At 37.7% G+C, this 144,179-nt stretch overlaps 6 protein-coding genes across 7 annotated transcripts in view; 3 read left to right on the top strand and 3 right to left on the bottom strand.

Annotated features, from left to right (window-relative positions):
• The window catches only part of creb5b (cAMP responsive element binding protein 5b), a 70,032-nt gene extending 7,805 nt beyond the window's left edge, over nucleotides 1-62,227 (top strand). Inside the window, exons 3-11 of the mRNA XM_056234411.1 lie at nucleotides 1,138-1,231; nucleotides 5,749-5,870; nucleotides 13,040-13,197; nucleotides 31,593-31,719; nucleotides 33,634-33,744; nucleotides 55,123-55,443; nucleotides 58,035-58,262; nucleotides 60,646-60,754; nucleotides 61,792-62,227. Coding sequence (XP_056090386.1) covers nucleotides 1,138-1,231; nucleotides 5,749-5,870; nucleotides 13,040-13,197; nucleotides 31,593-31,719; nucleotides 33,634-33,744; nucleotides 55,123-55,443; nucleotides 58,035-58,262; nucleotides 60,646-60,754; nucleotides 61,792-61,916 — 1,395 coding nt within the window. The 3' untranslated portion in view covers nucleotides 61,917-62,227. The remainder of the gene's footprint in view (nucleotides 1-1,137; nucleotides 1,232-5,748; nucleotides 5,871-13,039; nucleotides 13,198-31,592; nucleotides 31,720-33,633; nucleotides 33,745-55,122; nucleotides 55,444-58,034; nucleotides 58,263-60,645; nucleotides 60,755-61,791) is intronic.
• Nucleotides 62,228-69,497: 7,270 nt separating this feature from the next.
• cpvl (carboxypeptidase vitellogenic like) lies at nucleotides 69,498-78,615 on the bottom strand. Its single transcript, XM_056234408.1, has 13 exons — nucleotides 78,486-78,615; nucleotides 78,032-78,247; nucleotides 77,518-77,636; nucleotides 77,186-77,300; nucleotides 75,326-75,384; nucleotides 74,669-74,748; nucleotides 74,515-74,581; nucleotides 74,299-74,421; nucleotides 73,413-73,544; nucleotides 72,188-72,286; nucleotides 71,905-72,078; nucleotides 70,131-70,313; nucleotides 69,498-69,796 (listed from the first exon to the last, which is right to left on the bottom strand). The coding sequence occupies exons 2-13, from the start codon at nucleotides 78,210-78,212 to the stop codon at nucleotides 69,692-69,694; spliced, it is 1,437 nt and encodes a 478-aa protein (XP_056090383.1). The 5' UTR covers nucleotides 78,213-78,247; nucleotides 78,486-78,615; the 3' UTR covers nucleotides 69,498-69,691.
• A 2,943-nt stretch (nucleotides 78,616-81,558) lies between these two features.
• On the top strand, nucleotides 81,559-121,105 carry chn2 (chimerin 2). Its single transcript, XM_056234409.1, has 13 exons — nucleotides 81,559-82,027; nucleotides 95,479-95,517; nucleotides 98,587-98,642; nucleotides 98,904-98,935; nucleotides 99,296-99,409; nucleotides 99,658-99,928; nucleotides 106,399-106,485; nucleotides 111,220-111,304; nucleotides 115,166-115,339; nucleotides 117,607-117,684; nucleotides 117,884-118,021; nucleotides 118,908-119,013; nucleotides 119,407-121,105. The coding sequence occupies exons 1-13, from the start codon at nucleotides 81,979-81,981 to the stop codon at nucleotides 119,576-119,578; spliced, it is 1,401 nt and encodes a 466-aa protein (XP_056090384.1). The 5' UTR covers nucleotides 81,559-81,978; the 3' UTR covers nucleotides 119,579-121,105.
• A 2,856-nt stretch (nucleotides 121,106-123,961) lies between these two features.
• fkbp14 (FKBP prolyl isomerase 14) lies at nucleotides 123,962-125,879 on the bottom strand. Its single transcript, XM_056234414.1, has 4 exons — nucleotides 125,519-125,879; nucleotides 124,955-125,106; nucleotides 124,372-124,499; nucleotides 123,962-124,276 (listed from the first exon to the last, which is right to left on the bottom strand). Exons 1-4 carry the CDS (start codon nucleotides 125,713-125,715, stop codon nucleotides 124,118-124,120), a joined length of 636 nt encoding a protein of 211 aa, XP_056090389.1. The 5' UTR covers nucleotides 125,716-125,879; the 3' UTR covers nucleotides 123,962-124,117.
• A 1,227-nt stretch (nucleotides 125,880-127,106) lies between these two features.
• plekha8 (pleckstrin homology domain containing, family A (phosphoinositide binding specific) member 8) lies at nucleotides 127,107-138,296 on the top strand. Its single transcript, XM_056234429.1, has 13 exons — nucleotides 127,107-127,260; nucleotides 127,659-127,775; nucleotides 128,683-128,838; nucleotides 129,282-129,412; nucleotides 130,345-130,503; nucleotides 130,603-130,643; nucleotides 130,728-130,822; nucleotides 130,920-131,193; nucleotides 132,734-132,819; nucleotides 135,132-135,190; nucleotides 136,355-136,556; nucleotides 136,683-136,744; nucleotides 137,556-138,296. The coding sequence occupies exons 1-13, from the start codon at nucleotides 127,212-127,214 to the stop codon at nucleotides 137,751-137,753; spliced, it is 1,629 nt and encodes a 542-aa protein (XP_056090404.1). The 5' UTR covers nucleotides 127,107-127,211; the 3' UTR covers nucleotides 137,754-138,296.
• Nucleotides 138,297-141,840: 3,544 nt separating this feature from the next.
• The window catches only part of LOC130070159 (piggyBac transposable element-derived protein 4-like), a 3,572-nt gene continuing 1,233 nt past the window's right edge, over nucleotides 141,841-144,179 (bottom strand). The window contains exons 2-3 of one of the 2 annotated variants that reach the window (XM_056234455.1): nucleotides 143,000-143,762; nucleotides 141,841-142,942 (exon numbers count right to left, since the gene is read on the bottom strand). In XM_056234455.1, the coding sequence (XP_056090430.1) occupies nucleotides 141,842-142,942; nucleotides 143,000-143,762 (1,864 nt within the window). In that variant the 3' untranslated portion in view covers nucleotide 141,841. Of the gene's footprint in view, nucleotides 143,763-144,179 lie in introns of both variants that reach the window. The other variant, XM_056234454.1, reaches the window with a different exon arrangement.

The raw sequence follows: 144,179 nt of genomic DNA, 5'->3' as shown, positions 1-144,179 counted from the left end.
TAGATATAGTAAATAATCTCTCTCTTAATGCATATTTTCTTCTAGCTCCACCATTACACAATGGTTCGCAATGGGGTAAAACTGAAACAAAAATCACCTAAAATAATCAAATAAATGTAATATTTCTCATTTTCATTTTGTTTAACTTGATGTAGACTACAAAAAATAACTAAAATTTTTTTTTATTAATCTATATAGACGTAAAAAGAAAAAAGAAAAAAAAGACAAAACCACACAGCAAAATTACCAAAACTGAAATTGAAATAAAAACCTTTATATATTTATAATATATTATATATATTTATATAATTATTATTTTAGATATTTTATATGATTAAAAACTATAATAGTATATCTCACTGACACTAAACCAGTTCTAAACTGGTTTTGGTTCAGGACCCAGACCCAGCAACCCAAAATAATAACAAAATTGTATATCATACAAAAGTAATACAAATCGTACTTTGAATTATTATTAATATAATATTACAGTATTAATATTACCTTGTACTGCATAGGTCTACAAATATGTACAAATATTGATATGACAAATTTACATATTGCAAAAACACATATTTTGATTGGACGCACAGCCTATGATGTCATCAACCTAAGATATTATAAGTGCTTTCCCTGCCTTTTTAAAAGTATAAATTTTCTATCCCGTATCCTATAAAATGTTTTTTTAAGTCGCATTTAGCATTATTTTCCTCTTCTTTCCGCAGTCAGAACACACATTTGGGCCACTATCCACCGGTTTTGAACCGCTGCACAGAGGCCTGTCACAGTCTGTCTAAGCACGTTGGTTCATGTGGACCATTTACAGACACAATATACCTTTCAGGTGCTCTTAAACAGCAATTAAGATAATGTAATTACAATAATGAGAAGGTATTTTCAATCAGAAGGTTGTTATTCTAATCGGTTCCGAGTCAGACAGGCAGTTTATGCCTAAGGCTCAGTCCTGTTGTACAAGGTGGTAAATATAACTTTGGCAAAATAACTTCGCTTGACACAGTCACTAATTGTAAGATTCTGTTTTTCAAGAACACAGAATGGAAAGAAAACAAGCCTCTGCTTTTTTTTTATTGTATTTAGTGTTATTAAATCACAACCAGTTGTTTCTATGTTCTCCAGAGATTCCCTACGGAGGATCATCTAATGATTCATCGGCACAAGCATGAGATGACCCTCAAATTCCCCTCCATCAAAAATGACAACATGCTGTCAGGTGAGACAGACCACACACACACACACACACAGCTCATGTGTGAGTCTCCTCTTAGCGTCTGTCTTTGATTAGGTGTATTAGGCAGGACGCATGACTTGGCAAATGCGTAGGTGTAGTTTTAAATGCAGAGCCATGTGGCTAAAATAATATTTGTGCTGTGCTCTGCCTCAATCCCCTAATCCCAGTCATCAACCCGTACCATGAGCTCCATATCAATTAGACCGCTGGCCCTCTCAGGGGACGAGGGGAAAGGGGAACAGTGGAGGGAAGAAAAGAAAATAAGTCTCAACAACTATGATGAAAAAGTGGAGGATTCTAGGGTGCATATTTAGAGATTGTACAATAACTAACCAAAGTTGTTTACTCAGCCTTGGTTGAAAAAGTCAGCCTTTTTTTTGGTGTATCTGATCTGTTAATGAACACCAATAAACACATCTATTCCAAAACAAAACAACAAAACAAAACAAACCAAAACAAACCGAAACAAAACAAAATAAAACAAACCGAAACAAAACAAACCAAAACAAAATAAAACAAAACAAACCGAAACAAAACAAAACAAAAAACAAAACAAAACAAAACAAAACTGTCTGTCTGTCTGTCTGTCTGTCTGTCTGTCTGTCTATCTATCTATCTATCTATCTATCTATCTATCTATCTATCTATCTATCTATCTATCTATCTATCTATCTATCTATCTATCTATCTATCTATCTATCTATCTATCTATCTATCTATCTATCTATCTATCTATCTATCTATCTATCTATCTATCTATCTATCTATCTATCTATCTACCCACCCTTTCTATCTATCTATCTATCTATCTATCTATCTATCTATCTATCTATCTATCTATCTATCTATCTATCTATCTATCTATCTATCTATCTATCTATCTATCTATCTATCTATCTATCTATCTATCTATCTATCTATCTATCTATCTATCTATCTATCTATCTATCTATCTATCCGTCAGTCCATCCATCCATCCATCCATCATGTGGTTTAAAATCCAGTTAAAATCTGATTTCTGTAAATGACTTGCAGTCTGCATGGTCAGATCAGATTTCATGTATTTTGTCATTTGAGATGCTCACTCTTGCCCCAGATATTGAACTATGTGTCATTCACTTGTGAATTACGAATGAGAGAACTAATGAGCAGTTTCAGGCACAAAATAAACTATTTATGAATATGTTTACAGTAATGCAGTAATTAATAACTTATGTATTCTCATGCACCGTAATGGTCAAAAGAAAAAGCAATATTTTTCAGCTTTCTGTCCTCAATGACAACAACTTTGACAACAACTCTCAAAAGTATCTTGGCATTGTGCTGATGCTTACATCATTACCATAGCAACTGATGTAGATACACTGGATATTGACTACACTGTCCGAACAAACGGATCGCATTTCAGCACTTGCAAATTGATGATGCAAGTCCTTTAGATTGGACTTGAAAAATGAATCGGAATTGTGTGATATTCAAGTGCTTTTTGTTTTATTATGAGTTAATTTATGAGTTCATTGATTGAGTTAGAGTTATTACTGTAATAACTGTATTTTGAAAATAATGTTACTTTTTAACTGATGATTACACCACATGACATTTTATTTTATTTCAGTAAATTAAACTGAAACTATTCTTGAAAAAAAAAAATGAAAAAAAATAAAAAAACATATGAATGCATTTTAAACTGTTCTTTTCTGATTTTTATTTTGGACACACTTATTTTTTATGATATATGCATTTCATTCATCCTCTTCTATCAAGATACTGCAGACACTTACAGGGATCCTGAAAACCCATGCTGGGATTCTACGAGTCCTGGATGTGCGGTTCAGTCTAGACAGTAATATTCATTGTGGGTTTGATAAAGTACAAGATAATGAGTTACTATGTGGTTCCAGTAGCGGCTAGAAATTATCGTCCCACCACTAACTCAATAAGAGGTGTGTGTGATTTCTCAGTGGGGTGTGTTTGAGGCTGAGCAAACGAGAGGTAGTGAGTGAAGGAACGCATGTGCACCTTTGTTAGCAAGTGAGTTACTGAAAAAAGGGCCTGCATGTAAAAGAATGCGGAGCGAGTGAGAAACCCAAAGCTGATCCCAGAAATCTGATCTGCCACTCTGACAAGGGTAAATAATGAAGAGGACAGAATCACAGCCTGAGTGGAGAGAGACACGGCATGCAGCTAGAAATGCATCCTAGTGCCATGGACCGCATGGTCCCGCCAGAAGATTTTATTTAGCTCTTTGGCTTGGGTTCAACTTGCATAGGGAATTTACCGCAAACTTGTGTTGAGTGTACAGAGACATCATTTTGTTCATGCAGAGTTGACTTCACTAATTGAGCGTATTTATTTAGTTTAGTTTTTTTTTTTTCCTTAAAATGTATTTTCAAGTTAGGTAAAAACAGAATGTGATAAAAAATTTTTTTTAAATTATATATATTTTTGGGGTGGGGAGTGGATGATCACAATAGCTTTTACAACCTGAACAAAACTAATTGATAGTTTTTGAAGAATATTGACGTTGAGGTTCTTTAGAAGTCCTTTCTATGATATCACTTCCTGTTTTCTTATTGGTTGCTCCTCATGACTTTGATTTGGTGTCAAATATTTTTAATATTTTAAGAAAAATTCTTCAAAACGGCTTAATTTAAAGTATTAATAAAATATTATGCCAAACTACTAAAGTATTTTTTCATGGTAACACCTTACAATAAGGTCCCATTCGTAAACATTAGTTAATACATCAATGTAAAAGAGGTCCACTGAAGGCAAGTTTGTAGAGAACCCAAGTGCAGTTTATTTACAAAACGTGATCAAACATAAAACAAAGGCATGGCATGAACAAAACATGACAGGACCTTACCCACAGAGGTTACGGTGAAACAATACTTGACAAAGACACATGAGGGCTTAAATACACAAGGACTAATGACTAGACAAGGGACACCTGTGAACAATGAAACAATGAACCAATGACAACATGACACATCAGACAAGGGAACACATGGCAGGATCACATGACTATTGCTGCCTTCCAGTCCAAAATTGTCATGCCCTTCACCATAGATATCCATAATAAAGGCTATATGTCTTACGGCGGAGTCTCTATCGTCATCACCGGCGGCCATCTTGTCACAGGCAAGCTTTCTGGCGGGCTCTGTGGTGCCTGATGTAAGATGAGTGATCAGCACGAACACAAATACTCTTATCTCGTTGAAATCTTGACGGATTTACAAACGGTTTGGTTTCTTACAAACGTTATTAACGTGGCTATAATTCTGGATGATTATTTATTTATACACTTATTATTCATAAGTATGCAGTGTCATAACTACATCTCTGACGTTTATAACAAACCAAACCGTTTGAAAATCGGTAGAAAATTGAGCAAGTTATGGTTATTTAAAAAGTACATGCACCATTAAAACACAATGTTACGAGTGAGCGAGCTGCCTGTGACAAGATGGCCGCCAGGTGCGGACGGTGACCTCCATTGGCCAGCAGCGCGGACGAGACATCTAGCCTTTATTATGGATATCTATGCCCTTCACTAGCTAACTTCCCTCCGTCTCGTTCACTCGGATGTACGTCATTGCTTACGTTGCATGAGTGCCCACTTCTGGCGGAAACTGCCCTTGATCACTTGAATCAGCTATGGAGTTGATTTATTATTATTATTTTTTAATTCCCTTTAAGAATTTGTTTAATGCAGCATCCAAATGTATATAGATGTGTTTGGGTTGTTTAAAAAAAAAATCATAATTAATATATCATAGAGTTGTTTGTGGTGGTGGTGATTAGATCTCTTATACTGTCTATGGATTAGACGAGATCTGCGGTGACGTCACAATCGTGTTGCATTGTGGTATATGGAGCTGCCTGTAGTGGACATATGAAGTAGACTCTCTCCCTCTGTCAAAATCGAGGGAACAAGGGTCTGTCCATATAAACTTCCCTCGTCCACTTCACGAAGTGAAACGCACTTCAAAATGGCGGGAGGGATTCCCCCGAGGGGAAGTGCTTAGGGAAGTTCGCAACTTAGTGCGTGTCTAAAAGTGGACTGGAACGCAGCATATGAAAGGGAATTACATGACAACAGGAAACTAACATTAACTAACAATGAGCAATACATTTGTTATAGTATTGTTTATTAATCATATTGATCATTATAAGTTCATGTAGCTCAGGTACATTCAACAGATACGACTTTAGATTTTAGTAATGTATTAGTAAATTAACATAAACTAAGATTAATAAATGCTTTATATAAGTAGTTTTCATTGTCGGTTCATGTTAACTAATGAATTTCAAGGAAGTTAATACTTTTAATGAAGTTTTTTTTTACATTATGATATATGATATTGTACCACCCTAATTTGTTTATTTTATGACCCCAACAAAATTAAAAATGTGCATCATATAAGACATCATAAAGTGAATTCCGTTGTCAATGTAATTATGAATAAATGATGCATTGTCTGCTTGAATGTTTCCAGACCAGACGCCGACCCCAACGCGCTTCTTGAAGAACTGTGAGGAGGTGGGTCTTTTCAGCGAGCTGGACTGCTCCATCGAGCAGGAGTTTTGCAAGGCTCAAGAGGAGGAGGACAGCAAACAGGTGAGGTTATGGTGTGAGTCTCGCAGCTGTGATGCTAACAGCGTCTGTCACAATCAGCCCATGACAATAACACGCCGAAGATCACACACATGAAGCAGGTAAAGATACACCCAGAGATCAGATTTGGTACCTGAGCTTCAGACTGACAGTTGTGTTCATAAAGAGCGCTGTTTGTCTGGTTATCACATATCACCCAGACAATCACACACTCTTGATGCTCTTCAATTCCACGTCTGACAGTATTTTAGGGGATCATAGTCTTGCTTCTGATGCGAGTTGCTTTTCCAAAATGTAGGAAACTTTATGGTAACTTAAAGGGTTCGTTCACCCAAAAATGAAAATTCTGTCAGTATTTACTCACCCTCATGTTGTTCCAACCCCGTAAGACCTTCGTTCATCTTCAGAACACGAATTAAGATATTTTTGATGAAATCTGAGAGCTGGATCACTCCTCTATAGTCCATAGGCTTCTTCAGGGATTGAACTTGCCGGCCTCGAAAAGTTATTAAAGACATCGTTAAAATAGTCAAAGTGACTACAGTGGCTCAATCTTAAATTTATCAAGCGACGAGAATACTTTTTGTGCGCAAAAACAAACAAAAATAACAACTTTATTTTAACTATTCATTTCCTTCTCTTTGGGCCTCTAGTCAGTTAACGTAGTGTGATTCCGTAGAGCTACGTCACACGTAGGCTCACTATTGGCCGACGCTGGTCATGTGCGTGATGCGTGTGACGTACAACAACAGAAGCTTACGCTATTACACTAGTGAACTGACTCGAGGCCCACAGAGAAGGAAATGAATAGTTGAAATAAAGTCGTTATTTTTGTTTTTTTTTGCGCACAAAAAGTATTCTCGTCGCTTGATAAACTTAAGATTGAGCCACTGTAGTCACTTGGACTATTTTAACAATGTCTTTAATAACTTTTCGAGGCCGGCAAGTTCAATCCCTGAAGAAGCCTATGGACTAGTATAGAGGAGTGATCCAGCTCTCAGATTTCATCAAAAATATCTTAATTCGTGTTCCGAGGATGAACGAAGGTCTTACGGGGTTGGAACAACATGAGGGTGAGTAATTACTGACAGAATTTTCATTTTTGGGTGAACTAACCCTTTAAGATATCTCGATTTCTCAAATTCTAAAACCAGAAACATACTTTACGTAAGTATGCAAACATAGTGACTTTAACTAACTTTAAGCAACTTAGCTTAGCAAAAATCTCTCTAAACTGTTTTATTATGCCTCTTGCCACAGCGCTGAGAATAAAAATGAATATACCCTGTATTTGTGTGTGCTATATATTTTATACTAATTAGACTATTGCGCCGTTAGCTTAGCAACATGTCAGACTCTATTGAAAGCATCTCAGATCAGTTACATTTGCTTTCATGATGGTTAGTTGCTCTTTACTTGGCAGTACGCTGGGATGCAGCTCACTAGGCTTTGGAATAGAACTTCTATAGCTTTTTCTGTTTTTCTTGCTCCATGTTAAAGGTGAGTCGTGTCATTTCTGCAACACCAAACAGAATTTTCAACAGATTTTAAAAATTGATTAATATACCCAGTAGGGGTGTAACGGTTCTCGGTAAAAAATCGAACTGTACCGTTGTACACCCACCTTTTGCACTTATAATATGGTTTGTTGAAAATAACAACATGTAAAACAGACAGACAGAGTAGGCTAATGTATGTTTCTGTTGAAGGATATGCATTTCTGGCGTCCCCTAAACTTTGTTAAATGCAAGTGCCGTATGCTCTAATATGACCAATCATACGCCTTCATCACTACTACGCACACATCATTCTACCTGTGTTTGAACTAAACTCATTTAAGTCTTGCCAATTTGAACATTCAAGGGCAAGAAGATGCAAAAGGGAACACGCTCGCACGCTGGGAGATTTGTGTGTGCACTCATCCGAAGTCAGTGTTGGGAAAGTTCATTTCAGACAGTCAGTGTTGGGAAAGTTCATTTTCTACATGAACTAGTTCAAAGTTCATTCACAAATTTTAAAATGAACTAGTTCAGTTCATAGTTCATACTTCAAAAAATGAACTAGTTCATAGTTCTTTTTTTCCATATGTTGTTGTGAGCTTTAAAAAAAAAAAAAAATTTATTATTGCCACAGCCCATATACAACCACAGACAGCAATTATTTTATCGACGGGCAAAGTTTGCACAGAAATGTAAGATTTTTCCCATCCTCACCGACCTTGTCATACAACTCGTTTAAATAATCATACGACGCCTCTTCACTCGCTGCTTTGTCGAATACATGCTGCTTTTTGTCTTGATGACGCATGCGGCGGCCGCGGTGTGACACTGGTGGCTGGTGTTGCCAGATTGGGTGTTTTTTTCGCTACATATTAAAGCCTGTTTACGGTGTGTTTTAGCCAGGTTTTCGCCTGGAAGGCTATATAGAAATCTGGCACCCTATTGAACACAGTTAAACTGAGAGAGCGTGCGTTCACAGACACCAGAATGAACGCGTTCACAGTAACGTTCATCAGGCAGTAATTCAGTACGTTCAGTTCACGTTCGCCCAAAATATGAACGAGTTCATGAACTATCGTTAATTGAACGCGTTCAGGCACAAGCACAACACTGCAGACAGTACACAAGTCTTGTGCTTGAACGGACAAATTATTGTCAACATGCCTGTCTGGGCGAGTATACTTGCAAACATAACATGTTATGTCTTAAGAAGTGAATGTAAACAGTCGAGAAAGACAATGCATGTGTACAGCATCAGTGTATTGGATCCATATATTATGACTTAAAGTGACCGCAGCATAATATTAATACTGTCTGTGTTTTTTAATGTTAACTTACAACAAAATACAAGGAAATCACTCACTGCTCTTGACTAAATAGCTTTTATAACTTTAATAATGATTCATCTTTATTTAATTTATACAGTGAAGATTATATGCAATGTTGTTTATATGCAATATTTGATTACCTTATTAGTTAAATTTCTGTAGCCTACCTGAAAACTACTGTTAGATGCCTGAAAAACCTGAAAAGCACTATTTATTTTATTTGGATCTTTGCTCTATTGTATTTATTTGTCCTGTTGCTTGTAGTTTGATCGTTTGTTCTTATTATCTTTATTTTTATTTGACAGTAGTTCTTTTTCTCCTGAACATAGCACATACCGAACCATACCGAAACTGTGATAAAAACCAAACCGTGAGTAATTTGAACCGTTACACCCCTAATACCCAGTATTTGTGTGTGCTATATATTTTATGCTTGGAGTATTGCTCTGTTAGCTTAGCAACATGTTAATGTTGCTGTCAGTTTTGAAAGCGTCTTAAATGACGGTCAACCTAACAAAAATATGGGTTACACTTTATTTCAATAGTCCACTTTAGACATTCTATAGGCAGTACTACTCCAAATTCACTCAACTGTTTGACCAATTCCATTATATTGAACAAATTGTGCTGCTTTTTTACATTTGCCTCCACACATACAAGCAGAGTTTTACCGAATAAACCATCTAGGAAGTTTAAAGAAACTTTCTCAAGTTTTTCAAATGCATATTTCAAAATGACAATTGGGATGGTAATCGTGAAGCCGTCACGATAACCAAACTATTGCGGGTTTTTTTATCATGCTTCTTCAAGGTCTGACAATAATGTAAACAACTTCGACCCTAATGACTGTTTTACCACTTGCACCACTTGTGTCACAAGATGACTGACCTCAGTGACCACCACCCTGTATGCATGTGCATGACAGCCGTACTGTAGATAAACTAATGGTGTCTGTTAATCTGGGGATTTTACATTTGAGGTTTAGGGTTAGTACACCATGCCAAGTCAGCAAGCAGCAGGTTGTAGCAGGACTTTTGCTGAAAAGGCAAAGACAGGTGAGAGGGAGATATTGCCCAGAGCCTTTTCAGAGAATTCTGTTGCGCTTTTCTTAAATGAAGTGTACTAAAATCAAATGTGGAAGCTGGTTAATCTGTTTAGAATCTCATGTGCTTAAAGGATGTGCCTTTTTAGGCAAGTTAGATTCTGTGTAGTCTCGCGTAGCCAGACCTTCAGACTGACGGCAGAAGGTCTGGACTCCATCGCAGCTTTCATTGGCCAAGGACTGCCCAGAGGCCGTCTGACTGACATGTAATCATCGTTCGTTTTGTTCCACGTCATGTTTAGGGGTGTGAAAATGTATTGTCGATGTCCCTACAATAATAGACAGGTGTGTAAAACTCTTGGACGTATTTTAAAGAGTCTTATGCTGTGAACTTTACATACTTCACATATTTTTGAAAATCCAGCATTTAGTTGATCCCGATAAATTCTTCTTCAATGAGGAAGTTTGGCTTCACGGCATCTTTGTTTCCAGGCGGACTTTTAAAGAACGCAACACACACTTCTCCTGGACATCCTGTATAATTCAACCAATCAGATGATGACTTTAAAAATCCTGAAGTGTTTCCAGTTAAGTGTGCCATATGCATCAGACGTTCAGCTAGTGGTCCGAGGACATGACGTCTGAGGCTGAGACTAGATTCTGTGTGTCTAGGCCTCGTTTACACTGCATGTCTTGATGCCCAATTCTGATTTGTTGCCTATATCCGATTTTTTTTACCGTCCGTTTACACATTCTTTAAATTGTGACCCATATCCGAGTCATGTGTTTACACTTGACTGAAACATCGCGCATGTTTAAAGGGGTCTTCTTGCTTAGATGGACGAACAACGCGCAGCGAGATCTCAGGACAGGTGGGAACATACAACACAATCTCATAAAAGTGAGTATCTATAGCACAAATTGTATTTCTCATGCCATTTATACGGCAAAAATAGTTTTTGCTTGCATATGATACGCACTGTAAACGTGCGTATTAAACGCCATAAAGTGCGTATCATGGACGCAAAAAAATTTTTTTGGGCGTAAATGCCACGTGAAAAAACATCGTGCAATAAACGCACTTTCATGAGATCGTGGCGGGCTTTAACGAGGAGCAGTGGGTCCGAAATTTTAGGATGAGCAAGCCAACCTTTGATATGTTGTGTCAACGTGTGTCCACATTCCTCTCCTACGACGACACAAAATGTTTCATCGGGCCATCCGTCCATCCGCAGATGCGCGTCGGGGTTTCTCTCGTCATTAAACCGCGGAGACGAAGCCTAATGCCTCGGAAAATCCGATCTGCTTGTTTACATGACTGTCGCATTGGCACATATCCGATTTACATCTGATTTATTTCCACAATATGAACGAGGCCTGAAACCGATCTCGAAATATCCGAATGCATGCGTTTTTTTCCTGTTTACACTGTCATAGAACACATCCGATCTGTGTCGCATCCGAGTAAAGAATCGGAATTGGGTCACATTTCACTGACAGTGTAAACGAGGCCTTTTAAGTGTGCTATAATATGCGCTGTTACTAAGTATTGCTGCACTGTATGTATTCATAGTAATGTCTTAGAGTGATGCAGGGATGATACATTTTTGTAGGCCAAAACTTGGAAACAAGTTCGCATTTTGGCACTTCGGCAATGGGTTGTTTGAATGGGTTTTTTGTTTGGAAAATTCATCTACTCACTAGTCCACTGCAGCCTCGTTGTGTTTGTAATTCTTGGAAACTATTTTAACTCAAGCTTTCAGGGACAACGTTTTTCTAAGAAAAAAGAAAAAAGCACAGGCCTCAGGTTATGCAGAGTGGATGACCGTAGTGTAATTTGTTTATGGCCTATGTTTAGCTTTTTACTTCTGGCAATTGTATTTAGGCTTCAAAATGCATTAAAGGTGTGTTCTTTTGTGAAGATTATCACGATGAACAAAATGTGTCATCATGCACATTAGTTGGTCACATAGCTAATTTTATGAAATAATCCAAAAGCCAATCGACAAATCCTATTGGAGGGAACCAGTGTGATGCTAACTTCAGGGTTGGCCTGCAAAAATATTACAGCACTTCCACCTTGACTTGGGTTTTAAAACTTTAAACTGTGCCTTCAAGGAGTGGCCATCAACAGAAATTTCCCTTCATCTCTTACTTAGACTTACTCTATCTGCCACAGGAAATGCATGCATAAGCTCAGGTTAACAGTGGTGTCACATTTAAAAGTGCATTTCTTACCAATAATCCTGCTTTTTCACACATCACGTAAATGTGTGGTTTGTTTCAGAGTGGGCTAAACCAAAGAGGCTGCTATATATACAATGTTCAGTCAGTGCTTGTGAACATGTTATTTCTGAATGTTCTCTGAACGTTTTTTCTTGGTTATATGTACATTGTTAAGGGAAATGATCCCTTAACAATGTACATATAACCCAAGAAAAAACGTTCAGAGAACATTTTATAATTGAGCAAATATTATGGGAATATTACTTTTGAATGTTCTCTAGACATTCTGAAACAAGTTGGCCTACTAATAACGTTTCAAAGTTCCATAAATTGTATAGATGGTGTTTTTGTGATAACATTTTGAGAACATTATTAAAGACCTGATAACTTTGATGAACATTCTTTGATGAAACTAATTAACGTTACTAGAATAATGTTTGCTCATTACTTTGAGAGAACCTTGGCAGAATGTTAGCCAAAGACCTGAGAAGGTTCCCTGTTAGCTGGGTTCATGCCTTGTTTTCTAGCTTGAGGAGGTGCGATCACATTTACCGCTGTTTGACGAATTTTCATGGGCGAAATCAAATAACTTGAATAGGAATCCACGTGATTGTGAATTTGAGCGTGAAAGATTTCGCAAAGGATTCAAGTTGGTCACACGGATATGAAAAGCTGTTAAATTTGAAAGTAACTTTTGTTTGAGGTGTGCATACATCACTAAAATACACTTTTTAAGAAATCTTTTTAAAAGTTTTAGTTTTTTTTGCATTTGATCGCACCTCACTGTAAAAAAAAGTTGCTGCCTTACATTTTTAAGTACAATCAACTTGGATGTTTAAGTAACCTCAACTTAAATTACATTAAATTTACTTAAAAATTAGTATAAATAAAATAAAGCAATGTAAAAGCTTTTGTTGTCACAACTCATTGATCATATAAATTTTTTTTATTGTGTAGTAGTTGGTTGTTGACTTGTTTTGTAGTTTTTTAAAGTTTAGTTATGTTACAATACATTAACAGTAAATATTTTACCCCTGTGCTCATGAACCCCACCCCACCCTTTGTGTTTCTGAACAGAACATCACTCTTCATGGGCAGGGGGGCCCTAACCAGCACCAGCAGACCCACTCAAGAATGGCCAACCACGACAGCAGCATAGTAATCCAGCAGGCACTGCCCTCGCCCCAGTCCAGTTCGGTCATCACTCAAGCCCCTTCCACCAACAGACAGATTGGGTAAGTCGCCCTCTCATCACCGCAGTTGCGTGGGCCAGAATAAATATTGTTAGTTGCAAGTCATCTGTACAGCGTTCAATAGACGAAGGCTGGTGGTTTGATATTAGTCCAAGGTCCAGGCTGCTGTTTGCATTCTTCCTATCAGAATACAGCAGTTGGCTTGCACAAGGCGGAGGAGTAGTGATTATGTTCTTCATAAGACTGTGATTGTCTAAGTCAGATTTGTGTGTTTAATCCAGCTGTTGTCCACTGCTGAATTATTGGAAGTTTTTATTTAAGTATCTGTGCTCGCTTTGAAAGGTTTTGGAATGTTTCTGTTAGTAAGCTGTGCATGTGTGGGGTGAAATAGTAATTGATCCCACATTCTAGAGAGTATACTATCTAAACACCCAATGTGGGGCAATGTGCTTTTTTAATTGGGTAAAAGTGTGTGTGAGTGTTGGCGAGTGTTTTCATCCCAAAATAAATATTGTTATCATTTACTCAGCCTTATGTCATTCCAAACTTGTGTGACTTTCAAAACGACATTAGACCCAGAGACTAGATTAGGTCAAAGTGCAGTGATCGTTTCCACTTCACACATTCAAAGTTCTGGTGTTTCACTTGCACTCGCCAACATTCTCACGCACTTTTACCCAATTAAAAAAGCACATTGCTGACTACATGATAGAAATGCTTCTCAAAAATGTTAATTGAAATTGAAGATCTGGCATTTGATCAGCAAACCATTATTTAAAGGGGACCTATTATGCCCCTTTTTACAAGATGTAATATAAGTCTCAGGTGTCCCCAGAATGTGTTTGTGAAGTTTCAGCTCAAAATACCCCACAGATCACTTATTATACAATATTTTAAATGCCCATTTTTGAGTGGAAGGAAAACATGCTGTTTTCGTGCATGTCTCTTTAAATGCAAATGAGCTGCTTTCCAGAAGAGGGCGGAGCCTTTACAGCTCGTGCCTGGGAATACTCTGCCAAAAACTAACAAAACTTCTGTTTGGTTTTATTTATCATCTCTATCGCAGTCACGCTCACGTGACATTGCAGTTTATCATCATGAAAGTTTATTATCTGCATGTGTTTTAAAGCCATATCAGCCTAAACTTCTGATATATGGTTGTCTGAGTGCACACATCCGAAGCACACACACAGAAAGCTGTCTGTCAGACGGTGCGTCCCTTGAGTATCAAACTAAGTTCTCTTTCACATCTTATTGCACTTAAACTATCAAATAGTCGCAAGGTTATGTCAAAACACACAAAGTTCACATAAACACAGTCGGCTATGTCTGTGAATGTAAACAGCAAGTAAAGAAATCGCATGTGTATATTAGATCTGTGTATTAAAGTGAAAGCAGCGTAATATACAGTACCTACTGCTATATATGCTGTAAATATGAATCAAACTATAAAAGAAAACAGAAAATCTAAATTCTTACTTGAATGCTGCTGTTAAATGCTCTGGCGAGGAGATAAACATGGCGGACTGTGTACAGCTCATTCAGGGCGGGGTTTATGCTAATAGGGCAGAGTCCATCAGCAGTCGTGGGCGGGGCCTAAGCATTTGTGACATCACATTTCATTGAAATGGCACATGGCTTGTTCTGAGACACTGCTTATGATTTATGGGGATTAAAAAAAGAGGAGTGGGTGTATTTTTGCCATTATAGGGTGGTTGTGTACACACACTGCCGACACACATTTATGTTCAAACACCATGTGATGAATTTTGCATAATAGGTCCCCTTTAATGCTAAAACAATTCTTATAGGGTAAGCAAATTTGCAATCTGCAAATTTTCCTTCAAAGGGCTCACATTCCTGGAACGATTGTAGCACTCTTTGGATGTTCTGTGCATTTCGTGTTGTGAATCTTTCCAGTTGTCCCTGCAGTGACTCTTAAAGTTCTTCGTGTCATGTAGCCAGCTTGGGTGTGTCCCACAGTGATGACATCAGTGGTGCAGCTCTGGTGGGGATATCAGCTTTTTGGGATGACGCCCCTCTTACGCAAACACATCCCACTACTGACCCGTCTTTCTTTTTCTCCCCAACAGTCTTATTCCCTTTTTCTTAATGGAATGGAATTTTCTTATTCTCCGTCTCTTTGTTGCATCAGAATGTCTGCAGTATAATCACCACCCGAAACAAACTCTCAAGCACACGATGGGCCGCAGGGAGAGGACAGTATCATTTTCAGAAGTGGTGGAGATTTAGGATGAAGATTAGAGGCTCAGTTCTGCAGCTGACTCCAAAATCACAGATTTATTGCACATAACACCAGATTTTCATAAACAAGATGTTTCATGATAAAACTGTCACTTAGCAAGTTGATATATGGGTTATTTTTTCAGAACCTACTATCTTATTGGTAGGAGGCAAATCAATAACGCACACTTTGCTTAATGTCTGCATAAAATCTCATGTGTATTTTTATGAAGTGTATGAAGGCATACTGCATATCTCTATGCCAATGGTGAGACAGGATAAGTGGGGTAGGTGCCCAGATTGGACAGCTTGTGAATATTGGATGAAAGGCCTGTCAATCAAGTTGATTGACGGTGTGACAGTCCATTTGTTCTGGAAAAGGGATGGAATTACAGTCGAAGAAAGAGAGAGAGGATAAGAGACTGACAGAAACTAGTTACTTCTCCTTTCTTTGCTGCATTAACTTTCCTTATAAGACATCAAAGATTGTTAAACAATCAAAATAGTAAATATTAAGCGTAGCGTCAGTTCTGGCAGGTCACGTTAGTCAAGCTCGCATCAGCTGACTCTCAGCTATACCTATTCTCTACCTATAGGAAAATGACGCCTATCACTGACTGTATACATATATGAGCTCCTTCAGTATTATCAGCAGCTATCGCGTTTCTCAGGAGCTAATTACCCTCCTCCATCCCCAGCTCCACCTCTCATCCAGTCAGGATTTGGCATTCTGATTCCCCTTGAATCAGAATAAATTCTCGATTTTTATGTTGTACTTTAAAATCTTGAATGAATGATATCTGCAATACATTCATGTTGATTCTGTTCTGTTTACCCTAAGGGGGGTTATTGCTGCTCTCCCTGCTCTTATCCATGCTAGGCTGCATGGATGCGCAGGATACCGCCAATCCAAACTGTATGCTACTTGTCAATCGTATTTGACGATAGTGGTCCTGACAGAACTGTAAATGAGTTATAAAAAAAGCACAGATTTTTCGTTTGTTTCGTACAGCGTCTGCACAATACTTACAAGAGCTTTGTAACAAGAGTTTCTGCAGGGTCAACGGCAGTAATGCTGCAGGCTGCTATGAATGCTCTGCTGTGTTTCAGACCGTAGAAATGAAAGGTGAATATAAATTCATGCAGAGCATATGCAACGTCCATGCTGTTTTTGTGTTGGAACGTGGGTGTGCATGTGCATGAACGTGGGTGTGCATCTGTAAAGAAACAGTTTATAGCATTCATTATGGACACTCATGCAGCTCAGATATTATAAAGTCTTTGGTCTTTTATGGGAACTGCATAATTTATTGGGAGAAGCTGTGTTAGTCGAAAAGTAATTGGTGAATCTCATGAAACCTGTCAAGAACTAATGGGTCACATTTCATCCCAAAATCAAACAAAGGATATGTGAAATTATATATATTTTTGTTAATATTTTGAATTAGATTTTATTTTTATATTTTCTGTTTTCACTTTAATTTTAGTAAAACATTTTTAGTAATTTTGTTGTGTGCTTTTGTCATTTTTTATTTATTTTTTAATACATTTTTTTTGTTTGAGTTGTTTTAGTACTTCAAGTAAAACTAAACGAAAATGAGAAATGTTGCCTTTGCAGCTAGATAGTTTTTAAAAATCTTTTATTTAAATTAAAGTTTATTTATTTCATAAATAGTTTTATTTAACATTAATAACCCTGTGTAGTATTTATTGTACTGCCTTTGATGTAGCTTTAAATAATAAATAAAAAAGATTAACTGTAATAAAGAACATGAAGGATTATGGTAGTGACAGGACAATGTGCTCAACTGTCATAAAAGTAATTACTTTTTTTTCCTATGGGATGTGTCATGTGACCTGGACATGTGAGATTCATCCAATGACTGTTTGCATCAATGTTCTGAAGTCTTTCTTGGAAGATCTTCTCATAATACATTTTTGTTACATCTTTGTTGATGTCCATTGAAAACTGCAACTCCCTAGGACTCCACAAGTGTGAGAGTGATTGTTTTGTTACGGGGACTGTGAAAGGTCAGGGGGTCAGCCTATGGAAGCGTGTATCAGTGTGTTTGGAAATGTCCACCTCAGCAGGAAAAAAAGGCTTTCAATCCCCTCAGCACAGAAACTCCACTTCCCGCAGGAAGCCATCGAGGCCAGTTAGTGCCTCTGTCCACAAACCATTTAATCTTCTCTTCCTGCTGCTCTGAACTGAAGAATCATGCCACAATTAAACTGAAAATCATGAATGATGCAGTATTGACGTGCATGATTTAGAAATACTCTGCTGTTGTGAAATGTTAATGTCTAAATATTACACTATTCCTAGAAGAGGGAGGTGAATCATAAATTTGGCTTAAAAAGGGTGTATCGAAAGGCAGGCTTACATCACAGTTGCCGGAATGATACTATTTTCTATGGCGAATTGATGTCACCTATAGATATGACACGGTTTCGTCTGAGAAGACTCACTATTTAGAGGCTATTGTAGTTAGCACTTTATTTTGCAGTCCTGTTCAGCATACTATGTACTTATAGCAATTACAATAACTGGGTTATAACTAGATACTAATCCTGAATCCCCCTAAACCCGCACACACACACACACACACACACACACACAACTATAGAACAATATTTCTTATTCTGCCCTATCCCAACCCATCCCCGACCCCCCCCGACCCCTCCACCCATCTCTACAAATGTAATTAACTGTACAGTGATTGTGAACGACTGCAGTAAGCTTAATCCAGGGTCCATCTGCTTTCTGGGTTTCTTGAGATGTGAAGATTGACAGAGTTATACAGCATCCATTGAATTAGGATAACAAGTCATTTTCATTGCTCCGCCATGTTTGCTGAAGAGCTTTGGAGGCTTGGAATCAATTAAGATTGGCTTTCCTCAAGTCTGCCTGCTTAACAGGGCTCAGGCGGGGGCCCACAGCTGTGAAACCCAAGGACCCTCAACCCCCAACTTTTCCTGTGATTCTCCCAGTGTTCCTTTTTGCTTTTTTTCTCCCCTTTATTCACACCAGCCCGCTAAAAAGGCAGACATATGTTGTGTTTTGAATGCTAGTCCCCAGGTTTGGATGCTAATATACTGTATATTTTTAAGGGATGGTTCAAATTTGAAAATTCTTTCATCTTTTATTCACCCTCTTATCATTCCAAACTTGCATGACTTACTTTCTACTGTGGAACACGTATATATTTAGAAGAATGTTCCATATGGGTTTTTTTTGGACCCCATTGACTTTCATTTGTATTGACAAAATTCATTGTCTCGTGTTGAATGAACTATCTCTTTTTAACTAGCTAAGTTTTGCATGGCTACAGTGTGCCGGTTCACATGGTAGACTAGCACTAACCATCATGAACCAGCTGGTCTTTTCAGGAGGGAATACCGTCTCTCAGAGAGGTATAAAGGGGGTTGGAGACCCTCAGAGAGGCAATTTGACAAAAAAAGTAAAACCTGGACCATTCTTGACTGACAGAAAAAGGGAAAATGAAAAGACAGAGCACAGGGAATCTGAATGTCATGGCTATTCAAAGGGGAAAGGGTGATCTAAATGATCTGAATGCTTGCTGCATGTAAATTACTAACATCTGTTCCTGAGTCATGTCAGTGTTAAATATGTTAGACATAGTCAGTCGCTTGAGATAAAACACTGTAAGGGGGGCTCAACCCTTTTGACTGAGTGATAAGAGAGTCCAGGGGTTGGAGAACATCGGTAACGGCAAATACTAAATCTAACTTGCGTCTGAATGGTGGCCATACACACTGAAGGAGAGACGGAAATGTGAGAACAATAGTTCTTTTCTTCTTGAGCTCTGGTGATTGACACAGACAGTTTTAGTTGAAACACACTTGCGACAGCCGATATAATAGATACAAAATGGATGACAAGGCAAACTGTCATTCGTGCCATATAAATGTGATTACCAGGAACAGCTCAGTGTAATTTCCTTTGAAACATTTCCTGTGTTACATCCACAGTGAAACATTTCCAGTCGATACAGAAAACAAAACAAAATCAAAATAAGCTTTAACAAGCATGCTAACAGTTAGCATGGAAATGAAGAACTTTATAAATCCAAAATAACTCCCTTTAGATCACTTCCTTTTCTATCTCTAAAGAATCACGCAAAAATTCCCCAGGCTGACATGAGGGAAAAAAAACTATGAATTTTATGTTCCACCTCAAACAGATTCTTCCTCTCATATATATAAAACAGAGCAGACTTATTTTATGCATTTTGCACTATTAAAAAGTTGTGCAAACCTCCATGAGCCTGCAGGAAGTTCTTGTAGCTCCACTGCGAATTTAATGCCATTTGAAAGGTAAACAGTGCATGCAGTTTGCGTGCATGTGTGTTTTCACACCTCTAAACTTAAGAGGAGCTGGTTTTCACACCCCTAAAGAACAGGAAGATTGTGGGGGTATTTTGGTGGTTGAAAAGGAAGCTGTGCCCTGCAACACAACAGCATGAGATGCAGTGACTCAGTCAACCTGTTTCAACCGTTAGAGAAGCCATGTGCAAATTCCTTTGAATTTTATGAGAACTTGCTTTTCGACCATTGAAGTACATTTTGTTGGTATACAGGTGTATAGTTTAAATACATTCACATACATGCTTCACCTGGTATGTCAGCATTGTCCTTTGACCCGTATGTTCTTTGTTGCTGTCTACTAACAGCAACTGTGAAAATAATTTACTTGGGTGTAACACAAATACTATTTAACCACAAGGACAACTTTTTTATAGCTCTGGCACTTGAAAATATCATGCTTATTTGATATGCTAATTGATAATTGCAATTGAGTCTGTATCTCAATCTACAAAATAGATCATAAAAAAATCACAGTTTGTGGTTTTACATGTGACTTCACAATTGGGAATTTATTTTTTAAATTGTGATTTTATATCTCACAGTACGACTTTATTTATACAATGTAATCATAATTGCAACCTTATAACTTGCAATTGCAAATTTATATCTCACAGTGAGACTTTGTTTCTCACAAAATGACTTTATGTCTGATTTTTAAACTTTATTCCACAATTAGCTTATAATTGTAACTACAGTAATACAGTAGACTACGGTTACGTATGCCTCTGAACTTGGGGGGATGCCGAGCGAACTGTTTCGCATAGCCGAGTCTGATGGCCCAAATGAGTAGGGGTGTAACGATACCCTCATGTCACGATTCGATACATATCACGATACTGAACTCACGATACGATATTATTGCGATACTCCAAGACATATGATAAAAGGTTAACAGAAAATGCACTGTTGATTAAAACAAGACTTGGTGCTTGTAACCCAAGGACAATGGTGACACCAGAATAAAAATATTCATGATTCTGAAGCTGAAAATACAGAATTATTTTAGACGAGTATGCTTGCACTCTGTTACTGACTAGATATATTTTAAATAATGTAGGCCACTTTTTACTGGTAACATCAGACATTTGGCATTATCAGGAGGACCCACAAATATTCCCCCATTGCATTATTATACAATATAATCAACATTATGTATAGTAGTTTAATGTAGTACTGACACTAAAACTCTGAAAAAATTTAATTTATTCCTCACACAGTAATTTTTATTTTGGGGGAACTATCATGGATCCGACTCGGGCGGCATAGCGGCCCGAAGTGGGGTCTGACTGTGCGGTGCAACACTTACCTGGGCAGGGGGTGTGTGAGACGGCTTGGTTGCGTCCTCAAAGAGCACGCTGCTGCCCGTTGGTGATAGAAGAGGGGGCTGAGGGTGGCAAGGCATAGCGTCGCACACCGCCCTCTTGGGACCCAGAGATAGAGGAAGCTGCTCGTTACTGAGAATTTGGGTACCCCTGGCTGTGCCGGCCCTCCTTTAGGGGAAGAGCAGCTCCATCCATCTTTGAATCGCCCGCCTCTGGGTTGGAGTTTCACCGACCGCTTGGAGGATTTAGTGGCGGCTGAGATGGGCGGCGCCGTATCCCTGCGGGAGGGATCTCACAATATGACTTTATATCTCACTTTGTGACTTTATTTCCTGTAATTGAGACATTTATTTCTCATATCTTACAATATGACTGTATGACTGATTTCAAACTTTATCCCTATCTCCCCCCCCCCCCACCCCCCCCCCTTCATATTAAAGTCAAGAAAGACAATGTAACCTTCTCTTTCGTTCTCTTACGACATTGTAGAATTGAAATGATCGCGTACTGCACAGTTTTATGCCTCCAACCTGTCAAAACTTGATACTTGCTCTTTGGGACTCTGATTCACCCTAGCCGAGGCAGCGTGCAGTGTTGTTTTTGTGCGAGGCTGCATAGGAGGGCCCTCTCAAACCCTCCCCCACCCCCTCCAGTTCCTCTTGTGGGCCAAAACACAGACGTCATCGATTTCTTCACAGACTGCTTTCAATCACATTGATCAAAAACGCAGAACCTCATTGTTAGGATTTAAACTCTGTGACCCCTCTTATGGAAAAACAAACTATGGTTGATGTTTTAGCTAATTACGGCATACGGAGAAAGCCAAAACTTGTGGCTGTCCACCCTGAGATAATCTTACCATGTAGGGTGGCATCTTCTGGATGTATGCCTGGATTGTGCATGTCTGAAAGAGAAAGAACTTCAGAGGACAGAAGGAAACAGAAAGAGAGAGAATACAGACGGGCAGGATGTACATCTGAGCTGAATTAGAGTGAGCTCATTGTGTACGGCGTAGGGTTTAATAGTGCGTTTGGAGAGGAACGCCCAGGCCCTGCTCCTCTCATTCCAGCACCACTGTGTCATCCTCGTCCACCACACAGACACATGCAGAAACGCACACATACTCCTGCAAAGAGAGGGACAGAGAGAGAGAGAGAGAGAGAGAGAGAGAGAGAGATACCCTCAGAGAAGACAACAGGAAGAGAGGGAAAGGGGACCTTTAAAGGATGGAGAAGGGGAAGAGGAAAGGATCTGGGGTGCTGGATAGTCAAGAGAAAATCAAGTGATCAGGTGGACATGAAAGACTTTAATAAAGTCTTTTATATGGGTATAAATAACAGGGACAGGTGTACGTTGGGGTCCATAAGTCTTGAGATCACATTGGAAATTTGGGATTCAAAATCTAATTTGAACCTTTAGGATTCTGATTTTTTTTTAAAGTAAAACAAAGAAATGTTATAAAATAAAATTATTTAATTATTTACGATACTGCACTACTGTGTAACATACCATTTAAACACAAGGATGTCTTTCTTGGTAGCTATAGTCTTTACAGTCACAGTTCTTTAACATTTTTATTTTCAACTTTTGCAATCTGATGGCTTCTCAGCTCTTGTGGCATTATGGGATTGCATACTATCCACTGGTTGCACACATCACACTATTTCTGAATTTAAAGTAGATTTAAATTAAGTGAATTTGTGACCATGTGTACTTGTAAAAAAAAGGTCAGATGTTCCTGTTTTCATTGAAGCACAAGATGCGTTTTGAATTCCAGAATGATCAGCAGGTTTTACACAAACTTGCCCAAACTTATGGAGATAATTTGTAGTGTCATTTGTTAAAATAATTGAAAAAGCATAGAGCTCTCGGTCTATTGGACCCCACTATAGGTCATTAGAAAACACATTGATCTGGTACCATGGATCATGGTGGTGTGAGATTGTAATACCATGGTACTTTTGATGTATGCCATGGCCCTGTGCCATGAAAACATACCGTTTTCATGATATATCTTTTATGGTAATATGATATCATTGTACATTCTTTCAAGAATGTGAAGGAGCCCAAGGTAGACATTACACATTCTGTGGTTTCACAGCTGTTTGTGACACTTTAAAGTCAGCATGAAACAGCATTTGAATCCACACCATTTTTCTCTCTCCATAATTTTACATATTTACAAATTAAACAGGATATTCAGTGAGGAAAAAAAAAGTCGGGTGGCATCTGATTTTATCCTTTGGGAATTGATTGGATCCTGAAATTTTTTTTTCCAAATGACTTCTTTGGAATTATATATCAGAAATATTCACAATAAAGACCCCAATATACTCAGCAAAGTTTTTTTTTTTTTTGTTCTTTGCACAGGGGTACAAAGAAGTTTGAAATTTGTGTTTGTAAACTTTCCGAGCATGGAAAGTTGTTTGGAAAATTTGCACTAGTGAGTCGTTTCAAAACCATCAAAACAAAATCCAAAAAACTTTGTTTTGGCAAGAATGAATTCAAAATGACATCATTTGTTCTTCGATTTCGCTTGAAGAATATCAGGGCCGTAAGACTAATATCTTGTATTAAGAATGTGTATAGCATCTGATTTTAATTTTATTTATACAAATTTTCAAATGACAATGAATATAATTATATTCCTTAGACCAAGGAAAGTTGACAAAGGGAAGTTGGTGTGGAATTGAATGCTGTGATGTCATAATGAATTGTTCGCAAAGCTATTAGAGTTAGACTGTAAAGAAATGATTATTGAAGTTATAGGTAAAACAAAGATTACTGTCGGTTTACTTTCTACTCCAAAATTGTGTTTAATTCACTGTGTTACTTGCTGTTTCTTGCTGATTATTTGAGAAATCTACTAGCAAAATCTGACAGAAATTTTTTTCGAAGTAAATCCATTCTTTTTTTTGTGTCTTTTGCCTTTCCATGGCTAAGAGTGCTATCGAAAAGCCATGGGAAGGATTCAAGTCATGCTGCTCTCAGTGTGATGAATTTGACGGACAGGTGGGGGCGGAGCCTGAAACCTCCCTCGGTCAGTCATGCTGGAAATCTCTCAGCATAGTTTTCAGTCATGGGAAGAAACAACTGGCTGGCCCTGAGCCAAACCACTCTCTGTTTGTCTGTCTCTCTCTCTCTCTCTCTCTCTCTCTCTCTCTCTCTTTCTTTTTTCCCCCTCACACTGTCTTTCCCTCTCAGCCGGCTGCGATGAGAGATGTAGCCGTGCATAATTGGGGCTTTGTGGTGAGCTGTGCCATGCTTGCTTGCCCTGAGGTATTCCAAGATAAGTCTCTCGCCGTTGTTCTCATTGACAGACTTTGACTTTACGCGGCCTTTCAATCTATGTCAGTGACTGAAGTCCCTCCTCCGAATGGCGCTTTTTCATCGCCCCGTCCTCACCAGTCTTTAATGAGACTCAGGCTCCCTCACGGCCCTTCTCCACTTGATTTATTTGATCAGATTCATATGATTCTACCCACTCTGCAGTCCTTGGGCCCGTGGCAAGCCCGTTCTCTCTCTTTCTTTCTGAGTGTGATTAAAGTGGTAAATCAGGGGCAGGTCCTGTGCTGTGTTTACTCGGAGCGCCAGGCAGCTGCAAGCTGTTTGGCCTCTCTCTGTTTCTCCCGCTGTTTAGGCCCATTGCCATGGAGATCGCACCACCGTCTCCCAGCGGCTGGAACCGTGCCCCGGGCTGTTTTGGTTACATTCACACAGCGAATGTACGAAGAAAAGAAAAAGTGAAACGTTTTTGCACCATCGCCGCTGCAGTGTCTGCTCAAGTTAGTGTGGTGCAATGAGTAAGAGAGAGAGAGAGAGAGAGAGAACATGGTATTTAGAGAGAGATGGCGAGAGAGTGTAGACTTAAAAAGAGAGGAAGATGGGGAGAAGGGGGGGGGGGGGGGTGTAAGAAGCCAAGAGCATTACATCATTGCTGGAGTGGAGTCAGAAGGGAAGGATATGAGTCAGTGGGCTGACTGTGCCTGGCTCTCTCTCTCTCTCTCTATGGCTCTTGTCTCTCTCCCTCACTGAAGTGGTAGTCAAGCCTCTTACACTGAAGTCACTTCAGTTGGGCATGTAGAGATGGGTGAATGCATTTATAGTGGCATTTAAACAGCGTTACATTTGATAATTTCTCCTACTTACTATTAACATAAGTTTAGGACAGCTGTTGAAAGATTGAATGCAACATGTATTGTTTATGTAAAGACTTGAATTACGGTGCAATTTTCCTTTATTTATGAATTCCTCTCTAGATTGTGTTGAATGTCAGTATCCAGAATTGAGAGTCTTGGAGAATTTTTCAAAATGTTTTTCGAGATTATGTTATGTATTGAATGTATGTTAGATTATGTATTGAATATCAACACTTGTTCTGTAACATTGAATATGTTTATCCAGAATCGAATCTTTTATAATTATTTTTTAAGAGTTGTCTTTAGATTGTATTCTAGAACTTACTGTAATTATGCTTATATCTATAGTGGTTATGAAATATTATGTTTATAAAGGCTTGAATTATGTGTAGAATCTGTAATTTTCTAGAACTCTTGGAATTCCCTTCTAGAATGTATTTAAGATGCACTGAATGTCACTCTCCAGAATAAAGAAACTTCTAGAATTTCTATCCTTTTTTTCGAATTCACTTTTGCTAGTTTATCGACGGGAAAAATGGTCGGCACGCCCGACACATGGTCTAAAAGGGTTGTCCCTATTCTATTAATGAGTAATGGGTGTGTTTTGGGCGTAACATGCAAAAAAACAATCAGAGACTCATCTCCCATTCCCTTTAAATCTGCAGTAGGGAGTTTTGAGAAAACGTTGATTTAGCCTGAAAATTTGAACAAGCACAACTTACAGGTCCCACCCCCTTGCTCTCTGCTGCGCTACAGCCCTCCCTCCACAGCTCGTCCTCCACAGCGGAGCCTGTCGTGAACGCGCAGGCTAGTAAACAGGGCCACCCATAACGGCGGATAAAAAGTTATATGGCACAATCACTAATAGGGACTAAACGTCAATAATATGCTTTACATTGACTATGGCCTGCCCATACATTGACTACAAACTTGGTCCTCAAATCATTATGTATTTTGCAATAGCCTACATGTAACTTTATAACGTTGCACTCTTTCTATAAGTTATAAATAGCTAGTAAGATAACGTTAATATAACGGTAACTAACGTTACAGTATGTAAGTAATTATTCTAGCGATATATAATGCTAGATAAGGTGTGCTAGTACATTATTTCAGCAACATGACAAGCCAGTGAATTAGCAGGTTTCAATTGTTGCTTAGCAGAGTGCGTGACATTTTATCTACATGTTATGCGGCTAGAGTTTTGACACCGAGTCAATGGGCTCTGTGTCATTCTTTCTTTTTCGCTTGTTTATCATCATCAGTCTTTTTCCTTTTACCTCTTTGTTTTATGAGCAGGTGTCACTCGAGAATTGGCAGTTTAGGTTGTTTCTCCGTCATAAGCACAGCTGTAGCACGCCGGCAAACTTGAGTTTGAACGACGGCTCGCGCTCCGGCGCTCGCGCTGTGCAAGAGAGGGGTGTGATCAGCGCGTACACGAGCGTGATTGACACTGCTAAGACACTCCTCTCGGCTCTGATTGGTTGTTTCTGACCGGGAGCATGTATTTCTTGCAAATGGCAATAGGACTACTGGGAGAAGCCAGAGGAGCTTGATTTTTGCACAGATTATCTGTCTCATATTCTACTGTCGGGACATAATGACAGTTTTAGCAAATACATGTTTTCAAAAGTTACCTACAGGAGCTTTAAAAGCCAGTTGCGCTCACGCCATGGCAGATTCGCTAGTTACGTGACAGAATTTGCAAGCGGAAAGACTGAACGCTTCTTCAGAGAGGAAACGGAGTTAAAGCACACCAGCAGACCATCTACTGGACAAGCCGGATTCCACCATATCTTTATGTACACAATATGAATCTTTTACATCGTAATCCTTTTATATTTAATATTTGGCTAGCTTGTGTGCTGCTGGGAGTCTGTGTGTGTGTGTGTGTGTGTGTGTGTGTGTGTGTGTGTGTGTGTGTGTGTGTGTGTGTGTGTGTGTGTGTGTGTGTGTGTGTGTGTGTGTGTGTGTGTGTGTGTGTGTGTATGTGTGTGTGTAATAAGCAGAGTGTATGCGCGTTGTGCATCCGCCTATAGGTGCATATTACTAACGTGCCCTTTAAATAACATGTAAAATAATATTGCGTCATTGACTTCTGAGCAGGTTTCAGTTGGTCGACCAGCCTGAAACTATAATCTTCTAAAATTCATTCAGTTCCTTCCTTCCTTCCTTCCTTCCTTCCTTCCTTCCTTCCTTCCTTCCTTCCTTCCTTCCTTCCTTCCTTCCTTCCTTCCTTCCTTCCTTCCTTCCTTCCTTCCTTCCTTCCTTCCTTCCTTCCTTCCTTCCTTCCTTACTTCCTTCCTTCCTTCCTTCCTTCCTTCCTTCCTTACTTCCTTCCTTCCTTCCTAAATTATTCTTTAGAAAAGCAGAATCTAGAACTCTTCAAAACTTCTTCAATACTTTTCGTTTAGATTCTTTTTTTTAGAATGCAGTGAACATCACTTCCTAAAATGTAGAAACGTCTAGACAAAATCTTGCATTCTTCAATAATTTTCTCTTAGATTCTATTCTGAAATACATTGCATAAGTCTAGATTATAATTTACAATCTTCTAGATTAGGCATCATTCATTAAAAAAAGCTGAATGAGAAAATCATTCTCAAAACTTTTCTTGCATGAATAGTTGCACTGAATTGTGACAATTCAAATAACAATCATTTTACAAAAGGTTTAAACAGAAATTCTCCTTGTGTTTCAAGAGTAATGCCCTTATATTCTGTTCAAGAATTCATTATGTACCGTACTTCTTGTAAATGCATAATGAGACTTTAGATTATCCTGTGATGTTATAACCCTATGCAAGGAGAGAATGGAGTAACTTCTTAAACTCTCTAGACTCGAGGCTCTCTAGTAACATCAGTGATGTTGGGTTTGGTGTCTATTAGCTCAGAGAGAGAAAAGATAGTGGAGGATTCTGCTGAAAGAGAAAAGACGGTGAGGAATAGAAAGGGAGGAGTGATGTCATGTTGGAACAGGGAGACAGTGTGTGTAATGTGAGAGGAGAGGGTCAGGATTGCACTGTGTATGTGTGTGTGTGTGTGTGTGTTTGAGTGTGTCTGTATGCCCACCCCTCACCCTCCAGGGGTCTTATTATTCCCTCTGAAATGACAGCCTGTCATTAATACAAAATATATAGTACATCATTCACCCACGGTCACAGACATTCATGCACTTGTTGTACACCCACATGAGCAGTTTTTCTGGGAGTATGGAAAGTTTTTGTCTTTTCTGATAATTTGCTACTTTCATAACAGGTTTATTACTTTCTCTGTTGACACATTCTTTATTTCTCTCTCGCTGAGGAGCAGGTGAACGAGTTTGGCAGGGAACCTGTATAGCGTCTAAAGCGCCTTTCTTCCCGTTGGCCAGGTTGAGCTCTTAATTAAGGCTGTTTCCTGTTCGCTGAGTTTTAATGTGCAGCGGGACTGGCCCGTAGAGAGTTGACCCGCTCTCTGTTTCCCGCTCTCTGAATGGTGGCTCAGAGCTGAGCTGTAGCTGTTCTCCACCACAATAATGTAAATCCTTTTTTACCAACTAAATTCCCTTATATTTTATTATTACACTGAACCAAAAGGGAACAAACTCTGGCTGCATTCTAGTATGCATAAAGTAGGCAAAAACAGTATGTGAAATGAGTAGAGGATGTACAAATTCACGGTAATGTGCATCCAGTTGACACTTTACTATCCCATGAGGCCATGGGAGAGGAGTTGTGAATGGCAGTGAAGTGATGCTACTAACACTGGTAGTTCACATGACAATGGCAACATGGCAAATGTAGTATGTCCGGATCACATTACTTCACGCATTTAGACTACATAGAACATACTTTTTAATGGTTGTGAAATAAGTACTTATTCAAAAGTTAATTTAGAGAACCTTTGCAGTCTCTGTGTTTTGTGGCGGTTAATGAGTGCAGGTTTTCTATTATTAGCGGAATGCTAATGTTAGCATCGTTTTTTGCTTAAAATGCTAGAGTGAAGGAATAGTAAAACTTAAAATTAAACTTCTCTCATCTTATACTCACCTTCATGTCATTTATTTATACATACTTTTTTTGTGGAACACAAAAAGAGTAATTTTGCGGGATATCCAACAGTAGCTGTTCTTTTCCATACAATAAAAGTGAATGAGATTGGGTCTGTCAAGCACCAAGTATGACAAAAAAGTCCAGAAAAAGTAGCTCATATAACTTGTGAACTATTCCAGGTATTGTGAACCTGAATATAAGGTAACGCAAATTAGATTTGACAGCCGAGGGGGATATTTCTAGCAATTTCAGTTTGGGTCTGTTACTCACAAAGCTATTGGATGGTTCCTGAAAACTTTGTAATACAAATGTGAGGAAATGGATATTAATGGAAGTTTATTGTTTTGCTGTTATTTGTCGATTTTGGAGCTTCATTGTATGAAAAAGAGTTTCTTCCCACAATAATGCAAATGTGAGTTTCATTTAGGGGTGAACTATTCCTTTAAAAAATGAGCTGGGTGTGTATATGTGTGTTTTAGAGATGTGAGGTTGTTAAGCATGTGATGGATTGGAGTGTTAGACTCAAATGACAATATGTCAGAATGTTAATGACCGTATGTGCTTGTGTGTGTCTATACGTACACAGTAATCATGCAGTGTAAATGCTGCTATTTAGGCCGGATAAATACAGGTATTTGTTCAGGTGGGGACCCCCTCCTTTCCCTTTTAGCTGTCCGTCAGCCCTCCAATCAGACCCAAATAATGCTTGTCATCTGAGGCTAAAGGTTATTCAGACAAGCTGCGTTTCTCCACACTGTGGTGGTCCTACAGGACGGCATAATGGTGAAGTTAGTGAGTGCTATATCTGACACATTCTACCTAAGTATCAGTGTGGTCAGGGGAAGTGTAACGCTGGCAGCTTCATGCCAACCCGGAGAGGAAATTGTGCGGTTGGTGTGTTGATACTGCACATTGCGTGTCACACCAGAGGTTCTGGGAAGTGTATCGCCTGTATTAGAAAACATTTTATAGATGTTTATTGTATTACGCTATTCAACTCTCTCATGTGTTTGCAGACTTCACTAACTGTGAGAGAGATTTGTAATAGGCTGATACTCCTCTTAGCATCTTTTTGTATTCATCCATACCCACGTTTTTATCGAAGCACACAGACTTTGATCTGCTTTAAGGCAAGAGCCAGTAAACCTCCATTGAGAGCTTTCAGCAGAACGTCTCTTGCTGGGAAAGCCATTCTGCCTCTCTGTGCATGCCTGACTTTGTGTGATTACTTCTTAAAGAGATAGTTTGGCCAATATTTAAATTCTATTATTGGATCAATGACATGACGCTTAATTCTTTGTTCTATCTGTTATATAAAATAAAATAAACTGCAGAACCTCACGACCATTTACCAAGGTCAACGAGTCTCTTAAATATCAAATCAATAAATATCAGTCATTTTTTTATGACAAGGCACGATTATGTAAAGGAGTCATGTGGTGTGAGTCCCCATGCAAGCCACAGTGATAAAAATAAAATAAAAATAATAATTTTTTAAATATGTAGGTCTACACACACATATTCGAAGTATTAGGGAAATATTTTTTGCATAACATCACATTGCAATTTTATAGCCATTTTAGCAATTTTTAGGATGTAAACTTTTCTTGAAAATGGCATAAAAAAAAGTTTAAAAAACCGTATGAAACATGAATACAAAGAGAGTACACTGTAAAAAAAAGCTGCCTTTAATTTTTAAGTAGTATCAACTTCATCAAAGTCATTTCAACTTAAATCACATTAAACAGACTTTAAAAAGGAGTTGAATCTTGTATAACATAAATAAAGTTGAAAATTGCTTAACTTATTTTGATGAGTTAAATAAATGTAAAAACATATGTTGTCATAACTTATTGATCATATACATTTTTACAGTATTTTTAAAAACTTTTTTCAAAATATTCTTTTTTTAGTATTCATCATAGATACTTTTTTATAGATTAATTATATAAATGTTACACATGACATATTATATGGAAAAAGGCAATTTGGACATTCTGCTAAATATATCCTTATCTCATAAGAAAAAAAGCCTCATGGAACAACATGAGGATGAGTAAATATTAACAGAATTTTCAGTTTTCGGTGAACTATGCCTTTTAAGTAAGACAGAATGAGGCACTGGATATTCTTAGGAACTATGACAAACCGCAACGAGAACTGAATTTACTGATCGTATGATACCAATTCCAAATAACTGCAAATGTGTAGTGTTTGTGATGTCAGTTTCCTCAGAAGTTTCATCTGAGGAAACGGGTTAATCTCCCTTTTCCTTAATTTTTCTTTCTCTTCTGGTTCTGTGTTTTTTAGGCCAGTGCCTGGTTCCCTTTCCTCTTTGCTGCACCTGAGGAACAGACAGCGACAGCCACTGCCGGCCTCCATGCCTGGCACACTGCCTGACCCCACTATGCAAGGATCGTCTGCTGTTCTGATGCCTGTGAGATCATAAATACAGCCACAAACACACACAATGCATTTGCACTTCCCAGTCGTGGTTTTCTGATGCCTCTGACAACCGAAACGCATTAATACGCACACAAACTAATCTTTCATGCACCATTCTCATGCTTTTCTCAGCAGTCTGCTTTAAATTAATGCCTTTTCCAGTGCCGTGGCCCATATCAGTGGCTGTTTTATCAGGAAGCCCATCAGCAGAGGTGTAATTTTCTACCAAAGCTCGATCTGTTTTAATTCTATTTCAGAAAAGTCAATAGGAACCTGAATGCAGGCTGAGGTAGGAGTGTGTGTGTGTGTGTGTGTGTGTGTGTGTGTGTGTGTGTGTGTGTGTGTGTGTGTGTGTGTGTGTGTGTGTGTGTGTGTGTGTGTGTGTGTGTGTGTGTGTGTGTGTGCGAGCCGCCCATATCAGGGTTCTAATGACACAACACATGTTCTCATTGTAACATAAGCCAGTCCATGTTGGCTATAGAGGTAAAAGCAGTTGATTAAATTAAAGTAGGACTTTTTTTTTTTTCTCGATTGACATCCCAAGAAAGGGGTGCAGGGTGGGGTGATATTTTTAAACCAAATATTCCTCGAATAATTACAGCGGACTGCTACGCTTTCACCCTGCAATAGGTCATCAGGGGGTTGGAAAGGGGGGGTCGGATCTTGGGTTTTAGTAACAGGACCCCCAGTCTCTCAATCTCTCTCTCTATCACACACACACACACACACACACACACACATTGAAAGTACCATTTTACAGTTTCCCTCACCTTAAACTGAACGTAAATCACCAGCGCACTCTTTGTATGAGTGCAAACATCTAAAACCTCCATTTCAGCCTTTTAGTCGCATTTAATTGAGACTTTCTGAATTAAGATATTCTGTCATGCTCACAGAACTGAGCTTTGGTTGAGTTTGTGGTCTTGTTAATATTGCTATTTTAGCCTTCACACCTCTGCAGTATTCAGCTTCCTCTCTTAGCTTTTCTTTGACTGCTGCTTTTCCCACAGAGTTGCGGAATATTTATAGAAACACACATTAAACCACATGCACATATTTACGTAGCTATCTAAATGTGATGTTCGGCCATGGACTTTTACATATAAAGCTTTTTTTAAATACTAAAGTGTGACCCTGAACCTAAAATAACTTATAAATAAATCAAAACTGTTTAGATTATAAATTAATGTTAATTTATAACTTTAGTGTTACTGGAATTAAGAACATGTACATTAAAATATTTTTACCCACTTTACCCTTTGATGAAGGTCAAAGCTACTTTTACTTTTTTACTATTACATATTGACAAAATTATTCTAAACCATACAAAAACGTATACATAAATACAAATTAATTTATTGATAATATTTAATAATAAATACTACTATGATAAAGAAATATTAACTAGTATGTTTTGTGTTTTTAGACTAAAACATGAACAATTATAAACCAAATTTCTCCATGATGTTCCCAAGAGAAGATTTAGTCATTTAACTAGACAGACTAGTAAGACTGAACTCTGTAAAAAAATATATGATCAATAAGTTATGACAGCATATGTTTTTGCATTGCTTTAACTTATCAAAATAAGTTAAGCAATTTTTTACTTGTTTATATTATACAAGATTAAACTCATTTTTAAGTCAGTTTAATGTAATTTAAGTTGAAATGACTTAAACATCCAAGTTGATTGTACTTAAAAATTTAAGGCATGCATTTATTACATTGTAATTGTAGTAATGCTTTTCAGTAATTTTGTCCCCAAAGTAATGTAAAAGATTTACACACTTACATTGTAGCTTGCTGTGAAATTGCTTTGTTTTTGAAAATTTAATTTTGTATTCAATTAGTTTCATGCATTGATGTGTTTGGTTCTAAAGGATTATATTCACATTTGTGGGTACAGATGGAGAGGCAAATGTCTATGGGCTCCAACATGATGGGCATGCAAGGCCCCGCCCACAACAGCTCATGCTCCTCCCCTCATGTTCCATCCATGCACTCAGAAGCAAAGCTGGTGAGTCAGTCATCAACACACACACACACATACTTGCATATTTTCTTGCTTGCCTGTCCTGTGTAATTTGATTTGGATTTTTTTTCTATCTTCTGTTCTATCTTCTTATTGTTATGGAAATAGTCACCCGTATAAGATACACAACACAAGCATGAGCATAAGAAAACTTCTTTCTTTCTGTTGCTCATATACACGCAGCCACACACACACGTCTGTCTCTCTTTTACTGCAATGTATGCCAGTTTGTCTGATGTATATCTTGATGCCATGAACATACACTTGTGCCTCTGCTGCTTGTTAGCACTAGTTCGGCATGGTGGTGATCTCATCAGAAACAAAGCAGTCAGTCAGAGCTCATGGAGACAGAGAGAACGAGAAAAATAGAAAGAAACAGACTGGTGGAGAAAGCCTAGAAATTGAAAGAATTTTTTTTTTTTTTTTTTTCACATTTCATCAATTTGTCCAAACTGATTTATAGTTATCTAGTAGCTACATGAATGTACAAAACTGTAACAAACATATCTCATTATTTGATATAGTGTTAATATACGAAATTGCTCAAATTGTTTTGGAACTTTATACTGACCACAGATACTATACATAGATGGCTCATTAGCGGCTGTTTCAATGGGACGCCATGCGTAAGTCATCCGCCATATTAGAATGGTCAATGCCGGTCCGTAAACACCCGAGAGCAAGTTGACGGTACGTCTGCAACCGTAGTTATACATATGTATAAATATCTATATCTGCGATAGACTTCAGCAGATTATTTTTGTAGGATTTAGTTTATCACTATTAGATAGGTTCATCAACTGTCTGGTTACCGACATTCAAAATATCTTCCTTTCTGTTCAGAAGAAGAAATGTCGAATGTGGCATCTACATATACATAACTATGATACTGACAACTTCCTTTAGCCCTGTTTACACATGGTATTAAGATGCGTTTTGGACGATCGGATCACAAGTAGGCGAGGGAGACATTCATGTTTACACCTGGCATTTTAATCTCTTTTGTCCACTTTTGAAACACTTCTGTCCTGATTTCTTTAAGGGGAGGGTCTATGGGCGGATAAAGTATGTTGTTTTTTTCAGATCCTTCAATCTAATGGACAAAATAAGCTTGTTCAATTTACATACGCGCCCGGAAATGATGGAAAATCATACAGAGAGCAGCAGCTTTCATTTCTGCTCTGACAGCCGCAAGACCACGCTGAGTGTTAGAAATCAGGAATGGTGAGAGAACATTGTGCTTTGTATGTTTTTCGTCTTCAAACTTAGGTCTCCAGCCGATAAAGTTTAAATCCCGTCTGGCTAGCACGCTTCCCATAATGTTTACGCGTGAGGTCAGTAGGCAGAGAGTAGGCGGTCTTTTGCGGCCGGTCAAAGGCATTTTCCACTACCTCTGGAAGTTTTTGAAAGTGGACAATATCAAAGCGTTTTAGACCCTGTTTACAATCAAGCGTAGCGTTAGTTCTGGCAGGTCATGTTAGTCAAGCTCGCATCAGCTGATCCAAGTATTATCAGCAGCTATCGCGTTTCTCAGGAGCTCATTACCCTCCTCCATCCCCAGCTCCACCTCTCATCCAGTCAGGATTTGGCATTCTGATTCCTCTTGAATTATGTTGTACATTAAAATAGTGACATTACTGATATCCGCATTACATTTATGTTGGTTCTGTTCTGTTTACCCTAAGGGCCCGTCCACACTACTGCGTTTTCGTTTAAAAACGGAGAATTAAAACGAATACGATCTCCGTCCACACCAGCGTTTTATCTGTGTATTAGAATTGATCTCCGTCCACATTAAAACGCCTGAAAACGCGGATCGCGTGACCATTCACCAACACTGGGCATGCGCGTGCTGGTGTAAACAGGAAACGGATTGACATGTGATGGGTGGCTGACGAATCAGGGAAGGATACGGCATGACTGATGACACCCAATCATAGAGCCGAGCGTGAGCCTCTGCGTCATCGTTTCTAAAGTCCTCCGTTTTGTCCTGTCTTCACTAAAACGCCCTCCGGAGATTCAAAACGCAAAACGGAGCTGCAGCGTTTCTAAACTTCTCCGTTTTAGGTTTTCGTTTTTTCCGTTTTAGTCTGGACGGGAGGTGCAAACGTAGCAAAAGGTCTCCGTTTTTAAACGAAAATGCAGTAGTGTGGACGGGGCCTAAGGGGGGTTATTGCTGCTCTCCCTGCTCTTATCCATGCTAGGCCAGAACAGAACCATACCGCCAATCCAAACTATATGCTAATTGTCAATCGTCTTTTACGATAGTGGTCCTGACAGAACCTATATTTAGCGTCATCCACTTGTGATCCGATCTACCAAAACGCATCTTAACACCAGGTGTAAACAGGGCCTTAAAACAGAGAAAGCCACATGAACAAAGTTCAACACAAGTCCCTTTCACACAAGCTGAAGGAAATACTAATACATAGAGACGGCAGTGTCATACACACCATCAGTAAAATAATGCAAGAAGCATTCATTTAATAACAAGCTGAAACATAAAACTTACAGTTTGCTGTAGCATTTTTAGTCTTTTACCATAACAATGAATGGTAAGGGTTTTTACAGTGTGCAGAACCGATCTGATCTTTCAAGATGCAAACAGGCCTATAGAAGTATCATAAATGTAGTTTAAATGATTTATGCAATATATTCCAAGTCGTCTGAAACTTTTATTTATGTTTTGAATAGACTAAAATTGTAACTGTTATTGGGTGAAAATAATCCAAACAGCTAATTTGTGTTTATGTACATTCAAATCAAATTAGACTTTTTTGTCCCATGTAAGAAAATCATGCAGGATTGGAACTGCTTAGGGATGAGTAAATGATGACTGTGGACTATTCCAGGACGGTTACATCCGTCTGCCTGGATTTGTACAGTTACCGTAGATCCCGTTTCAGTATGTGGCTGCTCACACGTTTTATTTGAGCTTCATAGCGGTGGCAAGGGGATCAGCAAGACAGATTTGGTAATTAGATTAAAATCCACTAATTATGCATGTAATAATCCGGTTTTTGTGGATTTGGAATTGGACTCAGGAGGGAGTTAATTATTTTGCTCTGAGAAAAAGGGGAGCGCAGACATTTCTAGAAAGGAGATGAATAGAGAAAAACAATACAAGATAAAAGACAGAAAAGGAGGGAGAGTGTCTCTATGTCAAAGCATGAGTGATGATTCTGATGGTGGAAAGAGCGTTCGAAGAGCACTTAACTCTCTCTCCTTCCCTCTGTCCCGCTGGAGATTGATCGCCGTGTGCATTTTTTTAATCCTTTCGTTTGTTGCCATGGGAACGGGCAGGGGGAGCATAATATTACTTTAATGTGCAGTCGTATCTGTCCCCTGGCTGGACTCCAGGCACATCCCCCCTCCATGTCTCTCTCTCGGCCCTGATTGTAATTGAATTATAAATTCCTTTTTTTCTCTCTCTTTTGCTCCGACACACGAAACCATTTGTTTTAAGTTTTCAAACGCCACTAAAACAATCATATTGGAAGAATTAAACATGGGTCATTCTGCCTTTGAATGCTGGATAATGAAATTATCTGTAAGAATGTAAATATATATATATATTAAAATGGATGAAATTTTAAAGTGATGAAAAGAACAGCTGCCAACATCTAGTGTTTATCAGTCAAAAATATGATTAGTATTATACTGAGGCTATAATATATTATATAACAATATTTATTAATTTAATTATTATTAATTATATAAATGATTATGATTAATTCATATTAATGATATCAATTATATATTAAATACTAATTGTCAAACATTAATAAAACATCATTTCTGATTAATGGTAAAACATACAAACAAAAACAAATTATTTTTATGTTTGGTAACAATATTTATTAATTGGATTATTATTGATTATTATTAATGATATCAATTATATATTAAATAATAATGATCAAACATGAAAAATGTACTTGGAAAAACAATGTGTACTGTATGTACAGTCTTATTAAATTACTTATGATTTTATATATATATATATATATATATATATATATATATATATATGATACATTAACTTGAAAAACATTTTGTTTCTCTGTTTGGTAATATAAAAATTGAAAAAAGATTACATTTTTAAAAATATATAACTCAAGAATAATAATTCAAGATTCTCTGAAAAGAAGTCTTAATATTTTCCACAATTCTGATTCTTTTGTTTGTATGATTGTTAGATATTTTATGATATAACAGCACAAAGATTTCTTCCAGTGCAAGATCTTTTTTTAATTCCTTTCTTGTAGTTATTACTATGGCATTGGCGCCTATGCAGCTGGGATAATGGTAACCGTTGCTGTCAGGTGACCTGTTCTGGGGTGATCGGAGCCATGTGTCCCCCACATGGCCTGGCCCGGCCCAGCACAACCTCAGTGTGGAGATCCAACCCTAATCTCATTAAACAGAGATGTCGACTTATTCCAAATGGGAAATATCTCCCCCAACTGTAACCTCATACCCAACCCTCGGCCACAAGAGAGAGAGAGAGAGAGAGAGAGAGAGGGAGAGAGAGGGGGGCGAACTAGAGAACATGAAGAAAGCGAGAGACAGAGGAAAGTGAAAGACTGTGTATGTGAGAAAGACAGGGAGAGAGTGTGTGAGAAGATAGTATGTTAGATGGTGGATCAGTGTGCAGATGTGTGCGTGTGTGTCGGTGCTCTTTGGCCGATGAAGCCAAATTGATTTTGTGGTGGGCCAGGGGGTCTCCGGTGGAAAAAAAAACCTGCTAAAAGTGCTTTAGTTCCCACGGGACCGCTGTCCGATCGCCTCTCACACACACACACACACAGCGCTGGCATGGCAGAGTGCCTTGCTGTCTTCGTTCTCTGTGGTTAAGGTGTCATTTATCTCAGGCCAGATGTGGATGAGCAGGCTCGTGTTTGTGGCTGTTTTGCTCTTGGGCTGAGCAGCAGAATATTTATTATTAATGAAGCCCCTGATTATACGTTTCAGATATCCAGTTGTTCGATGTGCTGGGCAGATGAAGTTGTTCTGTTGTAGAAGTGGGAGTGAGATACAGTATAGTTATATATTCAGAGTTCATAAAGACATGTCTCTCTCTTGGTTTCCTCTTTTTCGCTTTATGATGTATCTTCATAGACATATACTCAACAACATTCTATTTATCTCACAGAACCAAACTGTGCCAGGTCATGTTTTTCCTTGTTTTTCCACATGCTGTGTTTTGATACATGAAAGCTCTGGTGTCTGTGGATAAGGAAGCATGAATGCTCTTATCAGAGAGAGGAAAATGCCTGTGTATGTGCCAGCTGAACCCTGTCAAACTCACCGCGGATCCACTTTCAGTTCCACCACTGTTTTGGCTTGTGCGGGGTTTTGAAAAGAAAAGTCCCTATGAGTTTTTGCCAGTTATATACTATACAGCTTACAACTTCCTTTGAAACATTAGTATGTAAATATTTGCTTAGAGCTATAAACTTATATAAAGGGACCTTTGAGATACAAAAAAATAGTATATCTTATTCTTAATCAGTACTTTTGGCTTGTTTTTCAGAAAAAAAAATACAATACAGGGCTCAACGCTAAGGATTTCTTCTAATCAAAATTCTAAATTTGAAAAATTTGACTTGCCCTGCCACAATTTTCACTGGCCCAACCACAAACAAAATGTTATAAATAAATGAAAAAAATAAATAAAAATAGGCCTAGTTTTTTTGTTGTTGTTTTTGACCCATGTTACTGTAACCCTCTGATGCTCTTCTGTAATTTTTGATATATATATTTTTTTTACTTAATCAGAATAGTACGAAACTTGGTACAAACTAAATCTTTCTGAAAGTGAATTTGTCAGTGTTTAAATTTGGAACACTACTTGGTTAGATTCCACTTTCTCTCAGTTTTAGAGTAAAACTTGTTTTGGTAAATATATATTTCATATAAATGTGAAAATAGTATTTTTGTGCATTTTTAATACAATAAACATAAAACTTTGTTCACTTTTTAAAACGATAATCTGCCATGTCTTCATTAAAAAGAGACCAAACTTAAGTCTGTGATCCAAAGCATTCAAGATTTATGACAGTTAAAGTTGGACATTTTTAAGGTCCATGCTCAATTTTCTACTGCATAAATATAATTTAGTGCCAAAAAATCCACTAAAAAGACAAAATATGAAATAAAAAACATTATCAAACTAAAGTATCGTACATTAATTCAATTGAAATAATAATACAAAATTTGTCATTTTTGACTGCCACGTGAGCAGCGCCAGTTATATAATCATAAATAAGGTTTTATACTATTATTATTAATGATTACAAAGACTAGAAAACAACACCAGGAACGTGCATCTAGAATGTTTTATTGGATGTTTAAAACTAAACACCCAAGAAGCAAATTGTATAATATATTGAGTCTAAGTTTACAGTTTTGAATATAAGTGGATTTTTTCCCCACTTGTTTTAAAATTTCACTAGATGTATTGTATCATATTTTTTCTAAAAAATAATTTTGTGCATGGAAAGAAATGAAAGAAAGAAATGAAAAATGATACAACTTTCATAAGGAAAGACACAAAAAAACGAATTATGCAAAGAATCCGCAGAATGCATTGAGTTTAATGTTTGCAAGGGCCTTTGCTTATACTGTAGCTGCTTCACACAAGTTCTCTTGACCAAGAACTGAAAAATCTACGACTTCTGGTTGGAATGTTAGTCTCACTATTCATGCCAATGACAGTTAAAAACAATCTGTGGTTCTTTGTTTTATCAGGGGGTAATTATCTATTGTTTACATTGTTACCAAGATGATAAATTTGTGACTAAGCGTCAGGCTAGGTGGTGAGGTTTTTTTTTTATGAGATAAACAATACTATATGTTCCTGCTCTGTTTCTCCGGGGCCCTTGCGCTGGCACACACCACTCAGATGACATAATCCTTGGCATGCTCTAAATGTAGTTGGTTTTTTTTTTTTTTACTTGAGCAGTGGAAAAAAAGGAACCTTTCTTAAAGAAACATTCCACTGAGGGATACAGCTATCAAAGTGATGTAAAGTTATTATTTGAGCGCTGGAGATTCAGGCTTATGTAATCGCACCCTCACTCTGTAACTGTAAGTACTGAACGCAAAAGTGTTCAGTTGCAGACATACTTTAAGCACAAAGTTACATTTTTTGAATATATATATATATATATAAACAGAGGTCTTAGAATATCCAAATATGAGTTTCTGTAATTGTGGTGAGTTATACTATATATTTATAGTTATAATATATATGTTATACTATATATGTTTTAATCCACAAAACATTTTTATAATATTTTATAAATATATACAATAAAAATGTTTTGTGGACTAAAACAATGGAATTCTTGAAAAGAAAACCTGAAAAGAAAAGTTGTTTGGTATAATATTTTATTATTATTTCTTAGGAAAATAATGGTGAGTCTCCCCAAAAACTTAATGGCATTAATGACATAATAATTTATGATTCCTGGAAAAAAAAAACTTTGACAAATACATGATTGGCCTATATGTATATGTGAAACTTTTGTTTGAAAATAAAGATTAGGATACACTCACATGTATTCAAGGTATGGTAGATCTCTATTATGTAATTTCCCCATTATTATGTATAATGTCCACATGGAAACTGTAATGTTTGTTTAGTCATACCTTGTGCTCCAAATGTGAGATATACAATTATGTAACTTCACGTGTAACTTCTGACTGTTTCAATGACTCAGTATTTCTACTTCATTTTTTACAATGAATTATGTAATTTCACGAGTTAGGAGTCCTTTACTGAAGAGACACCTGCAGCTGGAGCATAGGTTGTGTGTGAAGCTCTGTTTGCACAACGACAAACATAAATCCACGTTTTGTCGCCACATCTGTATGAATAGTGGCATTGTCAGGGAATGATGTAATATGAGAGGGGTGATGAGCTAACGCACAGCTGAAACGAGCAACATAACTCGGCCTTAACATATGTTAACATACAAAGAAAGAGGGAGGGAGAGACTGAATCCATCATGGTTGTGAGAAAATGTTATGAAACTTTGTTTAACCATATAAAATGAGTTTAACACTCATCAAAATGACTGCCTATACACTATTTACTACTCAGAGCATATCATATAATCTCCAAAACGTCATTAAAGGGGTGTTTGAATATGATTCCACTTTTCTAACTTTAGTTAGTGTGTAATGTTGCAGTTTGAGCATAAACAACATCTGCAAAGTCACAACGCTCAAAGTTCAAAGCAAAGAGAGATATTTTATTTTAAAGAAATTGCTTTTTAAGGACTACAACAAATGGCTGGTAAGGACTACGCAACACTCCTCCTGGGTTAGTGACATCACTAACCCTCAAATTGACATAAACCCGCCCCCAGGAAAGTGATTTATAGATTATCAAGACAGAATATGCTAATCAATGACTAGAAGATAACTACACATAAGCTTTACATAAATTCACCAACTAACCATTCAGAAATGTTGTCACTTCTTCTTGAGTCTCTCCATCTTTCCTACTTCGGTTTGAACATAAAAGGCTAAAAGTTTTTGAAATTTCCAGTGCATGTCTGTGTGAAGTAAAAGGACACAAGCTTTTGAAGCTCCGCCCTCTGTGCTGGGAGCAGCAGCTCATTTGCATTTAAAGGGACAGGCGCAAAAACAGTGCGTTTTTGCTCACCCTCAAAAAGTGACAATTTTAACATGCTATATAAAAATATCTGTGGGGTATTTTGAGCTAAAACTTCACATACACACTCTGGGGACATCAGAGACTTATTTTACATCTTGTGAAAAGGGCATTATACCACCCCTTTAAGGAATTACGTATTTAATTGTTGTGCTTTACTCAAGCAATTGTCAAGGAATGGCAATTACTTAATCCTCTAGCTTCTTTGTGCATTGAGTCTTTCCTTGTCAATGCAACAAAAGGATTATCTCGTTCAGCTAATGCATTTTCAATGCACAATAGTTTTTTTTCATTGAGTGGATGGGGGGGATGGAGAACATCTAGTGTGCATTTGTGTTCTAATGGCAGTGTGTTGTTATAGCTCTATGGGTGTCCATACAGAGGCCGCCAGTGGGTCCACACACCAGTTGAGGGTAAACCTGTGACACGCGTTGAGATGACCACCACTGAACGCTTTTTAAAGGTGCAGTAAGTGAATTCTGAGAAGCGCTGTTGAAAGTTGATCGGACAGAGCATTAAAGCACACTTGTATCCAATCAGCAGTAAGGGGCGTATACATTCATGAGGGGGAGGTGTCCGTGTTGCATTGCATGTTTTGTGAATATGGGGGCGGGGCGTGTTTATTTTGGTGATTTCAGATATCAACAGCGTTTCTCAGAAATCGTTCATTGCACCTTTAAAGTAGGTTAAAATATAGGTTATGCCTACACTGTAAAAAAAAAAGTTGCTGACTTAAATTTTTAAGTACACTCAACTTGGATGTTTAATTTATTTCAACTTAAATTACATTAAACTGAGTTTAAAAAATGAGTTGATCTTGTATAACTTATAAAAAAAAATATTTTGATGAGTTAAAGCAATGTAAAAACATATGTTGTCACAACTTATTGATCATAGGCTATATTTTTTTACAGTGTAGAAATGCAATAAACTGTTTCATTTGTAACCACAACTGCAGCTAATAGTTTATTTATCAATTAAATGCCATAAGTATAAAGAAAAGGAGCAATGTCCCTTATTTTCCAAGAAAGAAACTGAGAGTGATGCTGATTTTGAGAATCTAAATTTGTACACAATGCTTGAATAGAAAAGCACGAGGATGTTGGTCACCAATCTCACGCCATCTTTGCACACATGGCTATTCATATTTGTAACTAATTTGATATTTCCTCAACTACATTTATAGGCGCACATGAAATAAACTTCCCTGAACTATCTCTGTGGTTAAATATGCCGCATTAGACGTTAGCTGAAATTTGTCCTTTTAGTAGTTTACGCTTTGATTCTGCGCTTTTGTTTCTAAGTATGTCAAATTAAGATTTGCTATTTTTATGTTCCTCATCATACGACTAAAACTTAATTGAGAAATCCTCAGCTGATACTTTTGTTTGTCTAAATGCAATGCATGCAAATACGTTTCAATGCTAAAGACATTACCCTACCTGTCTCTTTCTCCTTGAAGTTAAGGACCCTTGGTGCTCACAGATCCATGCCTGAGTGCAATCAGCTCTGTTTTTACAACTGTTTGACCCTGAAATGTTTCAAATGATGTTTGTTGAATGCACCCCGTAGGTAATACAGGTTGATTGGGAAGGCTGGAGTCTATTTCTTTTCATGCTGTATTTACATGGTAAAGTGATGGATGTCTGTGTCGGCAGTTGCACTCGCGTTGATTAGCTCGTCCGCGGAGCTGATTGTGTCTGCTTTTGTTAGGTGATCCTGATTGGGTTCTATAGCTATTACCCAGCCTGTCATTCAGGGGCGGCATTAAATGAGTGATTTCCTTGCTCAGCTCCTGCCTTTACTGGTGCTGAGCCACTTTATGTTGTGTGAATTCTGTATTTGAAGAGCATGTGTCATTAAAAACAGAAAACTGATAAAAGATTTGGTGTATTACTTTTAAGACAGTTTTTTCAATACCCACGACTAAGGTACCCCTGAGGTATAGGCACCTAACCCCCAATCGCTCCCCGGGTGCCAACAGTGAATGGCTGGCCACTGCTCTGGGTGCGTGTGTCCATGGCTTTCAATGTGTGTGTGTGTGTGTGTGTGTGTGTGTTCACTACTCACTGCTTCTAATGTGTGTGTACTAACTTGGATGGGTTAAATGCAGAGGAAAAAATTTTGAGTATAGGTTACCATCTTCACTTCACTTCACTTTTCACTAAGAAATCGCTTGTAAATTTAACAAGAAACGGTATATAACACACTGAATAGAAAAGTAGAAAAACTTTTTTTTTCTTGTAAAAACCTATAAAAACAAGAACAAACTTTACATTAAAATGTAAAGTTTGTTCTTAATAAACCTTTTTATTTGGGTCAATTTGTTAATGCATTAGGTATCATGAACAATGAATGAACAACATTTTTTTTATAGTATTATTGTTTTAGGTTAATGATAATTCTTAAATATACTATTGTTCTTTGTTTATTCATGTTCATTTATAAGACATTAATTTATACAACTTAAAATGTAAAAAAAATAGTATTAGTATATGTAGAGTTTAATATTATCCAGATGAATTAAAGCTGTAAAAGTATTATTCATTGTTAGTTCATGATACCTAATACATAAATAACTTTTAACAAACTGAACCTAATTTTAAAATGTTAACTTGTTTTAAATTTAAAATTTTCATTGCACATTTTTCAACAACTTTTCTCAGCTAATTGCAGAACGCAGTGGATAAAATCAAGTCCCAATCTAGTCTTCTCCAACTCGGTATTCTGCTTCACATTGAAATGTCACATCATGGAAGTTAAACACATTTGCATGCAGTTTTGTGTCATTTTTAACCCTTTAAACTATTTTGACATACTGAAGTCCTTATTTTTTCTGCCACATGTGCCAGCTTGTAGGTTTTTGCCTTCCCGATGTCATTCTTCCCATTAACTACATCATATAAGAAATTCCTGCTCTGTGACAAAATGCAAAGTAAAGCCAAATTAAATTGGTTCCAAATGATTAGCCTGGCAAAGCTGACACAGACCCACAGTTGTGCCAAGCAGTTCAGTCTGACGGCAGCGCTCCCACCAAACGGATTGCCTCTCCCGGCTCAGAAACCCTCCCATAAGAAATCAGTTAAGTGGTCCCAAGCTCGCAGCCGCTGGCAGGGTCTTGCTTTAGGGGGCGAGAGTGGAGTGGGGGTGGGGGTTGTTAAAAGTGAGCTAATGGGCGGTGTGGAGGGATCGGGCATGCGCAGCGAGGCACAGCAGGGCCTGGACTCGGAGAGATGAGGGCAAGACCCTTATTGAGTCTGGCATCAGTGTTCAGGGGGAACTGGGAGAAATAGATGGGCGTCTCATACCTTGGAGCCCAGAGAGCAGGAACCAGTGCCAGGAAAATTACAGCTCAGATTTATGCAATGAGGGAGAGTGAACATAAAGCACAGTACAGACCCAGAGGGCTGAAGGACGCAAGAGTTAGTGGCTGAGACGTTTGAATCTATGGGACTCTGATGCAGGATATACTTTAATACCTGACTTCAGCCTCCTCTGTGGTTTGAAACGATTGTAAAATAGCAGAGCCATGGCTAGAATGAATACAATCTAATTTTGCTGTTGCACGTTCCTATATCATGCTGTCAATTTAACAACATGTTTATTATAAAAAAAATATTATATTACAATTAAGTATGTTCATTTCATTCATTCATTTCATGAAAACATTCATTAATACTTTAATTTATTTTAAAATGAAATGTAATGGCAAAGCTGAAGTTTCAGCATCACTCTAATTAATCATTCTAATTTGTTGCTCAAGAAACATTTATTATTATTATTATTAGGGTTGAAAACAGCTAGGGGGTTTTTGTGTGGAAACTGAATAAAAAGTTAAACTATTTAGGCCTATTTGAAATCAGCTTCTGACGGATGGCGATTCGTTCTTGTCTTATTAGTTCTCGGTGTTGATCACAAATTGTGGACTTCTGCTTGTCCACTCGCCATTTGAGGATTTGACCACAGGTTCTCTATGGGATTACTGATCTCCGAGCCAGTTCATTATCACTCTTGTCCAGTGGCGTAACAAGCCAACACCGGGCCCTTATGCAGGAGTATCAAAGCGGGCCCCCCTACTGCACGTGATGACGCAGATGAGATGACTGACAAAATCAGGAGTAGCCTACGCGCACCACAACAAAATAAAAAACACTGTTGACGGGCACCATAACACATTACTCACTGCTATGACTACACACACAGGCTTAGGTCCAAAGACATATCAAAGATGCTCACTTGCATTACAGCGGCATTTTCCGTGCTTTCCTCTGTGAAAAGTTGTCGATTAAATCCTTAAGATCCAGATGGTGCGCACGGGCAATTGACAGTATGGCAAATTGAGTGACGCAATACGCATGTTCACCCGGGGATTCCCAATTCTCAATTCGAAACAAATTACACCAAAATCCATCATTGTTCGTTTCAAACATGTATTTAATGATCGGTAAAATATGTTTATGTCATTATTTATTCAAATAATTTCGAGATAAAGTAAAATGCGATCAGACTAAAAGTAGTAAAATGCGATAGGGGGCCCCGGCTGTCAATCAATATCTTCCAGTCACGCGGGCCCCTGATTGGTCCGGGCCCGTAAGCAACCGCGTACCCTGCTTACCGATAGTTACGCCACTGCTCTTGCCTTGTTACATGGTGCTCCATCATGCTTGAAAAGGCATGGGTCATCACCAAATTGCACCTGGGTCATTGCGAGAAGTTGCTCTTGCAGGACGTTTTGATACCATTTTTTATTCCTGGCAGTGTTCTTAGGCAAAATTGTGAGAACCCACTCCCTTGGATGAAAAGCAACCCCACACATGGATGGTCTCAAGATGCTTCACTGTTGGCAAGACACAGGACTCACCTTTTCTTCTCCAGGCAATCGATTTTCCAGATGTCCCAAACAGTCGGAAGGGGGCTTCATCAGAGAAAATACCTTCTGCTGTCCAATCCTTACTTTCTGCAGAATGTCAGTCTTTCCTTGATGTTTTTCTTGGAGAAAAGTGGCTTCTTTACTGCTCTTCTTGACACCAGGCCGTTGTCCCAAAATCTTTACCTCACTGTGCGTGCAGATACACTCGAAACTACCTGCTGGTGACACGGGTCCATAGCTGACTGTTACGTTTCAATGTTCAATGTTAAATTTTTTTTGTTTTTTTAGATATATATTTTTTTTCGCCAATGAAGCTTTTTGCAATTGTTTAAAATGCATCTCACTCTGCACAAGCATCTAGAAACAATGTGAATCAACACCACAACAACTGAAGCAGCAAACTTCGCCAAACACAAAATTGATGTCACTGCCAATACTTTTGGCCCACGGCCGTGTATATATAGACATTTTTAGAAAAAGAAAAATCGTACAGATTTTCATGAAACCAAGGGCTCCGACTTTCTTAGTTGGTTCATGATGGAAGAACAGAGAACAGTCTCACAGTTCAAAAAGTGTAATCGTCACAGGCAGGGAATAGGAGAGAGATGAAAGGAAATGAAGAAGAAAAGGAACAACACAGAACAAGACTGACAGAAGGAGTATTAGACAGGTAGAGCTGTCACTGATACGGTTCAGAGTGAGTTTAGTTGGCAGTAAGTCTGGCAGACAGCAGACAAGCTCTTTCTGGCTAGACACACACACACACACACACTGTCCTGCTCCACTTCTACCCAGGGGCTCCCTCTTGCCTCTGACCTCATTCACTTTGATTTACTCCTTCAGCAGCAGGTGTGGCCCTCCCTCTCTCTTTACACTCTTTTATTGATATGAAGTCATCCCTCCGTCTTCAGAAAGCTGAGGCTGTTGTCAAGATGCACCTTGATGCATTCGCGATGATATCACTCAAACACCGGTGTCACGAAGGAAGAGGCAATTAATAAATACCATTAATGTGCGATTACCCGTCATGCCTCTGGCTTCGTGAAGCACATGTGAGTGAGAGAAATGAGAGGTCAGGCTAAAGCTCAGCGATGAAACAGAGAAGGATTTGAAACGATCGCTGCTCTTATGACCGTGGACGGATGGACGTTGCAGGATATCTGTGTGGATATCACATGAACGAAACCTGATAGATCATCGTCTGGGCTCTATGGAGCTATGTTTTATATTGCTTAAAATATCTGAGGATTGATTTGTAGAAGGAAAGGAACAGGATAAGAAGGATTGGGAGGGTTATTTCTCAAGATGCTGTGGAAGATATTATCCAGGTCCAAAAACATCTTTTGCTAAAATCTCACACATGGTGACACATCTGACATGAATCTCTCACATCTTTTCTACATATAACGATTTTTTTATTTTTTTATTTTTTACAAATTTACAGTGATTGAATTTTATGGGCACAGAAATAACTCGGACATATACAATTCTGCAAGTGAATATCTACACTGTAAAAAAATCATATGATCAATAAGTTATGACAATATGTTTTTACTTTGCTTTAACTCACCAAAATAAGTTAAGCAATTATACAAGATTCAACTCATTTTTAAAGTCAGTTTAATAAGTTGAAATGACTTAAACATCCAAGTTGATTGTACTTAAAACATTAAGTCATTAAGTTTTTTTTTTACAGCATAGCCTACTTCCAGCCTAATACCAATTCTTAAACTTTTACATTGCCCCTGTCTTGAATATTTAGTTAATATCTCTCAGACACACACACACACACCTCTCTGTTGTGAATCCGTTCAGGAGAGTTTATCTCTGAAGGACAGTTTCTCAACAGGCCAACACTTGTGTTACAGTAATGACTGTTTTCCTCAGGTTTTGCAGTGCCAGCGTGCAAGACAGCACTATCATTACAGGCTAATACAGCTGCTGTTTCAGCTCGACTCTAATGTCTGTTTACACCTCATTACCAAAGGCAGATGAGACACACACCAGCGCTGATCTGGGTTCTCAGCCAACGTCATAAGAGATTATGGACACCTAACATAAATACAGTAGGTTATATTACAAGCCTCCCATGCACCGTTCATTTCTACCTGCCAGATTTGGAAGAGAAAGTTTTCCTTGAAGTACTTGGGTGAGAGAGAGTACTTTTATTCTTATTTCTTTCTTGCTCTTGCTACACTCTTAAAAATAAAGGTTATTTATTGGCTTCTATTGGTTCCATGAAGATCATTTGACATCCGTGGAACCTTTCCGTTGCTCAAACGGTTCTTTAGATTATTTAAATGTTCTTCACACTAAGAAAAAAAAAGGTTCTTTTAAGAACTGATCACTGGGGAAACCATGATGGTTCTTCTATAGCATCCTTGCGGAAAAAAACCCTTTTGGAACTTTTATTTTTATGGGTGTATACATTATCGATAAGTCCAGTTTGTGGTAGGAAGTGTAAAGGATGAGAAATCCTAGTTAAGTAATTGCTTAACAAATGTGATCTGAACTTTCTGGTTTTGATGTGTCAGATTTGTGTCCCGTCGAGTGACTAATGGTTTCATGTTTGTTCTGGGTTTCTGCCAGCAGGAGAGCAGGTTTCAGCGGTTTGTTTGATGTTACCAAAAGCTCAAAGAATGAACGTCTGTCTAATAAGTGTGCCTTTTGTTCTTTTATGGTCCTTTGTAGCTGATTATCTGCTCGTGAAGTTGTAAATAAAACAAAGCTTAGAGTACGGTTTGCAAAAAAAATACAATTTCATTTTTTCTATTTCAAAATTGTGTTTCTTTGTAATTGTTTTTGAAATGTACTAGTTCTGAGTTAAAATGTCTCTACGTCTATTTGTTTTCAGTGTATACTATATATTTATCAATTCAGACTTTTTTCTCTCACGTTTGGTCAAGTGTTTCAGCAATAGCTTGTGTAATCCGTATCAGTAGTGTGTCTAGTGGTTACTAGGTATCTGTTAAGTGTGCACTTCCTGCTTCTCTCTCTCTCTCTCTCTCTCTCTCTCTCTCTCTCAGCCTGTTGTGGCTCATTTGGCCTCTGACCCCGTGTGGCACTCTGGGGCCCTGCTCAGAGCCAGACTGATTACATTAAAGCACTGATAGCGGACGCTCTCCCTACGCCCCACAAATGATGGATGAATGTCTCTTCCTGTGGAAGAGAAAGAGCGAGAGATACTCCAATACCCCCCTTCTCGCTTCCTCCCTCCATCAACTGCTGGCTCACTGCCAAGCGGAGCTTTATAGGACGAGGCCCCGTGCTTGTTCTCTCTTTTAGAGTGGCGCGGCCCCAGACAGTGGCATTCCCCCGTGTGGGAACTCGGGCGCAATCTGCCCCGGACCAAGAGGAAGGGAGAGATAGGTGCACAGCTGCCCAGGTCCAATCAAAGTGAGAGTGTTGATGGACAGGTGGCGCAATCAGTCAGAGGTGTTTTAGTGCACTGTGACCCCATGTCAAGTATGTTAATGGTTGAAAGATGGTCCCTTGGCTCCTGTGATTCTGATACACTCCATCTTTGCACACGTATTAGAACCTAGACGTCTCCTTTTTTAGACGAGTGGAGAGAGCGAGATGCGGTATGTTATATAAAAAATTTAAAACAGTTTAACCATTCCTTGATTAAATTGACCATTAAACCATTCATTGTGGTGTAAAAGTGCAGAATTTCAAAATTCCATAAAAATATTTCAACATTAAAGTGTCCAAATTTTATTAAATATTATTTACATTTTATATTAAAGTGTCCAAAATATTTTATCATTTAAAAAAAATGTAAATTAAAATAATATATGTATGATGAGATGATTTATCAAATTTAATCTTCTTAAGACACTTCTTTGAAAAAGCATGACATTTTTTAATATATATACTGTATATATACACACGATTTTTCATGCTTTTTAAAATAAGTGGTCTTATGCTCAAATTTAGGATTGCATTTATTTGATTCAAAATACAATAAAAAACATTAATATTGTGAAATATTATTGCAATTTAAATGAACTGATTTCTTTTTTAATATATTTTAAAATATAATTTACTCCTGTGATGCAAAGCTGAATATTCAGGATCATTACTTCAGTCTCCAGTGTCACGTGATCCTTCAGAAACCATTCTAAAATGCTGATTTGAAACATTAATATATTATCAATGATGAAAACAGTTGTGCTGCTTAATATTTTTGTGGAAACCATGATACATGTTGTTCAGAATTCTTTGATGAATAGAAAGTTCAAAAGAACTGCTTTTATTCCCATTCTTTTCTAACATTGTAAAAGTCTTTACTGTCACTTTTGATCAATATAATGCATGTTTGCTGAATAACAGTATAATAATTTATTTCAAACAACAGCAACAACAAAAGTCTTACTGACCCAAAACCTTTGAACGGCAGTGTGTGTATATATTCAAGCACTGCATTTTTTCCAATAAAATGGTTGATATATTTGATGTAGTGTCCAAATACTTTTTTGTATAGTGTTGTTAATAATGTTAAGTTTTAAAAGGCAAAACCAGCCACTCTTGGTCCTTTTTCAATACAACATTAAAATCCAGACATATAAATCATACACACAATCATGCACTAGACATATACACAGATATCAGACTGGGGAGAACAGAAAATAGAAAGTTTAGGTGCCTCACAGTTGCTGCAGTGTTTTCTTAACGGGAAGTGTTCTGCATGCTGCAGCAGAAATGTTGATAAAGGCAATGGTGGCTTATTATTGCTGAGTTGGCAAGGGTTAGAGTGGATTACGATGCAGCGGGTGGGTGAAAACAGAGTTAACGCCAGTTAAGGGCAGCAGTAAGGATGGGAAAGTTAGTGCTTGTGTATTTGGCCGCCAGTGTTTGAAGGCAGAAAGCACTGGCAGCTTCAGCAGTCAGGGAGGGACGGTATGGCTTTGCTTGGCTTGGAGAGCCGAAGAGCCAGCAACTTATCAAATCAATTTGGGTTTTGTTTTGGTAAATAGCAACTAGGATGATTCAGAGAATAAAGACATCTTGAAAATAAAAAAGACATCTCACAGGTTGACCAGCTTGACAAGAAAGGGATGCTGTGCTGTGGTCTGCGCCTTGGCACTCACATACGGTCCAGCTGGCTCTGACTCTCAGAGAGTGAATGTGCTGCCTGTTACAAACACACGGCCCTGGACACTGGCCTCTCTGACCCACAGCATCTGGAGCGCCTGCAGGGAGAACAGGAGCATGGCAGGGACATGTCTGATTCTTTTCTCTCATTCTTCTGGATCTGTTTGTGGAAACTAGTGAGATTTAAATTACGTGAAGGTGTGCTAAGTAACGTTTCTCTCATTTAAAAAAAAAAACATACACATAAAGAAGTGAATAGTAATTTTGTAAAATATGTGTAAAATTATCTACAGTCACATGAGATGAAGCCTCTATTTTTGTATATTTATTTTACTTGGAGTGGGTTGCCTTATGGAGGCAGCCATTTTGAAATCACAAACTAAATGATGTGATGATTGTGTGAAGAATGATTGATGACGGAACGTTGAATTATTAGGACAATAATGCACACCCGAGGTGGAAATGCGGTCACGACGCAAAGCTGAGTCAATTAATACTGTGGTTACACGCCTCAAGACACTGTTCAGACATTTGTCAGGTTTTTGTACCTAAAATGCTCTTGTGTGCAGAACTGATTTCTTACACATCTCATCACAAGCCTCCGTTGCTAATTCCAAAACGTCCTTTTAGAGCCAGTAACAGAAGCTTGAGCCATTGATAAGCAGACTAATGTAGTTAATACAGAAGCAGAGAGATTGATTGATTGATTAAAAGTGTGTGAATTACTTCAGTCTATGAGTCTCTCAATCATCTTCGGCAGCAGCGTCTCTATAACAGCAAAGCTGTAAGTTTAACTGCTTCAAAAACAATGATGTTACTTCTTTGATACTGAGAAATGTTGCGTGGCTTTTCAGTTGCGAAACTATTTTACTGATACAGTGAAAGGGGAACGCTGACGTCAAGTTGCGTGCACATGTATGTTTCCATGTGTGTGTGAGTTTGTGTCTGTGCTTTATGTGAGAAAGATGGGGAGAAAGAGAACGTGCCTTTTCATAAATAATAAAACGTATTTTTTTGGGGAAAACATGGAAATAGTGTGTCATTTTTATCCTATTGTTTGTTCTATTATTTGCTTGATCAATGTCTTAGTGGGTTTTGGTTCTTTTGCTGTTGTAGGCTGTGTGGAACTTTGAAATAACTGAAATCATTTGGCGAAGTGATATGGAACTGTAATGCGGTCAAGACCTGCCTGGAACTACTTTAGCCGTGCGTTTACTTGAAATTTACTGCACGCCTTAGAATATTCATCTACCAATCAGAATCAAGCATTCAACAGCACTGTACTTTTAAAGTAACTTAGTTACCCCTCATTTTATTGGATTCTTACAGTATTCATGGCTGACTAAAATTTTAACTTTTTCTACAATGGCATTTGAGACGTAACATTTTTGCTTTTGCATGATGCTGCATCCACAGCACTAGGTGTCAGTATACGTCCAAGAAGCCATGTTGGCCATTGCAACAAACAAAAAACTACTGAGTGCACTTTTGTGTTATTTTGTTAGATTTTTTGTAAGTCTTACTTTCCATGAAGAGATTATCCTTGCTTGACTTCATTTAATGTTTTCTTTCATTTATTTGAGTTTTTGTGTGTGTTTTTTTTTTTTTTTTCGATCCTCAGACCCATTTCTTATAAAATCAGTCTACCTGCTCAGCTCTTGTGGAAATATATACCGTAGACTCAACACTCTCTAAAAATACTCCTCCGAGTTTTTGCCTTGGCTCAAAAGTGACACTGAATGTACACAGACATACAAGTATATATGCACATGCTTATGTACTTTCATTTTTTTCATTTTGTCTACATGTGCCGTCAACAGATCAAACCATCGGACATATTTTGGCGGGAGGCATGTTTATACTTGTGTCTTTTTTCAGACCCCTAAGTTGTCTTATTGAGCTGCCCAGAAAAACAGCTCTGTGAGAGAGAGAGCAGTCAGGTAAACATATTCCAAACACAGACGCGCTTTGAGCGTCTCTAGAGTCATAGACTCCAAGACCAGCCCTGGGTGAAAGCTTAAGTAGACCACACGGTTGAAGCAACAGTGCGTAGGCCGAAGGGGAAATGGGCAAATCGAGTCCTCAGGGGCCTCTCGCTGCCAGAACTGCACCGCGCTGGGCTCGTTCTTCAGATGAAGCTCTTAGACAGTGACGACAGATAGTGGAATAGTGTGTTTGGGTGTGTAAGAGGGTGTGTAGGTGTGTGGGTGAGAGGGTAAATGGGAGTGACAGGCTTAGTTTCGGACATTCATGTACGTCAAAATGTGGGCGAGCGGTCACATATAATCTTTCGGAAAAATGTAATCGCTCACTTGTCGACTCAATAGACAGCCATGTTTTTGTCATGTTAACTAAAGTTTAAATGAATCAGAATTTTGGTCTTGTTTTCCAGGTAAATATCCTCAAAAAAGATATATTTTCTTGGGTAGCAAAATTGTAATTTGTTTTCACAAAATATATCTAATTGCCATTTTTCCCAGATGTATTTTTCTTTCCATACTTAAAAGTTGGGAAAATGTATCAATAGGGTAAGAAACTTAACATGATCAATAATTATCTATCTATCTATCTATCTATCTATCTATCTATCTATCTATCTATCTATCTATCTATCTATCTATCTATCTATCTATCTATCTATCTATCTATCTATCTATCTATCTATCTATCTATTGCTAATAAATACCATTTTCCCCCATATTCTACGCAGAGACTGAAAGCTGCCCTTGCCCACCATCCAGGGGGCATGGCGAACGGCAGCATGAACTCCATGGGTCATATGATGGAGATGATGCCATCGCGGCAGGATCAGGCCGGTCACCACCACCTGCACTCTCACCCTCACCAGCACATGCAGGGCCCGCCTCATGGATACCCACACCATGCCCACCACCACCACCCCAGCCACGCACAGAGCGCCCATCACCACCCCCAGAACCACGGACACCACAACTCCCACCCGACCCACCTGCACCCTGCACATGGACACCAGACCTCTCCGCACCAACCCATGCACTCCGCTGCTTCACAGGTACTGAACTGGGTTGAGATGCATTCGTTGAGGTTTTAATGCTGTAATATTTACAAGTTCAAGTGATGTGGGGATTGATGAGTTCAGCTGAATTGAACTTACTCGAATTTATTTGATTTGAGTTGGGATGAGCTGATTTCAGAGTCATGTCTAATAAATAATTATTTAAAAAAAAGTTAAACTAGGGCCAAGTTGTGAACATCTGGCGTAAAATGAATATGTGTGGGGTTTTTTTTTATAGATTTTATTCAAAAATACTGTACATTAAAAATACCATCACTTGAATACACCTCTTTTAAAATAAGTATAATTATAATATATATTTATAACTTCTGAGTGGTACAATTGTCTTGATATCGTTTGAAACGTTTGTCTGCCAAGTCGAAGTCATGTGGTGCGACCAACATACATACTGCATCCGAAATCGCATACTTCCCTACTATATAGTAGCCAAAAAACAGTATGTGACAAAAGAAGTAGGCAAAAAGTACCTGGATGAGCTACTTCTTCCCGAGAGATTCTAAAGTGTGCATACGATGGACACTTTACAATCCCATGAGGCCACGGGAGAGGATTTATGAATGACAGTGAAGCGACGCAACTGACGCTGGTAGATCACATGATAATGACAACATGGCGAATGTACCACGTCCAGGTTACATTCATACTACACACATCCATACTATATAGAACATACTTTTTGACCAGTCGTGAAGTAATTACTTATTAAAAATAAGTGCCTTCTCAAGAGAGTATGCGAATCACAGAAAAAACACAAAACAGGACATTATATCATAGAGAGACCCCTGCAGACTCATGTGTGTGTGTCAAGGTCAATAAATCTCTTAATTTATCAGATAATTTGACCTCATTATGCAAACACAATGATAGTTCAGGTAGTTCAGGTCAAAAACTTGTCATATTTATCAATCAATAATTCATGATGTTTTAAAAAAGCATTTTATCTTGTAAAATGTATTTTAAAAAAATTCTAAAAAATAATGTATTTAAAGGTGACATATTATGCCCCTTTTTTACAAGATGTAATATAAATCTATGGTGTCCCCAGAATGTGTCTGTGAAATTTTTTGCTCAAAATACACTCCAAATCATTTATTATATCTTGTCAAATTTGCCCCTTTTTGGGTGTGAGTAAAAAACGTGCCGTTTTTGTGTGTGTCCCTTTAAATGCAAATGAGCTGCTGCTCCCCGCCTCCGTTCAGAAGACCCCCGATCCTTTACACAAGCTTCGGATACTCCGGCAATAACAAAACACGCAAATCTCACTCATCCAAAATCTCATAAATAACCAGTAGCGAAGTGCAGGAGAGACTCAGTTGCAACTTTTAGACGCACCTGGATCTTTCTGAATGGTTAGTGGATACATTTATGTAGTTGTTGTGGAGTTACATTGATTCATCTCATCAACTTGCATGTACCGTCATGTTTAACTTTTACACAAGTTACACAGTTCCCTGAGGTCTTTATTAGACAGCTGTGACATTTTTTGCTCAAATAGTGTTCTGTGCTCGTCTGTGCAGCAATGACAACAGTTTACATGCTTTGCTCGAACTTTTGCCATTGCGTTAGAACTGGTTACACTGTTGTCGCTTGTGCAAACCAAATGACGGCGCCGTGGGTGGAAACGTGCAGATTAAGGGGCGGTAATATTATAATAAGATCCCCTTCCTACATCAGAAAGGGAGCGAAATCTGATCGGCTTATTTTCTGACATGCTTGCAGAGAAAGGCTTACCAAAACAAAGTTACTGGGTTGTCACTTTTCACGTTTTCTGAGTTGGTAGATGCACTGGGGACCCGATTATAGCAGAAATAAACATAAATCAGATTTCCCCTTTAATGTTGTAAGGTTCAAAACAGTATGTTATGTTTTACTTGCACCACATGACATTTTTGTTGAAAATGGTGTCAAAGTTTTTCAAAATCATATCAAATCAAGAGTACATTTCCATGAACATGAAACATGTGTTCAAACTAGATTTCTAAAAGAGTTTTTCTTTATTTATCGTGGACGTTCTTATTTATATGAACCTTCAGGTCTGGACATGACCGAATCCATCTTTTTTGTGATTCAGAAAGTCTGCCTTAATGTATTATTAAGCCAAAGAAAGGGCCCTGTATACATACAAACCATCAAAGCCACTGCATTTTCCATCGCCTCCAGAAACCTGTAATGATCTGAAGACGGCAAACATGGCAACTGCCAAGCATATGTCAAAGAAGCTTTTTGTGGGACATGTGCGCTGGTAGTGGCCCTGTTTCTCAGAGTGGCGTAGAGCATTGGTCCGAGTGGAAAACTGGGCCCTGACACCTCTTTATGAGGGTGGGGCGGCCTGTAAATCAGACTGCTGTTTCTCACACCCAGACGTCCATCATAAGGCCGTAGGGCCACGTGTACAGGGGACATGTTGTTTTAAAGAAAACTCCCAGACAGGAAGTTTCTGGCTGGAGAGGTCTGAATGAGGAGAATGTTTGGCAGGTGATTGGCCGGCAGCCAGGTCTATGAATATGAATATAATGCCTCGGGAGAGAATGTAACTTCAGACTCTTTTTTTTTTTTTTTTTTTACAGTTATCTCCGGCTGCGCAGCACATGCAGCCGACGCAGACCCTTCAGTCCCCGCCGCCCAGCGGAGGTCGTCGCAGGCGGGTCATGGATGAAGACCCAGACGAGCGCAGACGGAAGTTCCTGGAGAGGAATCGCGCAGCCGCCACACGCTGCAGACAGAAGAGGAAAGTGTGGGTGATGTCGCTAGAAAAGAAAGCAGAGGAGCTCACCCAAACCAACATGCAGTTGCAGGTCAGCATCACTCATTCGCACACTTCTCCTCAGCTGAAGGCCTCGGTTTTTAAGCGTTAAGGCGCACTCCACTTTGGAACACACACTGAGATGTATTTCACGCCGGGCGTCATATTTCACTCGGTATTAGCTTACTCTAGACCACAGAAGCTCATAAACACCCTTCATGTGACAGCTGAAGCTACTGTAGATGGAGAGCAGACTGGGACGGCTGTGAGGAGGGAAGGGTCAATGGGTTATTGAGGTCTATAGAGTAACCAGAGCACAGCCAGCTGCAGCTGAATGTGTGGTTTGTAGGCCAGTAAAACCTCTGAGCATCACAGCACATTTCGAGGTTTCCATTTGAACGCGTCCATTTAGGCTCTCAATAGACCTTGAATCTGCATAGAGGTTTACCTGAAAGATTGATGCCATGTGGATATTCATGTAAGCCTATTTTTGGAGGATGTGTTGAGTATATCCTGCATTGCCCACAACTTAAACCAGCCTAAACTGGTTTTCAGCATGGATGTTTCAGGTGGTATAGTTGGTCGGCCAGCCGGTCTCCCATTCTAACCATATGACATGTGTCCAAAGCCCCTCTAAAACCTGGAAACCAGAACAGCCTGACCATCTTTGGGTGGTCTTTCTCCATCATGCCACATCATTCACTCTCTGCTCTTCTCTGACCTTAGCAGTAACCTGTCTTGACCTGGGACAAAATAGTGAATATTTGCTGGTTGTACTTTTATAGTGGTTTGAGTCTTTCAATTTAGGGCTAGGTGATCTAAGAATACTTCTGATATATTTAAAATATATTTTGTTGACAACTTTGTGAATATTGCAAAGAGTTTAATTCGTTTTTAATTACATGTTGTGATTCATCTTGGTCTCATGACTTGAATCAGTTCAAACAGTCTGTTTTAGAAAATCAGTTCAAGACAGATTCATTGGCATAGTGACTCAGAAATGTTCACTGATATATTTACAGTAAAAATACCATAAAGTACAGTAAAAACAGTAATGTTGTGAAGTATGCTGACTTTTCAGCAATCATTACTTTTTCATTTTTTCAGGAAATGTTTTTTTTAAACATTATAAATGTACATTTTTATCAGTTTAATGTATCCTTGCAGAATAAAAGTTTTAAAAAAAGAAAACGGTTGGATGACATTTAGTAAAAAAATATGTAGGCAAATATTTCTGTTTATTCTGATGTATACAGTAGCTGTACTGGTGCATATAAATGAAAACATAAAATCATATTCTTCCTTTTATTTAGTAAACAAATGTGAAAAAACATGCCTTTGTTACAATAAAAACATTTTTTTACTGTATTTTGCATCTTGTATTAAACAATACAAATTAAATTAGCTTTAATTGAAATGAAGGTTCCTCTGATTAAAAAAAACAACATTTTTAATCCAAGCAAATACCTAAATATCAATATATATATATTTTATACAGTCAAAAGGCTGAAAAATATTGAGATATAATTTCACCCAGCCCTAGTTCCCACCAACAATAGAACAAAACATGTTAAATGTGTTTGTTTTTCTTTGCTATTGCATAGTTTGACGAGGTGGGACAGACTACTCATAGACACCCTGGCACTCCCATAGTCCCACTGTTCAGGCTTGTTTGGTCTTTTGGGAAATATTCACCCCACAGTCACAAACATGGTACCTGTCAAAGCGAGGATTCTTCTCCACCAAGCATCCCTGAAACGCTGCCATATATTCATATTGCTTCTGCTAAATCGTTTAATCAAATTCAAGAACACTGTGTGATCAGATGCTCGTGTTTCCCACAACGGTAATTGCAGAGAATTCACCGCCTGTTCATTATGAGGTTTTCTAATGAGACCCAGACTTGTCTGGCCTTTAATTCAGTGTGTCTGCTGGGAGGTTTGACGTGAAGTTGCCAGTACAGCCACCAGAGACCTTTTTTCCAACGTGTTTGTCATAATTATGTTAAGTATTGTATGGTTTATGACAAAAACAAAACATCATAAACATGTGTGCCTTTGTTTAGATTTGTTTGCATACTAAGGAAGGAAGGGTTAGCTCTCACAAACGTGATTTCCCCAACACGGCTTGAATTTGATTTTAAACTATGAAGGCATTTCAACGGACGGTAATTCTTAAGCAGTCAAATTCACGCCAGGCTGTATCCAGGAAACTTGTGCTTTGTGAAATATACATGTTTTTAATCTGTGAAATAATGAGGGACATTTAGTTGTGCTTGAACTTTGTGTTGCTACACACCAGAAAAAAAAGTTTTGTTTTATGTCTGTTGCCAATGTGTATGATTGGATATTTCAATAGCAACAAGTTATTGAATTCCTGTAAACACTGAGGGACTTTTTGTGAGTGTTTGATATTATCATTGTGTTTGTTGGCAGAGCGAGGTCACCATGCTAAAGAATGAGGTGACACAACTGAAACAGCTTTTATTGACACATAAGGACTGTCCCATCACCACCATGCAGAAAGAGTCTCAAGGTTACCTCAGTGAGTACTATCCCGCACACACACGGCCAGGGGTGACATTACGTTATAACAGATGTATATTGTTTGTAGGACACACCCACTGATATAGATACTTGTGACATTTTTTAAATGTATGGAGGCTGTCACTCCCTGGTTATAGGGGAGGGGAAAACACACTCATTTTGTCAGTCACTGAACAACCTGTTGTGGCGTTTATATAATGCAGGAAATAGATATATTGTTTCCATTTTCACTTTGAAGTACAGTAAATGCCTTCAGGTAATGTGCCCTGCCTGTCTTTCTAAACTTCCAAATTCATTAATAATACAAGATGTGAATATTTAAATATTCATCTAAGTGTGGTGTTTATTATCTTTACATTATTATTCAGTCTTCTCATGGGAAAGAAAATCACAAAATGAGATCTCTTTAATCTGTTTTATTTTTTAGAAAGCAAATAAAAAGACATACAGATGGATGGATGGATGGACAGACAGATAGACATATGGATGGACAGATATGCATATGGATGTATGGATGGAGACAGACAAATAGATGGATGGATGGACAGATAGACATATGGGTGGATGGATGGATGGATGGATGGACAAATAGACATATGGATGGATGGATGGATGGAGACAGACAAATGGATGGATGGATGGACATACGGATGGATGGATTGATGGATGGTCAGATAGACAGACATATGATTAGATGGATGGATGGATGTAAGAATGAATGGATAGACAAACACACTGATTAATGTAAGGATGGATGGATACATTAAGTGTTGGACACGGATGAATGGATAGATGGATACATGGATAGACAGACATATGGATGGATGGACAGATAGAAAATTCTACAGATGGATGGATGGATGGAAGGAAGGAAGGACAGATGGACAGCAATACAGATGGATAGATAGACATATGGATGGAAGGATGAATGGATTGAGTGATGAACAGATGTGACTGGCAGACAGACGGATATGGACAGATGTCAGACAGCTGGACGCACACACACACATCTTCATCTCTCCTCTTGTCCCTCAGGTCCAGAGAGCAGTCCGGCAGGGAGTCCCACCCCTGTAACCCAGCAGCAAGTCATCCAGCACAATACCATCACCACCTCCAGCACGGGACCCAATCACCGCACAGATATTAACCCCATCCACTAGAGACTCGACCCCCTGACGACACCCCATCCCCCCTTACACGCTGGACATCCCGACTGCAAACTCTGGACAGACACACACCTCTGTGCCTATTTGGCAGCTTTTTCGTCTGTAATTTGTAAATGTAAACTGATTACCATTTTGCTTAGTTCTGTTTGTTTTATGTTACCATTTGAGTCCGCTTAAAAAAAGGGAGTCGGCATAATTCATCGGGACCATCTCGCTTGTCAAGAACATCACTGATGGGTTGTTGTGAAAACACAACTGCTACATTTTGTTCCTGGATTACTACTGGACAACTGCCTTTACAAATTGCAAAATTCAGATAGCTGGATATTTTCCATTGCCAAAAAGATCTTGTCCTTGCGTTTCTGTTTATTGTTATAACAACTACTCTCACATTCCCTTTTTATCTAATTCAAAAGGATAAATTAGGAAGGCCAGTCTCCAACTGGGAATTTCGTAATGAAAGTAACCTGAAGCAATATGAATCTGATTGTGTTCACTTGCTCATTCTGACCAGAATTTAGATCAGATTAAGTTCAACCTATTGGCTCCTTTCATTTCAGATGTCATTTCAAAAGTTATCTTTTTAAAACAAAACAGCTTTGACTCCTTCGCTGGTACAGATCATGTAAATGGAATGCATTTATCAAGCTCACACAGGCTCCTGTGAGCATATGCCCCGCTGAACGTGTGTGAGATTTCAGAGTATTTCCAAAGTGCTGAGATCACAGCTGCAATCATGTAGCACCAGGAAAACATCTAACTTGGCGTTTAAGTCCGAATGTTTTCGAAGATGCCATCAGCTGTTTCATTTTAAGCTGGTGCAACTTCTGGTCAGATTTACCCCTGGTCCTCATTAGTTTGCACACTTCTTTTACTGGCAGTCATTTCAGTATCTGTTTCGGATCAGAGAGTGGACTAAGTATTATGCACATTGTTGAGTACATTTTTATATATGTAATGTACTCATAGATGGGCCTTCCAACCCTGTCCAAAATGCTCCTCAAGTGCGTCTTGCACCAGAATAATGCCATGGAAAACTTTTGGAAGGATTTTGCTTCACCTGAGGCTATGGAAAACTTCCACGTGAGCCAAATAGCGTTGTTAAATGCTACTTTAAATCAGCTTTCGTTTTGGCTCAAAATATTGTTTAGATCTTCCTCAGGCATTCTGACTGTGTGATCAATTTAATGTAATTTAATAGGATTTATTGTGATAGGACATATTTTGATACATCCCAGTTTAAAGTTCTGGTTTGTTTGCTGCCTAGGAAATCATGAGGCTTCCTTCTTGACATGGACCCAGGTCAATTCTGCACTTGAATATAGTCCCTAAGAAACTGTCAAACCCCTAAAGGTTCTGGAAATGTGCTGTTAAATTGGAGAATTTAGTATACAGCCAGCATCTTACTGTAAGGGGCCGTTCACAAAAGAACACGTTCTTGCGATTAAAACGCTGGATTAATAAGCACGCAAGGCATGGAAAAGAATGCAGGTTTTTGAGACGGATTTTTGAAAGTTGAACTGCTTACAACTTGACGCGGCATCGAGAATCCGTGTAGCAAATGTTTACATTGAAAAATAAAGGGTGCGTCTCAATCAGCTCCCAAGTTTAGTAGTCAGGGCACTGATCGGGGAGCCTGCCATTTTAAGGGCCACTTCCAGTGCACTGGAACGTTCACTCCCTAAAAAAAGGCCCCAATGCACCACAAAAACCAGGGTCCCTTACCGGAAAATATGTCACATTTTCTGAAGCGCAAAACATACACATCATGACACACAACAGAAGATTCTGTACTTTTAAAAGATATTGGTCTGTTGTTGTTGATAAATAACAGTGGTGGCGTTTTAAAATGCAAGTACGTTGTCATGTTGTCGGAAACGTCCCAATGTGTAGTGAGTCAGGGTTCTTAGCAGTGCCCGAATTTGTGCAAACAACATACACTCATTCACAACCTAGGGAGCTGATTGCCCAGACAGCAACATTGTGTACCAGAGTAGCAGTTGTGGGCCGGCACTATGTTGCTGTCTGGGTAAGATGCACCCAAATAAACGCTGCGCAGTGGAACGTGAAAACGCGTTCTGTGTGAACCTGGCCCTAATAATGACATTCCAATGTGTGCTTGTGCCCTTTTTAAGGGATGCGTGTGTAAAGTCCCGTATACCTCATGAGTGTATGATGGGCTGTAAGATGGCCCATTAGATTTTGGATGGATAGATTTTCACATACATGAAATCTTAAATCCCTTTAAAGGAGAACTCCGGTCAATTTTAACATTGAGCTCATTTTTTTGTACATTTGGAGTGCTGTCAGTACAGACAAAAACGACAAAAATCGGTGTTGCCTACACCGTGTTATCCTCTTTTTAAAATTCGCACCCTGTTGACTTCAATGGGGCAAGTTCTAAACCTGCTTTTAGCCTCTTAACAACATATCTTTCACATTTACTGCAGTCAGATTGACCGTGGTCACTCTTAATAACACCACTCACATGGCTGTGCACTTGTAATGACAAATCAAGGATGTTAAGAGGCTAAAAGCAGGTTTAGAACTTGCCCCATTGAAGTCAACAGGGTGCGAATTTTAAAAAGAGGATAACACGGTGTAGGCAACACCGATTTTTGTCGTTTTTGTCTGTACTGACAGCAATCCAAATGTACAAAAAAATGAGCTCAATGTTAAAATTGACCGGAGTTCTCCTTTAAGGCTGTGACACACCAAACTGGCATCAAAGAACTAGGGGCGAAAACAGCCGACATTGTTTTCGCCTTGCGTCTGCCGCTTGAACAGACCGCAAAGACTACAGCCAACGGCCAACTAGCATGTACGTTCTGTGAGAGGAAATAACTTTCCATACCAGCAGTTGGCAGTCTGTATCCGTCATTCAAAAAGGGAAACCGGAACTAGGACTGCCGAAATACAAACCGTAAACAAAGCAGCGCTTGCTTACCATTTTGAAATATGAATCATGTTGATCACTTTCTTCATTCCAGACGGTCATGTTTTTATGAAAGTATTTGCATATTGGAATGCGAATTTACATGATGTAAAATAAGAAGAGCCTTCTGTGTGTGCACTCTTGACTTTGTCAATTCTCGGGCACTGGTTCCATAAGCCGACAGCCAATTAGAATGATCTATTTCACCGACTGCCCTACACAGATTCGACATGCTCAATCGGCCAAAAATCCGCAGATGTGGTCCAACTAAAAACTGAGCTGACAGATGTGTCGGCTTGGTATGTTACGGCCTTTAGTCCTGTTGTTCTTGTTTAACTGCAAATAATGATGCAATGTGGTCCACTTTTGTTTTTCTCTGCTGCGAAAATGTAGCATTTTACCTTTCTTCGCAGGTACTGATCTAGACCGATCTAGACACTGCTTTCCAAATGTCACTATGTGCCTGAATATGTCTTAAATACTCACATAGCGAAGAATGTCAGCCCTTAGTAATACCTTTATCAGTACATTTATTTTCAATTCAGGTTGAACTTTAAGGCCTTGACGTTGTGTAGCTTTTTTTTGTAATGACTAATTACTAGTGTTTTAATGCAGACACTGTTTTGTTTTTGGACTCTTTTTGGTGTTTATGGACTCTTTTACCTTGTTCAACCAAGGAGGCCTGTGATGAGAACACAGGCCAGCTGGACATGTATTAGCATCATGCGGAGAGATCCACCAAAATGTTTCCCCTCTGCCGAAAAAGGGCCTTTCTTCCAGCAGCTAAGCTCAGAACTCTGTTTCATGTTTTTCACAGTTTGAAGAGGATATTTCATCCCTCCTAAATGGAACATATTGATTCCCACCGCCTTTACTCGCAGCACTGTGTTTGGAACATGAGTGTGCAAAACGACCTCCACATTGAGAGGTGGAAATCTTGTAGCTGTCTATGCACTTTGACCTCTGCGCAGCAGAGGATGGAATAGCCATATAGAAGACTCAGCGATTCCCAGTTCCCACACCAGCGAGAGCCAGCCACTGTCAATCTATGGAGCAATGCAACTTGTGTGGGCCTACCGGAATGGGTCGCCCAAAGAAGGACACGATTTAAACCCTGAAGGCTTGGGTTTGGCGGGCGTTCAGTACGGTGCTCCTGTAGCTTTAAGACTTTAAATTGTCCCTATAGAGAAAGCCTGTTTTTCACACTGTGAAATGGGTAACATCAAGTTGAACTGGAAACGTGATTGTGCTTTTATTGTTGATTTTGTTTCGGTAGATTGGTTGTTTCCCAACATCTCAAAAGGATAGTTCACCCAAAAATGAACATCATTCTCTCATCATTTACTCACCCTCATGTCGTTTCAAAAACTTTATTCGGCACAACACATTTGTAAGAATGTATTCGCTTGTTTTGTCATTACAATAATAGTCAATGGGGTCCAACCGTTTCAAGCTCCAAAAAGGACATAAAGGTAGTGTAAAAGTAATCCAAACTTTAGCGATATGATTACTTTGTATGATGAATAGAGTGACATTAAAGTGCTTATTCACTCTCAAATCAAATCAAAACATTGATCTACTCATATATTGTACAGAGCCCAAATCAAATATTGCGACACATCTGTAACATTAAACCTCATTGGTTCTTGTGTCATGACATCATGTGGCTCACAAGAACCAATGCGGTTTGATATTACTGACGTGCCAACATATTTAATAAATTATTTGATATTTACTACCTTTATGCCCTTTTTAAAGCTTTAAAACATTTGGACCCCATTGACTTTCATAGACAAAAATATGTTCTTTTGTCTTCTGCAGATAAAAGTAATTCAGTCTAGAACAGCACAAGCGTGTGTAATGGTGTGGCCACAGTTTTTTTGCTGGCTAACTTGTTATTTCAATAGCAATCTATAGGAATTTTGCATGTGTTCTGGAAATCCCCCACACTGATTTTGCAGCTGCAGCAGAATCATGATTCGCCACGTTGACCAACACAAAGTTGCTTGGATTGAAATTGTCAATAGCCTAGAGATGTATGAAGCACAACTCATACAGAAGTCAATAAACAATGGACCTTTTTTCCCCCGCAAAATTTCTCTGATGTGATGATAGATTTTGGGGGGTGAACTATCCCTTTAAGTAACACAAGCCAACATTCAATGTCCTTTTGTGCATGTAGCATCATAATCTGGTTTCAAATGGGATTCAGATGACCACACGAGGTGCGAGTTTCAATGTTTTTGGATTGTGAGCTTGAAGGTTGACTTGAGATCTGTGTATGCATGCATTTTCACTCCCATTGTCATCTCAGACCTCACACTCACAAGTTTTGCATTGTTTAGCCCAACATTACGATGTAATAATATGGTGGGAGGGGCCTGCTAAACAGCAGTTTGCATCTTCACAGAGGACTGAAAACAGTTGCAATATATTTCATCTCCTGCGTCTTTACATTTCAAAGCAAGGTGGTCAGGAGCGTGTCTACGCAGGGCCACGTCATCTCTTACCCAAGCAACATAACATACAACACACTGAACTGGAAATATTTCAGTAACGGACATTAATCTCAAATTGTTGATTTGGCACCAGTCCTTGTTAGGATGGGTGGACGGATGACTTTTGTAATAGCATTCTTATAAAACGGAGGGAGATTTTTGTGTGTGTGTGTGTGTGACTGGGTATATGTGTGCTTTTGTGTGCGTATTTTTTTTTTTTTTTTTTAGGTGGAGGACAATGAATACACATTAATAAAACTATAATTGTATCATTGCAACAAAACTATAAATATTGTATAAATTCTCATTAATTTTTGTAATCTTGTTCCTGTAATGCAACCACCTTTCTTTTTGAAAGGAGTACATGTTTGGTACTTGTTTGTAAATAATGTTTGCATAGCACTTGCCGTCTTCAAATGTTCGCCTGTTCATTTTCGGAGCTGAAACATTGTAATGTTTGTTACGCATATTGAATTCATGAATTCACACACGCTTGCATAACTTTGTATATTTTATATGTTTATTAATGCCTTGAACAGTTTGTGTTTATGCAAATGTACAGATGTGAGATCACAACAACTATATTACAATATGAAAATAAAGCACTTGTTCTGTAACAAAGCCAATTCATGATTTTGTCATGCACTTACAAAAAAACTGCAGCTTGTGTACACACACATATATAGGCTATATATATACTCTATATATACACACACACACACTGTCAAATTGTCATATTATATATTGCACAGTATTTGTCATATTCTTAATTATTCCAAATTTTTGACTGTATCTATACACATTACATATTGCAATTTATTCAATATTTATGCACTAAAAATGATTTGGCCATTTAATATACTAGAGACCTCTGGTTGACAGTTTTGGTGAACATAAAATACTTGATTTATATATACAAAAGACAAGAACCTATATGCCTACACCATGTTGATAATCGTTCATATTAATGGGTCATAAAAAGCAAACAAGCATTGGATGACATGAAATGAAGCCCTATTGTGAGTGAGGGCAGAATATATTAAATTACATGCATAATAATGATAAATTAAGCCTTAAAATGCTATTATTCCTAGGATGAGAAATATTTTTATATTGAAAAATGTCTGAATATTTCTAACAGCCATGTAAATTAACACTGAATGACACCAGTGATGTTAAATCTGGCTGTGCCGATAGTAACACATACTGGTGCAAACTACAATTTATATGCAGATTACATTTATATATAGATTACAATATAGAGACAATACCATTATTCCAATTTATGAGTGTGCCATTTACTTATTGTAATGTATGAATAACAATTATTTATGTATAATTTTTATAATAACAATAATTATTAGTATTGTAATTTTTTTATTATTATTATAAAATGTAATTACCTGATTTTCAAAAGACTTAATATTAATATTTGAATTGAATTGGGTGGTTGCAAAAATGTTTTTTATCCACATTTTATCACAACCTTAAACTTATGGTCAACAATCAGGTATGTACAAATTGACATAAAAGAACTTAGTAAAATCTCGCATGAAGTAGGCTAATACAAGCGCCATATACATTTGTAACCGCATTCGCCATCTAGTTAACTACCAATCAGACACGTTTCGTTTTATAGTCAGCTGTCGCCCCCTGTAGGACACACAGAGGAAATGCTGTCAAAAATACGGAGGAAACAAATGGCATAGAAAATGTATTACACAGAGTTAATTAAATATAAATGCATTTCATTTTATGGAATGTTGTGCTATTGGCAAAAATATTTAACTTATTTTGTTAATACCACTCCTAATACAAAATGAATCGGCTTCCTGTGGAAGTAGGTCATACCTTTCTTGAATGTTTACCTCGGTGTCATTTCCTCTTTATGGTTTCGTTCTTATCTCCTGTGTGCACTGAAGCGCATACGGCTTTCGTTCTACTGCACAGCTTTGGACGTATTATCAGAAAAATAACACGATGAACATAACATAATTTTACTAGTTATGTAAATACGATGAATGGCGAATTTGAACATGAAGCATCAGAAAAGTTCAGCTAGATAACATCAACTAAAAGTACTGATCACACAGAATAGATAAAAACATCCATGTGGGTTCAAAAAGACAAGACAAAAAGTAGTACACAATACTCAAATCATACTTTAATCAAAAAATGACCATGTACAATAAAAACATACACTTTACACACAGACCAATAAAAATATAACCCCTAACCCTTTCTTCATTATAGCACACAAACTATTGCATTAAAATTACACAACTGAACATGGATTCATTCAGTGATCACTTTACATTCTAGTTGATCTTAGTGTATCAATGTGATGAGAATCCGTCTGTAGAAAGGAATCTGTCAATCATGACAAATGATCTCTCTGGTTGGTCATAAGGCAAAATGTGCCCGCCTCCCCTGACAATTACCTGAAGAGAAGAAAACAGAGGAATTCATTATCAGCCAGCTTTCCATTGTATTTCTGAAATACATTCATGTTGTATTTCTACAACATTAGCTGACGCCAAATAATTACAGTAATATAATTTAATTATAACAAGTAATATTCATTGCCGAATTGAACAGCACATATTTTACACAATATTTAAAAACAATATACTGCATATTTGTTTATCATCTACCAATAAATCTGTAAGCAGATTTTGAAACTTACAATGGGGATGGCTGTCAGCCGATGGCAATAATTTCAAAATTAATCAGCAAATTATATTATATTGATCTAGCAATATTGCAAAACCTCACCTGAAAGAACTCATTTACTTGTCGTACGTAACCTGCCACTTCAGTATCACTGGGCTGGACCTTCCAGGGGAAGCGCATAGTTTTTTTGTACTCGTCCGCTCCAGACCAGCTCACGGTGGGCAGGAAGCGCTCTGTCAGAGGGGCTGCAACGATGACATCAAGCTGTCCACTATAGATCAACACCTGAGTACACAAACAAATCAGTCCCATAGTTTAATCCAAAGTGGGAATTACTCCGGAAAAGGAAGACATATGAAGACCACAATGCTATTTAAACCCACAAAATGATTTGACAAGTATGATATCGACAGGGTGCATCAAAGAGCTTGACCTTTTTACAGATATGGGGTCTAATAAATTTGATTTCAAGGGACACTACATTACCAATAAAAGTAATTCAATTAACCAAACACAGGGCAAAAAATGTACCAACTTTACACAGGCAGTTGGATCATATAGTGTGGTTTTATAATTCCAAATATTAAATCCACTTCAACAAATGATTCCCCCTGTGAAATACTTCAAACTATGTAGGCATGCACTAATATAAAAATCTGGCTAATAATGATAATCTGATTGTTATACTCATGTTAAAGTCGATATTAAAATTATGGTCACACTTTAGATTAGGGTCCAATTCTCACTATTAACTAACTATGAACTATAACTTTTGCCTCAAACTCCTAATTACTGCTTATTAATAGATAGTAAGGTAGTTGTTAAATTTAGGTATTGTGGATTAGGGGATGTAGAATATGGTCATGCAGAATAAGGCATTAATATGCGCTTCACAAGTACTAATAAACAGCCAATATTCTAGAAATATGCATGCTATTAAGCAACTATTTAATAGTGAGAATTGGACCCTAAACTAAAGTGTTACCGAAATTCTGTATAATTTTATCTAAATATAAACGGATTAATATCCATTTAACAATTAAAAAACAAAACACTAAAACCTAAAATCAACCTTTTGAAATGGCACATTTCAAATATTATATAATATATCTATTTACCCTATAAAACCTACTGTATCATATTTGATGCGCACATTTTGAAGGCCTCTAAATTATCAACATGATCAAAACTTTGCTGAAAAGCCTGTTGTACACCACCATCTACATGCCTGCTGTCATCTGATTGACAGTTTATACTTTTTTAAGTAAAAGGTCAGAATCATTAGCCACTTGTTCTCATTGCTTTATCGTTCCATGCCGGGCCTGAGAACGGTTTGTAAACGTGGTGTGCCAAACCAAGCTCAAGTGGAACTATAACTGGAACCGTTCCTTACCTTTCTTAGAACCGTTCGGCTCGACGGTGGAAAAGCGGCTATTCTAAAAATGTTGATCTTCAGGTCATAGTACACGTGTCTTTTTGCTGTGAAATCTTTACTGATTTAAGTGTTGAATACATACAGTAGTCAACGTTTGAAGTGGATCAAAACCTTTCATCAAAGTTATACATGGATTTTGAAGAATACCCGTTCTTGTCTTTGGACAACTTTGATTAACTTTTTTGATCCACTTCAAATGTTGACTACTGTAGTAAAAGCAAGACTCATTTTTATATTGCTAGTAATATTTCACCTAATTGTGGGCCACTAAATAACTTTGATCTTCATATTATCCTATATCATACCATGAGATATAAAAGCCTGATGTATCAAATATGATATTCAACAAAAAATGCATATGCAAACTTTTTTAATAAACGTAAAAAAAAAATATATATCTAAAGGTCAATTTAAAACTCCCAAACCAAATGGTTTCCTCACTCTATAGTTGTCCATGAGGACGCCCAACCAGGGCTTGATGGACTTCATGACATCCTGAAGCAGGTGCTTCTCAACCTCTGAGCCGTCATTAAACGTCAGATTCCCGACGTGGATGGAACGTCGAACATCTGATAGAGTCACAAATGCAGAAAAATACTCCTGATCTGGAGGTTCCTATTTAGAAAAGAAAAACAAGAAAAAACACAGAATGAGACATCAACTAGCCATTCAAATCCAGACCACCCAATTCCCACCGTTTGCTTGTAATAAAATATGCTGGTACCTGACACTGCATGTAGTTGAAGTAGTTGGTGCAGCCAGTGACGTTTTGGAAGTATGAAGGATAAGGAACAAGATCACCATTCAGTAAGCTGTCAAACACCTGGGAGGACAGACGAGATGCTTTCAGAACTGATGTCTTAAGAAGCCCCAGCGCCTGTCCTGAATAGGGCTGGGCGGTATGACGAAATATATCGTGGATTTAAAGTGTCTATCATTAGAGATATTGATATATTGTTTATATCGTGGCACATAAATGATCAGCGTAGCCCAGTACTACTTAAAGTTATTGGCACTGTATAGTGATAAAGAAACTTGCATGAATGATAAAATAAATAGTGGGAAGAGCATGATGCCAAAAAGTGTTAAAGGAATAGTTCACTTAAAAATGAATATTCTGTCATCATTTACTCACCCTCAAGTTGTTTCAAACCAGCTGAACACAAGATCTCAAATGATAAAAAAAAATGGAAAAGGTCAGAAGTTCAGTTGATTACTCAATATGTCATGAGACTATTCTAGACTGTTATATTTTTGATATTGTCTACTCAGGATCTCAGAATTTCCCACTGGTTTTTACACAAACTTTAGAGTACATTTTGTTCAAGTGGTAGAATTTTAGGCCTAAAGGAGAAGTAAGGTTAGATGTTAGAGTTATGATTAGTTTGATCTACAGTTTACTATATTTATTCCATCACAGGTCGGTTACAGACATTCTTCAAAATATCTTTTGTGTTCAGCAGATGAAGGAAATTCATACAGGTTTGAAACAACTTGAGGGTGAGTAAATGACGACAGAATATTCATTTTTAAGTGAACTATTCCTTTAGGCGCAATAAGCCATGAAAAACGAACTCAATGCGTTACTCGCTGACTGTCACACAGTCGGCATAAAAAGTTGGCATAAAACGGAAGTCACAATAGGGAAGTCTTTTCTTTTTCTTCCCTATTGTGACATATATCCAAGTGAAATGGCTTCATGAACACAAAAAAAAAAATGTAGGGTGGTAAATCACTGCTCTTGGCTGAATAAGATTTAATTCATACTGTGAAGACTGTGCAGTGTTTTATTTCTACATTTGATTATTCAATTTCTGTAGTATTTCTTACTATTATGTTAAATAAATGCTTATTTTTCTTAATATTTTAGATTTATATAGTTATCGTGAAACAAAAGTTCTCATATGGTGAAATATGATTTTGGTCATATCCTGAACGCTGACTCTCACCTCAAAGGCCTCCACCCATCTCTGCTCCTGGATGAGTTTGACTCCTGCATCCGTCTGCATCTTCACATGCTGCCTCTGCAGTTCATCCACGAGACCCGTCTGATAGAGGAAATCTGCATAGCCTCCCAGCATCTGAGACAGAGAGGATCGACGAGATTAAAGTCTGCACATGAACAACAGTCAAAGTCAAATTTATTTGTATAGCATAATTCACAATACACACTGTTTCAAAGCAGCTTTACCGAAAGTCAAGTACACACTGCAGTTCATTTTGTTTGTCAGTTCTCCAACTTAAAAATTCAAGTAGTGAAAACCGCATTTAAAAAATGTTGACTCAGTGTATGGAAACAAACTAGTTCTTAATGACACGTTTAAGCGTACGTTAGGGATGCGTCTCTCTGTATGCGCAGTGCAAGAAAATCACAGTGAAAGAGGTACAGCACAAGGCTTGACTCATTCGTGTTGCCAGATCTTGCTAGAAAAGAACAAGCCCACAATAAACCGAACTAAATTGAAATGCTTTATATTTAAAATAATAAGACTAAAATTTCATGACCCGCATTTGCCCATATGATAACTCTATTAGCTTCATTGCTTTATGAGCCCTAAAACGCTTATAATAAGAGGACATGGCATCACTTCAAGAGAGCGCTATGCAATGCAACCTTCCAATCATCATAATTCTGGGAGCGATTCGTGTTCCGTACACACATGGATCGATAATTTAGGGTACACACTCCCACATTTAAATGCGGTTGTCCCTCCTGGAAATGATCTCCTGTTATGTTTATAATGCCTTTAGAGCAAGTTCAGTGCAATAGTTCTTCTGTTAATCATAATGATCAGGAATGTGATGTGTTTTAAAGGAAATATCCTTTCCATTTACCAGCTCAGGGTCACACAGACCATCTCCAATGGCCACTCCTTTGAAGTTGATCTGCACTTTGGCGGAAGGATTGTTCTTGTGGATGTAGTAGCCAATCGCTGGAACATACTTTCCTGCATATGACTATGGGTTTAAAATGTTAAATAATGTAAACAACACACTGTATAAGAGTAGGATTCTAATTGTTCCAATCCAAAATGAGATCCTTTTCCTCACCTCGCCTGTAGCGTAGAATGGATTAGACTGGAACTCACTGAATATCTGGAAGAACTGAGTCAGGGCACTGAGGAGTAATAAAAAAAACTGTAATATATATCACATGCATCTCACATTGTCTTAGATATATACAGTATTTTTTTTGCCATTGTACCTGTACAAGTCTCTGCCCACATCATCCTGGTTTTGGGCAAATCCTCGGTCATCCTCAGTGAAACTCCATCCTGTCCCAACCTGAGAAATAAACCACGAACAAGCATTTCAGATCAATAATTTAACTGAAAGCTAAAGACACTGGTCACATGTACTGTATGAGTATATTTGCAGTAGGGCTGTCAATAAAATGCGATTTATCTAGTTTAATCAGTTCCGTCTTAAAGAACAAATTGTGTGCAATAATTAGATTCTGTGTGGATGACACTCAAGACAGAACGTGTATCCTATATAAATACAGATTTATGCATCAATGCTCTTTATCTCACTTTCAGAAAAAAATAATATATATATATATATATAAATGTGTATATACACATACATACATACATACATACATACATATATATACACACAAAAAAAGAGAATATTAGTTAGAAGAGCTACGTTTGTTAAACAAACATCCCATCAGATTTTAATTTATGAATACATTTTCAAAAGAAATCTTTCATAAAAATCACACAGAACAGAATAAAACACTTATAAATGCATAAATAGAATTTTTTGAAAAATCTATATCTAAAACGTGTGAACTGTGACAGCCCTAATTAACAGACATATCTATTTGAGTCTAATATAGTGAATACACTGAACTCACCGGGTTGTCGATGTAGAGAACCGAGTACCGTGATGTCCAGGGGAAATCTCTATAACCCACTGCAGAAAGACAGTAAAGGGTCAGACCATTCAATTTTTAGAAGGAAATTTAATATGTCGAAATCAGAAGTGATTTTAAAACATAAAAAGAACAGGGTTTCTTTACTAAAGTGCCCCTATAATGCTTTTTTGTTATATAACATTTCGTCTAGACTAGTGTGTTATATAGCGGTTTGTGAATGTAAAAGGTCTGCAAAGTATCAAAGGTCAAACTGCAAGATAAATGGAGTTAATGGAGTCTCCCAAAAGAAAGAACTGATTCTGAACTGCCTGAAATGAGTCATCAGCAATTCCAGCCTTACTTCCTTTGTAACACATTTGCATAATGCAAGCCTATGGTCTTCATTGACTGCCTGTGAACAACATCTACTCTGACCCGCCCTCAAACACTGTAGCTGTAGCTGAGGCCTGGAAGAGTTCGTTTCGTGTTGTCGACGTGTCAAGAAGACGCTGTTAGCAAATCCGGTACAGTAAAATGGACGGCATCGTTACTGTTCATAGTTCATAGCATACTGTTCATAGTGCTGAGGAAACCTCCGGAGCTGAAATTCAGATATGGTAATGAACGTTTCGTTCCCAACACACACTGTAAGCGGCAGACCAATTACAACAGACTGGGCCATCTGACCAATCAGAAAGGAGACACTGTTTCAGAAACTGTAAGAAAAGAGGCAATACTGCAATGTATATTATGAGAAAATTAACATGTTTTTAGACCTTGGGTGCACGTAAACATTGTAGGAGACCTTCAAAACAAAATTAGGAAGGAACCTTTAAAATAGCACAATAGGGGCACTTTAAAGCTGCAGTCCGCAGTTTTTCCTCTTTGTCGCCATCTCTCTTCGAAATCTGCAATTGCAGTCATTCGCGGAATTATCAACTTTACATGAGTTGTACTTCGACACGACACAGTGCGGATGAACACAATGATTGAGGAGACTGTGAGGCTGTCAGACACCGCGCCGGTGTGGATACTGGCATTCAGAATCACAGATTATTCTTTTTGGAAGTATGACCAACATAATAATTTTCACCGGAAAATGTCATCTGAACTAGTAAGAAACATCCACTTTTGTTCTGGTTCTGACATTGCAGTAAATCGGGCTGATTAAATCTAACAATTGCTTATCATATCACACAAAACCGTGCAAATTAAACTTTGTTCTCAAATTGTTAATGTTAACAACGTCAGCATTGCGTGACTACATGTAATGTCCTTCTGATATGTATCCTTGATTTCGCATGGGTCCGGTTCCAGTCTCTTTTTTTCTGTAGCCACTCCGAAGTCCAAACGAAGTCTTTTGCATTTTACAACGGGTGAATCTGTTGTCACTGGTGATTGTCGTTTGAACCTTCCTGGATCCGCCATCAAATTGATAAGTTTAATTATGTCAAGTGCTGTGAGAAAAGGCTATAAATCTCCACCTCCAGCATCCTCACACGCAATATAGCCTACTAGCTGAGACTCCTTTATATGTACAGATGTGACGTAATGACGCAAAGACATGCTCGAATCTCCCGCGGAAATCCACCAGTACCACTGGAATTAATAACATTATTACAAGCTTACCGTTTTGAATCGAGCTAAGGCAAACAGAGAGTTTTGAACACTGGTTGGTTATGTATTTTCTCAAATATGTATTTTGGATCATTTTTAACCCCAAAAAAGCTACGGACTGCAGCTTTAAGCAAAACAATCCTTTATGGCCTGAGAACATCTATAATTGAATGTGCATAAGACAGAAACAACATGCCATTAACCTCCAACATATTGGAACAACACAGAGATGTTTGTACTCACATGTGAGGTTCTTATGTACAAAATATGGGCCGTGCTCCACAAACAAGCCGAACATAGAGGTGCCTCCAGGTCCTCCCTGCAGCCACAGGAGCACCGGAGCCGTCTCTGGTCTCTCCTAAACAGAGAAGAACATGCAGCAATACATGAGTGTGCAGTTAGGCAACATCAGTAACATCACTCTAAATCAGAAAGATTCTGTAGACTGTGTAATTTGTTGTGAACGACCCCTGAAAGCACCTGACTCGAGTGATGCCAACAGTCAGCAGATCTGTCTTATCTTTAGTACTGTTCGTATGCAGTGTAACAAAACGAAGTGTATAACATTATATTACCTGGGCAGGAAAGAACCAGAAGAAAAGGTTACTGTTGTAGGTCTTGTTCACAGTGAGATATCCTGAATAACTCTTGACATTGGCACCAGGAAGGGGTCCCACCAAACTAAGTTTTTTGGCTGCATATCCACAAAACATAAATGAATTCATATTAGCATACAGGTCAGAAAAAGCAGTGAATGGTGATGGCAGTTTTTAAGTCACCATGATATATATCAAACTAGACATTATTTATAAAAAAAATTATGAAAGATTTGCCCTCATAATCCCCTACATTTTTTTTCTTGTTTGTGAACCCCTTTCACTCAAATATGTCACAACAATATCTAAATCACAACTTTGGTTGGTTTCATGACTGAACTGCTCTATCAATTTCTCACTAACGTATCCATAAGGAAAAAACATTCTTGCTCATTTTTCCCTGTTATGATAAACTTTCTAACATTCTGTTTAGCAGATGGTGAATGAAGGTTCACGAGGAATTGAAACAATTCCATGCAAACAACAAACATACCTTCTTCTATCTTGCCTTGCTCCAGATAGGGGGTGAGCATCAGAGGTTTGCCCGGGTCAACTCCTAAATGTGACCCGCTCACACGGCGTGATTTGCGGCAGAAGAATGAGGAGCATCCGCGGGAGCAAACAGACTCCAGGACAGCCCAGAGGAACAGCAGCCTCAGCGTTTGCTTCAGCATTATAGAGATTTAAGTTTAACTGCAGACAGACAGCACTGAAATATGACACGGGGATCAATGATCAAGCATGATATTAAAAGGATCATATAACCTGCTACCTGTCTTTACATGTCTAAACATATCAGACCAGAGAAATCCAGATCTCCCGTCAGATCAACTTACAAATGCGACACGAGTTACGAACATAACAGAAAATGTGCAGCAGAAACTGTAAATGTGATAGGCTGTTATCAAATCATAGCTATTCAAAAATAGATCTATTCCTCATCATACCTTGAATCCAAATGGCAGTCAGAAATCCAGAAACAGTTAAGTTAGCATCGGCATGAATCTGAACTGTAGCAAGAGTAAGAGATCAGGTTGTTGTCACATGACTATATGGGCGCTGTGTCATGTGATCTCATTGAACAGGAACTTTAGTCGAAAACATTGACCCCTAGAGGACCATTTGAGAGAAGCAGTCCCCAACACACATACCAGCTTTCCCAAAATATTCAGCTTGCATTTGTTATGCTAGGTCTCACACAAGTTAATATTTCTCAGGGTTGCTTTATTTTTAAAAGTCCTTTTCTGACCACAAAAAGCCACTGAACATGTCTATATAGAACACAAGTTGAACCTTTTCTCAAAAACAGAGCATGTCACACTATTGTTAGAATGGAACCTGTCATTAAAATGTCTAACCAAGTAAAAATAAAATAAAATAAATACAAACATTGTAAATCATTATGACACAAAAACAATTCATTAAACAGAAAAAAACATGTTTTGACCATTTTGTCGGCCAAAATAAATAAATTGTATGAATTCACAACATTCAAAATGCATGTACTTGCTCCAATAAAAACTTGCTCTGACCTGACATTTATGAAAAAGCACCCTTGTGTAAAGTCACTGCTCACTTGAGAAGCATGTAATCCTAACCTTTGGGATGAGCCGAGGCCTAACTTTATAATGTCACAGCACATATGAGAGACAAAAGGGTGATTCTGGCCTGTCTGTCTTGACATTGTCGACTGTATCAAACAATTAAAATCATGCAACAAAGTCATAAGTTTAGGCCGATACGTTGTGGTAAATATTGGAGTAATTCATTTTAAATATTAAATAATTGTAATGGCCAAAATGTAATTTTTAGCTGTGTCTAACATTGCATATAAGTGGGTTTACTGCATGATTTCTCCCCATAATAAAAATGTAAGATTCCTTAAAATTGCGACACCGAAGAAATAACATCATTTGGGCCCCGAGTATGACAAGTAAATAATGCATTTTTAAACAAACAGTAGTGTTGAATGCATTCATCAAACTATTACATTTTGATGGTTATTGCTAGAAAACCACACAATTAATGAGGGGTTTAAACTGTATTTATACACTAATGGCAAACCTCATAGAAAATGAGTAGCAAAAAGCAGCTCATGTAATATATAGTTTGACCTTAATTTGTTGAGACATAAAAAGTGTAATTTCTTTTCTGGACCTACTCCCATATTCGTGGAAAGTGCTACTTGCTTTTCAAATGGGTGTGACAAAATTACATGTTTTAAAGTGTACAGTGACATGTTATAAACTGCTACAGGCATTTGATGTGTTTAAAAATGAGTTACTTTTCATGCTAGGTTAAAGGGGATCTATTATGCAAAATTCACTTTTACATGGCGTTTGTCGGCAGTGTGTGTACACAACCACCTTATAATGGCAAAAATCCACCCACTCCTCTTTTTTGAATCCCCATAAATCATAAGCAGTGTCTCAGAATAAGCGTTTGCATTTTTGCAGGGCGGGGTTTATGCTAATAGGGCAGAGTCCATCAGGTTGAATGGAACTCTCTTCCAGGTCATATTGTTAAAACTCAAAATAATATTGGTTTTAAAAAACAAATAAAGGAATTTTTTTTATGTCAGCTTATATTAGTAGATAGAGCATATCATATGTGTATGTGTGTATGTATATATGTGTATGTATATATGTGTGTGTGTGTGTATGTATGTATATACTGTATATATATATGTATGTATATTTGTATTCCATGAGAATTTGTTGTTTCAGTGTATGATTGTGCATTGGTTGTGTATGTTTTAATATGTTAATCTGTGCAGTGATTGTGTTGTGCGTTTTTATTCGTGTTATGTGTTTTGTGTGGACCCCAGGAAGAGTAGCGGATGCATTTTGTTGCATCAGCTAATGGGGATCCTAATAAAATAAAAATAAAATAATAAATAATCAGCAATTGTGGGAGGGCCTGTGCAAATGTTTCTGGACTCTGCCCTATTAGCATAAACCCCGCCCTGAGTGAGCTGTACACAGTCCGCCATGTTTATCTCCTGGCCAGAGCATTCAAGTAAGAAATGTATTCTTATTAAAGCTACTAAAGTTATTCAATCAAGAGCAGTGAGTCATTTTCTGTTTTCTTTTGTTGTTTGATTCATATTAACAGCATATACTGTATTATGCTGCTGCTTTCACTTTAGTAGGCCTACACAGGTCTAATGGAATTTCTTCACTAGCTGTTTACATTCACACACATAACAGACAGTGTTTATGTGAACTTTGTGTGTTTTTGACATAACCTTGTGTGTATTTGACAGTTTAAGCGCAATAAGACAGAACTAAGTTTAATACTCATTGGACGTGCTGTCTAATATCCAGCTCTCTGTGCTCGTGCTTCAGATGCGTGCGCTCAGAAAACCCCATAAACTGATATGGCTTTAAAAGGCATTCAGATAATAAACTTTCATGATGATGAAGATCTGCAATGTCACGTGTGCGTGACTGCGATAGAGATGATAATCAAAACCAAACAGAGGTTTTGCTAGTTTTTGGCAGAATATTCCGAGGCACGAGCTGTAAAGGCTCCGCCCTCTTCTGGAAAGCGGGGTGGGAGCAGCAGCTCATTTGTATTTAAAGATACATGCATGAAAAAATCATGTTTTTCCTTCCACTTAAAAATGGTCATTTACAACATGGTATAATAAATTATCTGTGGGGTTTGAGCTGAAACTTCACAAACACATTCTGGGTACACCTGAGGCTTACAGCTTATAAAAATGGACATAGGTCCCATTTAACTTTAAGTTAGATAGCAGTTTATGCTTTTTTTTTTAAAGTATCTGTATTATTATTAGCCTACTCTACTGTGTATTAGTGTTAGTGTAATGTCAAAGCACAGGAAGGAAAGCAATGTAAGTTTTGTACATCTAATCATTTTTGAACAGGACTAAGAATGCAACTTTCTTAAATGGCCACACAGCACACAGTCGAGAGGCATGTAAGTTAACTAAGGTTTACAGCATGGTCAGGTAGACAGGAGGAATGAGCGCGCTCTAGTGACGCGCGTCTCTTCCACTTTAAGAAGGCGGATTCGCCGTTGCACACACTGTGTGTTTATTACGAGCCTTGAAGTGGCACATGGAAGCGATACAGTAAAATATGGCGAAACCTACTGGCTTTGACAGCACACGCACCAGCTTGGAAGTTTTTTTGAATTCTGCATTTCATTACGATGACGTGTAGATGAGTTGTCATATTTTCTGTACGTATATCAACTAGTTTCACATGGTTCTTCTTCTGCCACACACGCGCCTGTAAATGCGGCAGCGTTGGCGAATCCCGTCTGATCCGACTCTCACAGCTGGATATTTTCGGCTGCTTAGGAGGAACTCTGGAGAGCTGAAGACAGGTCAGGAGAGCAGAGACTGAGATGGAAGAGCTGTCAAGCCCGAACAGACGCCAGTAAGCTTGTGGATTCAGTGATTTACACGCGATGGCAGCGTCTAGTAACTCCAGTCTGTCGGGTTCCTCCGTCTCCTCGGGTGAGTAGCTACTAATGAAACGAAATGAAACATGGATATTTTGTTTGGGAATCTGAAGAAGCACTTGACGTGATTATGGCAGAAAGGATATGGTTGGCAGTTTCATTTCTGTGGTTTTGGATGGATTTAAAGCAGACAGGATAGAACATGGTGAAGAGGTGTGTCAAACAGTTGCTATACCTTTTCTTCATGCAGGACGAACTAGACCCACCTTTGACTTTCTTCACCAATGTAAGAGCATGCAGTTTTTAATATCAACCAATGCACGGTGGCAGAGGATTGTGTAATGTCACACTCACAGTGCACGAGTTTTACAGGCCACCTCTATCTGATAATATGGCATATGACTCGATAATATCACGATAACTGTTAACCATTATGTGTGAGGTTAAAAAAAAGTGCTAAATTATAAATATTATAATTCCAAATAATATCCTATTTTTTAATCCTCAGTGAAAAAACATTTGCTACTGCATGCACTGATTTTATGTAGAATTAAAAGCATTTTGTCTTCTCTCTCTAATATAGCTATATTTATATTAAGTTGTTACCATACGCTCTTAAAAAAACGTTATTTATTGGCATTGATGGTTCCACAAATAGCCTTTAATATCCATTGTACAAAAGGATCTTTATTGTGGAAAAAAGTTCTTAAGATTATTAAAATGTTCTTCACACTAAAAACTGGTTCTTTTTGAGGAGCCCAAAATGGTTCTTCTATGGCATCGCTGCGAAATAACCTTTATTTTTAAGTCTGTCGTTCACCATAACAAGTCCATAAAAAATACAACTTTTATCATGTTATATTTTGTGAGGTTTACTATAAAATTTTAAATAATCAGCCCTTTTACCATGATTTTATACATCAAAGAACATATTATCGAAACCTGGATATTTGTGGAAATATCAGCGTATTGAGGAAATAGTGTCATGACCTTGTCAATGATTCATCCGTGCATTCGTTTCTTTTTTTTAATCAAAACAACACGCTCTTTCGTTTAAATGACATACTTGTTTAATCATTAAGTTCGCATAAATACCCTGCCCCTTTCTTTCAGTCGACTGCAAGCTCACATTCAGATCTTCAATGTCAATTATTGATATCCCAAGTATATATCACTGCAGTAACGACAACAGTCGACCTCTCAGAAAATGATCTAAACTTTAAAAACTGGAAAGTTTGGGTTTTGTCGGTCCATTTCAAAAAGTTGTAACGTGGGAACCAAAAACTGGTTTGGACACATCCAGGACAAATGCACTTGCCTCCCATTGTCTCAAGGGATAACGGTTACAACACACATATAGCCTACCCTAAATCCCAACATTTCAGATTTTTTTGGATCTAAAATGAGTCATCAAATGTTTTCATGGGCGTGTGATGAAAACTAATTACCCTAAAAGCTGTTCCTCTCTCCGTTTTATGCACTTGAAAGATTTTCTATTACCCTGATCTTATTATCTGCAAGAAATTATTGATGTTGAAAATTAGCTTTTAAAATTACCTGTCATCTTCCTAGCTGAGTGTCATGGTGTTTGAACTACATTATCTCAAGTTTGATTGCCAAGATATTAACTTCCACCTACAATTAGCCGTTAATTTTCAAAACTTTTGCCATATTTTCACACATGTACCAAACTGCATCTTTTGCCAACAACACATTTCAATCTAAACCCATGTACACTACTGTTCAAATGTTTGGGGTTGGTAAGATGTTTTGGTTACGCTTCCTTTTACAGTCCTGTTACCCATGTACTTACTATGTACTTATTATTGTAATTATAATTACTGGGTAATAACTAGGTACTAACCCGGAACCTACCCCTAACCCATGTACTTACCATATATTAGCCAGTACTTTCTAGGTAAGTACATTGTACTGTACTGTAAAAGGAAGCGTTACCGATGTTTTCTGCCTTTTTTTGATAAAAAGACATTAATATTTTGAATATTATAAAATGAAATTTATTCTTGTGATGGCAAAGCTGAATTTTCAGCATCATTACGCCAGTCTTCAGTGTCACATGATCCTTCAGAAATCATTCAAATATGCTGATTTGCTGCTCAAGAAACATTTATTATTATTATCAATGTTGAATATTTTGCCTTTTTTGATCAATTTATTGTGTCTTTGCTGAATAAAATGATTTATTTTTTAAAAAGAAAAAATCACACTGACCCCAAACTTGATGTAGTATGACTTATTCACATTTTGTGAGGTTAGATGAGAAACGCACATTGGTTGGAAGGAACGGAAACCACCATCCATAAATCCATAATTCCCTGTAAGACACAAAAACACAGTAAATGTCTAGCATGAGGTTGGCCGGAGGTGTGAGAAGCACAAACGGGTTTGCAGGTGTTTAAATAAACCGATCACAAGAGTGAGATAAGGTTGGAAGCGCACTCAGAATCACTCCCACGTATTAACACCCTGTTCTCAAGCTGCTCCGCTTGGCATTGCGTTTGTAAGAACAGAAGGAGGGATGTGTATGATCTGAGGAACAGTCACACGTCTCAAGGGAGTGCAAGTTCAAATAACAAGCTTTGTTAAATGGGCGTGTAAAGAAGAACCGTTTTCGAGCAGGCACTCATTTCGTTGAAGCTCAATAGTGACCTTGGGAGAGAGAAAGAGAGGGTTTGCCTCGTTCAATTCCGTGCTTGCTGTAACTCTTCATTCAGAGGCACAGGACCGCGATTCGTCCCCCACGCCAAGCCACGGGCTCTTGAGATCCAGTAAAGGGATCAAGCCAAGCCATGACTCTCCGTGGTCGCCATCCATTCCCAAATAGATTATCTCACATGCGTGTTGCTGAAGAAGCAGAACTGCACTGTGGCTGCGAGGCCTGGAGAAGGCGGAGGAACTTTTTGCGCCTGCGGTACGGAGAGCTGTCATTAGCTCCGTGCCCCCGGTGTAATCATTGGATGCTGAATACCAGGCTCGCCGTGTCTGTCACAGGAGTATCATTATGTTGGAAAAACACTTTTTTTGGCTTTGTGTGCAATGCGCACCCGTTCTGCTTTATATTAGCCAAGGACAGGGCTGTAAACAAATGCAGGGCAGAGCGAGATGGATGCCGCTCCGCTCAGCTCTTCTGACTTCAAAGGCCAGTTTGAGCTTTTGATGTTTCCCTAAAGGAAAACTGGGACTGCAGCTCAGAACGGCAGCTTGTGAGCGATGTTGAAATTATGGGTGATTTCATGGGTTTGCGCTAATTTGATTGCTTCTAATCTGAAGGGGTTGTGTTGATTTAAGCTTGGGGAACTTGACCAGAAGGTTACTGGATTAATCCCAGTAAGGAGGGACTCAACTGTCCACTGTACCCTTAAGCGAGACATTTAACCCCAGGTTGCTCTAGTCTAGACGGATTGTCTTGATAATAAGTGCACTTCAGTAAGTCGCTTTGGATGAGACTTTGGATAAAATAACCTGCTAAATGACTACTTGCGTAATTATGAATCTGCATGTGGTAAGTGAGTAAAGTAGTTGTTAAGTTTAGGTATTTGGTAGGATTATGGGATGTAGAATATGCTCATGCAGAATAAGGCATTAATATATATGTGCTTCATAAGTACTAATAAACAGCCAATATCCTAGTAATATGCATGCTATAAGCAGCTATTTAATAGTGAGAATTGGACCCTAAACTAAAGTGTTACCCTTCTTTTAAAGTCAACATTACAAAGCATTTACAACCCATTTTACTTTCGTAATGTGACTCTAAAAATATTATGTGGTGTGATTATCAAGTAAGAATAAGAATGTTCGGTAACACTTTAGTTTAGGGTCCAATTCTCACTATTAACTAATTACTTATTAGCATGTATATTACTAGGATGTTGGCTGATTATTAGTACTTATAAAGCATAATGCCTTATTCTGCATGACCATATTCTACATCCCCTAATCCACAATACCTAAACTTAACAACTACAGTACCTTACTATCTATTAATAAGCAATAATAAATAAATAAAAACAGCATTTATTTGAAATAATTAAATCTGTCCTTGCTGATTATTTTTTAATGTTGGTTGCACCGTATGAGTTTGATTTGGCAGACAAAACATTTTTTTTTTAATTTATAATATATAAAATATAAAATATGAAAATGAATTGTATTTAGAAATTTAAAACATGGTCATCTTATAAGAGATGCATTCAAGACATTGTATGTATAAACTATATTTTTAATACATGTTTGAATAAATTAGTAGATTTAGACCAAAAATTTGTATGTCATTGATCTAAAAATGGTCTTTTTTGACTCCTAGTTTGTACTTGATCATAGTCATCGTGAAAATGACGTCTGCTTCTTGTGGTTCTGTTCTGTGTTCTTCTGGAAGTGAAGGGCGAGTTCTACAACAGGAAAAGATCACATGATTGTCTGAAAGCTCTGGTAAGCAAACAGCAAGAGAGATAGCTCTCAACAGGGCTTGCCTGTCCTTTTACTCGGCTTCTTTGCATTGCAGGCGGCATCGGCTTGTTTGAGGTAAAGCTCTGTTCCTCGTCCTGGAGTTGGTTAACATCAAAGTCAAGTCAAAGGCTAAGGAAAAAAAGGAAATAGAAGAACTCTTACAAATCAATTCATGCAAACAAAATCACTCTAGTTCACCCCAAAATTAAAATTACCATTCACTCTCATAAAGCTTGGAAGAGCCAGGACATTTTTTAATATAACTCCGATTGTATTCGTCTGAAAGAAGAATGTCATATACACCTATGATGGCTTGAGGGTGAGTAAATCATGGGATAATTTTCATTTTTGGCTCAGCTATCCCTTTAAGATGAAGACTGAAGTCTGGGTAAATGTCTCATAGAAGTGGTCTAGTAAAAGAACCTCGGTTTTTCGAGATCTTTTCTAAGCTGTTTCACGTAGCTAAAAAAAGCATGAATGAAGGGGCGAAAGATTGAATGGAAGCTCGGCCTGTGATGACAGAGCTGGTAAATGAGGCGTGCACATCACTTACTGGCCCGAAAATGGTACTTTCTCTCCTTCGCTCTTCGGAAAGCTGCTCATTATTATAATCTTGTTTTTAAAGGCTTTCGTTTCTTACTGAAGCCACTGTAATACGGTCTCTCCATTAGTGGTCATCTCATGGTTTCTTGTGTGATTCCCGCTGTAGTTTAACAGTCAGTGAGTCTGACTGAAATAAGAGGCTTATTTAAGACTGCCGTTTTATTGGTTGAATAGAGTGTTGCTGAGAACCAGAGAAGAGAGTTTTTTAGTGCTCACCTCTTCCTGTGTCTCTGCATTTATTATTAATCACCTCTGTGGATATTCCCATGGTCATCCATCACCCTCTGGAATCACATTACCAAACAATGGATCTCCCTGCTATTGATGTGTGCTTGTGTACTGTGCATGTGTGTGTATATGGGTGTAAACTCATGGCAGGCCAACGGACCCTCAACAGTCACTTTCTCAAACTAGCAAGATCTAATCTGATTGACTGGCCTCACGCAACTTTCTGGTGTTGGTGTATACAACCTGGATTTTTATTTAATACTTTTATTTAATTATTTTGTGTACAGGTATTTAGGTTGATACATGAGCACCAACATATATGTATATGTATATAAAATACAAACTGCATTGTTGACTGGACATTGTATACTGTGAGTCAAATGTCTGGCTACGTGAGACTGTGTTTCCTTTGCCAATCAGAAGTGAGGGGCTTCCAACAGTACATGCGACACACACACACACACACACACACACACACACACACACACACACACACACACACACACACACGCACACACGCACAATTAAACAAAGGCATACAGCCATACAGGAAAATACCCTAACCCACCCTCACTTGCATTCAGTGTTACAGGATAAACACACTTCATCTTGCCTTCCCTCACAGTTACTCTGTCTTGATGCCTTGTCTCGCACATAGTCACAAAATTCTCCACATTTCTTGCCAGTTCTGTTCCTGAAGATCCCCACACTCTTTAGGCTCATTGTGTGAAGTGGAAGTAATGTGTGGCTTTGCTTTCTGTGCCTCAGAGAGATGTAGAGTCTGTATAAAGTACCCTAGCTCTTACAGAGCAGCATACTGTACAGATGGCCTCCCCGCAGGAGCTGGAACATGTCCCCAAAAACACTGGATCAGCACTAAATGTGTGCGTATTGCATATTCACATATGTGTGTTGGCTGAAACAGACTGCTGTGTGTGTGTGGATATGCTTTTGCTGACATTTTTGGACCAAATATCTCTACAAGCAATGATTTCTTCAGAATTCTTTGGAGGTTTTGCACATCCAAACTTCACTTAAATAACACAACAATAACCATAAAAAACTAAAGTAACTTAGAATAGGATGTCATCTGATGTTTTTCCCTTGATATTTGCATAAAGTTGAGCTTCTCTCAAATTTTGGCTGCTCTCAGATGCTCTTAATGCTTTCTCCGACCTATTGTCAATCCCACAATCCAATATGCAGGCGTGAAGCTCAGCTTCCATAGGAATTAATTGAAAAAGCAGTGGACATGCACTTTCAACGAGGCAAATCCACATGACCAACTGAACCTGATGTGAAATCCGCATGGGGAAAATCTTTTGCCCTCACATGAAATCCCTGATCATGTTGATTTCTATTGAGATCACTGGATTTTGCTTGTAAAAAATTGAACAACATTATATGTGACTATACTTTTAGCCTTTTATGAAGTACCTTCAACATTGTCATATGGACAAGCAAGACTGTATTGATACAAAACCCTGCTTTATTTCGATAACCGAAAAAATGTAATCATGTAATACAGTTAAATATTAATAAGTAAGATGGTGATTCAGTAACCAGCTCTGATAGATTCAGGTGATTGAAGGATTCACACTGATTCGTTTGCACCCAGAACGATAACTATAAAGGTTAATATAAAGATAACTGTGTATTAGTTCATACCAACGCATGATAACTTTCTGTTTATAATAAGCAAGCGCACGCAGTTATGTAGTCTGCTGCTCTAAGCGTGCAAGCTCTTTAAAGTCAGGTGGTTTCTGATTAGCTGTCAACATTTCTATTGTTCATCAGCTGGAAAACAAATCTTGCTGAAAATGATTTCAATAATATCGTTATCATTATAGTTGTAGTTCGGACTTTCCTAGTTTCATAAAATTAGAAAGATTTCTGCAATTAGTTTATATGCTAGATATTTAGAGTAGTATTCTAGTATATTGTTCTGAATTCAGCCTATATGTTTTGATTCACTAAACAGAACATGTTTCATAAGTCATGTTTGTGAGTCAAATAACATTGGTGGCATTGCATGTTTTTGCATGCTGCCAGCGAGTACAACTCAATGGAAAGATGTTTCTTGCCAGTATATCTTTTAATTGCCTCACATTCAAAAAAGACATAAGGCAAACTCACATTCACAACTCAAAAAAATAAATACAATTGCGATGGCCCTGAAGATGCTTGACAAGTAAACACTGCCAATAATGGCTAGTAAACCTGAAAGCACACATTGTGGGGACGAGCGGTAAGCATTACCAATCATTAGTTCAGTATAAAAACAATAGGAGTCTAAGTTCCCACAATGATAAAAAAAAAAAAGATGTGTGTGTATATGCGAAGGTGTTGGGATTAGATAGTCAGGTTTTACTAAGGCTGTGTTCCTCCACATGCAGATATTTCAGACGGGCCGTTCGTTTGAAGTACATACTGCTAGTCTGTGTTTGCATTTCTATGTTCTGCCCTAAGGATGCCTGTTCCCTCTCATCCACTGAGCTTTAATTTGTGTGAGAGATAAGAGTCTGCCCAAGAAAGTGGGAGCTGTGAGGGTGTGTGTGAGCTGCAGATAGTCGCCCAACTTTCCATCTCAAAGCAGCTTTTATGCTCTCAGATTCTTTTAAGCAACGGAATCTTTTCTGCAACAGCCTGAAAGAGCAAATGACATTTAACATTACCCAGCCTGTAAAATACTACCTCAAATGGATGCCTGTGCTTTAGAGCTACGGGAGAAGTTGAATATAATAAGAGCTTTTACAGCATATCTCCAACAATTTGTCCTTGGTTGGAACATTTTAATCAGATTCATCTAGTCTCTTTTTTCAGTAATGGCAAACACTTCTCACAGATTGCCTGTAGCATTCAGGGAAGGACATTTTATTAATTAAAAGCCTTTTCTCATGAGGACTGCCGCAAATCTGGTGTCTAATCAAAAAAGATGCAGTATTTTGCAAGATTTTGTTCTGAATCTTTCAGTCACTTCTTTTCATAGTCTTCACAAAGCCCAACCTTCACCATTCTAATTGCTCTGACTTCAATATTCTTCCCATTCAGGCTTTCGAAACCTTTGTTCATTGTTAATTGACATACTGGTAGTAGACGGGAGTGTTTTGTGAATAGGCAGCCTGCACCTCCTGACCCTCACGTTTCCTCCGTCAGTGTTCTCCAGCCTCTCTATTAGATCCAGCGATAGTGGAAAGAAAGCACCTGGCAGATCACCAAAAGAAATCATAAATTTTCCAAATGAGCCACTGAAGAATATATATATATATATATATATATTTATTGTTTGCTTTGCAGCACTCCTGAGCTCCAACAGACAATACAGCTTCATACTAATCCAAACATACGCTCACATAAACACTGATTGAAAGCTAATCTATCTCACTTGACTACTGTAAAGTGGATACTGGGCCGCCCAAATAAAGAAATAGTTCACACAAAAATGAAAATACTCACCCCTATGTTGTTCCAAACCTGTATAACTTTCTTTCTTTTGTGGAACACAAAGAAGATATTTTGAAAAATGTCTTGTTCTTTGTTCATACAATGAAAGTCAAATGAGTTCGATCAATGTTGTTTTTGAACCCATTGACTTTCCTTGCATGGACAAAAACAGCCGAAACACTTCAAAGTAGTGCTGCACAATTAATCAAAATAAATGGCTTAGTCCGATTATCAAATCGCAAAGGCTACAATTGAAATATATGCGCTGCATGTATCAGATTGAAGTGCGGCACTTTGTTCATTTACTCGCAAGCAGCTCATCAACGATGTTGTGTCCTGGGATACATTTTTACAAATATTGTTTAAAGAAGTTTGGAATACGTGAGCAGCGATATACTGTTCGCAAACATCCCGACGCCGCCCACACTGATGAGAGTAAATATGTAAATATGTGCTACGCGCTTTCCTCTCAATAACAAAATAATCACACAACAAAATGAGAGAACAGCACGCATTTAATAATGCATAAGAAAAGCATCTGATCATAGAAACATAGATATTTTTGCATGGGCTCTGCAATTCGGCACTCTAGTAAACTTGCATCAAGTCATGTTTATTTATATAGCACTTTCTACAATAGATAGCTTAAAAGCAAGCAGCTTTACACATTTAAACCAGTGCCAGTGTCTAATTTCTTCAGGATTACAGCCTCATTTTCTACTATACAGTGGCTTTGTATAGTACAAACTTTTCCCAAAGGTTGCATTGGTAAGGTGTTTCGAACTCCCAAAACGAACTTAGTTTTGGCCTGATTTTTTTTTAAATGACGTCCCATCAGTTCTTTCTTCGATTTAGCTTGAAGGGTCTTAAGACATTATGCTGCCGGATATGCATAATGCATTATACATTATGCATATCCGGTTCGGTTAGATGTCTTTGGTCCTTGTTGCGTTCATATTTCACCAAAGTTTGGTAGCCAACCGAGGCCAACCTTTTCAGGGGTCTCAGTCTGCTTGATTGGGGCGCATCAGTGCCCGGAAGGCAGCATTGCTTATTCAAATGAACCGAACCAAAACAGAACAATCGCACAAGAGTTCGTTTTTGTCGAACCAAACCTGCCAAGTGTGAACACACCCTTAGAGTGGGTCAGTTCACTTTAAATGCCACTCAGCTAACAGCAACATGTGCCAACCATCTTCCCAAAATTGTAATGAGAATTGTCAACAAAAGAGAAGGTTTGAGGGCCCCCTGAAGTTTGGTTTAACGTTTGAAAATTAATAAATTATAACAGCCATATTTATTAGTATTCTAATTGTGCAGTTGTACTGTAAAAAAGTAATTTCTAAATTATATAATTAACTCCATTATTAAATAATAATAATAATATAGTCATATTGATATATCTAGAGGCTTTCAAAACACTTGATACATACAAGTTTTACCGTATCAATTCCAGCATGAGTCCTTATAATCACACAATTTTTGGCAAACATGTACAGCCCTACAAACAAGCACAGCAAACGTGGATATTTTTTTTTTAAAAATATCCACGTTTGGATATCCCCCAACCCCCCCCTCCCCCCCCAAACACACACTTCTAAATGTCTTCTTTTGTGTTCCACAGAACAAAGAAAGTGAGGCACAATTGATGACAGGGTTTTCATTTTGTGGCAAACTATGTCCTTATTTAATTTGTTCATATCTTTCCTCCATATTTATTGCTGCTACCTGCATGTAAAATGGTTTGCTACACACTTCGTCATAAATTACAAAGGATTAAGACCAGAAAAACACAAATCTAAACCTCAGCCAACATTTAATCCTCGCTATATCATCATCTTCCAGAAAGAAAAGGACTAAATCGCTTGATGTTCTTGCTAAATGTTCTCTTTGCAAGCACATGCCAAAGTCTCAAACCATTCAATCCTTTCATTCTGGCTCAGCGTAGCTATTGCCAAGTCAAGGCATCATGAGTATCTTAGCTTGGCAGCTCAGTTTTTTGTGTACTTTTTACCTGTGGCTTTATAAATAAATCTGACAAAATGTTTACAACTTTGACAAGACATATACAGAGCGAGCCCATGTTGTATAACAGTTGTTGTATGTTTGGATGGAGCGCTGTGTGTGTTTGTGGTTTGGACTTTGAGCTTGTGTTTAGTTGCGAGTGTGTAGGCAGGGAGGAAATGCTGACTGGCCGCAGTAAAGTGCTGACATTAAAAGAGACAGTGCCTGAAATAAGACATGGATCCATAGAGACCAGTACGTATTCAGGGAAGAGAAGAAAACACACATTGATTTATACCTTCAAAGAGATTGTTTTACTAAAAGAAAACAAGGGCTACTACTTTCCACTCTATCTTTCTTATTCGATCTACTTCTGTCTTTCTCTCTCACACAGACACAAGATCACGCAGTCATTCTGAACTTTCACACACTTTCCAGGGCTGTATATTACTATTCTCAATTCAGACACACACAATGAGTGTGTCATTGCTTACAATGCAATGTGTTTTTTTGGGTAATAATCTTTCTATGAATGATCAGAGATTCAGGTACTTTTCTGAATGAGGAAATGCTGATCAGCTCCACAGTTTTGTTCATTTCTCACACAAGAATGTATTGTGAAATGAGTGTCTTTGTCTTATTGCCAAATTTCTGTTTATGGGTTTGTGCAGGTCAGGCCTACTTTACGTACTAATATTGATTATCTAGAAGCCCTGTCTGGCTAAACTGTGAGAGGAACTGTTGTGATTTATTCTTGAGAATCCCGGTTTATTTATTTATTTTTCTTTTGATGCTTTCAGGCTTCTGTATTTAAACATCAGAGAAAGATTTAGGATAATTTAATTTAATGACCTATTTGGCAGATTTTTATACTGTTTACCTTATGATCTGTAATAATTAATCAATTATACATTAATATTGCTTAGGGCTGACAGTCAATCTAAAAATTAATAGCATGCTGTTCCAGTTAATTAATCAAAATTAATCACATTTAATGAATTAAATCACAATTTTTGACTTAAAAAGAGTATACTTTGTGTCAAGTTTTTAGACACTTAATTGCATTTTAACTGTAATTTTTAAAGGTGGCACAAGAATGAGAATAGCCCATGTATGTTTACAGTTACAGTTCAGGAGGGCATGATTAAATGTGTTAATTTTTGTATCTCATTTTTAAAAAGTAATTTACTGTATTAAATTAACATGTTAAACAGTAATGAGATATTTGAATTAAAATATTGTTTTAAGGTGTTCTGTTTTAGACGGACAGGACTGCCATTCTCATTATAATGTATGCAAATGAACCTCCATATCCAGGCTGTCTGTGCTCGACAGCCATACTAAACCATGTCAGGCTCTGACTTGTGTTCCTTTGAGAAATTACTTGCTTACTAGAGGTGCTGCTTCCCCATTCATTTATCTCATCCTAGTTTTGAAAGTATTTACCATAATGTTATTTGAAGTTAGATAGTTACCCAAAGCTTTAACTGGAAGAGCATTTCTGAAAAAGTTGGAAAACAGAAATTGACTACTTGCATACAATATAGAATGGTTTGGAAGCTAGTTTCCGCCAAAAAGGTAATTGTGACTTTTTATCTCACCATTCTGGATTTTTATATATAACAATTTAGAATTTATAACTCGCAAGAGGGAGACAAAAAGCTATAAACTTGCAATTGCAAGAAAAAGTCAGAAATGCAAGTTTATATATCTCAATTGTGAGAAATAAAGTCAGAATTGCGAGATATAAACTGACTTAAACTGACTTAAAGAGATAAGAAGTTGCAATTACCTTTTTTCTTATTTATTCTGTGGTGGAAACATAGTCTGGAGCTCTATTCGGGAGGAGCATGTCAATTATGTAAACATTAGATGAGTATATATATAGTTTCTTATCTCATTTCTGTGGCAATTGTTCTGTCACCCTTCCACAACCCCAACTCCACCTTATTTCTATTCATTTCTGTCATTTATTAAGTCATCCTGAGTGGGCTGCAAACCAAAATCAGTTAAACTTCATCTCACTCAAGAATTGCTGTATTGATATGTGAAACAGAATTGCTCTCTTTTGATCTGCCCAGGTTCAAAATCAACTCGATGTAACGCAACACACTGTAACAGAATGTAAGAGGAAGCAAAACAAACAGTATATTGACATTCTAATGCCATTTTTGAATTTTTATTCAATGATTATGTCTGCAACAAAAATGTCAACGTCCTTGAATTCCCTTTGTGTGGGGGCTTTTCTCAGCAAATAAATTTAAATATGCAAAATGCAATTAATTGTGATGAATTTTATTAATTAATCTGCATTCTGCATATAATGTAATTAATTTGGTTAAAGTGTTTAATCGATTGACAGCTCATGTGTTTTAAATTAGAAAATCCTGTGTGTGTGTGTGTGTGTGTGTGTGTGTGTGTTTTAGCTGTACGGGTGTGTTAAACAAACATTATATATGTAGGTCTTTGAGCTGGGGAGCTAAATGAAAGAAGTGTTAAAACATGTGTACCCCGAAGGCATTGTAGAGGAAGGATTATATTGTCAGCATGCACATTACGCATCATAGCTTACAGAATAACTTAACATTAAGGAAACAATATAATAACCTTGGATTACAGCCACTCTCTAACCTGACAGTAAGTTTTATAGACCGTGTTAAGTGAGAACATGTAGACAAGAGACAATTATTTTGAGACGTGTTAATTTAGCACAGAACAGAAGACATCCTGACATTCTTTTATGATCCTTTGTTGTAGATCCTGAAGATTATCAGCCACCGATATGGAAATCCTACTGTAAGTATTCTTTTAACATTATACATGTACAGACATCATTTTAATGTCTCAATTAGATCCAGTTGACAGACTTGACACTAACAACCAGAATAAAACACAATCGACTGAAGAAATACAGTAATCTGGGCTTCAAACGTGAGAACATTGCATCATGGGAAATGTGGTTTGGCATAGGGCGAAGGGAACAGGAACCAGGGCCAGAAATGAAAAGTTCATTTCCATTATAGGGCAAATTGGAATTGATTACTATAGGAGCTTTTTTCACCTTTTGTTAGAGCAATTTTTATAATTACCTTAATAAATGTATCTGTGTTGTCTTTTTATATCATATACTTAAATTTAACCAATTACTTCATTCAATCAAAATGCTATAGACTTTTTACCTGTAAAATTGTTGCACGTCATATTCTGGCTACACAAACAAAACAAGCTGAGAACGTTTATGATTTAGTTTACTGCTTTTTATGCAGTAGAATATCAAAACTTCACATTGGTTTTTTTTAGGAGCATGAAAAACAAAAAGGTAATTCGAACTGAGAATGAATACAGAAAGTGAGCAAAGAACATTCCCAGTCCCTGGTCCATGACTTTCACAAAAACTCTTGCTACAATCACTCAAGCTGTCTACACTGCAAAATGAATCTGTTACATCATATCTGAACTTTGTTGTTTATTCAGTTTCAGTGGTTGCTAATCTAAATGCTAATCTAAATCTAAATCGCAACAGCCATAATAGATTTAGTTTAATTGTGCAGAGTTACCTTTTTCCCCCTTATCTTGAATGTGGTGGCATTTATGTTCATCTTGGTGGCATTTTTGCCTGTAAATTTCTGACCCTGACAGGAGTGATTCACTTGTCAAGGTTTTCCTGGCCAGTGAGCATTATCTCAGATTTTTCGAGCCCGTCCCACATTTCAACTCATTTTCCCTCGCATTCACTCCCACTGTGCAGTATTTTTAGAGCAGGCCCCGTCCTTGTCATTCTGGTGGACGTTGTCCAGAACCCACTGCTCGTTCTGAGCTTCTTTGACGAGATCTTGGCATCGCTGTCAGATGCCTTCCTGCTCTCTGGGAGGGAAAATCTGAGCGCTGAGTCCAGATTCTGCCTGTGCTCGAACTGCGCCGGCCAATCGCTGCTCTGCACGATGAGCTGCTTTTAATGAAGTCATCAAGAGAAGGTCACGTTCATATCGAGCTGAAGTACCCCTGCACATCTGTTGCTGTTTTTGAGCCAGTATTGATCATTTCACTACCGCTGATTTCTTCACAATGATCTAAATACCATTTTTAAACTTTTTTCCTCACAGTAAAGAACTAAATGGTTCAGATTGATAATATACTGCCAATAGTCCACTATTCATTATGCTTTCACGTTATAATTTTTTTTAACTACAAATTTGATTATCAGTAATTCAATTTGAATTGTAAATTTGAAAATGTTTCATTGAAAATCTAATATGAATATAAGATTTTTTTTTTTGTTGCTTTATTGGCAGCAGAATTTTTTTTTTTTACTAGTATAATGATTTATTAATACGGTTTAAGGGACTCAACCCATGCACATGACATTTTACAACTTGAACTAATCTTGCCTTGACATTTAAAAGGTCAAATGATCTGATATTCCCAAGAGGGTGAACATACAACATGTTCCTGGATCAACATCTTTGTTGATCCTGGAACAACATTCCAATCAGCCAATCAGATTTGAGAGACAGGTTTACAGTTTGTCAAATTTAGGCTTACAACCATTTTGTCCTCATTCACCTATCTTTTCCCTCTGAATTTAGGGATAACTTATGGGTAGGATTAGGTTTAGGGGTAGGGATATGGGATATGTTTAGGAGTCCAAATTTTCGGGCAGGAATGTTGTTCCAGGATCAACAAAATATGTTGATCCAAGTCTTACTTGGCAAAATCACAGTGATCTTGTTGCACCACAATACTTTGCTTTGGCGGACAAAAGTTTTTCAAATAATAAGCGTAATGCAGTTTTGTTTTTCCCCCAAATAAATACTGCTACTAATAATAATAAAATATTATGCCAAATTACCCAATGTTTTCTTTACAAGAATTTATTCTTTTCAGTTTTTCTCCCTTAATTATGATATCAGGACAGTTGCATTAGTTCATTAAAATATGTTCATCATAAAAGAGATGCATTCAATAATACGTAGGAAAGTTTGACAGTTCCATAAACAGTATTTCTAATTCAATTTACTTACATTTTTCTGTGTTTTACAGTGTTCAAAATCCTAAAACTTTATGATTCTTTCCCGGTTTAAATAAAAAGAATTTCAATGTTGTCTCAGACTTTTAAAACCCACGGCAAATGCAGAGAGAGTTGGAGGGGCACTTTAGCACCTTGTAGATGCAAGGTCTGTTTATTTGAATAGGAGATACAGGTGTATTTTCACTTGTGAAAAGTTTTCACTACAGGTGTGATGGCTTGGAATTCAATACCCATTATTATAATTGAGAATGAACTCACCATCAAAGGAATATTGTGCGAACTGACCACAAATTGACCTTGCCTGTGCAAGCTGATTATTTAGGAGAGGATAACCTGAGGAATTCCTGGTATTAACCTCCATTCTCTGTACTACATTTTTACACAAACAGGCACAATCAAAACATCTGTTCTTAAACCCATTTGAGCTGAATACTGGCTCTTCATGTACTCCTTTCCCATATTGACCAACTGTTGGTGTTGATTTATCCGTTTGCCTCTTGCGCACTCTTCATTTTTCAATAGCTTTACCAATATTACCCAATCCACTTTTATAATGTGTTGTAGCTTAGCCTGACAGCAGTGTAAGTGGGTGTGTGTCCTCAAGCTCAGACCTAATGGATTAATGTCTAAGAGAGAATGCTGTGTTTTGACACGCTCTATATATACCAACATCTCACCACAGCGTTATAAAGATTAGAGGTAAAATAAACAGTAGAATTCCTTCTGTTGAGCTGCTTCTCATGCCGAAAGACAATGTAACCTTTTCTTATTTTCAAAATATAGAAATAATAATTTTTATAAAAATTGTAGAAATATTTTTCTTTATTGTTCATCAGTGTACCAATTACAACAAGAAGCGTCAAGACCAAAGAGGATCACATGTCCTCAGGAGGTAAGTACAGGAAAATGTGGGTAAACACTCCCAAGGTTTTTCAAACATGACTCATATTGATTCAGTCTGCGTATCTTTTACTAAACACTGGAGCTTATGTTTGGACTGTCTCCATGTTCACAAAATGCTCATCTTGTTAGAAAGACTAACTATTAGAAAAGCTTGTTTAACCACCTCATGACCCTTTTGACAAAGTGATTTGTGTTGAAAACTATTTCTCAATGTATTTCTCTCTCTTACGTTCTTCTCTTTGGCTTGCAGATGGAAAGCAGACCCAAATACTATGGCAGAGAGTGAGTGTCTAACTTTATTGGTAGTGCTTTGAAAGCAAAGCATCAATATTACTATTCTTCAAATTACTTCTACTAGCTGTCTAGTTACTTTTCCCCCCCCTTGCATGTGCGTGTGAAAATTTGCTGTGAGTTAGCAGAATTTATTATTTAAGACGAGTGGTGGTGCACATTGATTTTGTGTAGTGATGTGTGTGAGGGTGGTAATATGAATGTATGAGGAAGAGACTGTGATTTATGTCGTGTCAAGCAAGTTAGGGTGTTTGTGCATGTGAATATGTAAGCATCACAAAAGTCTGTGCTGTGTTTTTGTATGTGTGTGTGTGTGTGTACACCAGGGTAAATCATGGTGTCTCTGTACAGGTTCCATGGTCTGATTTCCAGAGAGCGTGCAGATGAACTGCTGGCGGGGACAGAAGGTGCTTATCTCATCAGAGAGAGCCAGAGACAACCAGGAACTTATACACTTGCTTTGAGGTACATGCCATCTATTCTTTATCCTTTCTCTACATGTCCGTCCATCTGTCCATCCATCCATCCATCCATCCATCCATCCAATATTATATTATGTTATATTAAATCATATTATACAAATTATAAAAACAATAAATAAAATATTTTGTTTTACAATGTACAGTACAATTATAATATTGTCATAATATTATATTATACTGCATTATAATATACAGTAATATAATATGCAGTACTACTTGTCTATCATTCAGATTTGGTGGCCAGACTCTGAATTACCGACTGTTTTATGATGGAAAGCACTTTGTGGGAGAAAAACGTTTCGAGTCGGTTCATGATCTGGTTACAGACGGTCTCATCACTCTCTATATTGAGACCAAGGCAGCAGAGTACATTGCCAAGATGACCACAAACCCTATCTACCAGCACCTGGGCTATACTTCTCTTCTGAGGGACAAAATCACTCACCGACTCAACCGGACCCGCTCTGAGCCCAAAAAAGTTACTTTCCAACAGGATGACAAGGTAAGGAGCATACCTCTGTCTTCAGATACAGATTATAATGTTCTTACCATGTTACTAAAGGTTATAGCGTGTATCAGCAATGTATGAAATATGAATTAAAGATATCATATACTTTATAATCACAAGACATTATAATAAATCCTTGGTCATTGTGTGCCAAATAAATGTGATGAGGAAATTTGTGACAATTTTTGTTGAAATTAATCATAAAAGTGCACTGTTTTTTTTTGTGGAATCCCACAGGGCTTTGTTTTAGGACCTCTGTTGTTTTCATTGTATATGTTAATTATAGGCTAATCAGTAGACTTGGGATAAATTTGGCATTTTTTGCTTGTTATTGAACATTTCAGCCCTCAACACTAACCTGCAGTAATGCTGTAAATTCTTTTTCTTTATCTGAGCCATCATTGGTATTTAAGATGACATTTACATGCAGAATTCAGTGAGAGAGTTACAGTAATCGTAAATACACATCTCTTTGTCTGCGTGTAGTGATAACACGACATTGACACTGGCACTGCTTCATTATGCATTTGCCCATAGATGTTATCAAGGTTTTATTGATAAGAGTTAACACAGGCACCGTATCCATTCATTTAGTTTTTTTTAAATATTATTCACACGTTTTCTTTTGACCAAATCATGGTGTCAGGCACTATCCTTTCACAAATCGTTGTTAGAATGGTATTTTGACAAATGAGAAGGAGCATTTCTTTGTGTGCATTTGGAAGAGTGGGAGAGTGTTTCAGCTTCAGGGTGTGCATCTTTGATGAACGATAATGCGATGAATGTGTTGTCTCCCCTCTCGTTCATCAGACACACTGTCTGGTTCACTGACAGGAGAGTTTTATTAATTCAGTCAGGTCTACTGCTACCTTTATGAATTCTGTTGCCTCACTATTGAGGTGAAATAGCTCTTCATAAGAGCTCTTTGAAAGCGATGATCAAACCATTCTTGAATTAGTCAACGGAAGTGTTCAAACAACACTTCTGTTGTTTGCATAGAGAACATTTGTTTTTGTTTACTGACACCAGACAAAGAATTTTAATTGGCTTAAGGATTTGAATTCATAACAATCAACTCAACACACTTCAACAAGTGGAGTTTTTTCATCTTACAGCTTTGTTCAGATGTCCACTAGAGGGCAGCTTCAACAAGCTGTCAAACTGAATATGGATTTGTATACAGTATATACATCAAAAGATCTGCTTTGTTGCAGCCCGGTATTCACAGTATTTCAGTATTCTTAGACTAATAATGCTGGGATCCATGATAATAACTTTGCAGTTATCATTTTAATTCTGCTTGTGATATACTGCTGCTTTGTTACAGTGTGACTACAATTCTTGCAGACTTATTAGAATCTTCCTTTTAAAAGTCTCTTTATCAGTGTTATTTTAGTATTATTTATATACTACTATAGGATTTATTAATGTTTTTAATTAGCGTTTATTTTTATATTTCGTCAGTTTTTTATTTGCATTTTTATTTATTTTGTCTTTTTTTAAATGGCTATAATTTATTTATATAATTTATATATATATAATTTGTTTCAGTTTTAGTCATTTTAGAACTTCAACGTATTTTATTTCAGTTAGTTGCATAGTTTTTCAATTTTATTTATTTTTTTTATTTTATTTCAGCTTTATTTAAATATTTAAGAACATGACCTATTCATTTAAATGATTTTTAGTAGTTTTAGTTTTTAGTTTTAATTAGCAATAACAACTCTTAATGAGCTACCATTGTGTTTTAACGATGTAATTGTTATGGATCTATATTTAAAGCTTTTTATGATAATTGGCTCACCCTGGAAGGCTTAGCCAATTTGTTACAATGGATAAATGGTAACCATCATCAACCTAATGATCCATTTATTATAAAGGAATTTTTTCTCTTGAAATTTTACAGTGACCTCACACACCCTGAAATCCCTTTAACTTCACTGTCTCGATTTACCTGTGCCTGACCATTTACCGGTTTAATTTAGGGACCAGAATCAGGGTGTGTCGTTCTATGACGGCAGTTTTCTTGAGTGATGCCCTTTATGAATCGTTCACCTTGCCTGTTTGGTTGTCTACGCAGCTCAGGGTTCACATGGCTCTCTTCCTCTAATAACAGTAATCGCTGAAATGTTTTGCTGGCCTGGCAAGTTCCACCTAAAACCACTCGCTGATGATGGATCGGAGTTATTAGAATTAGCGCTGAGCTTTGTGGTGATTTATCATTGTTGTTTACATTATATTTCAGCACTGCAGCTTTTAAAATGAAGGATTGGAAATATCTGTTTTTTTTTACTTTCCTGCGGTTGTCTTACAAATGAGTCTGGCTCTTACAGTCACAGTGTATTGGTGGTTTCATTATTTGGCCGGTTTGACAAAATAAATTTTTTTGTCCTTCATTTTTAAATGAGAATCTATTATATCATTTACAGCCACATGGTCTCCAAGATCAAGTATTGATGGAGATATTCCCTAATATTACAGCTGTGCTGACAGTGATAGACAGTATGTTGAATTACTGAATAGTGTGTTAAATGAATGTAGCGCATTTCCCTGTGTGTGTATCGCATAGGATGTGTTTTTGTACTGTACATACTTTATGTGCCCTAGTTCTGTCTGTCTCCTCATCTGTGGGGTCTCTAAAAAGAGACTAGGCCTTATTGTCTCCCTTTTGTGTTTGGCTTTTGAGCCTCTTTCATTAGGAGACAAGAAGACATCTGCCTTAGGACAAAAAGTGCAAGTCTTGCTCATTCACTCACACTTTCTGTGCGCCCCATCTCCCTCTTCCCCTGTATCACTGTATGTGACTCACCAACATCCCTTTATCTTTTTATATAAGTGTATAGCTTAAACGTGTGACCCTCAGTAAGTTACTGTTTTTACTGGTATTGCAGTTTATGCTATCTGAACTGGATGTTGGTTTTCAGTTTGAATTTTTGAGATCATCATCATTGGCTGTGCATAACTGTGCTGGCCTTGCCAAGCCTCGTGTGTTAGGTTATGTTGTAAATGCACATTTTTTTAAAAATGTTTTTTGAGTAAATAAGTGTGAAATAATAGTTAATTTGTTGTAATTTATCAATGTTGTATATCTCATTTGCTAGCATAGAGTTATTTTTGACTTTGTGAAAAAGAAGTGCACTTAATTGTATTATATATGCACTTGTTCAAATTTTAAAATGATAGTTTAATTAAACTGTACTTGGAGATAATATAATATTAATGAAATAAAAAAACACTTAAGTGTTCATGACTGTTTCTCAACACACTTTTAATTTAATTGCAGTTAAGTTTCTGAAAACCTTACATTCAGTTTGCACTTATATGTACTTTTAAAGTACCTGTATATAATTTCCGTAATAAGTACTGTTTTTAAAAGTATTCTAAAGTGTAATTCTTTTTCATGATTCTGTGCTTAACATTACCTAAATAGACTTTCTTGTTTTAAATTGTTGTGTGCACACCTCATTTAGCAACTTTTAAGCAAGTAATGTCATTTGAAAAACCTTATTTTACTCATAAACCAAAAGACTGCTATTGTAAAAAAAAAAAAAAAAAACATAGAAAATTCCAGAGGGAATCCGTTCTAGGACTACAAACTGAACAGCTCTATATTGATTATAAAATTGCCATTATATTGGCCATCAGCTGCCTTCAGTGCCTTGTGCCCTAGATATTGGCATCGGCCGTGAAAAACCCATATCGGTCGACCACTAGAGCACATGTTAACTGCCCTGTACCCCCAGCACACAAAAATTTGTGTCACTGTGGAGGTCAGCAGCAATAAAAACCACACCAGCGCTTTTTAAGCTGTGCTCATACTTTACTCAAAACAACCCTGACAGGCTTGCAGTCATCTCCACCTCACTTTCTGGGAAATCAGGTACATCATGTACCTGAATGCGGCATATCTTGAATATGTGAGCCGTAGCCAGGTTGCTTTTCTTCCTCTTCAGCATTCTTTCTTTTTTACTCATCAGATCTCCATTATTCTTTCCTAATCTCACCATTTTGTTAATTGATGTAATCATGCAAATGACCGTCCAGGCGGGCACCCATACTAAGCCCTAAGATGTGCTGTATCTGTGAGGTCAGCAAGTCTCATGTGTGTTCTCCAGGATGTTTCAGCAAATACCCAGACAATGTTGCTGGATTCGGCATCAGCCTCCTGCTGAGAAGGGTCAGGGTCCCCCAGCCTGAAAAATTAGTCTCGCTCGGTTGTGGTCCGACAGTGGAAATGCAGCTCACGAGTCCTTACTTACACCTAGTACTTGGTAACATCCGTCTTAGATGATCTGATCACAAGGGTTGATGGTCCTGAGATCGGAAGTTTAATTTCTTTTAAAGACAAATTTATTCACTTGATTAAAATGCATGTTTAAAAAGTTTAAAACGCTTGTTTTAACATAGTGGATGATTGACAGGTACTGTAAGTTGGCAGTACTTAAAGCGAAAGGACTTTCGTTCATCTTCGAAAGACAAATTAAGATATTTTTTAATGAAACCTGAAAAATTCAAGTCCATGCAACCAAAATTTTGATGCTTCAAAAATATATAAAAAGTAATCCATATGAATTGATCAGTTTAGCCTTCTGAAGAGACATGTTCACTTTATATGATGAACAGATTTAATTCACAGAAGCTCAAACGTGCTTGTTCAATGCGCGAGAACCAATGAGGTTTGTTCTTGTGCGTCAAGCAAGAACAGTTTAGCTTCCATTGACCACATATGATGTTTCGACTACACAAAAAAATACAAAATTTCCGGAGTTGTAAATAAAACAAAGATTATTGGAGTATGTTTTACAAGAAAATACTATTTCAGTCTCTACAGAAGAATAGAAAAATTCACAGGACCTAAAAAAGTCTAGGTGTATAAACCACAATAATCCAAATAGGCAAAAAGTTGCAAAAAAAGCCCACCGACTAAAATGGTGCAAATGCCATAAAAGCCCATGCATATGCAAGAAAATGGCTTTTTGAATAGTTGTCCACTTGAAGTGAGCTCTATGTGTGAAAAGGCTAAAGCAAACCCTACACCAATTGTTTTTCAGTGACCCCCAAATATGGTTTGAGTGATCCAGATCACAAAACATTTTGAATCCTGTCTTGCGCTACCCACTTTTGATTAGATTACCCGAAATGGATGATAAGATTAGGTTTAAATGGGGTCTAAACAAGTCTGACTCCCTAAACAAAGGGTTCTGGCACTACAGGATTTTTCCGTGATGCAGGATTACGACTGTAAGCTGCCTAAATCCTGATCCGATTTGTAACCGAAGTTGCGATCAGAAGTGAAGAGACAGAGAGAGGACTAGAAGGCTAAACCCCATAAAAGTTTACGTGCTAGACAGAAACTAGACCTGATCAAGACCTTTTTTTGAGAGAGAACCTACTCTTCTCAGTGTAAATCTCTGATTTAAAGCATGTAAAGCTGAGCTCTTTGGCTTTGAGATGTAGGATTGTCCGCACTCAAGGGAACTGCAGTGGAATCGTGTCTGGAAGTGCTGTGTTCCAGTCAGGGTCGGCACCAAGGGGGAACATTTGCAGGCGCTCTCTCTCTCTCTCTCTCTCTCTCTCTCTCTCTCTCTCTCTCTCTCTCTCTCTCTCTCTCTCTCTCTCTCTCTCTCTCTCTCTCTCTCTCTCTCTCTCTCTCTCTCTCTCTCTCTCTCTCTCTCTCTCTCTCTTTCTCTCTCTCTCTCTCTCTCTCTCTCTCTCTCTCTCTCGCAATTAATCACATCTAACATAAAAGTTTTTATTTATATAATATATGTGTGAATATATATATATATATATATATATATATATACAGACACACATTTGTAAATATAATAATATATATACACACAAATATGTTAAAAAAATGTTAGATGCGATTTGACAGCACTAATATGTGTGAATGTATATGTGTATATATAGTGTCCGCCTGTCATGTGTGAGGCTCCGTTGTAGTTTACAATAATAATCCTGCTGTGTTCTGGATTCCATTTATCCTACTGTAGAAACCTGTTGAGATGTATCTACAAGACTGACACATTCCCTCCTCCCAATGTCTCCCCTGTCTTGTGTTGCCACTCTCTCAGAGTGCTGAATGTGTGCTATTGTTTGAGACACACTCCTGCCCCCAGGCAGCCCACCCACCCCCAGCCCAGCCCTGCTCTGCTCATGCAGGACCAGGCTGTCCCCCTTCTCATTCGACCCAGATTACCAAAGAGTGAAGACGACAGTTGCCTCTGTTATCCCCCACATCATTGTCATCTTCCTCTACAGAGGATATGCAGGATCTTCTGAGGACCAGGGCTCTGGTTGTTGGCACTAAGGGGTCAGCAAAAGGTGAATTAGCCCCTCACAAAGCTAAGCAGAAGGACCGTAAGCACCAGGAGTTGTTGGCGTTAGCTCTGGGGGTGAATCTGGGCAGTAAAGGTGCCCTCCTCTGGAAGCCTCTAAAGATTTTGGCTTGTTCACAGATCACCCCGTCACCGCTGAGCAGACGCACCACACTCAAGGATGGACCAGAGAAACACTGCAACTACGAGAAGATCCACAACTTTAAGGCAAGTACTGGTTGTGTTGCGACTACTGTACGTCATGTCAGAATTATGGTAACTACACTACTGCTCAAGAGCAGTAGTGAAGTAAGATAAAAAAAAAAAACTTAAATTCAGCAAAGATTCATTAAATTGATCAGAAGTGGCAAAGAATACTGAAAAAAGTGTTTCACAGTTTACAAAAAAAAAAAAATACTAAGAAGCACAACTGTTTTCAACATTGATAATAATAATAAATGTTTCTTGAGCACCAGTTCAGCATATTCTAATGATTTCTGAAGGATCATGTGACTGAAGACTTGAGTAATGGCTATTATTTAAATTGTGATAATATTTCACAATACTGTGGATATTACTGAAGATGTCATCTCGCAATTGCATTTTTACATGTAGAACATTTTAATGTAAACACAAATGTTTCATGCAGAATTATCAGTTATTTTAGTCAGCGGCCTGTATTAAAGGAATAGTTCACTTAAAGATGAAAATTCTGTCATCATTTACTCACCCTCAAGTTGTTTCAAACCTGTTACCGACATTCCTCAAAATATCTTCCTTTGTGTTCAGCAAAAGAAAGAAATTCATACAGGTTTGAAACAACTTGAGGGTGAGTAAATGATGACAGAATTTAAATTTTTAAGTGAACTATTCCTTTAAATGTTGATATTGCACACACTGAATATGTCCTGTGTATATATATATATATATGTTTGCGATTTCTCAAATGTTCTGATTGGATGGTTAATTTATTTTAAAACTACCAAAACTTGAAATGTTGATTTTGAGCCTGATGAAATCCTTCACTTTTATTACTCTCTTTATGTGCCGCTACTATGAGGTTGTTCGAATGTTTACTAATGTCTCGTTCAAATGTTTATGTGCTGACAGCGTTTAAATGCACGGTACTTTGAGCCTCGTATCAATAAGCCTAAATCTATCCTATGAGCCTAATTGCCTAGGCTTTTAATCCATTAACAGCGTTATTGACTGATAAGATTGATCGCACAAATCAATAACCTCTCGCTGCTGAATGGAGTCTCCCATTTCATGCCTTTTCAGTTTCTGATAAATGACTGAGGCTGAGAATGAGCTCAGTGTATCGTCATCTGACTTTTTAAAACTCTAACAAAGCCAAACGAAGCAATCATCTGACTTCAACGTGTCACTTGGATCCTCATGATGTCACCTGCAGTCATAAGAGCATCATGGATTATTAAGTGTCCACCTCCCCCAGAAGTGTTCTCACACAGGCTGTTCCAAAACCTAGTGAGTTCACTCAGTGTTTCAAAGAAACAGCCGCAAAAGGCCGACTACTCTCCGCCTACTTACCTAATGCGTAAACATTATAGACACGCTAGCCAGACGGGTTTTAAACTTTGTTGGCTGAAGAACCAATTTTGGTTTGAAGACGAAGAACGTACCAAGCACAATGTTCTCTCAAAATTCCTGATTTCTAACACGCACTCACAGCATTGAGCGTGGTCTTGCGGCTGTCAGAGCAGGAATTAAAGCTGATGCTCTCTGTATGATTTTCCGTCGCCTCCGGTCGCATTCATATGTAAATTGCGCAAGCTTATTTTGTCCATTAGATCGAAAGATCTGAAAAAACTATACATTTACCAGCCCATAGACCCTCCCCTCGAAGAAATCAGGACAGAAGTGGTTGAAAGTGGACAAAAGAGACACCAGGTTAAAACACCAGGTGTAAACGGAAATGTGTTCATTTCACAAAAATAAAATAAAATAAAATCAAACAAACTGGCAATTTTGCCCAAATGTCATGTGTGCTATGCATATTGAGTGCTATTTGTTTGATGTGCAGAGTTTCTGCCTTATTTAGGGTTCAAATTGGTTAGTATTTCAGTTAGAATGTAGACAGCTCTCTAGGCTTTGGAGAACAGCCAGTGGTTGTGGACACAGATGAAGAGTATTCTCATTATATTTATATTTCAGCATTCACCACAAACCCTGCGTGTTACGTGTTTTCTTTTGTCAATCTTTGAGTTGTGTTTTGACAGCACAAGGGCGTGCATGGGAACATGCTTTGCGTGTGACTTTCAGCAGCTTGGTAACAGATGCCAGACACATTATTTTCCCTAGCAATCCTGTAATCTGACTCACATGCATTTTAATTTAAAAAATCACGGCTGTGTCTATATGAGGGTCCACTCTATTGACATTCATACAGTACCACCCTCTAGTCTTTACTTACAGGCTTGATCTTTTCCTCTGAGCTTTGACAAGGTTCAGTTTTATCTGAGTTTGTTCTGATGGTCAAACTGGCCCTTGAGAGCTTGGTTGCAGTCTCAGGGATTGACAGAGATGGTGTGGTTGACACTTCCCTGAGCTATAGACGACAACTTAACTTGTCACTGGCTGTCGTTTCCTAAACTACATCAAACGTCATGGTTGTGACATTAAATACACTGAATTTGCAGGCAAAAGTTTTAATCTGTTAAGTATTTCCCGGTTCTTTGCAGAACTTTTTTGATCATTGCATGGTGGCAAGTGGCAAGTTTAAATTAATATTTGCCACTAAGATCTCAAGCTAAGCTGAAGACATTACTGTAGCTTTACCCATTAATAGACACAATACTTCCTTGAAAATAAAGCACAGCACAGCACTACAACAACCATAATGAAATTACCCTTCACAATAGATAATGCATTACAATGAACTCTGTAAGAGAGCTATATATGGCAATTAATCTGTTCAATAAAATAGTATACTGTACTCACCTGTTAAGTAACCGCCATCACCTCATCGCTTTTACAACATTTCAAATCCCTCAGTTTGCGCCATTTCCAAAAAGCCAAGTCCATGTTGATTCTTGTTTTATTACAAGCTATGTCGCCTTCTCTTTTTGCTAGCAGACTCTCCTCTGTTCAGCCTTTATTTTTAACAGGTAACTCCCCAGAGATTGGAGATTTAGCTGCTCCATGTCAACCTTTCTTGCTCGCTGTGACAATTAACCTATGCCACTCCCACTACATACACGCGTCAAAGTAGCTGGACCAACTTTTCTTTATTTACAGATTTGACGAGACATGCACGGGCGAGTGACATATGTGCGCAATTTTTCGTGAAAACCCTCGTGTCAGGTCTAAAACAGGGATTCCCAAAGTGTGGTGCGCGCACCCCCAGGGGTACGCGAGCTGTCACCAGGGGGTGCGCGAGAGGAAAAATGCAATGGCGGTCTGTTTTTTTAAATGGGATTTTTTCCATACAATAAAAAAAAAAAACATGAACTGTAAACATTTCCTTTGTAATCGCTTATATTTTAAATATAAAAACTATTATTTGTTAGTTTTTAATAGAAACGTATAAGACAGCAGCTGCTGTATTCTTCTAAACACTGCTCTGCACACGTTATCAACTTCTAAATTCAAATGTGCTTTCGCGCGTTGGCTGGCGCTTAGCCAGTCAGTGCTGTCATAGCCTATATCACAACTATTGAGTGTTTTCAACCACATAATGTTTATTTTAAGTTTCAGACATTTAAATATACATAAGTACTAGCAAAACAATGATTTTGAATTTGCTGATATCTATGGATAAGGCAATAATAATCATTTTTATTATAAGATGACACGTTTTATTCATATCAGATACACACTGTGTAGAACGTAGCTTCACATTTTACCCTATTCTTCTCCCAGTTCACCAGCCTCTTACGTTCATGTATTTCGTGAGAAGGGGAGAAACTGACGTGTTGTAAATCCAACAGATCCGATTCTTCTCTGAACTGTGGCACAAACTAACATGACGCCGCCCATCGCACATACAGCTCAACTAACGCAATCGTTATGAAGGCGTTTAAACAACACAACGCGTCCACTTACACATATTTGACAATCGGAATATCAGTGTTTCATGCTATAGCTAATACATTTGTGAATATTTTTGATAAAAAAGGAAAAATGACATAAAAGCAGATCCTCATTCATTCAGCGTTGTGTTGTGGTTGCGCTGTGTCCCGTGACAAGCAATGACGCGTCACCATGGAAACATTAAAGTGACAAATTCTAAATAACGGTCGCATTGGTGTGAAAGGGTTAAAAGTGGAAGCTTGTGCGTAGCTTTGTTGCATTATATTGAAACTTTGTTTATGTTGTTATTGTCATGTGTGTTCTGGTTATTTGAGCATGATAAAACATGAGTCTTTATATGACAATAAAACAAAGCTTTGTTGCGTAAAAAAAAAAAATAATAATAATTTAAGTGGGGATTGGGGGTGCGCCAACCCGGTTGGGACATAGAAGGGGGTGCGCAAGGAAAAAAGTTTGGGAACCGCTGGTCTAAAATATCAACACTTGCAATATGCTTACCATAGTGAATCAAGGTTAGACAAAAACGTGTTTTCGAAACCGTATTGATGATGTATTGAATAAAATACTGAACATAAACAATTTTGAGCAGTACCCTGACAAAGTTTCGAAAATAATAATGCCAGTGGTTCTTTGTACATTATAGGTCTAAAGTATAAATGTGTTGTGCTTTGATCTTTATGTTTGTCCAGTCTGAGTGAGACGGGCATTGTTAGCTGTCAGGTACAGTGAGAAATACTCTGGAAATGTCACCACGTGTTTCTGTGGAACTTTTATTGTGAGCTTTAGCTGGAAATGAAAATGTAGAGATGAACAAATCACTGACATTGTGTTTGTGTGTGTGCATGAGTTTTCAAAGTGTGTTTGTGTGCTTGTGTGTGACTCATGATGACAACTTTGTCTTTGGTGTAGGTGCACACCTTCAGAGGGCCGCACTGGTGTGAATACTGTGCTAACTTCATGTGGGGTCTTATCGCCCAGGGCGTCCGTTGTTCAGGTAACCCTCCACCAATCACAAACTCTCCCACACAAATAAACTGTTCATCAGATTTATGGCACCAGCCAAGGAGCATCATTCATATCAAGTTACAATCAATAGCCACTCAAGATCCAGATGATTTCTCATGCCGTTCTGGTAACAATGCTCAATTGCCTGTAGAAATGTTCCAATGTGCTGTGGAAACCTGAAGCTAAATACTGAAAGTGATACCTGGGACAATAAGGGTTTTAACTAGAATGCTGAAGTATGGGTAATACTCTGAATTCCTAAATGACATCTGGTCCAAACCAGTTGAGTGCGTTCTGTTGAGTGTTGACTATTTATAGATGTACATACTGTATACACCATAGAGTATTGTGAGAGAGGCACACCCAGGTGAACCAGGACAGTCTTCTTGGTATCAGAAAGTATAACACTTTATTGGTTACTTTAGAAGTGACGTGTATGAATTATGCAATAACTTTACAAGTCAAATTTTAAGTCAAATTCTTTAAAATTAAAGAATTATGGATCATAAACTAACAACGAACCATTTTATAGCATTTATTAATCTAGGTTAATTTTTGAGTATACTATTGTTCATTGATTGTTATTGTTTTATATTCTTCATTCATGTTTGATCATAACAATGAACTAATGTTAATGGGATAGTAAAAATGAGGACACTGGAAAAGATGTCATTATTTACTCACCCTCATATTGTTCCATCCAAACCTGTATGACTGTGGAACAAAAAAGATGTTTTGTTTGTTTGTTTTTAAACATTTTTGGGTAAACAATCCCTTTAATGTATTTTTTATAAAATGTATTTGTAGGTAACCTAAAAGTAACCTATTAACTATAGAATTTAATATTATTAATTAACTTAATGAAATTGTTATTAATTAACGAGATTAATAAATGTTATTAAGTAAATTGTTCATTCATATTTTATGTTAGCTGTGGCATTAATAAAGGGATAATGTACTGTCAGACACCCATTATCGATAAATAAACCTTGACAGGGTGATCTCCCTTAAAGGAGTATATGGGTTTGATGAAAATGTAATGTATTATTTAGCAAAAATCCTGACCTTGGCCGTTGGTCTTCTATGCAGCTGCACGACATGCACATTCGTGAGACTCTAATTGTGATAAAATCCAGACTAACAAAAATGCGACATGAAATACAATCCATGTACCTTCTCTGAGCTATATGCGCTGTGTTTGTCATAACATACTGTAAGTAATCACTTTCACATCGGTCGACAGTCATTCTGACGGAGGTCTGGTCATATTTGACTCAGTGAAGGAAGTACACGGATACTTTATTGGGATTTCTAGGCGTTGTATTTCATGTTATGTTTTTGTTAATCTTGATTTCTCACAACCTGTGTGCTTTTTCTGAGCGAGACGAAGTGAACTGCGGTGGTAATAGAGTCTCACAAACGTGCATCTCATGCAGCCGTGCACAGAAGACCAACGGCCAAGGTCAGGATTTTTGTTGAATAATATATTGGATTTCAGTTTGTTTTTCACCAAACCCTATCGTATACCCCCAGAACATGTGGGATATAAGACACGTGTAGCAGTGGTCCATTCTGTGATACTTTTTTGAAAATTCTCATTTTGTGGTCCATAAAAGAAAGAAGGGCATACGGTATTAGAACAACACCAGGGTGAATAAATGATGACTTTATTTTCGTTTTAGGGTGAACTCTCACTACCTTTGTTTCGTTTCATTTTGTTTTGATTTGCATTGGTTTTGTCTAGCTTTTTTTTTGTTGTTGCTTTGTCTTGCCTTGTATTTGTTTTTGTTTTTGTTATTAAAAATGTAAAAAATATATCTATAAAAAAACAGCCATATTAAATCGATAACCATCTTCGATACAGGATGTTCTTTGATGTGCCCTAGATAAACAAATGCACCATAATGCCATGATTACAGGTTTGGTCAGATCTCATGTTAACACTGGTTATTGTTTGACAGTACTTTCCCAAAACACTCTGTATGTAAACCCAATCCAGTCACAAGGCATTACTGTTGGTTTGTCTCACTGTAAATGGTCTCATCCATTTGGACCATTATTCAAGCCTTTTCTTTTCACACAGGGGCTCTTATTTCACATTGGCCCCCGGGCGAGCCAGTGTCATCAGACACATTGAGAATTAGAGCAGAGTTGAATTTGTCCCCTGGCCCATAAGGAGGAACACAGAGTTTTTTCTTATTTTTTCTCTATGGTGTAAAGATGTGGCAGTAAAGGCAGTAAAATGGACAGAGAGAGTGATTAATGGGATTGCTGAAGATGAGGAACAGTGGGACAGCATGCGAATGCTACTGGAGACATAGAAAGAAAGACCAGCCTTTTCCCACATTCCACTTCACACACACCACTGTCCCTGTGTCAAAGCAGAGTATCAAACCAGGTTAATTACTTTTTTCACATCTTCTGATGTTGATAAGAAATATCTGTTGAGTTAAATGGCACTCATTATTTGTAGAAAAATTCTTGCTACCAAGAATGCTTGGCCACTGATGCTTAGGTGCGGTTCCCAGAGCTTTGCTATGGGTTTCCTAGGGTGTTCTGGGTGGGTACTAGCTCAAGAAAAAAAAATGATATTCCCTAAATATTCTATTCATAATATATTCTGAACATGTCAGATCATTTGAGGTATTCATGTCTCTAGCACCAATGGTGCGGGGGACATTACATGCCGAAGTTAAATGGCACTCATTTTTGCACTCATTATTTGTAGCATAATTCTTGCTACCAAGAATTTGTTTACATTTGACATTTTTTTAAGAAATTGCGAAACATCGCCACTGATGCTTGGGTGCGGTTCCCGGAGCTTTGCTATGGGTTTCCTAGGGTGTTCTGGGTGGGTACTAGCTCAAGAAAAAAATGACATTCCATAAATATTCTATTCATAATATATTCTGATTCAACACATGTCAGATCATTCATGTCTGTAGCACAAATAGTGCGGGGCACATTACATGCCGAAGTTTAATACTTTAAGGGGTTGTTTAAATATGTAACCCTGAATATGAGCAAACACCAGTAATAAGGAAAAAGGTCACATTTAACAGTTTAATGTGATAACATTAGTTCATACAATGGTTGACATGAAATAACAGTGAACAATACTTTTACACCGTTACACCATAATTAAATCAAGTGTAAATAAATAATAGTTGATATACTATGAGCAAACATGAACAACACTCATCTAACATATATGTATAACTTAAAATTCATTAAAAATTGAAAATTCTGTCATCATTCCAAATTCTTGTTTCTTTCTTCCGCATAAAAGAATGATTTAGCTGTTTTTGTCCAATATAATCATTATGGGACCCAATAGTTTCAAGTGCCAAAAACAGCATAAAGGTAGCATGTGACTCGACTGGTACATTCCAAGTCTTCTGAAGCAACACAATCACTTTGTATAATGAACAGATCAAAAGTGTTTATCATTCTAGGAATATTGTTCACGTAATGTGCCCCGGGTTCAATACGTTACGCTGAATCAACAGCACTTGTATAATGTTGATTACCACAAAAATTAATTTCAACTGGTCTCTCCTTTTTGGATACATACATGTATGTATGTAGGCCTGCTGACAAACTCGCCCAGGGTCACTCAAGGTTACGTTCTCAGATTGACAGAGCCACGGACACACGGCAGCATGTGACAGATATTGTTACACTTTACCACCCAGCTTGACTGACACTCACCTGTCTCTGCACGTATACTTTACCCCTGAGGATATACCCTCGATCAGACACACACACACGCGCTCCAGTCTCTTGGAGTCTGTCTTTTTGTCTCTTTTGTCTCATGCTCCTCTAACCCTCTGACCTGTTGCTCTTGCAGACTGCGGGCTGAACGTGCACAAACAGTGCTCCAAACTAGTGCCCAGCGACTGTCAGCCGGACCTGCGCAGGATCAAGAAGGTCTTCAGTTGTGATCTCACCACGCTGGTCAAAGCCCACAACACGCCGCGGCCGATGGTTCTGGACATGTGTATCAAAGAGATCGAGCACAGAGGTACTGATCGCTTCTAAAATGGAGTGCTATAAATAATCAGAACATTTTAACATGGAGATCCCAGGCTCAAACCTTCTTTGTGGCCTTCAGCAAGGCAATTAATCACTGTCACCCTGTCATATTAAAATGTGTAAAAAGAAGAATCCTTAGATGCCTAACTTAAAACAACAGGAAGTTAAGCTAACATTCTTCACATTATGACTTACTGGTTGACGCCTTTCATTAAAGAGAGCATTCTTTAAGTTCTCAAAATGTGTTTATTTGAGAGAGAAACAAAAATGAAGGTTACAACGAAAGTGATCAAATTTTACAATTTTAGTTTTAATCCAATACAGATAAATGTGTGTGTGTGTGTGTGTGTGTGTGTAAATACACCAATCAGGCATAACATTATGACCACTGACAGGTGAGGTGAATACGGCACCTGTTAGTGGGTGGAATATTTTAGGCAGCAAGTGAACATTTTGTCCTCAAAGTTGTTACAAGCAGGAAAAATGGGCAAGCGTTAGGATTTGAGCGAGTTTGACAAGGGCCGAATTGTGATGGCTAGACGACTGGGTCAGAGCATCTCCAAAACTGCAGCTCTTGTGGGCTGTTCCCGGTCTGCAGTGGTCAGTATCTATCAAAAGTGGTCCAAGGAAGGAACAGTGGTGAACCGGCGACAGGGTGATGGGCGACCAAGGCTCATTGATGCACGTGGGGAGCGAAGGCTGGCCCGTGTGGTCCGATCCAACAGACGAGCTACTGTAGCTCAAATTGCTCAAAGAAGTTAATGCTGGCTCTGATAGAAAGGTGTCAGAATACACAGTGCAGCGCAGTGTGTTGCGTATGGGGCTGCATAGCCGCAGACCGGTCAGGGTGCCCATGCTGACCCCTGTCCACCGCCGAATGCACCAACGCATCAGAACTGGACCACGGAGCAATGGAAGAAGGTGGCCTGGTCTTCTTTTACATCATGTGGATGGCCGGGTGCGTCACACTCTAGACACGTCATCATGGAATGGTTAACATGACTGTTCATCAGTCACACTAACAAATCAATGAAATTTCTTCAGAAAATGTCACAGCATTGTGCAACCTATGGCTGTGAAAACCGCTGAGCTATAAGTTACAGATGGAATGGGATAACCTCAGAGGTGAAAATGTGCTGGTTTGTGTTTTATGTAGAACTCAATATGCAACATCCACATGGAGAATTATCACATTAATGATTAACTAAATGGTGTGAAAATCATCTGCTAATGTCTTTTGCATATACTGTATAGATATACATACATGTGAATAACTAAGTTGCAGATGCACAGACGACTTGCTCTCGAGTGTCACAGACCAGATTTGACCTTTCCAATGTTGAGAACGGCTTACATGATCATATATATATATGATAAATAATTATGTAGCTGCTTTTATATTCAGTGAAGACGGTACCTCCTCATATTTGGGGGTCAATGGCATCAAAAGTTTGCAAATCTCTGTTTAAACGAATCCACAAATGACTAATCAGAATGTATATGCAAATAGAGTATCATCATTTTTGGCACAAAGGGGAAAAAAATTGCATCTTCCGTACAATTATTATATCATTATCAGAGGATACACTCTTAAAAATAAAGGTTCCAAAAGAGGGTTTCTGCATTGATGCCATAGAAGAAACATTTTTGGCCTCCCCAAAGAACCTTTCAGTGAAATGAAGATTTTAATCATCTAAAGAACATTTTTCCACTATCAAGAACATTTTGTTCAATGGAAAGGTTTCATGGATGTTAAAGTTTCTTTGTGGAACTACTGTATATGACAATGAAGAACCTTTACTTTTAAGGATGTGTCATCCAGCTTGCTTGTGGTTAACACAAAAATATTGAGAAAATAAAAATAGAAGAGACTTTTCAAGTCAAGTCTATTGAGTGAAGGACTTTATAACTGCTCCACATATACATTTTCCAGAATAATAATAAATAATAATAATAATAATAATAAATAATATGTTTATTTTATATAGCGCCTTTCAGAGTACTCAAGGTCGCTTTACAATAAAGTACAAATATAAGAATAAGTGAGTGAGGGATATGACGTTCCTGTACACACAGTTGAATCGATAATAGATATACCTAGCAATATGCAGAATATTCCGTTTATTGAAGAAATTATCGACAGATTAATTGATCATCCGATTAGTTGGTTGCTGCCCTAGTTTGATCAATACGTCCGCCTCCAAATCCACTGTCTGGATAGTTCAAGTAAATAGGTGTTGCTTCTGCTTCTTTCAGGTTTGAAATCAGAGGGTCTGTACAGAGTGTCAGGCTTCACAGACCACATAGAAGATGTCCGGCTGGCCTTCGATAGAGGTGTGTAGTAGAATAACTCTTCAACCTTTAGATTATGTGTAATCATGTGTATTATGGGTGTCATTTATATCACTGTAATTCTATCAACATTCAACCTGGATGGAAAAGCCCAGGCTTTTTCCAGTCAAAACAATGTATTCTTGGTGAAGTATAGTGATTCATCTGCTATTCATAACAGAAAACTAATTCTCCTCCGTAGATGGTGAGAAGGCGGACATCAGTGCCAATACCTACTCAGACATCAATATAATCGCTGGAGCTCTGAAGCTTTATTTGCGAGATCTGCCCATTCCAGTTATCACATATGACGTCTACTCCAAATTCATACAGGCAGCCAGTAAGAGACTTCAGAACACTTTCACTGACATTCAACCAGGAACTTTCTCTTCTAATCTGTGATTTGATTATCCTTAATAATGTTTATTTCCCTTTTTTTTTTTTACTTTGATTTCACCATTAAATTCTCTTGGATTCTGATATGGCACTAAATAATGAAATAACTTATGTCAATGAATGAATGAATAAACAAATATATAAATTAATAAAAAACTATTTAAATAAATAAATATATTTTATTCAGTTGGGTCCAATATTATATGAAAATATACACTGCCGTATACCACTACTAAATATACACTAACCTTTGGGGATAGTAAGTTGTTGTTGTTTATTAATACTTTTATTCAGCCAGGGCACATTAATTTGATCAAACGTGACATTAAAAACATTTATAATGTTACAAAAGATTTCTTAGAACTTTCTATTCATCAAAGAATCCTGAAAAAAAAAAGTTTGACAGTTAACAAAAATATTAAAACTGTTTTCAACAGTGATGATAAGAAATGTTTCTTGAGCTGCAAGGATCTGAAGGATCATGTGACATTGAAGACTGGAGTAATGATGATGAAAATTCAACTTAAAAAAAAAAAGCATAATAATTCACAATCTGACTATATTTTTTACCATATTTTGATCAAATAACTGCAGCCTTGGTAAGCATTAGATACTTAAAAATCACAATCTTTTGAATGGTAGTGTTATTTCTAATTGGAAAAAAATATCAAAAAATATATGTCAAAAATACAAAAAATAATCACTTTCACTATAGTGTTCTCAGATTTTGGACCAAATTATGTTTAAACATCAGTAAAGTATGTGGACTAGTGGCAGGTTTTAGCATAATTCTGAACAGTATTTTTCAAAACTTTTTTTTTTTTGATCAGAAATAACAGACCCTGACTCCAGACTCGAGGCAGTTCATGATGGTCTCCTCCAACTTCCTCCAGCCCACTATGAGGCCCTGCGGTACCTGATGACACACCTAAAGAGGTAAAACCACAGATGTATTGAATTTCCAGACACATTTACTACTCCCTTAGATTCCGGTCCCATAGTTTATTTCACGACTCCACATTGAGCCGGTGGGTGTACAGGTTTTTGTTGCGTTTAAGCATTTTACCTACAGCTTTATAAAGTGAGTTTACTTCCTGTCACCATGCAATATAAAACTTCTAAGAATGATTAGGAGGAAACAGGAAACCCAATACGGCACTTTAGCTCAGTGCACTTCAGGAAACCTTTAAAATGATCCTCAAGGAAAGCTTGTCAAGCCAGCTTTGCCGCATTTCCCTAACCATGGAAAGTATATCACTTTTACCTGTGTTTATTACTAAAATTATATTGTCTGAGGTGTTTTTTCCATGTCTTGTCTCTGTTTATCAGGGTCACCATGTACGAGAAGGACAATTACATGAACTCAGAGAACCTAGGAATCGTTTTCGGCCCGACGCTCATGAGACCCCCGGACCAGAACACGCTCGCCACTCTCAACGATATGAGATACCAGAAACTGATTGTTCAGCTCCTGATAGAGCATGAAGACATCTTGTTTTAAACACCTGAAATGAAGACATCTTTTAAAGACTTTAAAGAGCTTGTACATTTGAAAAAGCGGCCTGCCACACATATCAAAGATATTATATGTTTTCTCATCAGATTTTGCATATGAAATTTGGAACTAATTGCACATTTCACTCAATGTGTATCAAACCCCCCAAACTATGGAAGTTTTAAAAACTAAAAAAGGCAATTGCGAATTTTATCTCACAATTCTGACTTTTGTCCTTTTTTTCTGACTTTTGCAAGTTTATATATGTCAATTCTGATATTTTTTTCTCACAATTCCGAGTTTATATCTCACAATTGTCAGAATTGTAAGTTATAAAGTCGAAACTTGCAGTTCTGTGAAAAATAGAATTGCGTTATAAACTCGCAATTGTAAAAAAAAGAAAGAAAAAAAAGTCAGAATTGTGAGATTAAAAAGTCACAATTACTTTTTTAAAATTGCAAGTTTATATCTCAATTCTGAATTTACAAACTCAGAATTGCGAGAAATAAAGTCAGAATTGCAAGGTATAATCTTGCAATTATAAAAAGTAATTGCGGCTTTTTATCTTACAATTCTGACTTTTTTCTCACAATTGTGAGTTTATATCTCACAATTCTGACCTTTTTTTGTTAAACTAACAAATTGTGAGTAAATCTGAATTGCGAAACATAAACTCACCATTCTGGGGTTAAAAAGTCAGAATTGTGAGATATAAATTTGCAGTTAAAAAAGGTAATTGTGACGTTTTATAAAAAGTCGCATTTACCTTTTTGATTTTATTCAAACAAATGCTGTTAAGCATGGAGTAACGTGTATCAATGCTGATATACAGTTTGAATTAATATTAATTGGCATTTTGTTTAAATGCAATTATAGAACCTTTGTTTTCTCTGATGCCAAACAAGTATGATGCACTGACCTTGATGCTGTACATGACGTATGAATCTATGGTCAATTAGCATTGTGAAACTAACAAATTGTCAGAAATATGAATAAAAAAAAAATATATATATATATTTTTGGGTCATGTGGTTGGTAAATGTATATGTACTATAATGGCAAGACAATTGAGATCATGTGTAAAGCACTTTTTAATTTTACATGGAGTGTAAATAGTTATTTTCTTGTTCATCCAGTGTTAATAATTCTGTGTTTAATAACCCATGCCTTTGAAATAGTTTTTTTGTTTACCCTGACAACAATAGAGTGATTATTCTGTGACTGGAAAAAAGTTGTTCTTAGAGCATTTATTTAGTGCTTGTTCCTTCCTCATTGAACTTGATCCCATTTCAAGAACAAAATTGTTTGTATTGTATTCATCTTAGTCTCCTGATCATTTATTCACCTCGAAAAAAAATGTTGATAAACGGTACAGTCACCTTGGTTTGACTTCCTTCAAATTGTTTATTTGATATAAGACCTTTCTACAATTTGTTTTTTTTGAAGATATTTTCTGTGAAGAATGATTGTAATTATGATTGTAATTTATCAAATGCTGATTTATTAAATTATGTAAATCTGGTTACTTTTAAATCTGTGAAGACCTTGATTCTGGACTTCAAAATGAAGTGGCAGTCGAAATGAACTTCTGAAAGTGGCTTTTGTGTCATTGTTTGAAGCTGCAACACCTCACATTTGCAGTATGGGAAATATGTTGCTGTAATTAGTGCTCGGTCAGCTCTCTAGGCGTTGGTTTTCTCTAAGCTCGGTTTTCTTGTTCCAAATTCAGGGGTGTGAACGGCAGCATTGTTTTAGTATCAGACAGCTGAGACGGTATATGCCCCAAAGAGATTTTTTTTTTTTTTTACCAAATCACAGGTGAAGCAAGAACCTGAAACCAGCCTCCTGAGGGCAGCTGGAGGAGCTCAACAGACCAATGGGAGAGAGGAAGGAGGGTGTTTGAGACGCACGCAGGTGAAGTATAAATGAATGAATTCATCACTTATTATAGTTTAGCTGTACCTGAAGAGCTGATGTTGTGGGTTTGGATATAGAGACAAAAAAACAGCCACAAGGTTGTTCTGCTGGATGTTTTCTTAAAAGAAACGAAAGACTTGACACTCAGTCTCTGACTGACATTAACACATCGGCTGCTGAGGTGAGTGTTTCTGATGGATGATACAGAAAGAACTTTATCTTGAGGACATGCTTTAGGCTATATAACACTGTAAAAAAAAAAGTTGCTGCCTTCAATTTTTATGTACAACCAACTTGTATGTTTAAGTCATTTCAACTTAAATTACATTAAACTGACTTTAAAAAATGAGTTGAATCTTGTATAACTTATAAAAAAACAGTTGGAAATTGTTTAAGTTAAGACAACATATGTTTTTACATTGCTTTAACTCACCAAAATAAGTTAAAGCAATGTATAAAACATATGTTGTCTTAATCATATAATTGTTTAGGTATATAATTGTAACTGGTGTTGTTTTGTTTTATAAACGTTTAATGTGCATTTCAGTGTGAATTGAAGATTAGGACAGAATGGCAGACAGATCCTGGTGGAAAAACTTAACTGGAAGAAATAAGAACAATTTGAAAGAAACCCAACAGGAATTTGGAAATTCGGACAAGACGTCAGCGAAACAAACTGTGAGCGAGAACAAAAGCAACAATCTGATCAGCGACGAGACTTACGACGACTCTCAGCTCGAGCCCTCCTTCAACGAAAACACGTGCCGCAGAAATTGGACAGTTTCACGTTCTGGCCGTTTCAAGGAGAAACGAAAAGTGCGGGTCACCATGCCCGAGACCAACTTTTATGACAAAAACATTGCTGTCGCGAAGTAGCACAGCTAACCAATTTACGCTGTTTATTTACGCAACAACCAAAAAAGAACCTTTATAATGGAGCTGTTTACACTGCAAGCGCGCGACGCGTCTTCTGGGATTTGTGAATGGAATCTTCCGCTTCTCCATCTGTCGCAAGAGCGTTGTAATTTTGTCGCGTAGAGGATGTAATGAAAAAAAACCCATCATTTGCTGGAGCCATTGATTTCAATTTCAGTGACTGACAATGACTCTGCTGCAGTAGCCTAGTAATCTGGGATTATTGTTATTTTTTTACTACTGGTTGTTTTTAGAGACACTGCACGCTTCATGCATTGATGAATTAAGCCAAAGAAAGAGACATTTACTCTGTAGGCTCATGTATTTATTGTTTAGCTTTTTTTTCTTTCTTTTTTTAAGAAAAGTCTCTTAGCCTATTTTAAAAAGGGACTTTAAAATACGTGTTTTAAGCTACCTTAAATGAAGGAAATACAGAAGATATGATGTAGGCTATAGGCTCGATTTTTTTTATTTTATTTTTACCCTGGTATGTAGTTTTTCCCTGATTGTCAAGGGGAAATTCGGTTTGATCTACATTAGCCTATAAATAGCCTATTGCACGTTTGAGAGGCTACCCTATCTAACCATTTTATTTTGAAAAAATGAACTAATCGGGTTTCATAGAAATCCATGTTGTGCATAGACTTATATAGCCTATTTGTTTGGCAAAATAGCTGTTTCCTAAAAAAATATTTGTTGATGGTTCTGTCCAAAGTGATTTGAGACAGAGCCATTGGACCAAACTGGTTAAGCAAACATACTTAAACACACAAACTGTAAATGTAACTTAGACTAATGTTGCAAAGGTTTATGTACTTGTGTAATGCCATAGTAAAAGAATGGAATGTTGTTAAACATGGCTCTGAGTAAATGTTGTATGCAAATTATAATACACACCACAAACCAGTCATCTGCATTATGTAGGTGTGTGATGATAACTATGCCATCTATCAATGAAATGCCACATGACTGCATTTTAACTGCGTGTCTCAGAGTTTTCTGTCTCTTTGTTCATTATTAAACACTAAAGTATGGTTTTATCTATGTATGAGCCATTGCAGATAATCACTCAAAAAAAAAAAAAAAATCACACAACTTAATTTGATTGGCTTGATCTCAAGTTATTTGTGTCATGACAGGCTATAACAGGCTAAGAGAAGAGCTCCCTCTAGTGATGGTGTATAAAACTACAATGTCAACAGTGATGAGCAGCACAAAACTGATATATTTTATAGGCTTTATAAGAAATAGGCTATACTTACAGGCAACTCCTGAAAAACGTTCTAAATATTGTAACAATATTGTAACATAACAGTGTGCATAATTCATTTGGCTCTGAAGTAAGTAACACACACACACACACACACACACACACACATACTAAAAAATAAACAGCACTGAAATGTTCAATTTCAGTGAACAGGCACTTTTGGGAAAAAAACATTCTCTTTGAGCAGAATTAAATTTTCATCTTGCCATTGAAAAAGACCTAAAACACTACAAACAGCTCAAACAAACCTTATACCACCTGAGTGTAAATAAAAATAATAATAAAAAGACACTTTATTTACATACATGACCTGTAGATAACAGAAAACCTGTTTGTATACCGTAACATTATGTGAAATGATACTGACACGCTGCAAATCTCTGAAAGTAAATATTGGAATCTTTTGAAGGTAAACATTGCTGTGGTTTTGCAGGAGTGTGTTTTTATAGTTCATCATGTTTATAAGTGAACTCCCGGGATGATATATATCCATCATTGTCTTCATCTTCTTTTTGGAAGATGTCCTCAACCATCACTTCATGATGGGTGTCATTGGGGGCGTATCCATGTCTTTCAAACTCTTTGCGCAAGTATTCTTTGACCTGAAATAGAAAGGAATAACACAAATAACTCTCTGAAATAAATGACTATGCTGAAACCCATGCTTGATGAAACAGCTGCTTTTTGACACACACACCTCTGATCTGGAAAGCTTCCAGTCATCATTGAGGTCCATTTCCTGAAAGGACTCATGTGACCTGGGCCCATTTCGGATCTCCATGATCTCGATGTCAAAGATCAGACTGCTCTCCGGAGGGATTTTACCTGAGTACAGAGCATAACCATTAAGATAATGTAAGTTCTTTTTGTACGGGGTGTTTTAGATCGCTCTCAAATTTCTGTCATCATTTATTTTCCCTAAACCTGTTTGAAGTTCTTTCTTCTGTTGAACACAAAAGAAGAAATTTTGAAGAATTTTGGAAACCAAACAGGTTCTGGTCCCCATTGACTTCCATAGTATTTACTTTTCATATGGAAGTCAATGGGGGGCCATCAACTATTTGGTTACCAACATTCTTCAAAATATCATCTTTTGTATTCAACAGAACAAAAAACTCATACAGGTTAAGTACGTCTTGAGGGTGAGTAAATGATGAGAGAATTTTCATTTTTTGGGTGAACTATTCCTTTAATGCAACGTCAATGACAAGTTCAATATTGGAAGGTGTAGGAAGCCAAAGTTCCTCAAATAATGCTTTATGAATATCTTGCTGGCACACCTTTGCCCTCTTTGCCATATGCAAGAGCTGGAGGGACAGTCAGTTTCCTCTTCTCCCCCGCACACATGCCTTGAAGACCCTTGTCCCAACCCTTTATCACCTCACGGATCCCCAATGTGAACCAGACAGGGTTTTTGTCTCCATGATGACGGCTGCCGATTACAAGACATGTGCAAAACTCTGTTAAACTAGAGACATGCATACTTGACATGCTTGAGCTGGCAGCTGTGTTTTGGAACATGATAGGTGGTTTCTATCTGGTCTAAGTTGGTCATTAGCTGATCCAAATTAGACCATCTTGGTCCAGCAACACACCAGATAACAGCTAAAGGTGGTCAAACTGTTTTTGGACCATGGTATAGCCTACCATATACCATGCTAATGCTCACCTTATATCCGAAACAAACTACCATGTTCCAAAACATAGCTGTTTAAGCTTACATGTGGACAGTTAACTAATGAATTCTCAAAACAAAAGAGCAGGCTTAGGTTAATGCAGTCTGTTCTTGTGTGCAGTCTATTTAAAGTTTATGAACATGCAGTAGATGGTTCATTAGATGTCACCTGGAATGAAACATTGTGCCATTACTCTCCAGAAAGCCATCGTAGTGAACCAGAAGAATATCCCCGTATTTGGATTTACGATGGCAAAGGAAAGGTTTGTATAGAACTTCTATCTTCACCTCTGGTTCCGGAAGTTTTGCTCCATGCACGTAAAAGAAGAATGCAGAAAAAATGCATGTCCACAATTCTGGAATCATTTTAATATCAAGAACAGTTTAACAACCTCTAACTGTTAAGCTGACGTTTCATACACAACAAAGCATGAAAAGCTTCACAAAGTAGGCTACAAGTTGTGCAGCCGCGACTACGTGGCAAGCAAAGTTTCTGCAGGGGTCTTTCCCAAAACTAGCGATGTTGGTCCGATTCGTTAACGAATCGTTCTTTTGAGTCGACTCTCTTCAATGAACTGTTCGAACCTGTTCACAAACCTGTCTAAATAAATCCGAGCAATTCAATACGGAGTGAGAAGTAGTCCACAGTCAAATCTAGTTAATAGCAGACATGTTAATGGCTGATTGTATGACTTATTGAAATATAAAACTTACTGAAATTTTAAACTAGCCAAGTGATCGTGAATTTTAGTATGGAAACATTACTATTTTTAAAGTTTTTGAAAGGAGTCTTTTATGCTCATGCGTTTATTTGCTGAAAATACAGAAAAAAAACATTGTGAAATATTATTGTAATTTAAAATAATGGTTTTCTATTTTAATATACTTTAAAATATAATTACTTTAATGCAAAGCTGAATTTTCATCATCCATTATTCCAGTCTTCAGTGTCACCTGATCCTTCAGAAATCATTCTTAATATGCTGATTTAATGTTGAAAACAGTTGTGCTGCTTAATATTTTGTTTTATAACCTGTGATGTCTACTTTTTTTTTCAGGATTCTTTGATGAATAAAAAGTTTTAAAAGAACAGCCTTTATTATAAATAGAAATCTTTTGTAACAATACTATACACTGCCATTCAACAGTTTGGGGTCGGTAATTTGTTTCTTTCTTTTAAAAAAAGAAATTAATACTTTTATTCAGCAAGGATGTGTTAAATTAATAATAAAAAAGTGATAGCAAAGATGTAGGTCTATAATTGTTAGAAAAGATTTCTATTATGACAGAGTAAATGCTGTTCTTTTTAAATTTAAAACAGTAGATTAGAATAATGAGAATGTAATATGCCACGTTTGGATGTCATAACGCAATGGCGTAAAAGACTCGTTGAGTATGATCTTTTAAAACGACCTGTTCAATAGAACCGACTCGAAGAAATGAGACGGACTTCAGATCACACTCCCAGATCCCAATGTAAACGTTACCACCCTAAAATTCAACCCTGTATTATTATTGGTCAGCTTCTTTTGTTGACACGCCTTAACAACCAATATTCAATTTTCATTGGACGTCAAACACATAGCCCCAGTACAACAACGCCCACATGCTCGTACTGTATCCAATCAGAGATGCGCTAAGAGAAAATCCCACAGACGTCAAGCGCATGGGCCGATCCTTCTATGATCACATGGATTTGTATTCTCGAAGCATTTACGAAAATCATTTGCGTAATATCAACTCCCAGCAGTAACTTTGCGTCTTTTACGTACAATTGTCGTAGGTAAGAATTATCTCGAGTTTCTCAAAGCGGCTGTGTTGGGCTCAGTCTTGCCACGACTAAGTAATGAATTGTCAAGAGAATGTCTACCATGGAGGGAGTTCTCTATAAATGGACCAACTATATTAGTGGTATGTATGCTGCGACAGTTAAAAGTTATGTGTTATATAAATAAGGGAAGTCTGTAAGCAATTAGCCTCTTTGCTAGCTTTAGTAGTGTATAAATGAAGTTAAGCCATCATCCTCTTTAACTCTCTGTGTCGATACTTTATCCAATGCAGTGACCAACTCAACCACATACATTTCATCTGCTAAAAAAAAAAAAACATTCGCAGAAAAGTTCCTAAGATTATGTATTGGATTGTGTTTTATTCACTTTTGACAACGGGTTGTTAAAAGCCTCTTGACTGGAAAAACAAGTCAAGCCATATTATGTTCATGTATCTTAAACGTCATCAGATACATTGTTACAGTACATGTGTCAGCTACAGCTTAAAATGTCATTATGGCTCTTTTGTGTCTTTTGAAGGTTGGCAGCCCCGTTGGTTTGTTCTTGAAGGAGGCACTCTTTCCTACTATGATTCTCAAGAAGATGCATGGAAAGGATGCAAGGGCAGCATCAAAATATCTGTGTGTGAAATACAGGGTAAGGGAAATGTATGCCTAACCTGAGCAGGAAACCTAATAATGGTTACATCACAAGCATATATTCTTCATATGCTTCAGGATGTCATAATACGCTTACCCAATCTTCGGGAACTTTTATGTCCTAGGGGTTGATTTTCATTACTGTCTTGAAAACTTTATATATATATATATATATCATGCCATCAGAACTTATTTTTTCTACTTTTCAAATGATGATTTTATGATTTTACTCTTTTCTAAGACCCAGACTATCAAACCCAGCTATAAAAAAAATCATTGTAAAAGTATGAATTATTACATGGTTATAACTGTAAAGTAAACAACATATTTCGATATTTATTGTGTGAAAATGATGTATTATTATTGCCACTGCTACATCAAACAAATGTCCCTTAATACATGATAAAACAGTAAAGAGCTTGAGATAAAATATGAGACATGATCAGAATAAAAAAAAGTGAGATTCTTTTTATTGTACCTCATTTCTAACCTGTAATTTCAGCAAAAAGGGTGAAAATATTATTTAATTGTATTTAGGATACATGAAATGCTAGATATGAAGTTAGCCATTTAAAAGACAAATGTGTCCAAATAAAATGTGAAAAAATGTCCAAAAAAATCCACTGCCATCATTTCGACCCTAAAATGCTATTAAACATAATACTTAATTTGAGATGTGGTGTAAATGACACTGTGGTTGAAATCATTATTGCTTTTCTTAATAAAATAAGGGGGAAAAGTTTGTGATTAATGTGTGTTCACTGTTATTATTTTTTGACAGTCCACAGGCCCCAAAATGTCCGTAGTTGAAGAAACACCTAAGCTCTGTATTACTATTGTGAATGATCTTACAGAAGGTATACTTTGCTAATCCATCTTCTTTGTCCTCCCTCTGCCCATTGTAGTTCACCCATCGGATTTCACAAGGGTTGATCTGATCATTCCAGGAGAACAGTACTTTTATCTCAGGGCAATTAATGCAGCAGAGAGGCAGAAATGGCTTGTGGCGTTAGGGACTGCAAAAGCCTGTCTTACAGACAACCGAACCAAGAGAGAGAAGGGTGAGTGTTGTATTTCTGCTGAAGTAAACAAGATATTCTCTGTAGATCATCTGGCTTCTCTTTTCGTGTTAATATGACAGTGAAATATGATAAAGTAATTTATAGGGTATTGTGAACAATATACGGTAGTGGTTTTTAGTCCGTGTCTATGGACTTTTTAGCTCCTCCTACAATATGACAAAATTAACTTTTCAGCAGTTATACACATTGAATATTTATAGTCTTACACTTCCAGGAAAAAAAAAAATACCAAAAATATTTTGTGTCCTGGCACCAACTTCCTGTTTCGATAGACAATGTGTCTATACAGGAAGCAAAACCCATTTCTTGGGATTCAAATTAAATTACATAACTCATTCAGTTCATGATGTTTCCTCAATTTGCAATTCTTCAAAGAACTGGAAGAAAGTGAGTTTCAACACTAGTCTCTTCTATTTTCTTAGAGCTCCAGGAAAGCTCAGAGGCTCTGAAAACAAAAATGTCTGAGCTAAGGCTTTACTGTGACCTTCTCCTTCAGCAAGTGAATAAAATACAAGAAAGTCCTCTAGCGGAGATGACAGCTGATTCTGAGGAGGTAAGGGAGTGTTGTGTTGATTTTCAGTGTCGACCTCGACTACCTTCCGCTTTACTATGCATATTTCAAGGACATCATTGAGGAAACATGTATACTATTAAACAATTTACAAGCTCGTCAAACATCAATAATGCAGGGTTATAAGTTTATCTCTTCATACCTTATCATTCTAAGGGTGTGTTCACACTTGTAGTTTGGTTCTCTTTGTGCTTTTGGTCTGGACCAAAAAAGAAAATTATTCATTTATTCCTGGTTCGCTTAGCGGTCACACAGTCATTTTTAACACTGAACCTAAAGACACAAAAAAATATATATACATCATAGCTTTTATGATGTATATTTTGTGACGGAACTTAATCATTGTGTGCTGGGTTAAATGCACTCGCTGTATGTGTGTACATATGATGTGGTATATAATGGAGCTGAGAACTCGTGAAGAGCTTATAAAATGTGTAAAGGACTCAAAACAGCGGCAGGAATCCCTCTGTCACACACACAAACGAAATTCTGCTGCGAGGAGATGCAGTTCTGATGCCTGTATCGAACTGTGATGAGTAATATCAAGACTATGATGAGAAAAAACAGGTGTGCTTGATGATTCTGTCCTTTTTGGGTCGCATGTCCTGTTTTTGGTTCGTTTGCATGTCTTTTGTCCGTGTTGCATTCATATTTCATTCGAGCCGCACCAGAGTTTGTTTGGAAGTGGACAGAGACCCATCTTTTTAGCGTTCTCGGTCCACTTGTTTGGGTGCGAACCTGGGTTCAGCCTTCACACTTATTCAAATGAACCGCACTAACAGAGTAATCGCACCAGGGTTCGTTTTAATCAAACCAAACCTGCCAAGTGTGAACGCACCCTAAATGTGTGTGCTGTACTGTTCAGACTGGTCAAGTGGCTCTGGAAATTCAGTTTTGGTATGTGTTGGTTTCAGGTAGGGGATGAGACAGGAAATCTAGTGAAGTCCACATGCACCACCTTCTTAAAGACCCTGGAGGAGTGTATGCAGATTGCTAGCCGAACCTTCAATCCAGACCTTCTGAGTCAGACCCCTCCAGGCTCTCCTCCTGTGGCTACCATCAAACCTCAGAAGGTATATTAAAAACACCGTGATCACCAACTGGAAAAAATACAAACGTTTGTGCTGTTGTAATTCTAATTCAGTTTGTTAAAATATTTCTAATTTCCGTAGATCAAAACTACTGATCCAAAAAATCAGCACCAAGGAGAAACGTAAGTTCAGTAATGTTGATGGACTCTTGTGGGTCAGGTGTGGATTTGTTTGTCTCTAAAATGTTGAAAATGTGTGTTTTGTAGACAAAGGGACTTATTAAACACCTCAGGAACATCAGCACATGAGAGTGGACCAGAAAATGAACCACCTCCATCTCCTCAAGAAAGCATACCTACAGGTTTGCCAAGCATTTAGCCAGTCGGATTCAGAACTGGTGCTACATTTTGACTTACCTCAACTCTCATTTCCTATCTTGTCTGTCTTGTTTGTTGTAGCAAGTGGTTTAATGGAGGACCAAGAGGAGCCCATGGAGCCTCATAATGGCTCTTCATCAAGCACACATGACCCTGAAGAACCTGTAGGAGAGAAGAAGGACAAACCACCAGAAGAAGCAGACCGTGCTCAAGAAAAACAACAGGAAGTCTCCCATAGCCCCACACAGAACAAGGAAGAAATCCAGGCTGACTTGGAAGTGAACAAGCCTCAGTCTGAGAACACACAGGAAGAGGAAGATAAGGTGGACACATTCTTCAGTACCATGAGCCACAGGTATGAGGCGCCTCCGTTGCTGTGATCCTCTGAAGAAACAAGATGAATGTACTGCACACATTTAAACAATTCAGAATCCAGTTTTCCTTTGTTAATGTAAAGTTATATAGCTAACACTACTCTTAGAATTTTGTTTTACAGAAATGTGCTATATGCAGAGTCAGCATTTCAGTGCAAATCTAGATTGAGGGACTACAAATCTCCATATAGTAACATTGTGTTTTAAGGAACCAGGTGCAATGCGATAAAGTGACGTCTGTTTCATGTTAAAGGAATGTCCAGGTTAAGTGCAGGTTAAGAATCTGTTTTGTGAATGCTGTGAAATAACACAGAAAACAAGTTGGACACATCCGACAGTTCATAAAAACAAACAAAAAATGCATTGACTGAAATGCACTAATAATTGAAGTCTATGAGATCATTTGTAGAGTCTAGCCTGATTAGATTATGGTTTTAAAAAGGCACTTCCCACAAATAGGGCACATTAGGTCTCCCATATTTTTTTTACAGCAATAGAGGTACAAATCTCATTTTTTTGTTAGCTAAACAGTAGGTGCGTTCACACCATGTCAGAACAACAAAACGAATTTTGACGTCTGTAACGTAATGCGGAAACACTCAAAATGGCAGTATTAAATATAGTGAAGTTGTATTATTTCTGTTCAATAATTTTGTTTATTGTTAATGTCTTAATGCAAGAGTTCTATGAAAATAAAACGCATACAATTTAATAAGCTAGCACATGTTTGATGTATAACTTTATCTGAAAAAAAATTACAGTATTAAATCTCAAAGTAAAGCAGCTAGCAGACTATTTTGTTTATTTATGAAGTTTAAAATAGGTATTTTAAAATAAGTCAATTAAGAAATTTTGGTAACAGGTATATTATTTAGAATCACTTCCGGAATTTAACAGACAAGCACCTTCCTTGCTGGAAAAGAAAACGTTTTAAGACTGTAATTTGTACCCTGTTTGTGGAAAGTTCCAAAACAATGAACTAAATGTCTCACAATTTCATATATAATGGTTTCAATATGTAAAGATTTGAAAGACAAATGGTCCATGATTAAATGTTTATCATGGTATGTTTTCTTTTGATCACTCAAAACGAGACCCGGCCTGTGATGAGGGTTTGTAGATTCTTTTGCTATACATAATTCTTTCATCTTCTTTATGTAATGATGAGGTCATCATATAACTACAGCACTAATCTGTTCCAACAACCTTCATTGGGCTGAAACTAAATTGAATTGAACCAGTAATGTTATCAAAACACTGGGTTGGTATTTAGATATAAAACCTTTTCAGTATTATACCACTGTGTGAAGATTGTATCATTTTTCATTTACTAAACATGTATTTAATGTGTGGCGTTCTCAATTAAGGAATGCATGCTCCAAACCGGTTTTCTTCTGCTTTGGCTATGCCTGCTTTTGTATTTGGTGTTTTATTTGATCAAATAAATGTGCTCTCTGTTGATGTGTGTACTAATTCACATGTATTGTCCTTGTGTGAATGTCTGTGGTTTTTTTCTTGTAGATTTAGTGATATAATACTGGAGGACAACAGTGGTATTCCCACACAGGCCTTTTTGGATTCTTGCTATGCTATAGTACCAGTTTTAGGTAGGACACTCTATCTTTCACTCTCCCTTTTCCATCCTTTCTTTGCTTTGTCTTTTTCCTTCTGTCAGTTCTGTCGGCTATCTCAGTCTTTGCTCTCATTAGTGTTGTGCTTATTAAAGGTTGCAAAAGGCTTGTGGGAACATTGATTTCTGACACTCTGTGCATGTGTCGGCTCGCCACGTGCTCTTGATTTTAGTTAATTTTTTTTCTTATATTATTCTGCATCTCATATTAGTCTGCTCATTCTCTCTCAGGCATAGTCATGCATGCTCTGATATGTCTTTATACTGGGACAGTTCGGTGAGTATCTGCAGGGCCCCAGAACAACAAGAAAATAAAGTCCAACTGTAGCAGCAATCACTTATGAAAGCTTTTGTACAACACTTTCCTCTTAAGAACATACAGTGGTAATTCATTTTTTTTTTTTTTGAAGGGGCACCAGTTAGTCTATTGCCGTTTTTAACTTTTAACTTTTTTTCTATAGTTTGAATGGGCATGATGCTTCTGAAAGCGGTTAGGTTAGGATTGGTGGTTTCTCTGTGGGTGGTGGTGGCAGCTTTAACTTCAGGAATGAGTCCGTGTGCAGATAGAACATGAACTGGCATGAATTTTTTATTTCCCACAAACATTTATATACAGTATCTCACAAAAGTGAGTACACCCCTCAAATTTCAGCAAACATTATAGTATATCTTCTCAAGGGACAATACCATAGAAATGAAACCTGGATATATTTTAGAGTAGTCAATGTGCTGCTTGTATAGCAGTATATATTTACTGTCCTCTGAAAATAACTCAACATACAGCCATTATTGTCAAAATACCTGGCAACAAAAGTGAGTACACCCTAAGTGAACATGTCAAAACTGTGTCCAAAGTGTCAATATTTTATGTGATCACCATTGTTATCTAGCACTGCCTTAATCCTCCTGGACATGGAGTTCACCAGAGCTGCACAGGTTGTTGCTGGGACCCTCTTCCACTCCTCCATAATGACATCACGGAGCTGCTGGCTGTTAGACACATGGCACTTCTCCACCTTCCGCTTGAGGACGCCCCACAGGTGCTCAATAGGGTTTAGGTCTGGAGACATACTTGGCCACTCCATCACCTTCACCTTCAGCTTCCTCAGCATGGCAGTTGTCATCTTGGCGGTGTGTTTGGGATCGTTATCATGCCGTTCGGCCCAGTTTCTGAAGGGAGGGCATCATGTTCTGCTTCAGAATGTTGCAGTACATGTTGGAATCCATGTTTCCCTCAATAAAGCTCAGCTCCCCAGTACCAGCAGCACTCATGCAGTCCCAGACCATGATGCTACCACCACCATCCTCGACTGTAGGCAAGACACAATTTTCTTGGTACTCCTTATCAGGGCGTCGCCACACATGCTGGAAACCATCTGAGCCAAACAAGTTTATCTTAGTCTCATCAGACCACAGGACATGGTTCCAGTAATTCATGCTCTTGAACAGGTTGCTTTCAGCAAACTGTTTACAGGCTTTCTTGTGAGCCAGCTTCAGAAGAGGCTTCCTTCTGGGACGATGGCCATACAAACTGACTTGTTGCAGTGTGTGGCGTATGGTCTGAGCACTGACAAGCTGACCTTCCGCTTCTGCAACCTCTAAAGCAATGCTGGCAGCACTCATGCGTCTGTTTTTTGAAGCCAGCTTCTGCACCTGACGCACAGCACGAGGACTCATCTTCTTTGATTGACCCTTGCGAGGCCTGTTCCGAGTGGAACTCGTCTTGGAAAACCTCTGTATGACCCTGGCCTGTACTGTAACTCAGTTTCAGGGTGTTACCAATCTTCTTATAGCCTAGGTCAACTTTGTGGAGAGCAACAATTCTAATTCTCAAATCCTTAAACACAGGTTTGACATGTTCACTTAGGGTGTACTCACTTTTGTTGCCAGCTATTTTGACAATAATGTCTGTATGTTGAGTTATTTTCAGAGGACAGTAAATATATACTACTTTACAAGCAGCACATTGACTACTCTAAAATATAAGTTTCATTTTCATAGTATTGTCCCTTGAGAAGATATATTAAAATGTTGGCTGAAATGTGAGGGGTGTACTCACTTTCGTGAGATACTGTATCTTCACAAAAAAAAAAAAAGGGCATTTATTTGAAATTGATTTTTCAAATAAATTGAAACTCAACTTTTAATCAATGAATCTATCCTTGCTGAATAAATGTATTAATTTCTTCTTCTTTTTTAAAATCTTACTGACCCCAAACTTTTGAGTGTATGTTTAGGCAGATAATAAGTTAAACCAAGAAAGTACTTACAAAGGTTTTCTCCCCTCAGACAAGCTTGGACCAACTGTCTTTGCCCCAGTTAAACTAGATTTTGTGGGAAACATTAAGGTAAGTGTAAAATGTAAACAACGAAACTCAATGCATCCTTTTTTTTATATAAAAGCAAGAAATGTAAATAATAGGTGGCATATTTTGAATTACATGAGCAGTGGGTTTATGGATTATGGATTCACTGTAATATATATTTATTAGTGCTGTCAAATCTCATCCAAAATAAAAGTTTGTGTTTACATAATATACATGTGTGTGTATATGCATTTATATATTTAAGAAAAATGTGTAAATATAATATAAATTATGTATGAATTTATACATGCAAATATTTCTTAAATATATACATGCATATGTGTGTATTAATATATACAAAATAATTATACACAGTATACACACATATATTATGTAAACACAAACTTTTATTTTGGATGCGATTAATCGCTGCCCAGCATATATATATATGTGTGTATGTGTGTGTATATGTATATATCAATGCACCCATTTTTTTATTAAAATACCTGGAAAAACTAAATTCCTTGAGCCTGTGAATTTAAAACTTGGAGTTGGAGTATTGTTTTTTTCCTTCAGCATTCAAAATTAGATTTCATATTTCTGAAATAAATTTTGAATTGTGCCAATATAATAAAATCAAACTGAATGTTTTTTTTTTTTTTTTAGCAAATTGTCTTAAACAAGTTTTAGTTAATAGGTTTGACCACTCAAAGTGATGTCCTTGATGACTTTGAGATGGGTTTGTAGTGGGTTTCCTTACATATTATGAATTGGGTCTTCAAAGGTTGGATTAGAGATTATAGGGTTGGTTTGTGTGGGGTGCTATCTAAAATTTCACCTAGGGTACCAAAAGAGCCAGAGCCTGGGTCAACAATGTCCACATTTGTGACCCTGGATCACAAAACCAGTCACAAGTTGCGCAGGTATATTTGTGGCAATTGCCAACAATACATTGTATGGGTCAAAAAATGTTTGCACCCTCAGATTCCAGATGTTCAAATAGTTGTATCTCGGCCAAATATTGTCCTATCCTAACAAACCATACATCAATGGAAAGCTTATTTATTCAGCTTATTAATCTCAATTGTAAAAAATTGTTGACCCATGTGACTGGTTTTGTTGTTCAGGGTCACATTTAGTGTCTCCATAACCACTAGAGGGCATCATAACTTGATCTGAGTTGATCCTCCTTATTTGCTCTATCAGAAGATCCAGCAGAAGGTGGTGTCCGATCCTGAGAGTTTCCCCACCCTACAGAGCATCGTGCTGCACGAGGTGGAGACGGAGGTGTCACGGGTGCGGAACTCGGCCACAGAAGCGCTGCTATGGCTTAAACGTGGACTCAAGTTCCTCAAAGAATTCCTTTCTGAAATCAATACAGGGATGAAGGACGTCCAGGGAGCTCTTAGTAAGTCGCATGATCAAGTGTAAAACTGTGATTCATGGTTCAAAATGTCCAAACATGTGTCCTTCAACTACGTTGATATCAGTGCTTTGTAATGTCTCCTGTTGAAAAGTTTTTGTTTTTTTTCAGATAAAGCATATGGAAAAACATTACGGCAATATCACGGATGGGTTATTCGAGGAGTCTTTGCAGTAAGTATTGTGCTAAGAGCTGCTTCTCCATTTTAAATGAATAGTTTTGTATGAAAATGTAGTTGCCTAGTGTCGAACAATAACCAGGGGCTGTCAAGCTTTAAAAATTAAAAGTTGTTTAAAGTATGTCCAAACAAATACAAATATTAGTAATCAATTTATGTACGGACGGAGCCCTGCACGACATGGGTGTGAGGGGTTGTGTGGGTGGGTTGATCGTGGCAAGATTTCATGGTCACAAATTAAGAATTTGTTCCCTCATTAAGAAGATATGGAAGAATCCGTTCCCACAACATATATATACACAAACTTGATAGATGTGATTAATCAGGATTAATTGATTTGACAGCACAAATATGGCTGTATATACACACTATATATCACCATGAAAACAAAATTGTCCATTTTTATTTTTTATTTAATATAGCAGTATTTATTATACATTTATCTGTTCACATCGTTATTTTTTATTTTTTTATTCAAGTGCCCTCGTACTCTTTGATCAAAATAACTTCCCCTGTAACTCACATGAAATCACAGCAATAGCAAACCACAACCATCCAATCAATTCCCGATGGACAAAATCAAGTCCCGTCCTACATTTTTTCTTGTTCGAGGAGCCGTTTAACTCGGATATACGTCACAATAGAGAATAAAAGAATATCACAACTTCCATATCATGCGGACTTTAAAATTGTCCTTTTGTGTTCCATTGATAAAATAACAATATTCCGTTTTGAAAAATCATGACAACATGCATTCAAATCCCCTTAGGCCTTACTGACTCGGTTTTTGTGTTTGTGTATGTTAGCTTGCTCTACGGGCCGCCCCGTCCTATGAGGGCTTCATGGCTGCTCTGGTTTCTCATGAAGGCGATGAGCTGAAGGAGGGTTTCAAGACCGGCATGCACCGAGACCTGGACTTCTACCTTCCAGCTATGGGGAAGCAGCTGTCCATCCTGGATTCTCTCTATGAGGAGTACGGCTTGGAATCAGACGAGATCGTGTGACTAACACAAACGCACCCGCACAGCGAACACAGATTGCTTCTGAAGGAGCTGATCGGTTTCAGTGGTGGAGTTGCATTTCTTTCACCCACTGTGATAACCGAACCCTGAGTTGGTGTTGAAGAAGACGGGGAGGTTTCTGTGAGGGCAGGGCTTGCAAAGACTGACCAGTAAGAGTGTGTTGGTTAATGTGGTATCTGCAAACTCCAGTAACAGTCATCCCTGCAAAATTGAAACAGCCGCATCAAAGGGGGGGGCAGGGTGTGATTCCAAGTGTTTTCAGGGAACAGCTGTATTTTTAGCAACCTTCAGTGGAGTGATCAAGTGTTTTGTTGACATTGGTTGTATGTTTTTACATACACATTTGGGCATCAGAGTGCAAACTGCAGATATGGGGAAGGTAATATACCATATTGTTTACCTGGAAGTGAAGATATTAGTCGCAGTATCCTTATTCACAGTAAAAGTGCAAAAATGCACGTGTGCTTTTCTCCTCAATATTGCATTACTTTTGTTCAGATACTCACATCTCATTCATTTTAGACTAGCACACTTAGGAGTTTTTCATGGGATTCAGAACATGCATCATGAAACCATTAAGTATACAGATATTTTTTGCAGTGACATAGTCTTTAAACACATTCACAATTGCTCCAATTCAGGACTTGTAGGATCTACTTGGTTTTAGGGACCAAAGGAGTTTCTTTTTCTTGGTTTAGTGGAGAAATTCCCAAAAAAATTTAGCTGTGATGATCTTGGATCTTCATTTACAAAAGGAAAGATTTGTGATATTTCCTCAGTGACTTTATTTATCGACTTATTTATATGAATATCAGTTCTAACTGTTGATTTTATTGTAAGAATCACACTTTGCTCGCTCTCAAATCATATGAATGATACTAATTTGTGCATGTTGCATTGCATGGGTTTTGATTTTATATTTCAGAATTATATTACTAAATGATTAGCACATAATGAGGATGAATGTTCTAGGTTTATATTTTATTCTAATTGCATTCCACAGAGTTTAAACTAAAATCCCACAAATCATTGTCTTTGTAAATATGCCTTCCTAACATTAACTTTTATTGCATTCCTTTTCAATTCCAGTTTTGGTTGAACTGTCACAATTTATCCGATGTGTCCTTCACCAGAATCATTTATGGGATAGTTCACCCAAAAATGAAAATTAGGTCATGTTGTTTCAAACATGTATGAACACAAAAGATATTTTGAAGAATTCTGGTAACCAAAAAGTTGTACTGAGAATATAAAAATGAGATTAGTCTTTCTTTTTTTTTTTTTTTATGTATTATTATTTTTATTTTTTAGGGCGAGTAAATGATGACGGAATTTTCAATTTTGCCCGAACTAACCCTTTAAATCTTTATTAAATCAATACGAATTCAGTTGAAAAGCAGAGCTTTGACATAACACCATTAAGGAAAATGTTTGCTTTTACTTCTCCCAGGAATAGCACACAGTATTCATGTTGTCATTCACTAGTATTAAAATATGTCTATATGCCTTTTTATATGTATTTACTAATTGTAATTTTAAATGATCATTTATACGGAATTGGCTGCAGTGTTTTTAATCTTTTAATTCAAAAATATGCAAAATTCTTAGCAACATTGAAATATTTACAAAATAGATCTAAGTCATGAGATGACCGTTTTAGACACGAGGCGACAGTTTTAGACACAAGTAATGTTACATCGTCGTTATGACACTCAATCCTTCAATATCTGGATGTGGTTGCCAGGATACTCTCACCACAACAAGGATGATCACTAGACTAATTAATAAGGGCCAAGAATAGAAGGATGTTTTTTACGTGCACTTGTGCATGTGTGATAGAGGGAGAAAGTTTATAAATAAATAAATATATATATATATATACACATAACAAAAAAAAAATCAAAATAGCAAATAACCTGAAGCAGTGGTTTTACTAGTAATCTGTTGCGACTATATGTACTATAAACGAATAGAGTATTTATTATATAAGCATCATTACAGTTCTGAGAGGAGCTATGTTGCGTTACATACATTGGAAACTCTTAACCTATGCAACATTGCTCAATCTATTTCCAGGGTTCTGGTGGGATAACAGCTTTGGTAGACGGAATGAGCGATTGGCACTTGGATGCCAAATTGCAACACCCCCATCACTCTTAACAACATCTGGCCCTCAGATAGCGTTTTCCAGTGACCTGAATTCAAGCTTCCTGGAAGGAGAGGTCTAATGTTAACCACTTCAACTCTGCAGCATATTTTGAATTTTTTAGAGAATTAGGAATATATGACTTTAAAAGAGCGTCCTGCCCACATACATTGGAGTAAATGGATAAAAATGGTCTCATTTTACAGAAAACACTCTAAATTTTAACACAGTGGTGAAATATTGCATATATTTTATTGTATTTATTCACAATGTTTTGATAAATACATAAAAAATCTAATTTTTTAATACTTTTTTTTAAATACTTTTAAAAAGAAAATCTGTAACTTTGGACCTGTTTTGTCTATGTCTCTTCGGAAAGTTTCTTTCGATTCCACTAGGTGGCAGTAAACAGGGGCAAAAAGAATTTTTTTGATAACTCATTGTAATGAGAAGTTATTGAGATTTATCTGAAAGGAGTCACAAGTGTACTTTTACAGTATCCATTTTTGATTACTAAAAGAATTGGGCATACTTGACTTTAAAATGGTGTCCTACACGCATACATTGGCGTAAATGGATGAAAATGGTCTCATTTGATAAAAATCACTCTAAATTTTAACACGGTGGTAGAATATTGCATATATTTTATTGTATTTATTCACAATTTTATGATAAATAGGGACAAAAAGTCAGATTTAGATTTTTTAATTTAGATTTTTAAATTTAGTTTTTAGTTGAGAGTCTGTAATTTAGGATCTGTTTGGTTTATTTACCTTCAGAAAGTTTCTTTAGATTCCACTAGGTGGCTATAAACAGGGACAAAAAGAATTTTTTTGATAACTCATTGTACTGAAAAGTTATTGAGATTTATCTGAAAGGAGTCACTGGCGTCTCCAAATGTACATTTGAAGTATCCATTTTTTACCGCTAAAAGAATTGGGCGTACCTGACTTTAAAATGGTGTCCTACACGCATACATTGGAGTAAATGGATGAAAATGGTCTCATTTGATAAAAAACACTCTAAATTTTAACACAGTGGTAGAATATTGCATATATTGTATTGTATTTATTCATAATTTTATGATAAATAAGGACAAAAAGTCAGATTTTGATTGATTTTTAAATTTAGTTTTTAGTTGAGAGTCTGTAATTTAGGATCTGTTTGGTTTATTTACCTTCAGAAAGTTTCTTTAGATTCCACTAGGTGGCTATAAACAGGGACAAAAAGAATTTTTTTGATAACTCATTGTACTGAAAAGTTATTGAGATTTATCTGAAAGGAGTCACTGGCGTCTCCAAATGTACTTTTGAAGTCTCCATTTTTTACCGCTAAAAGAATTGGGCGTACCTGCCTTTAAAATGGTGTCCTACACGCATACATTGGAGTAAATGGATGAAAATGGTCTCATTTGATAAAAAACACTAAATTTTAACACAGTGGTAGAATATTGCATATATTGTATTGTATTTATTCATAATTTTATGATAAATAAGGACAAAAAGTCAGATTTTGATTGATTTTTAAATTTTGTTTTTAGTTTTGAATCTGTATTTTAGGATCTGTTTGGTTTATTTACCTTCAGAAAGTTTCTTTTGAATCCACTATGTGGCAGCGAATATATAAAAAAAGAATTATCTTTCTATCACCTTCTTATCAAAAGTTATTGAGCTTGAATTGAAGGGAGGCAAAGTCTCCACGTTTACTCCAAAAACTCAAATGATTGCACTCATTACAAAATCAGGCTTATCTGTAAAATACTATTTTTACCATGCTACACTTAACAAGAGAATAAACACTTTAATCACCTAACTTAACCCATGTCATGTAATATATTAGCAAAATGAGTGAGGTATGAGAAAGTAGCAGTTTTCGTATTTTATTATACACAAAGATAAATTATTATGCAATAATTATATAATGCTTATAATTTAGAGTGTCCATCAGTGTGCCATTTTCTGAAACAGTTTCTTGATGGCACCAAGCACAAGGCTACATTGCACTTCACACAGTACATGGGAGTCTTTACTTTGAGCCCTGAAAGTTTGCACAAAGCACAGGCTCTCCTCCCACTTGCGGCATCTGACCCAAAGTACTCTGGAAAACATTGCTCAACTGCTGTTGTGGCAGATGTAGATGGCTCTGGGGCACACGATGAGGAAACGGGCGCCTCTGGGGCACGCGATGAGGAAGCAGGCGCCTCTGGGGCACGCGATGAGGAAGCAGGCGCCTCTGGGGCACGCGATGAGGAAGCGGGCGCCTCTGGGGCACGCGATGAGGAAGCGGGCGCCTCTGGGGCATCTGGGGTGCTGGACTGTCCGGCCAGCTCAGACACAAGTCTCTCTCTAAATTCCTTCTGGGTGAGAGGACTTTTGTTCTGAGATTTGCAGAGGTGCTGGTGAAGAATGAAACCGTTTACCACCGCAATGTCAACAAAATGAAAAAAAAAAGTCTTGTACCATTTTGTGGTTTTGTGCAGGACATTGTAGTACCCAATGAGGGCATCTGACAGGTCCACACCTCCCATGTGTTTGTTGTAGTCTTTGACTGCCGCTGGAATCGGGACTCTGTGCCTTTCCCATACACCCTCGGGATTCTTGACACGCCTGAGGACTTCGTCACCTTCATATGCCTTGTGCATTGTGGAACACATTGTCACCTCTCGTGTGTCCATCCACTTCACAAACAGAAGCTTCCCATCTCGGAGCCATCGGAATGTTCCCCTTTGGGCTCGGCGGCTGATGTCATTTACCTTAGTCTTGGGGAAGCCACGCCGGTTGGTGCGTATGGTGCCACATGCTAGAGTCTTCTTTGAGAGCAAGTCCAAAAAAAGGCATGGGCTCGTGTAGAAATTGTCCATGAATAACTGGTAGCCTTTGCCGAGAAGTGACAAATCCAGGAGCTGCATGACAGAATCGTAACTGAGCCCTTTTCCAGTGGCCGAGGAAGACTTGCCTTCATAGACGAAGAAGTTCCACGTGTAACCACAGGCAGAATCAGCCAGCACGTAGAGTTTGTAGCCCCACTTGGTTGGTTTGGCTTTCATATACTGCTTGATGCTGATTCGCGCCCTTGAAGCCACCATCCTCTCGTCCACTGCTAGCTGTCTGTCTGGATGGAAATAGGTTTTGCATGCCAAGACGATGTCGTTGTACAGGGGCTTGATCTTGAAAAGTCTGTCGTAGGCTTCAGTCCCCTTTTTTCGGGAGTTTTCTCGATCATCCTCAGGATCACAAAGATGCAGGTTCCAAGAAATGGCCTGAAATCTGGACCTGGACATGACAGATTTTGGGAAGGGTAAGCTGTAAATTTCTTGACCAGACCAGTAATCAACGATGTTCTTTGCACCGAGGAGCCCCATGTAGATGACAAGTGCCATGTACGAATAAAGTTCATGTGCAACCAAAGGCAACCAAAGGAAACGTTTTCCAGCCTCCGACCTCTTTTGTGCAAAGCTGTTGGTGTTGTTCACAATGGTTTCCACCACAGAGCTTGAGAAGAAGAGCTGGAAGAGCTGCAACGGGGAATAGATCCTGTCCATTACAAGCTGCGCTCCTGGGTTTCTCTTTGGAAGGAAATTTGGTAGCGCTGGAACCTCATCCTCCAGACTGCAGTCATTCCACCTTTCTGTGCCACCATCCTCTGACATCACACTTGCTGACCTTTTCATCCCACGTACAGATGGAGCCCTCCCTCTGGTCTGCATGCTAGGAGTTCCACCTCTCCGTGGCTGCCTCACAGAATCACCAACAGATAGTGTGGGGGTCTTGGAGGTGTGGGGTGGGACAACCTCCTTGCTGCTAGTGCATGGCAGATCTGGCTGCCACTCATCACCACTGTCCAGACTGCAAAACAAAACAAATGTATAAATAAACAGTGTATTCAGAAATGCATGCTAGTATTACACACACAAAAATAATTCACATATGCACACAACGGATTCAAAATAATAATTCGCATATCCACATAGGATGCACAAATACATGTGCACAAAAATAAAAGGAGCACAACTCGTGCATGCACCACATCAAATATGAATATGACTGAAACATGTAAAATGCATTTCATGTATAGATAATATATTATATATACAGCTTTGGTGCATTTGCGTTTTGACACATATACACAATTTAATTGATGAACAAATATGTGCATGCATGTTCGTTTTAGTGGCTATGTGTGCTAAAATGTTACATGCAGATTTATTTTCCAGGCATTTATTCATCAATTGAACTGAAACCTGCATGCATCAATGAAACTGA

This window comes from Rhinichthys klamathensis, unplaced genomic scaffold, assembly GCF_029890125.1.
Source record: "Rhinichthys klamathensis goyatoka isolate OS25496 unplaced genomic scaffold, OSU_Roscu_1.1 h1tg000395l_1, whole genome shotgun sequence".
In the NCBI taxonomy this organism is placed as follows: domain Eukaryota; kingdom Metazoa; phylum Chordata; class Actinopteri; order Cypriniformes; family Leuciscidae; genus Rhinichthys; species Rhinichthys klamathensis.
Note: the sequence above shows the minus strand (reverse complement) of the source record. Positions and strands in the feature narration are given on the sequence as shown.

Coding starts and splice junctions, on each gene's coding strand:
- chn2 (XM_056234409.1), top strand. CDS start 81,979: ATGGCAGCGTCTAGTAACTCCAGTCTGTCGGGTTCCTCCGTCTCCTCG. Junction 115,340..117,606: donor CAAAGAGATCGAGCACAGAG/GTACTGATCGCT, acceptor TGCTTCTTTCAG/GTTTGAAATCAGAGGGTCTG. Junction 117,685..117,883: donor CCGGCTGGCCTTCGATAGAG/GTGTGTAGTAGA, acceptor TCTCCTCCGTAG/ATGGTGAGAAGGCGGACATC.
- cpvl (XM_056234408.1), bottom strand. CDS start 78,212: ATGCTGAAGCAAACGCTGAGGCTGCTGTTCCTCTGGGCTGTCCTGGAG. Junction 77,637..78,031: donor GCAAGGCAAGATAGAAGAAG/GTATGTTTGTTG, acceptor GTGGATATGCAG/CCAAAAAACTTAGTTTGGTG. Junction 73,545..74,298: donor GTCTGTGTGACCCTGAGCTG/GTAAATGGAAAG, acceptor TCTCTGTCTCAG/ATGCTGGGAGGCTATGCAGA.
- fkbp14 (XM_056234414.1), bottom strand. CDS start 125,715: ATGATTCCAGAATTGTGGACATGCATTTTTTCTGCATTCTTCTTTTAC. Junction 125,107..125,518: donor GGCACAATGTTTCATTCCAG/GTGACATCTAAT, acceptor TGTAATCGGCAG/CCGTCATCATGGAGACAAAA. Junction 124,500..124,954: donor ATATGGCAAAGAGGGCAAAG/GTGTGCCAGCAA, acceptor CTCTGTACTCAG/GTAAAATCCCTCCGGAGAGC.
- plekha8 (XM_056234429.1), top strand. CDS start 127,212: ATGTCTACCATGGAGGGAGTTCTCTATAAATGGACCAACTATATTAGT. Junction 130,504..130,602: donor CTACCATCAAACCTCAGAAG/GTATATTAAAAA, acceptor TAATTTCCGTAG/ATCAAAACTACTGATCCAAA. Junction 130,823..130,919: donor TCAAGAAAGCATACCTACAG/GTTTGCCAAGCA, acceptor TGTTTGTTGTAG/CAAGTGGTTTAATGGAGGAC.